At 41.5% G+C, this 103,450-nt stretch overlaps 1 protein-coding gene across 4 annotated transcripts; it reads left to right on the top strand.

The window, feature by feature from the left end:
* The first annotated feature begins 17,023 nt into the window (after window positions 1–17,023).
* On the top strand, window positions 17,024–93,166 carry Musk (muscle associated receptor tyrosine kinase). 4 transcript variants are annotated; one of them, XM_075967141.1, is made up of 16 exons: window positions 17,025–17,414; window positions 24,992–25,118; window positions 26,198–26,349; window positions 27,519–27,646; window positions 29,543–29,684; window positions 49,092–49,121; window positions 55,805–55,929; window positions 62,428–62,587; window positions 67,037–67,043; window positions 73,372–73,635; window positions 75,066–75,241; window positions 75,905–75,928; window positions 83,793–83,991; window positions 84,416–84,607; window positions 85,039–85,187; window positions 88,487–93,166. In XM_075967141.1, exons 1-16 carry the CDS (start codon window positions 17,336–17,338, stop codon window positions 89,167–89,169), a joined length of 2,637 nt encoding a protein of 878 aa, XP_075823256.1. In that variant the 5' UTR covers window positions 17,025–17,335; the 3' UTR covers window positions 89,170–93,166. The 4 variants fall into 4 exon arrangements, with proteins under 4 accessions (XP_075823257.1, XP_075823259.1, XP_075823256.1 ...); XM_075967142.1 differs by lacking the exon at window positions 75,905–75,928 and having other exon boundaries at window positions 17,024–17,414; XM_075967143.1 differs by lacking the exon at window positions 49,092–49,121 and having other exon boundaries at window positions 17,026–17,414.
* Window positions 93,167–103,450: the final 10,284 nt, after the last annotated feature.

Genomic DNA, 103,450 nt, shown 5'->3' with positions numbered 1-103,450 from the left:
CCTATCTACCTAGTTAATGTCTGCTCAGCTCAAATGCCATCCTCTCTGAGCATCCTCTCAGATTGTTCCCATGTTGCCTGGCTCCCGTGTGTTCTCAACACACCTTTCTAACACTTAGTGTCCTCTCTCCCTTCTTCCTTCCTTTCCACCCCCACTCCAACTGCCTCTCTGGATAGGGTCTCATGTATCCCAGGATGGCCCAAACTTATATAGTTAAGGATGACTTTGACGTTCTGATCTTTCTGTCTCCACTTCTTCTTGCTAGGATTACACATGTATATGTAGACCTGAAGACAGAATGCAGACCTTTATGTATTTTAGACAAGCACTCTGTCAATTGAGCTGTGGCCCCAGCTCACCAAAGTCCTGGGTAATTTCTAGTGCTGTGGGTAGAACTCAGAATCTTGTTCTCGCCAGACAAGCACTCACTCAACCACTGAGCTAAATCCCCGTGCTCATTCCTAATAGTGAATGTCATTACGTATCTCCTGGCCAAGTTCCTTGTTAGGAGACTTACCCATCCCTGTAACCCAGACCAAGCTCAGTTACTTGAGTAAATGCTCCTGTTTGGAAAAGAGGTAGGGAAGACCAGGGATAGATTTTTCTTACACCCTCTACATTTTTTCCAATGTGAGACATTTCTGTCTTGCTTTGTTCCTCCAATTTGGAGAACAAAAATAATAAAGAACTAAATTCAACGGAGCCACTGATGATTTTTATCTGTTATATTAAAAGTTAACCAGCTGCTTGGAAAGAATTAATAATAGAAAACAGCGATATAAATGTATCTTTTCATGAGAGTTTCTAGATAATAGCCACTTGTTAATAATGTGGTATTCTGTACTGGCAGAAAAATGAATTGTTGACTGTGAAAATACTACTCAGTCATATCCCTGTCCCTAAACAATATACAATCTCATCTTTCATGGCTCGCAGCTGTGCACTGGAAGGCACTTTAGACACGAGCCAATGTTCTACATATAGCAAATGTTCAGTAAAGGCACATCGAACTCCAGTTGGATGGAGCTTACCCCTTCTGCAAAGGGCACATAAATGAATAAATACAAGGAAATCCCCTCCCATGGCACACACACACAGAGGCACGCACACATCCCTCAGAGCAGCTGGGTCGTATTATAAGTCGGAGGACTTTTGTTAGTTCAAATGTTTCAGGTCTGCTAAGGCACTCTGAAGAAGAAGTAAATATTATGAGTAAGTCTCATTTCCATGCTGGCCGTGGGGAAACACCAGCAAAGTTTACTACAGTTTTCTAATAAAACAGTCTCATGAAAGAATACCAGCGTTAGTCACCCAGCACGTGACGGTGAAGGCAAGATGGTCTTTGTTGTCTTCCCTCAGTATCCCAAACATGATTTCATTCTGACTGGCTTCCAGATGGACTCTCTTTTCAGTAAACACCATCAAAATAATCATGGAGTGTGTGCTCACTGAATCCATTATTAGAAAAAAAACACCATTCTTTTAAATTAAGTATGACGTATTTATAGAACCTCACGAGGAAGAGTGAGGGCGGTCAAGATAGAAGTGTTTGAACTATGGAAGGGAAGGCGGGTTGGAGCTGGGCAGGAACAATACAGAATCCAGACCAATGCACTTGACAAACCTGATAATTGCAAGACAGTGTGCTCAAGATTGGTAAAACATGAATTTATTAATTTTCAAGGAGAAAGGATTCTCATGACAAACAAAAACACCAAAGGTTTGTTCAATAAGCACATTTTCCTTTATTGCCAAATTGTGCGGGAAGCCAGTTAGTATCTAAAACCAGATATGGTACCAGATATGGTACATATAAGTCAGACACAGAGAAAGTGATTTTTAGGGGCCCAGGACTAAGGTGGATGTATCCCCCTGTCTCTCTGAGAGCTTGTCAAGGGATTAGAAAACCTTCCGCCATGCTCTTCCCAAAGCCTGGTGCATTCTTTCCTAGTTCTTCACCAACTTTTACTAATCTGCCTAATCCTACCTTAATTATCATTTCAACAGAGAGACATTTGCTGGCTGTCTTATCTCAGGAAGGGCCCCTCAGAGCACCCCACAGCACCCTGTAATTTCTCTTTATAGCAATTACCTCAACTTTTGCCTCTGTATTTATTCCTTGCTCTTCCTACCGAACCCAAGGGAGCAGGTGGTGTTTGTTCCGGGCCCCACTGGTCTTTCAGCACCTAGCACCTAGAACCTAGTACCTAGCACAGTGCGCAGCACCTTTGCCAACACCCAGCAGATACCTGTGGAATGGATGAGCGGATGCATGGGGAATGGCCAGACACAAGTGCGGGGTTCAGGATGTCTTGACTGCAACAAAATCAACCTCTTCATTGGTGAAATGAGGATACAATCGTACCCGTCTTGCAACATTCTCTTGAAGATGAAATGCACACACAACACACACACACACACACACACACACACACACACACACACACACACACACAAACGTAATAAAAATGTAGAAAGGGAAAACAATTAGTATACCTATCTCCTTAACAATAACAATATAGGTGATAATCATGACGATTGTCTCACAAATTTTAGTGACAAAGACTGTGTCAAAACACTTGAACTTTATGTTGTAAGGGAGATTTTGCATGGTTGTTAAGAGACATTGTCTTCCACAGCCAAACATCAAGTGGAGCTCGGGAAATCCTGCAGAAGAGGGGGAGAAAGGACTGTAGGAGCCAGAGGGATCAAGGATACCACAAGGAAACTACAGCATCAACTAACCTGGGCACAAAGGAGCTCACAAAGACTGAACTGACAACCAGGGATCCTGCATGGGACTGACCTAGGCATTCTATATAGATGCGACGGTTGTATAGCATGGTCTTCTTGTGGGACTCTTAACAGCAGAAGAGGCCATTTTTCACTGGCTTTTGGGAACTTACTCCTTATATTGGGTTGCCTTGCCCAGATTCAAAACTGGGGAGATGCTTAGCTTTACTGCAATTTGATATGCTGTGTTTTATTAACATTTTCCAGAGATCTGCCCTTTCCTAAAGAGAAACAGAGCAAAAGTGGATGGAGGGGCAGTGGGATGGAGAGGAGGGAGGATGGGAAGGGCTGGGAGGAGAGGAAACTGCAGCTGGAATGTATTTGTCTTAGTTAGGGTTTCAATTGCGTGAAGAGCCACCATGACCATGGCAACTCTTATAAAGGAAAACATTTAATTGGGGTAGCTTACAGTTCAAAGGTTCAGTTCATTATTGTCAGGGTAGCATGCAGGGAGACATGATGTTAGAGAAGGAGCTGAGAGTCTTACATCTTGCAGGCAACAGGAAATGATCTGTCTCACTGGGTAATAGATTGAGCATATATGAGACCTCAGAGCCCTTCTCCACAGTGACACATTTCCATTTCCTTCAACAAGACCACACCTGCTCCAACAAATCCACACCTCCTAATAGTGCCACTGTCTTTGGGTACCCTTTTCCTTCAAACCACCATGGTCTTAGTCTCTGGCTCATTCATTTAGCACCAGGCATCAAGAATATGTCACAAAAGGTTAAGTTTTATATTAAGAACATATTAGCACAGGCTGTTTTTTTTTTACCAGTTAATTTATTATCAATAAAGTCACCAATGATAGTGTGATAGAATACATGTGGATAGAATACTTATGATAGAATACCGGTGAAAATACTCGAAAGGAAATTTGGTAACGTGGGCACAGGGTCTCATAAATACAGACTTTGACTAAGTAATTCAAATTCTGTGTTTGCCAGCAGACTTCAAGATGACTTAAAAAATAATAAAGGGTTATGGAGAGTTTATTTCCCACAGTTAAATTGCAAGTCGAAATGAATGAGTACAGAGATGTCGTCATATCTGTTTATTAAAATAAAAATAGCATCATCAGTGAGAGCAGAAACGTACATGAGACCATATTTAAGGTACTCTGATATTATTGGACATATTTTTTTATGTATCCGAGGAAAGAGAATAATGTACATATATGGTAATAATATTGTTTCCTAGATATAGCCCCACTGTTAAAAGATGGTTGCTAAAACAAATCACTGTTTTCTTCTTATAAATTCTAAATCTAAAAAATATTTTTCAAAAGAAAAATATGAGAGAATAAAAATTGACTAAAAGTCTCATTAGCTTACTGCAGTCTCCAAGTATTTCTTAATCCACAGAGACCCAGCCAATCATGATTTCACCTGGCCGATGCCAGAAACAGTTACCTCACTCATAAACAGAGAAATCCACGGAAATCATCTTTCTGAGTGTGCTGTATAATTATACACAGAGGGCCACAGATCACTCAAAATTTCCATGGCTTTCTCTGGTCATCAGTTCAATCTGGCCCTTGCCCTGGGCTAACCCAACACAATCTCCAGCCTGGCCCGCAGGGCCACACACTCAGGCTTTGAACAAAGGCCAGGAGCGCTTTTGGCTTGCCGACCCTAGTCAGACTGATTACCAGGCCATTACAAAAGTAAGTCTTATCTGTGGTTTTATATTTTAATTAAACTGAATCTCCAGAGCGTGTCAGAGTGATGCGTAGAATGCATTTATTTATCTCTGCATCAGCTCGAAGGGATTGTTGCAAAAAATAGACTATGAATAATTTGACCATGACATGTTGATTGGCTCGTGTGGTACAGTTGTTCTAGAACTGCTTTGTGCTGTGACTTGTGAAGAGGCTAAAGCAAAGGTTGCTCTTTCCCTGAAATGGTCTACTTCCCTAGACTAGAAAAGACCTTTCCAGGTACTCTGGATGCTGATGTTGTAAAATTCTGAGCCATCTTGACTCAGCACGTTGCCAGTGTGTTGCACAATGTTAATAGATGATGCTAGAAGGTGTGGATGATGCTAGAAGGTGTGGATGATGCTAGAAGGTGTGGTAATAGACACAGACAGAGTGTTTTTGATGGTTTGTGTACACAAATGGAAATTGTTGGGCAAGGAAGGCAAGATGGTGTATTTGTCTTTTGATCTTTCAATCAGCTGGCAATGAAAGGGCTGGTACTTTGGGAAGATAATCTCTATAGTTCTAATGTTCTATGCTCCCCTCCCTTCCTGCAAAATGAAGGCTCCACTGTTCAAATGAAATCAAACTGAATATGACAGATTCGGGGCTCTCTGAAGTGCTTGTGGGGAATGTTTCTAAGCTGTGCTTTGATTTCAGGGTAACTCTCAGATCTGCGGTATGAACTAGCCTGTTAAGCTTATTAGCTTTGTAGATCAATTACCACTTCTGGTTCCTTAGCCATCATCATCAACAGCAGTGTTTGACCAAGCTGGCCTCTTCTTCCCTCTTCAGAGACTTTTTCTACTTCTGCCCACAAGAACGAGAGTACCTGGGCTTTCTTCAACTTCCCTGGCTGTTATAACTCACTCTTTGCTGTCTTTGAGTGCACACATGTGTGCGCGCACACACATACACATATGTGTTCCTGTGGATACATGTATGTGCATGCGTATATGGAGGCCTGAGGTCAACTTCTGGTATCATTCGCCAGTAGCCAGGCACCTTGGGTGTTTTGAGACATGACCTCTCTTTGGCCTGGCACTCACTGATTAGGCAAGGCTGTTGGTCAGTGAGCCCCAGGGATGAGCCTGTCTGTTCCCTAGATAGATGACAAGCAGGTGCCGCCATGCCTACCTTCTTTTTTTTGGGATCAAACACAGTACCTCATGTTTGCAAGCAAGCACACCTCCCATCGAACGATCTCCAGCCCTCTTTTGCTTTCTCAACTTGAGCTTTCTTCTCACAATCTCTGAATGCAGGCCTGGCTAAGGGCCACACCGCACTTTTGCTCTGACATGCGACCTCTGCTGCTTGATGGTAAAACCTCAACTTACTGACAATCCCAAATTTCACTCTGCAGCCCAGATTTTTCTGTGTATTCAAGGGTGAACTTGACCTGGCATTTCAACCTCTACCTCCCAGGTGCTAAGATTATGGGCCTGCACCACCAAGCTTGACTTTATGGGTGGTGGTGGTGATTGCACTCAGCGGACACTAGGCAAGCAATCTACCAATTTAGACCGACCTTGTCCCGAGAACATTTCAATTTTTAGATGTTTCCTCTTATCCAGTCCTCTGCCTCTTAGTGACGCCACCATATCCATCCAATAACCAATCCAATCATCCACCACTCTTGTCATGGTAACACCTACATGGAAGCAGCAATTTTTTTTTATAAATTAATCTCAGAAACGACATGCCAGGAATGTCTCTGGCATTCTGATTATGAGAAGAGAGTCATTGTGTCCAGCTTCCACTCAAGAAGAGGGGGTTACATCGGGGTCACTGTAAGGGTTACTGATCACATTCTATTACTTTGAGGGCAGGAGTGCCGGGGAGTATTCTCATCCTTCATTGTTCTCTGCCTTGCCAAGAACATCTCACACAAGGCCACACAGCCTGATGGATGCAGTTGTTCATGTTGCTTTTGGATTGCACTACTGGCTGAGGGCCTAGCTGTGATTTGCTGTACTGAGTTGAATTGCACAGCTGTAAGCCACAGTCAGAACATGTAAACAGTGCTGACGGCTGGGAGTAAATTGAGAAAGAAAAAAAGAAAGAAAGGAGAAATCAAACTCGTGGTTGGGGTGTTCCTTTCGAGGACGATGTAGCTCAGGCTTTTATCGTTGCTTTCCTCAAGGATTTCCAGTTATAGCTGTTTTTGTTTGGAGATGGGGTCGCACCATAGAGCCCACACTGATCTTGAACTCATAAACAAAAGAGATCCTGCTGCTTCATCTTCTGGATACCCAGGATTACAATCACTTCTCTCCTGCCTGATGCCTGATCACTTAAGGAATGTGTTATCTTTAATGTGGAGCACCCCAGCTAAGGAGAAGCAGGAGGAGGGCAGTGGGAAGGGATGGGGGGAGCTTTGATGCTCTGGTAGGGCAGTTTCCAGATCCCCTTCTCGGTTTGTCCATTAACATCTGAGGAATTTCTAGTTAAGATCTAGAATTCACAGAGGCAAAAAGAAATGAGGATGCAGAACGGATGCTTATCGGATACTCAGGGACTAGACAGCAGCTGGGTTATAAAAGGAACTAGGCAACATAATTGCTTAGCACTGCCCTTCTGACTCCAAATGACAAAGGTTGGGGAAAGTCCAAATCATTCTTTTCCTATATAAGGGATATGCCCAGAATTCCAGCCTGGTATTTTTTTCCCCCCGAGAAGCTAGATAAGTAACAATTTCCGTTGACTGCTACCAAAAGTACAGATTTTAAGCGTTCACCACCAACTTCCTGGTCTTCCTTTCTCTCCCATCAAGAGAATCTCCAACACTCACGCACCCAACCTGTAAGACACACTTTTGGATGTTTCATGTAGCAGCACTCCCTAAATAAACCTTTGGGGAAAAATTCGTGTTCAAACCACAACACTTGTATGGAGACATACTGAGAGGGAGACCCCTAGGTTGATGCTATGGTGAACAGACAACCAGTTCATGAGGCCTTAAACCCAGGCAGCAGGCGGTGAGGAAGACATGAATTCAGCCTTCCGCGTGTAAAGCAACAGGATTTAGACTGAAAACAGAGCACAGACATCGGCACCGGGCACCAGGCTCAGCATAAAGACTTTGGAAGCTGAGGAGAAAATAATGACACACATTAAAGTCAGAGATTAAGCAATTTCCAGGGTTTGGGGAGTATAATGAATTTGTTACTGGACATGCTGATATTCCTGGGACCTAGGGCCAAATCCTCCTGTTCCATTAAGTGTCTTCAATATTGGGTTAATTAAATTAATAGATATTCTTTGTATTGTAGAAATCTAGACTTAGGTCTGAGAAACCACTTTCCCAGACTATCCATACTAGCTTCCCACTTTCTTTAATAATTTATTTATTTTTATTGTATTTGCCTCAGTGTTTTGCCTGCATGTATCTCTCTGTAAGGGTGTCATATCTTGGAGTTACAGAAAATTTTTAGCTGCCATGTAGGTGCTGGGAATTGAACCTGGGCCCTCTGGAAGAAGTGCTCTTAACCACTGAGCCATCTCCCCAGCCCCACCACTTTTATATAGGAATTGGGGCAAAAGGGAAATAAACATTGACATGATCTTGCTTAGGGATCCAGAGAGTTGTGTGAGAGCTGTCTAATAGTCTCCTGAGGAGTATTCTAACATTGGGAAAAATGTTTTGGAGACCAGCTTAAGCCGTATCAACTTGAACATTCATGTTTATTTCTATTTTTGCGTATGCACGCACATGTGTATTCATGTTTATGGGGTGCATAAATTGTGCACATGTGTACAATTGCATTTGGAAACCAGGGGACAACTTGAGGGGTCACCCCCCAAAACACCATCTTCCTCCTCTGAGACAGGTCTCTTATTGGGCTAGAACTCATCACTTAGGCTAGGCTGTCTAGATAGCTGTCTTCGTGACTGTCGTGTTGCTGTGAAGAGAGACCATGACCAAGGCAACTCATAGAAAAAAGCATTTAATAGAAAAACGCATTGCTAATGGTTTCACAGGGTTAATTCATGATCACCATGGTGGGGAGAGCAGTGACTAGCAGGCAGGCATGATCCTGTTCCGCAGCTGGAAGGTAGGGGGGAGGGAAAGAGACAGAGACATAGAGAGACAGAGAAGGAGGAAGAAGGGAGGGAAGGGAGAAGGAAGAGAGGGAAGGAGAAAGAACCTGCAAGCCTACAAAGCTCACCCTGAGTGACACACTGCCAACAAGGCCACCATGCTGCAGGAGCACACTTTGCTCCTTCAGCCAATAGCCTTTAAGATTCCAGCTCACTGGGGCGTGGTCTCTTATACTTTAAAAAGCAGCAGAACCTTGCATGAGCGCTCTCTCTCTCTTGCTTCTGGCCCTCATTCGGGTTTGTAGACTCTCTGCTTCTGTTTGCGACAAGAGGACTGTTGTTTGGGACGGTGATCTGTAAGTTTTCCCCCTCAAATCAATAACCTTTTTTATTATCCATAATTCTTAACTGGTGTGGGATTGTTCTGCGGCTTCAGCACACCTCCTAAACCTTTCTAATCCCTTAATCCAAGCATTCTCATAAATCAGTCTATGGGGGCCAACCTCATTCAGTTCACACATCTACCTGGCTCCCCCTTGCCAGTGTTAGATCACAGACTTATGGAACCACGCATATGTTTCTCTATGGGGTTAAGAGATGAAATTTAGGTTCTCATGCCTTCCAGGCAAGCGCTTTACTAACTGAGCTATGACCTCACACACCTCAACTTGAAAACTTCTGAATTCACCAGCAACTTGCATGTGTTAAGCACACAATCATGAAACATGTTCTTGACTAGTATACAGTATGTGCTGTCATTGACCTCCCCAAGAGCAGGAGGCACAGGGTCCCAGCTCTTCTCCTACAGTTAAGTGAATGGGATCTTGGAACTAGGTCCGGCATCAAGTCATGTTAGTCTCAGAAGGATTTTAGTGCAATGATTTGAGTTGAAAGCTGAGCAGAGACCGGACCTATAAATGGCATTCTGTTTTAATGAGTCGGGAGAGAAGTGAAAAATTGTTTCTGGTCCCCACTGATCTCACTGCTAATTTAGTTTAAAGTCTTACAAAGATTAATTTAAGATTGCAAATCAACAGCTGGTTTTCACTGGCCTGCAGCCGGCCAGATGTGCAACGCCTTTAAGGACAGATTTGGAGGCACGGGTGTAGGGGTGGTGCAGCTATAGATGCTGTCTACTGCCAAAATGGTTAGAAAACAAAACACAATTTTTGAGTGTGTCTCAAGTGGTAAATAGCAATGCCAAGGACTTACCACTGGGGAAAACCAAGAACTAGATTCTGTGTGGGGGAAGCTTTAGGAAGAGAACAAAGCCAACAATGAGAGCATCAAGAAAAGCAGGAAGGCACCGGCTCAAAGAAGCTGGTTAGAAAGAGCCTCAAGCAATAGCAACAGAGACAGCTGGTACTGCTACACACCGAGGGAACTCGGGCAATGTACACACCGAGTATTTGTTAGCGGGTTATCTCATTTCTATTTGACTTTTGGCAAACACATTTTGCTAGACATGATACTAAAATTTGACCTAGGAGTTGGGGGATGTGGTAGGTTGCTTGCCTAGCATGCACAAAGCCCTGGGTTCAATCCCCATCACCACATAAACCGGGTGGCACGTGCCTGGGATCTCAGCATTCAGGAGGGAGATTCATTAGGGCTAGCTCTTTAAGGCCATCTTTCATTGCATAGTGAGTTTACAGGCAGCCTGGAATATAGGAGACCCTGCCTTAAACAAACAAAACTTTGCATTATCAAATGTATTCATTCTTATGTAATTTTTAAATTTTGTTTCATATTTAAGACTTACCCAATAAGATCGCATTTTCGCTTTTGTGCCCCTGTGATGATTTGAAAGAAAATGGCCCCCAAGGGAGTGGCACTATTAGGAGGTGTGGTATTGTCGAAGCAAATATGGCTTCCTTAGAGGAAGTGTGTCACTGCGGAGGTGGACATTGAGGTCCCTTTTGCTCAAGCTTCCCTCAGTGTGACACTCACTTCACTTCTTGTTTGCTGCGAGATGTACAACTCCTAGCTACCTCCCCAGCCCCATGTCTGCCTGCATGCTGTCCCATTCCTAGCCACCATGGGCTCCTCAATGATGATAATGGACCGAACCTTTGAAACTGTAAGGTCGCCACTCCAATTAAATGTTCATTTATAGAAGTTTCTGTGGTCCTGGCATCTCTTCAGAGAAACAGAAACCTTAACTAAGACCTCCCCTCCCCCCCACAAGTCTCTTCTAGTATTTCTGGTCTGGAATTTCACTTTGGTGGGATTAATAAGTTTCAGATGCATTATTTCAGGATGGTTAGTCACTTCAACTAATAACCTAGGGTTTCCCACTAACTCCAAATTCATCTTCTGATTTATTCAGTCATCTTGTGCTCTTTACTGATAGTTGGGTGCACTTGGCAGAGAAAACCTGCCATGTAGGGCTCTGCTTTCTCAAACATGTAAGATTGGTCTCTCTGTTACGACTTATTCAGTTTGCTTGTTCAGTTTTCGATTGACAACAAGCTTCTTTAGTTCAGAAACATAGTCCTGGAATTTGATGTGTTTACCCAGAGGATGAACTATACTGACTCTGGAATGGGAGTTCTGACACAGCCACCAACAGCCACTCTTCTTCACGAGCTATACTGAGAAGTGGCCGAGGCACTGAAGTACAAAGTAAATCCAACTTCAGGTGACATTCGGAGTGTCTAGACCTCCAGCTCTGAGAAAAATCGTAAGAACTAAGTCTACAAATAATAGGTTAGGATAAAACTGAGCTCTGAGGCAAAGGGAAATTTATTCCTCTTTTTGTGAAAAAGGCAAACAAACTTTAAAAGTTGTCCATAGCTTGCATACTTGCCCAACATTTTAGGCTCTAATAGACAAAGATAACTGGATCCTTTGAAATGTCGCAATCTAATGGTCATCTCTAAAAACAAATACATATGAGTACACTAAATAAACTCAACAGGGTATGTGTGTGTGTGTGTGTGTGTGAGAGAGAGAGAGAGAGAGAGAGAGAGAGAGAGAGAGAGAGAGAGAGAGAGAAACAGAGAGAAAAACAATAATAATTAAAGAAGAAGAGGTCCTGAATTTGAGAGGGAATGAGAAGGGCAGTGGATGAACTGGAGTGGGCTAAGTGTGGGGGTGGAAGTGATCCTGATATATGAAATTCTCTAACAACAACAACAACAATAATTATAATAAAGTATTAAAATCTTAAAAGGTTCTGTTTGTGGTGGCACACTCCAGCACTTGAGAGGCAGAGGCAGGAAGTTTTCTGTGAGTTCTAAGCCTGGTCTACAAAGCGAGTTCCAGAATAGCCACAGCTACATAGTGAGACCATATTTCACAAAACAAAAAACAACTGGGTGATGGTGGTGCATAAGTTTAATCCCAGCACTCTGGAGGCAGAGGCAGGTGGATCTCTGTGAGTTCAAGGCCAGCCTGGTCTGCAAGAGATAATTCTAGACCTACAGAGAAACCCTGCCTCGAAAAACCAAAGCAAGCAAGCAATCAAACAAACAAACAAACAAAAAAACCCAAACCAAAGCAAACAAATAAACAAACAAAAACAAAAAAATAAAAGTCCAATCAAACAAAATTTTAAAAACATACACTATAGTTATATTTTAGTTAAGTTACATAGTTAAATAATATATTCATAAATTAAGATATTTAAGTACCTGTATTATATATAATGTCATATTAGAAGAAAAATATTTTTTTCAAAAGGAGCTGAGAACTGCTTATGATTTATTAAGAGGTCCATATGGAATGATAATGACTTTTGAAATATATTACTTCATATCATGTGTAAGCATTTTGAGAGTTCTTGAATTAGTGTTCTAAGTGCTATTAATTCTGGTATTTGTACTCTTAATTGCCTATTGCAGTTTTTTCTTATTTTCTTATTTTTATTAAGAATTGTTTAATACACTCTTTTCTCGTTTTACATAGCTATCCCCATTTCCACTCTGTCCCCTCTTCTGATTCCACACTTCCTTCCACCCCACCACCTCATTCACTCCCCTGGAAGGGTAAGGCTTCCCCAAAGAGAGTCAACAAAGCTTGAAACTTCACTTTGAGGCAAGACCAAGGCCCTCCTCTCCTATATCTAAGCTGAGCAAGGTATCTCTCCAAAAATAATGTGCTCCTAGATACCACTTCAAACACTAGGGATAAATCCTGGTCCCACTGCTAGTGGCCCCACAGACTGCCCAAGCCTCACAACTGTCCACCACAGTCAGTGAACTTAGTTAGGTCCTATGCAGGTTCTCCTGCTGTCAGTCCGGAGTCAGTGAACTCTCACTAGCTCAGGTCAGCTGTTTCTGTGGGTATCCCCATCATGGTCTTGATTCCTTTGCTCATATTATACATCCTCCCTCTCTTGGACTGGTCTCCTTTAGCTTGGCCCAGTGCTTCACTGTAGACCTCTGTATCTGCTTTCATCAGTTGTTGGTTGAAGGTTCTATGATGTCAATTAAGGTAGTCATCAATTTGATTACAGGGAAAGGTCAATTTAGGTGTCCTCTCCACCATTGCTTAGAATATTAACTGGGGCCACCCTTGTGGGTTCTTGGGAATTTCCCTTTTGAAACAAAGAAGTTTCTGTAAGGCAAAGGACACAGTCACTAAGACAAAATGGCAGCCTACTGAATGGGAAAAGATCTTCAATAACCTCACATCAGAAAGAGGTCTGATCTCCAAAATATATAAAGAACTCAAGAAACTAGACATCAAATTACCAAATAATCCAACCAAAAAAATGGGGGTACAAATAGATCTAAACAGAATTCTCAACAGGAAAATTTAAAATGGCCAAAAGACACTTATGTAATTGCTCAACATCCTTAGCCATCAGGAAAGTGAAAGCTAAATGACTCTGAGATATCATCTTACACCGGTCAGAATGGATAAGATCAAAACCAGCAAGGACAGTTTATGCTGGAGAGGATGTGGAGTCAGGGGAGCACTTCTCCATTGCTGGTGAGAATGCAAAGTTGCAGCCACTTTGGAAATCAGTATGGCAAATTCTCCGAAAATTGCAAATCAGTCTTCCTCGGGACATAGCAATACCACTCTTGGGCATACAACCAAAGGCTGCATAGTCACATCACAAGGACATGTGCTCAACTATGTTCACAGCAGCATTATTTGTCATAGCCAGAACCTGGAAACAACCTAAACTCCCCTCAACTGAAGAATGGATAAAGAAAATGTGGTGCATTTGCAGAATGGAGTTGCTCCCAGTTTTTAAAGTATGAATTCTGTGCTTTGTAGAAGACAATGGAGCGTTCCTGCAAATTTTCAGTTACTGGAAAGGTTCATGGAGAATGGAATATAGCTAAGGTCTTTAAGCATGGAAAAACCCACAATCAGCACTGAAGGCAGCAGGCTGAACAGGTTAAAATCAGCCATATAATCTTCCTCTCACTACTCTGTGGGTGTTGAAATCAATGGGCCAACATGATGAACAGATTCATGAGCTAAAGACTCCTGTTCCGGGATTCACAGATACAGAGTCTGCCATCTCAAGCTCTTGCAGGAAATCATGATTATTTATCTCCATTGATAACTAGAATGACCTTGAGGAAGGTAATTTTGAAGGCATTGGGTTCTGAGGCTTTTCCATTCACTGGACACTTGGAAGCAGAAGGAAGAATTTGCTTAGATAAACACCCTGTGGGAAGTGCCTTATCCTGTGACATTCAGGAGCTAAACTCTATCTACTGAGGAAGCTACCACATTAGATTCTAGAAGGAGGTCACTAGGACCAGGAGCCTGATGGACCTCACCATGAGCCCTGTGCACACAAAGCAGGACCATCTACATCTGACTAGAGGTTGCCAAGTTGTTTATGTCATTTTGTAGAGAGATCTGTAAGTCAGCCACAGATGGCAAGCCTCGTCCAGGATGACCTCTGGATAACACTTTCTAGTTCGAGTCTCCTTTCAGCATCACAGGGTAGCCATATCCAACATTTCTGAGATAGTAACAGTACATGATAGTAACTGAGTACAACTGAATGTGTTAAAGAAGGTAAAGTTACCTTTGATCAGTGTAGGATCTAGACCGACTAAGCTAGCCAATGCCAATTAAAACATGAGGTCTGTGTGTGCGCTACAGATGGAGTGAAAAGCTAATCCTCAAAAGTCAAATCTACATTGGAGGTTGACCTCTAATAGGGAGAATCGGTTTGTTCCAGGGACAAAGCCCTGACAGGTTGTCCAATCCCAATTCCAAGTGACCAGCCCTAAACACATGTACATACAAGCAACACTAAAAGAACTCAGTAGGATATATGTTATATATTAATATATTGTAATACTATATTAAATATAGATTATCAATAATATACTGATTATAATAATTATACATAAAATAGTATATAATGTGTGTGTAACTAATAACTAAAGAAGAGGTCATGAATTTGAGAGGGAGTGGAGGAGATGTGGGAGGAGTTTGGAGGTAGGGGGAGGAAGGGATAGAAATGCTATAAAAATACACTATTGATGTATGAAATTCTCAAACATTTAAATTAAAAATAAATTTACCTGTATTATTTAGTAATTATAAGAATCTTGGCACAGTTCATAATCTTTAAAGCCTTAATTTTTATAAATGCAAAATAGATATTGTTGCATATGTTGTTACATGCATTGTTGCAACGGATAGAGAGTAACTTTGATTAATTTAGGAAAAAATAATTTATTGAAAGGCTATTGGCTAGCTTATGGAATGCTAAGAAACCCAAGAAAGCTACCCAGGAATGAAGGTCAGCTGGTGTCTAGCACAATGGCCAAGGTCTCCTAAGAGGGATAGCTGACTCAGGGTGACACAGCTCGGTTCCTGAGCACAGGACACAGACTCTGTCATCCCTGGACACTGGATACTGTAGAAGGTGCTGCCAAGACTGTGTTCTGCTTATCACTGCCTCTGGAATGAATCCCCACTTCCCTTCTTTCATGATCCAGATTCCAAGTCCCTGAAAGGTAGCTGACCGTCTGAGCTCGGGTAACTTATCTGTACCCAACCATCGTGAGTGAGAGGAGCCGGGATTTGCTTTTCTTGGCACCTGTGGAGAGCAGATAGCAGACTTCTACTAGAACACATGTAAATATAAACAGAGATTCAAGTACAGGATTTCAGAAAGAGTTCACTGTCAAAGACAATGACATCCGTGCACTGATTTGTTTCCCCCATGATCACTACCTGGTCATACAATGGCATTCTATTCCTGTTATATTTTCCAGTGTTGCTCTTATTTAGATTCCTACCAACAACGAGTGAGGGCTCTCTTTTTTCTCCATATTCTTGACAACACTTGTTATAAGTACTTGCTATCATTTGGGACAGAGTGAACAGGGAAAGTGTGAAGTTAAGCTTTCACTATGCGCCTGCCTGTATAATATCATTTACTGTTTTTCTTTATGTAGGATGTGGACACACTATATTTTAGATTGTTTCACAAAGGGAAAGTTGGGATGGGAGCTTTGCCTTTGTTGCTATGGTTTTGCAGATGTAACGGTTAATTTTCATTCTCATCTTGACCCGACTTGTAGTCACCTAGGAGACACACCTCTGTAAATGTCTGCAAAGGTGTGCCCAGAAAGGGCAAGCAAGAAGGGAAGAGCCACCCTGAATGTGGGTGATATCATCTCATGGGCTGCAGCCCTGGACTAAATTCAGAGGGAGAAAGAAGAAAGCAAGCCACATGCATCCTTCGGCGTCCCTGCTTCCTGAGGATGGATGCAATGGGACTAGGTGCCTCAAGTGTGGGTGGGGTCTATTAGAGTTTTTCCCCTTGCAGAAAAGTGGGACTTCCCCACTATGATGGGTTACACCTTAAACTCGAAACTGGAGCAAGCCTTTTCTCCTTTAGGTTTTTGTTGTTGCTGTCGTCAGCTATTTATTTGGTCACAGCAATGAGAAAAGTCATGAAGGCAGCTCCTGAACGTTACTTCAGTCCCTTCTTAAGATTGGGTCTACTGGAAGAGCTGGCACAGCCTGCTTTCACACTTTTGGTAGGTGTGTTTTCATGCCCTCTCCCATGGGTTTCAGAAGAGGTCTGCCTTCTCATCAGTTAGGGCTACTTGGGAACAGGGCAATGTTAGCAGGTCTTCAAATGATATAAAACAATAAGAAGCATGGACCATAACAGATGAGGCTAGAGAGACAACCAGATACCAGCAAGTCCCCCTTCATCACAGCAGGCAGGCTTGCATGCAAGAAGTCTCTGCAGGCTTTGGGCTTAGGAGGGAATAGCTCATAATAAGATACCCAAGGGACTATAAGGACTGTAAGAAACAGGTTAGGGTCACATCGTATTACTACAAGGGGCACAGGGGAAGAATTCAAGGGGTGTGGAGTGGGTGAAATCAGGAGCAGCTGGGCTGGGTTGGCTGGGAGATGGGGGGGTGTCGGGCGAGAGATGGAGAGGAGTCAAAATTAGTTTGATCCGGATTCCTCGTTTGAGTGCAGGAGAGGTGGTGAACCGAAGTCACATTAGGAACCCCGTAGCTCAGGGAGAACTGTCGTGGCTGCAGATGGCATCTGGTATTGTCCTTCTGCCACCGTCTTAAAAGGGATTCTGCAGGGATTTTCTTTCCCTTGTTCCTCCAGCCCTCCACTTGCGTTGCTGGCCTAAGTGGATCCGCCCCAGCTGGTCATGTCCATCACCACAGTCAGGTCTGAAGATTCCTGATATGCTGAGAGCCTGTGGCACTGCAGACACAAACGGTCGTTAGTGGACGGCCCTATTGTAACAAACCACGCGTTAAGATGTAAACCCCGGAGAACTGGCCTCAGTCGTCCAGAAGCAACCTTTGCTCTGAGCCTGGATTAGCCATGAGAGAGCTCGTCAACATTCCACTGTTACAGATTCTCTCCCTGGTCGCCTTCAGCGGGACCGAGAAACTTCCAAAAGGTTGGTCTGCATAATCTAGCCCTAAAGGGCGTGTGAGCTTCGTGGTGACTGATTCACGCTGTGGTGTGTTTGGGTGATGGAGGGCTGGAATGTGTGGAGAAAGAGAAGAGCGTGGTTGGTTCTTCTTCGATGCTGGCTGTCTTCTAAGCTCTGCGATTACAAACAGCTTCATGTGTCCAGAGCCCTCCTTTCTAGGGAGAGGTTGCCAGGTAGACTGTGAATTATGGCGGTCTGTTCTGTTTCTGTGTATGTCAAATGGTGGGGTGGTCTACTCGGGTGATGAAAACCATTCCCTGCTGGGCTTGCCAAGGCTATAATCCACCCCACTTCCAGATACCCAGAATGTTTTGCTCCTAAGCAAAAGCCATTTCTATTTTCGGTTTTAGCTTTTATCAAACTCTTAATGTGCATTTTAGCAGCTAGAAATCAGACCCAGGGAAAGACACACAAGGTACCTGTGGAATAAAAGCCTGGAAACATCTGATTCTCCGTGCTTTTGCTACTGCTGTTGTGATTTGGGCTTGACGAGAGATTGCACTAGCTTTTTTTTTTTTTCAGGGCTTTGGAATGCACCGGAAATAACACCACCTAAGGGGGAAAGCAACTTAAGAAAGTGACAAACACCTGTTGTAGCTCAGGCTGTCCATGGCACTATGGTTTCTGGCCAGAGTATTGTGAAAGTTAGAGTCAGGAAGAGTGGAAAATACCTGATTTGCAAAGCCGCTGGGTCTGCACTGAAATCTTTTCAAAGAGAGGCACGAAGAAGCAGACTCAGTGTCTTTAGATAGGGCTGTGTTAAGAGTCTCACCGCAGAGTTATGAAGAGTGCTGGGTTGTCGTCAGGAGAATAATTTCCCATTTCAACCGGGTTGCCTAAACACTGAAAAAGTTTATCTTGAATAATTAGTGAAGGTGATGTTTGTATGTACATGGGAAACACATCCTCAGGTTTGTAGTTCATCTACATTTCAGGAGGCAACAGATCAAGGATCTCTTATAAGTAACAGACAACATTTGTTCCAAACAATCTGATTACATGGATTTATTTTCTTGTTTATTTACTTGTTTCTCTTTCTCCATTTTACTCAGGCGAAGTGGTTGATATCTTCTACCAAATTGTTTATATCACGATGGCACTTTTAGGCACTTTTAGATAAAAAAGAATCCAGACCTTTTAAAATAGCTAATAATAGCCAGAAGGACTTAACACATTGGCTTCGGGTCATCCTAATACTTCCTGATCAGATCACGGATGTCCGGTAGAACAGCACCTAACTGTTCGGACCTATGGCTCCTAATAGATCTTATTCGTTTTAATCTATACCAAGTAGTTACCCATAAGCGAGGAGGATGCAGTTAAACCCTAGCTTGTAAAGAGGGCAGCTGCTTTGAAGTTCTAAATGAAACCTGGGTGCCCAAAACAATAACAACGACACCCCACAAACACCTCTGTATTTTTATATGAACTTAGATTCTGGAGAAAAATGCCTTTATTTTTAGGCACCAGTCATCCTAAACCTTCATTCAAACACATATGATCATCTCTGTTATGCAAACTTCAGAATCATGGCACAGGGTAGCAATACCAAGTATTATAGCCTTGAAAGAAAACCGTCAGAACATCCATCCGATGTTTTTTTTTTCAGTGTATTTGTTGAAATTTTTAAAGTTTAAACAATAGTTTTCTTCACCTACTTTGTTTATTAGGAAAAATAGAAACTAGCACTGGGTTCACGTTGGGTGGTTCACACCACCCCTAACTGATTAGACATCGTTCGATGTACCAGATTATTTCTGAAAGCCAATAACGTCACACGACATGAAAGCTTTAGGATTTTATTGTTAAAATATGTGGTGTAGTTTGATAGAGAAGAGTCATTTAAATGAAGTGTTCTCTTATTTACCAGTGAAAAATGGTGAAGCTGTCCTGGCTAAACTTGCTCACGGCACTTCCGGCAGAAGAGAGTAGGGAACAGTCTGTTAGAGGGTTTGCTTGTCCAGACTGAAATCAAGGGACCTCCACAGTGAGGTATCACAAAAGAAACAGTTCTGTTCAGTGTAGTGGACAGGTTTAGAGCGAACGGATTTAAAACAGGCTGTTCAAGGCGTGAATAGTCAGAGGAATCATGAGTTCCTCCGCACCCTGTTTTCTTCATAAGATTATTTGGCTTTGTAGATTTATAGTTTATTATTTTAGCTTTAAATTAACTGAAATACCTAACATTCTGATGCCAAAAGGAAGTCATGATTTTCTAGGTCATTTCAACTAGTGACTTTTTTAAAAAATGAGTTTCATTTCCTCACCTCAAGTAGGAAACTTCTAGAAATCATCATCTATGAAAGCGGCCAAAGTTTAGCTGCATTTGCTCAGCCATCGGTTCTAAGAGCACTCTCTGATTCCTCAGGGTGTATTAATCATAAGGTGGGGCATTATAAAAATTCCACAAGAGCACAAGATTCACGTTGGTAGAATTGGAATAATTAAACATTTGCAAGGATTTCCTCACAAAACCCCCCTTCTAAATGACCCATTTACAACCAAACCTACAGGGTTGAATGTCTAAGTAGTTTCTCTTTAGGTAAAGCGGAGAAGCCCTGTCTTTTAAATCACGTGTGTTCGGGGACAGGGTTCGCAGATTGCACTTATGAGTCAGTCAGAGCTGATGCAGCTGTCATGCACTCCTTCCAGGACAGCAAGTCCTGGGTGAGTGTTTCATACTGACACTCATTGTCACTTACTCATCCTATGTGTGGGAAAAACACTTGCTTTACATCATGGCTCTTATGGGGGGGGGAGAAGAGAGGAAATTTCATAATATCTCTAAAGGTGAAGTAGGACTTGAGGCCACGGAGGAGGGGTGACGTGGCCATCCCTGGACTTGTCCATTCGGGAAGATGACTGAAGAACACAGGCCCAGCAGAGCAGGCAGACAGACTGGTAAGGCTGCAGACAGCAGTTTAAGAGTGATTCTGACCTGGACAATTGTCTCCCTGTGTCTGCAAATGCTGTATGAACATAGGAGTAATAGGGCAGGTGCTCATAATAACTTAGGATCAGCGCTTTTCAGGGGCTGTGCAGCTGAAGATCTGGAGGGTGCAGAACCTGGGGTTATGTGGAAAATACCAGCTGCTAGAGGTCAGAAAACAAAGGATGTGAAGCAAGGATACTGAAGGACAGGTGTCACAATTAATTCCCCCTTTCCTGTCCCCAGCATCTTGCTGCAAATCTCTAAAGAAAGCACGTAGTCTCTGACTTGGTTTTCTTGCGGACATCCTGGACTGGTCCATCGTCCAGGGTCACACTAAGGATTACTCATGGTGGCTGTGAGGGCAATATGCAGCATGCTTTACTTGGGTCCTTGCAGGAGGCAGCTTAACCCAACGGAACACCTCCAAGGGATGCAAATTCAGACATTCTGGAAGTCTACACAGAACTCCTATGAAAGTCCATCCCAGATGGGTAGAGTCGAGAATGCATTCAGTCTCGAGGAATTAATGACATAGCCTTCAAAATGGCTCAGAGTCGTTCTAGGCTAATTTTACATGTTACAAAAACTTCATGACAAAAATATGCTTTTCACTGCAATTAAAAATTTCACAGCTATTAGGATATGTCACATAACCATCAATACCTGTTATTCTCTTTGGAGAATCTGAAAAGTTCCCAAAACCAAAGTGTTTCCTTAAACTGAAAGAAAGAATTAATGCTGTATTGATAATAATTAGAAAAACATGATTTTAAGGTCTCAGCACCAATCTTCTTCTTTCTTTCTTTCTTTCTTTCTTTCTTTCTTTCTTTCTTTCCTTCTTCTTCTTCTTCTTCTTCTTCTTCTTCTTCTTCTTCTTCTTCTTCTTCTTCTTCTTCTTCTTCTTCTTCTTCTTCTTCTTCCTCTTCTTCTTCCTCTTCCTCTTCCTCTTCCTCTTCCTCTTCCTCTTCCTCTTCCTCTTCCTCTTCTTCTTCTTCTTCTTCTTCTTCTTCTTCTTCTTCTTCTTCTTCTTCTTCTTCTTCTTCTTCTTCTTCGTCTCCTCCTCCTTCTTCTCCTCTTCTCCTCCTTCTTCTTCTTCCTCCTCCTCCTCTTCTTCCTCTTCCTCTGCTTCTTTCTCCTCTCCTCCTCCTTCTGTTTGTTTTTTTTTGAGACAGGACTCTGTGTAGTCCTGGCTGTTTCTAGAACTCACTTTGTAGACCATACTGGCCTTGAATTTAGAGATCTGCTTGCCTCTACCTTCCTTTTGTGCTGGGATTAAAGGCCTGACCTCCCAGTTGCCAATTTTCTTTTTGAAAAAAAAAATGCACCTGGCTTCTTTTGCATTTGGGTATGTTCGTTAATAACGGTTCAGCCAGAGGTTAGTGTGTCAGCGCCATCTTCCAAAGCCCCTAAAAGACAGAGGAGGGTGGTATCAGCCCCCCTCATCAACGCTAGAGTTCACTCAAGTCAGGTTTACTGTGGATCCGAAAAGCGCTGCGTTCATCCTCATGTGTTTGCTGTCCGTGTGGTTCTTGGATCGTGAGAAAAGACAGAGGTTCCGTTTACACAGGCTCCGGCTGGGATGAAAGGTGGGTGAGGAGGAGAGCAAACAGGAAGCGGCCCGCTGAGTCAACCATGCCCTTTGGTACAGCTATGTGATGGTGTCAGTGAACACTTCAAAGGGAATTTGGATAGCTTTGGAAGGTGTGCAAAATAGATCTGAAAAAATTCACTCTGCTCATAGAGATTAATATTGATGTAAAGTTCCCATTTTCTGTGCCTATAAGACACAGTTCACCCTAGAGTTCAGAGATAGGCGCTCTCTCTCTCTCCCTGTGTATTTGTGTGTGTAGTGTGTGTGTGCCTTCATGTGTCAGTGCAGGTATGCACAAGCCAAGGCATGTATGTGGAGATTTCTCACTTGCCACTCTATAAGGCAGGTTAGCTGGCCTGCCGACTTCCAGAGATCCCTGTCTCCACCTCCCATCCTCTCAAAAGAGCACTGGGATTGCAGACACGCCTGGTCCAGTGCTCAACTGTGTGTGTGCTCTGAAGATCGGAACTCAAGTTCTCATGATTCCACACCAGGGACTTTACCCACCGAGCCATTTCTCCAGTCCCAAGACACGAGGCCTCTAAGCCAACCTTGACCCTGAAGCTCATCTCTATCACTTCTTTTTGGGGGATGGTTACAAAAATGATGTAACTATCCTTAGTCCTTGTCTAGTTTGCAAATACTTAATTGCATTTAACTCATTTTTTTTGATAAAATAATAAAGATGAAGTCTGAGATGGAGCACGTAGAACAATCTTAGGTACTGATATTACTAAAAGCAGACTCAGACCGTGACCCAAGACTGTCCGATCACTGAACACTATGGGAAGATGCTAACACTATTCTGCTCTGAGTGACACTTTGTGCATTTCTCTGTGTCTCAGAGTTTCTGGATTTTGCTGGTTGTATCTCACTTCTTTGATCTCAACTGGCCTCAGCTGAGTGTGAATCACTGTCACCTCCGCATTTCTGTGTTTGTGTGGCGTGAAAGAAACTGACAGATAAAGTTTATTTTTAAAATAAAAAATAACACACGATCATTAAGATTTACTTTGAAAAGACAAAGTGGACAAGCAAGTCAGAAAAGGCTACATCTGCTTCCAAGACTGTTGACGCCACGTGTTTTCTTCCGTGTTGTTCAGCTGCCTGACCTGTTTCCCTCTCATGAAACCCTGAGCACCTTTGATTAGAGCTGCCTTTCAAGGCGCCAGTTTGCAATAATCTCGTCCTGTCTGTTTATTAATCAGTATTCTGAAACATATTTAGCATCCAGTTTTCTGAGAACAAAATAAAACAAAACAAAACGACTCCACTGATTTGTCCTGCTTCTGCAGTGAAAAGATCCTAAACCACATCCAGTTTCAAACAACCAACAAATCCTGGAGGCAGTCAAGAATCTGCATGCATAGTACCATTGTAGGCCATTTTCACCCTCAAAGTAACCCCAGAACATAGATATAGTGTAGCTAAAAAGCAATGGATGGATTTCGAGCTGTATCTTTCTCAGCTTCTTTTCACCTTATTTTTTGAGATGTGCTAAATTTTCAGCTCACTGATTAGCTAGACCAGCTCTCCAATAGGCCTCAGGGACCCTTGTCCCTGCCTCCCTAAGGCTGGGATCACAGGCTTGTCCTCCTGTATCCAGCTGTTTCAAATAGGTCCTAGGGGACTAAACTCAAGCCTTCTCTGCAGCCTAGAAGTGATTGATTTTAAGCATTAAGTATTACTAGAACTTAACCATAAATTTATGCAATTTAGTGGATCAATAATGGCTACTTAGCAACTATTAGCAATATTCCTGGTAAAATAAAGAAAAACAATTCATTTCTGCCAGGGCAAAGCAGCTCCAGGAGACCACAGCAAGAAGGCAAAACCGCCTGTGCCCTCACCTCGCTTTATTCCATTTGTTTAGCTAAGCGCAATTCATCTGTTTCATGACCCGAGTCATCTAACTTTCTGCGTATGATCGCTCATTTGCGATAGATTCTAGAGTGTCAATAATGACTTATTTTTTTTGTGGGGCTGGAGAGATGGCTTAGCAGTTAAAGAGCACTTGCTGCTCTTCTAGAGCACCTGAGCTCTGTCTCCAGGACCATGTTGGGAGGCTCAGCATCACCCGTAATCCAGCTCCATAGGACACCACACCTTCCTTCCCACCCACTCCCATTTTTACTCTGTAGGTTTGTGAATTGCACATGCTTTAGGAATAGGATCTTATACCATAATCCTCTGTGACTATTTTCATATGCTTTGATTTTTTGTTTCCGTGTTTCTCCATGTCATAGAACATAACACTTCCCTTATTTCCATGGCCAAATAATATTCTGTTGTATATTTATGTTAATTTTGTTTAACCATCCGTTGGTGGGCACTTAGGCTTCTTCCATCTTTTGCTGTTATGAGTTAGTGCTGCTATCAACAGAGATGTGGAAATACTTGAGTATCTGAGTCTTCACTTTCTGTTCTCTTGACTGTGTCCCTGGAAGTGGCATTGTTGATCATGACTCTCCTTTGATTTCTTTCTGTGGAACCTCTGTATTCTTTTCCCCAGTGACAATCATTTTAATTACTACCCACAATGCATAGGGTTCTAATCCATCATCATCCCCTCTAACATTTGCTGTTTTTCTTTATCTTTATAGTCCCCCAACGAGTAGAGTTTTAATTTACATTTTCATTTCTTTTTAAAATGTTTGCTTGTATATTTGTGTGTGACTTGGTGGATGCTTTCACATCTGCACAGAGATGTGTGTGGAGGTCAGAGGCTGACATGAGGGCCCCCCTTGGTTGTTCTCTGAGTGTTTTCTGACATGAGGGGTCCCCCTTGGTTGTTCTCTGAGTGTTTTCTGACAGCAGGATCTCTTGGTGGCTCAGCTAGTCTACCAGCCAAGAATCTCCTGTCTTCTCTGGTGCTTTGACTTCACAGACATGTTACCCCATGTCTAGTGGGCGTTTGAACAGTAATGTTCATTCAGGTATGCCATGGCTTCTGGTTGCTAAAGGACAAAGTAAGAAGTAACATTCTAGAAAGTTCTCCCTTGTTTCTGCCCTGTGTAGCTCCTGTCATCACCACGCCTCTTGAAACCGTGGATGCCTTAGTTGAAGAAGTAGCGACTTTCATGTGTGCTGTGGAATCCTACCCTCAGCCCGAGATTTCTTGGACCAGAAATAAAATCCTCATTAAGTAAGTACTCTGTCCCATCCTGCTAAGGATGCCAGCTCTACCTTAGAGTTCCTCACCCATGGAAATACACCCATATTGTTGGTGACACTAAAGGTCACCTTCTAGAATATACAAAGTGAAAATATTTGTAATTGGAAGATCTGAGGTTCAGGGCAGGGCACTGATTAATCTCACATGGGGAGTGCCAGGTGAGAATCCTGAAGTTTAGCAGGAACTAGGCAGCACCGCGGTATTCTAAGTCTGCGGGCATGTGTCCCAGGATACACAGAGGAGCTGAGAGGCCAGCCTGTCACCCCCTCTGTGTCCCCAAACTATGATGTCTGTTTTCTAAGAGTCTGACTTCTGTGTCACTATCATCTTTTTCTTTCAAAATGAGACAGATTCTCAAACAGTCAGCAGTCCCATTTGGCAGATAAAGGGTCTGCTTTGTCCCTCAGCACATTGGCTCTCTGACCAAAACTCCTCTACAATAATCCAGAACAAAGTGTGCTGGAGAGTGCTCTAACAGGCAGCGTTGAAGCCGAATGTTCTTAGTCCATATGAGCTACTGTGATTGAATTGTTAAGTCTTGTAGCTTATAACCAAGAGAAAATTATTTCTCACAGCCTTGGGGGCTGAGGAGTTCCAAGTTCAAGGAGCCACCTGATTCAGCATATGGTCAGGGAATGAGGATTTTACTTTATTCACAGATGGCCATTCATTTGATCCATTAATCAAAGACAAGTGTGTGTGTATGTGTGTGTAGTAATTGGAGCGGCGGGGCTTCATCGCGTGTGTCTGCCCAGGAGTGGGGCATGGCGTCTCTCTCTGAGGCGTCTTACCTCACTTCCTCTTCCTCCCAGCATTCTGTTCTGTTTACTCCACCCACCTATGTTCTAAGCTATGAGCCCAAGCAGTTTATTACTTAACCAATGAAATCAACAGATTGATATATGACACTCCCACATCATGTGTGTGTGCACGTGCACATGTGTGTGTGTGCATGTGTGTGTGTGTGTGTGTGTGTAAAATCACACGTGGCTCACTGATCCTCCTCTTTGCCCCATGACCGATCCTCCTCTTTGCCCCATGACCGGCAGACTGTTTGACACCCGCTACAGCATCCGGGAGAACGGTCAGCTTCTCACCATCCTGAGTGTGGAAGACAGTGATGACGGCATCTATTGCTGCAGCGCCAACAATGGAGTGGGAGGAGCCGTGGAGAGCTGTGGCGCCCTGCAAGTGAAGATGAGTGAGTACGGAAAGGCGTCATCTAGGACCCGAAAGTTGTCTCCGCACAGTTCGTAGCAGTCATCAAACAGAGCCCTCTGCGTGCTGAAGTTCAGCCACAGCACAAGCTCAAGTACACATATAGGTTCCGGGGCCAACCCTTATTCCTGCCACAACCACCACCTTCAAACAATCCTTTAGTTCGCTCTCCTCTCCCGCCTTGGTTTTGGCATTCACACTGCTCCTGATTATTTTTGGGAACTTCCTTTTGAAATCATTATGCATTTTTTAAAAATTCACACACACACACACACACACACACACACACACACACACACACACATCAGAAATCTGTCCCACAGAGGCATTCCTCCACTCTGTATCTACAGTATCAGATCAGTAGGGACACGAGGTAGAGTAACCGCTTTATGAGTGCTCTGAGGCATTTGAATGCCTCCATGCTACACGTTAGAGGTAATGACTTCTTCTCAAAGCTTCACAGAAGAGACTAAGATGAACCAATATCACCCATTTCTTCAGAAAAGTTGCCCCAAGTGCTGGCTGAAGAGACAACTTCTCTTTGTAGAATCTTGATTCTCCAAACTGTGTCAGAGTCAAAGGTGGGAACTAGACCTAGAAGCAAATGTAGACTCATATCTTGGGAGGCAGAAGTCTCAAATTTGAGGCCAGCCTCTTCGATATAGTGAGTTCTAGGTCATCCCGAGCTACGTAATGAGACCTTAACTTAGAAAAGAATAATAATAAAAAGATGGAAACTAAACAGAAAGGAGTTCATAATTCAAAACGATATGATTATAAAGTGTTTGACATCTAATGGCATAAATTGCTTAATGTTGAATCATTATGGGGACAGTTTGTGTTGGTAGACATTCTATTAAGTGTCATTTAAAATAAAGAGTACTAAGAAATTTCAGATCTCTAGTATGCTTCATAAAAATGAGTTTTGAAAAAAAAGGGAATAGAGGTTTTAACAAAGCAGATCTAACCATTCTTTAAGATGGATTTCCATTTGATGTCTACTAATGACCTGTCTCAGCCTTTGTCAAACTTTGTAATTTAAGTTCCCTTAGATGATCCTTGAAATGAACGCCGATAATGAACTAGAAAGCTAAAACCCCAGTTCAATTCAGATACATTGTCTTTTTCTGTTTGACTTTCATTTCCCCACAGAACCTAAGATAACTCGCCCTCCCATTAACGTCAAAATAATCGAGGGGTTGAAAGCAGTTTTACCATGTACGACAATGGGCAACCCTAAGCCATCTGTCTCCTGGATCAAGGGGGACAGCGCTCTCAGGGTAAGTGATTATTATACTAAGGCTCCCTTTGAAAAGATTTATATTTAACTTTTATTCTTGTGTGTCTGTGTGTGTGTGTATGTACATGGATATGGGCATCCATGGAGGCCAGAAGAAAGTATCACATTCTTTTGAACTGGAATTGCAGATGGCACAAGCCACCCAATATGGTGGCTCCAGTCCTCTGCAAGAGCAGCATGCACTCTTCATGGCTGGGCTCTCTTTCTAGCCAGTGGAAGTCATGTTTTCAGCATAATTATCTGGGAGCATCTCATCTACACATGTTAACAAGCTTCTGGTATATGTTTTTCTCTATCTGCATCACCCAAACTTCCATTCTTGTCTTCCTAATTGCACACGCTCACTTCAGGACATTCCAGCAGGGACTGTCTTGGAGACAGAGAGATAGAAATCAGCAATATTGGAGAGGAAAAGGGGGCAGGACCCAAGCAAGGCAAGGCTTCTTGTTCTTGCATGACTGAATCTTTATTATTATTATTTAACATTGAATGTTTGAGACTTTCGGAATAACAAAGCTGAACTAACACCCAAGTTTTAAAATTGACAGTTTCGGGGATGAGAGAGATGGGGACTGGAAGGAAGAAAATGAGAAAACAAGGGTGAGAAATTAGAGCCAGTAGACTCAGAATGATAAACAGAAGCAAACATGTCTCAGTAACAAAGAGGGATTAGATTAAAGCTACATCATCTGGGTTGGAGAGATGGTATCATGGGTCAGAACCTGACCTCATATGTATGAGAACCTGAGCTCATATGCAGCCACATAAAGGTGTGCCTGTAAGCCTAGCACTTTGGGAGGAGGAGACAGGAAGGTTGTGGGGCTTGCTGGCTGCCAGTCTAATTCCAAGCTCAGTGAAGATCTTGGCTCAAAGGAGCAAAGTAGAGAGCAGTAAATCAGGACATCCAAAGTCCACTTCCTGACACATACATTCACATGGACACACACATTTGTTCAGGCATGTAGATATACCATATTCATATACACTCACACACATGTGTGCATGTGCACACACACACACGTATGAAAGATGCACTGTTAATTGGCTTAGCTTGTCTATTGTACCCATTCTTACTAATAAATTGTTATCCTGTACCACGATCACCTCCACGGCTTTGCCTCACCTGGAAATGAGGTTACAAACTCTGTTCCCATGTTACCAGGCCCTACACGCTTCGTGGGAAATAATCCATAGCTGCCAGAATATGTCAAATAACTGAAACAAATTGTAAATCTGATGAGCTTTGCCAACTTTAATGGCAGTATTTACATGCCTGGTTTGCCTGTTGTTTTAAGTCCCGATGCATTTTCTCAAGAAAAAGCAAAGCTGTCTGACTCTGTGAGCCTTACTCAAGTTACAGTGAACACAAAAAGAGAAGATAATTGTCAATCCAAACTCCAAAGAGTAATTCTGAAATTCTTAAAGGCTATGCATTCTCCCAAGGCTACCCTAAGGGTATATGGTGAAGTACGGTAACTGAAAACAATATATTAAATTCTTGCCTGGCTTTGTGTTTTATTCTGGGGGTGATCTCAGGACTGTGTGTATGCTAAGCACACTTTCTACCACTAAGCTACACCTCTAGCCCCAAAGAACAATGCTTTCAATTAAACAGACACAGCATGACTTATGTAAGTCACGATCAGTGTTGTGTTTTAATGAGATGAGGGTAAGAGAAAAAAAATGGATGCAATCTCATGAGATCACTGAAGTGGTTAGTTTAGATGGTCTCGCATGGTCTCAGTAGTGCGTTAATATGCATACATAGGGTAGAGGCTGATATTTTGGGTGTTAAGGACAGTGATAAACCAACGAAATAAGGCAAACGTGTCTTTGACTAAAGCTGTTTTCAAACTCATGTCCCTGTCTTTGGCAGGAAAATTCCCGCATTGCAGTTCTTGAATCGGGGAGTTTAAGGATCCATAATGTGCAAAAGGAAGATGCAGGACAGTACCGATGTGTGGCAAAAAACAGCCTGGGCACAGCTTACTCCAAACTGGTGAAGCTAGAAGTTGAGGGTAAGAGGCAGCATTCCTCCATCACGGGCAGCTGGGGAGGCCGTGCTTTAGGCTGAGAAAGCTGGGATGTAGGAAGCTGTGGTTCCTAACTCTGAGGGCAAGGCTATGAAAACAGGGAAGTCAGAAGATAAATCCCTACATAAAAGATTAGATTCTATCCATTGCCACCACTGCTGATGAGTTTGACCATTGCAGCCAACAGAATTCATAATACTGATAAAACAATATGGCACCATCTTAGTGTGTCTTTTTGGCTTGGGCAAACCTCTTATTTATAAATTTTGAGACAGTAATTTTATGTTTTAATGCACTTGGATTGATTTCTAGAGAATAGGAAGATGGAAAAAGTATTTTTCAAATAATTGCTTTACCAAAAAACGAGGAAAATAAGAGAATGAATCAAACACATAAAACATGATCCTAATTCTGTGAATCATGTAGCGATTAGTGCTTTGAACATAGTAATTGTTTGTGAATGTGTTTCTTTTCACTAGTCAATTCAACAAATTGTTGGAAAAAAATCTTTACTGAGAAATCAGAATCCAAACAGATTTTAGTAATCTATTCCCTATTCATCTGGCTCTTTACCTAAAATTTTATCACATTTGGTTTAAAAATAGGAACTAGGATCCAGATGGGAGGGGAGGTGGGGAGAAACTGTAATCAAGAAGTATTATATGAGGAAAAAAAAAACCTATCTCAACAAATGGGGCAGGGAGGGGAGCTTCAGCAGGCTTGGACTATGTGAGCGCCTCAGGGGTGGAGTCCTTTCTAACGCTTCCTGTTCTGAGCCACGGAGTCAAGAGCTCTGACTTCTTTCCTCTGTAAAATCAGGTTTAAGGAACTAATAAGCAACTGATTATATCCAGCAGTCTGGCCTTGAATGTGCTTCACAGACGATGGCTATAGATTTCTCTGCTTTTATTTTCCTTCTCTGACTGATGAAATGTGGAACTAGACACACAAGCAGAAACAATGATTAAATCAACAAAGACTTTTATGGATCCCAGATTTTTGAGCCACCTCATTCTGCTTCGGTCAAAATCTATCTTTTCCCGCAATTTCCTTTCTGACTCCGGTTTTTATTGGAGTTATTTTTATTTCCTGAGTTGCCCCATGTCCTCTCTCTCACAGCTTTAATGACCTCCTTTTCCATATCTGTCTCCAGCTGAGGCAGCATTTTTATGGTGTCATTACACCAACTGCTCATAAAATTTCCATTAGGAAATGGCAACTTATATATATATATATGCATATATAATGTATAATATATCTTAGGTAGGAGGATGTTTTACATATATATATATCTTAGCATAGTTCTCAATATAGTTAGCATAAATAAATTCCTTCTAAATTATTCAATTCTATTTAAAGATTAGAGAACAATTGATATTTTCCAGTAAAACCTAATTAACATACAACTGTGTTCAGAAGCCTACTCAGACACACCGAATTCCTGCCTAGACCCACGGTTGCTCTGAACGCTCTCTAGAATGGTGTAGCATGAACACTGTCCACAGCAATAGTCCCCTGTCAACCTATCAAACTCGAGCTTCCCATCTTCCCAGCTGCGGAAACAGTTGCTTCAAATTGGCTCAGAGGAAGTTATTATCAATATTGATTCACTGGAGCTGCGTTACACAGCTCTTTCCTGGCTCTTAGTTGTGAGTCAGTGGGATGGGATGCCACTTCCATCTTCCTAACGCTGGGAAGATCATGCTTGTTTGTCTTGATTCTTAACATACGCTTGAGGTTTCATAAAGATTCGTCATGGCTGAGAGCTCATGCTAACACTTGAAGCTTCTCTAATAGTTGGTAAGAAAATCATTTCAGCTCCTATGTCTGATTGGCTTCCTCTCCTTCTGACAAACATACCCCCAAAATGTGGCCTGCTTTTCCTATCACATAATAAGCCCAGCATAAATGATATCTCTCATATTTTTGTTGCCATTAAGACACAAAAAGCACAGCAAATATGTTTTGGCTTGGGAAGATCCTAAAAGTTGAAGTTGATTTCCTTTCGCACAAAGAGCTGGGCATGCGCATAAGTTACAGTTCAGACAGAACCTGCTCAAGGAAGAGTCAGTTCAACCTGCAACTCACAATGCATGGAAAAGTGATAGCACAATGAAGGCGTAAGTCACAAACAATGCCACACCAATTTGGGATTATGATTAATAGGGTGATATTTATTTAAAGGGGAAAAACTTACAGATCACTGTCCCAGGCAACAGCCCTCTATGCGACCAGGAGTCTAGTCGCCGGCGGAGCAGGAAGTGAAGAGAGAGAGGAGAGGGAAGTGGCCGCTTTTTTAAAGGGAGAGAGACCACGCCCCAAGGGGCTGGTATCTCAGCGGTGATAGGCTGGAGGAGTGGGAGCACCTCCCGCAACAGCACAATGATTGGGAGATGCCTCAAAATACCTGCAAATGCTTGCTGGTCCTGAAGAGGTGAGGGCCAAAGGCAAGGCTGGGCCATGTTTGGTTGGAGCTAAAAAATGTATGTTTCCACCACTTAGTAACTTCATATTAGTTATGGGATTGCTCTTTTGAAGCAGAACGCCATACTGCTATTTGAGGCTGTTTTATGTTAACTATGGATGGACATATAACTAGTAGCCTCTAGCAAGAAAAACTACGCCAGGCATGTCACCACACTGGGTTCAGTGCACTGAGTACATCTTAGCTGCCATCGAAAATATGAGAGAAATACCCTTTCTAGTGGGATGTAAAACTCTTTTTCTAAATTGCCATCTTTGGGCTTCCGGGTCTAAAGTGACAGAACAAAGAGAGTCTACTTCTATTAGTTACCCTACCGATGCTAGGACGAAACACCATGACCAAAGCAGTTCATAAAAGAAAGCATTTAATTTGGCTACAGTTTGAGCAGGTTCGAGTCCATGATGGTGAAGCAGAGGCATGACAGCAGGAAGAGCAGAGAGTTCCCATGTGATTCACAAGCAGAAGGTAGAGGAGGCACACTGGGAACAAAATCTCAAAACCTAACCCTCGGTGACACGTCTCCTCCAACAAGGCCGTTCCTCTGAATTCTTCTCAAACAGTTCTAATGGCTAGGGACCACACATCCAAATGACAGTCTCACTGAAGCCACCATATTGACCTTCTGTCAAAAGATACCACATGTGACATGTAGAATTCCTGATGAAACTCAAGCTGGTCCAGGATATATGTCTTTCAAAAGGGCTAGGATGGCTAGAATGTTAAAATGTACTATTGCTCTCAATGTTTCTCATGGGGGTCCTCGTGTGCCTGTCACTCAGAGCACTTGTCAAAACAGGATGGTCCTATACTGTGCCGTTCTAGGATCTCAAGGAACAGTGAGGGTGGCTAGTTTACAGCAGATGGCAGGATCTAAGAAACTGAGGCACACCGAATGCTGTCTCCTCTATTAAGAGACAAGACGGTTCTCTATGATATTGTCTAGAGCAGCATCAGGGTGGAAGTGAAAGAAGAATCTAGAATCCTGTAAATGCAGAAAGAGAAAAAAATGGAGAGGGGGCACAAGCTTTTTAATGAGCCTGGCATAAGGAGGTGAGGAGTCAAAACAGGGAGCAGTGAGAAAGAGTGACCGTGTTAAAATAGAATAAGAAGGGAAACTTGACCACACAGAGGAGGGGACACTGTCAAAGGAACGTGGTACTGTGGCACACACAGGGACTGCATCCAGGGTGCAGGTGGAACTACAAACTTTATACGACCACATGTCCTGTTTCTCCCGGGACAGCTCTGGGTCACACCTGTTGTTCTGGAATAATTATTAATAGAATCCCGCTTTTCCTTTCTGAAGTGTCTGAGCTTCCATGATATTTTATACAGCTGCTCTCCTTGGGAAAGAACATTTTCTTCCTTGGAGGAAGAAGGGAAATGGGGTCATTTTCCCACATGAATCTGTTAATAAGCCAGGCATATTGAATTTAAGAAGGCTGTTCTCCTGGTCTCCATTTCCTTTAGGGAGTAGGTTGTAGGTTACCCTCCGTAAGGCAGGCATGGGGTGGGGGCAGGGGCAAGGAGAGTGGAAAGATTTTTAAAATAGCTGCGGGATGGGAATGATGACTCAGAAGGAAACAGGGGGTTGTGGAGCGACTTTAAGGTTTTAGCCGAGGACAGGATCATGAACACGGAAGGAGGGGCGTCTTCTGCGTGGCCGAATCAAGCCTCACCCCAATGACGTGAAGTTTGATCTACTCCACAGATACACATTCAGGAAAAGTATGTTTACATTATGTTTGAAGGCAAGGCATGAGTATTGGAATCTTGGCGGAAAGGAGAATAGGGCAAAATAAAATATTCCCTGAGAGAGTGAAATCCTGAGTCCCAGAATCTTTATGCATGAAATTCATGTAGCTTAATATCCAAACACCGAAACGATGAGGGTTGAAACCCTGGCTTAAGTTTTATAGCTCCAGATATGATAACATGGAAGTCTTCCTACTACAAAGGTTAGACATTCAGGATTTGCTACACACTCACAAGGATAAAATGTAAATATCCAGACACAATAAATTATTAGAAATCGAGCAACTTGGTGTGTAAGCTCCAGAGCAGCTTCCCCATTGTTCTGAAGCAATGGGTGAGGTACCCATCTCCATCTCCCAGCCTTAAGATCCACTGAAATGAGGAGACCAGGTTTCAGGTCCCGTGAAAAGTAGAAGCAAACACTAAGACCCTTGCTTAAGACTGAGAAGCATAGTGATGCTAAGAGGGGCCAGGAAAATTCATGGGTGTGCACAAGCACACAAATTTGCATGTCTTTATCTGAATTATAACTATAAGGGAGTAAAAAAAAGTCTTCTTAGAAACAAATATTAAACACTCAGAATACAGAGGTATGATATTAAATTGTTACAGCAATGCAGTCTGGGGATCTCTGGAGAAAGAAATTAACATAAAGAGTAAGTGTGAAAAGTTTAACAAGAAAAATATGGAAAAATGGAAATATTGAAAATAGAAATATTGAAAATGAAAGTGCCTTACTCCGGGGACCCAATATTTTGATGGATGAAAACACAGTAATGGTGCATTCACAGCATGAATTGTAACTGTGTAAGAAGAGACTCACCTGAGTGCGAGTCGGCACAATAAAAAGAGAATCAGTCAGCAAAACAACAGTAAGGGACATAAATAAATATGCTCAAAGCAGTCAAAGACACAAAAGGAGGAATAGAAAAAAAATGTATGTTTCCAAAATTCCAACCTGAGAGGACTTCTGACTCCTCATTCCCGCAGAGAAGCTGTAGACAGTCAAACTTCATGGCTGTTGGAGACAGGGAGACAACTTTCTTTTGGAGAGTGATCATCCTCCATGGGTGACCCCACACTCATGCAAATAAGGGCATCAGTGACTGGACCCCTGGTTAAATAAGAGCATAAGTTAGTAAGAAGAGGATGTGAAGTTAGGAGTGGTGATGGATATGAGCAGGTTGTGTTCTATGCATGTCTGAAACTTTCAAAGGATAAATTAAACATTATTTTAGGAAGATGAAAGGCAATTTTGAGTAGGGCAGTGGTGGCATACGCCTTTAATCCTAGCACTCCGGGAGACAGAGGCAGGTGGTTCTCTGAGTTTGAGGCCAGCCTGGTCTACGGGGTGAGTTCCAGGACAGCCAGAGCTACACAGGGAAACCCTGTCTTGAAAAACCAAAAAGGGGGGGGAGAAGAAGAAAGAAAGAAAAAAGGGAATTTTGAGAAAATGATTTTAATAAATGAGAAACTATAATGGATGAGATCGAAATCCGATGGAAGAGTAATGACAGTAGACACAAAGAGGTCAGTTACTCATTTAAGAGACCACTTAGAATTTAGACGCCAGTGCAACTAGATTTAAAAAAGATGGAAAAGATGAAATGGGTTTAGAGATAATGAAAACTATGATAGTAGAAAAATTTTTAAAAAGCACTCTTCAAGAACATGATTGAGAATGTATCAGAAGTAACAGAAGACTTAAACCCTGAATTAGGCCATAAACATTAAGTCCTTATCAGTCAGCAGGGTTAGCTTTATCTAGAAATATCATAAAAAAACAACAAAGACTAGTTGTTGCCCACATGTTGACGAAAAGACAGTTTGAGTGTAAAGAATAACACACTGAGCAATCACTTTCAATTTAGCTGATAATTTGGGATAGCTGTGTGGTGGGGAAAAAAATCAACTGTTAAGATGTATACAGATTTGTCTTCCTAATTTAAATTCGGACAACTTATCTAAATAAAAGTTTATAAAAGTATGAGATGCTGCAAAGCTGCATATAATTAAAAATAATTATAATACATATCAATAAAAAGGACACTATAATAAAATTCTATCCAGCCATTTAAAAAGACTGAATAAATTTTGTTGTTGTTGTTGGAGACAGAGTTTCTCTGTGTACCTTTGGAGCCTGCCCTGAAACTTGCTCTATAGTCCAGGCTGGCCTTGAACTCAGGGAGATCTGCCTGTCTCTGCCTCCTGATGATGCTGGGATTAAAGGTGTGCACCACCACCGACCAGTGTGAAATAGGCTTTTATGTCTAAGAATATCTGTCATATATATTCTGAGTTTCATTTTCCCCATCTCTAAAATATAGATAAAACTATCACTGACATCTTAAATTGTCATGAGCAATGGTTGATACAGGTTAATACATAGTGAACAACACACAATTATTTGCAGGCTATGTTATTTTTCTTCTTTAATAAGTACTTGCCCTGGAATTACCATATTCTTGAAAATATCAATTAATTACATATATAAGCCAAACATCATACATCTCATGTTACAAGATACACGCTAGAGTAAAAGTGTATTAGAGCTAACAGCCTGTGTGTCCCTGTATAGAACTATGTGAGAAGCTACTTGGATTAATCAATTCATATAGCTCTATGCTATTTGAACCTTTGTAAAGAGATTTTAATATGCATGTTCATGCTTTGAAGAAAGAGTATATTCCAGATATTGTGCTACTCTGCTAAGATAACATGAACCTTTCCATTCATAGATGTGATGTGTTGTTTTTGCAGACGTGTTCCATGCTTTTCTAGAACAAGCTCAAGGATGGGGAAAGTTTAGTCAAAAGCCGTCCTAGCCTAGAGGCTGACTAGGGATTCATAGCACTTGCTTTCTGTGGAAGAATATTAAGGGTGAGAACCTGGGGGAGCAGAATAAGAAGCATGCCTGGGGAAGGAAATCAATCCATGAAGACATTTGTATGACATCTACAGAGGGAGTGAGCAGAACTTTCTAGATAGAGTAGCTCTAGGGGTCATAGAACAGGTACCTGCCTGGATTCTCTGTGCATTGGCTCCTTTTCTTAGCGACAGGCAGAACCCTGAAAATTTTGTTAGTATTCTCCAGTGGTCTAGAGGCTCCAGCGTGAGCACTCGGTTTGGGCTCTGATCCTTAGGAGAGCTTTCCAGCTCCATTTGCTACTAACTTATGGCAAGAAGGAAAATACCAAACAAATGTAAGTTCCCATAAAAAAAAAAGTGCAGGGCTCTTCTAGGTGAGACCTAAGGAGGCACAGTGGTTAGATCTTGTCAGGGAGTTTCTGTTGTTTTCCGAATTCCTTGGCCATCTAAACTTGAGAAAAAGGATGTTAGTCTCATGACTGTGGCCATCCTCCTATGGAAAATTGACTGTTGTTTCTGGGGCCTCTGGGACAATGGATTTAGTTATTATTTTTTTTTTTTTTTTGGTTTTTCGAGACAGGGTTTCTCTGTGGTTTTGGAGCCTGTCCTGGAACTAGCTCTTGTAGACCAGGCTGGTCTCGAACTCACAGAGATCCGCCTGCCTCTGCCTCCCGAGTGCTGGGATTAAAGGCGTGTGCCACCATCGCCCGGCTGGACAATGGATTTAGGAAGGCAGGATAAAACCAGGAAAATCTACTTGACCTAGTCCATCAACCCCAAGATGCTCATTTTTATTTGACCGTCTCTTGGTCACATTGTAGAATCATTGGTTTCTTACAATCAGGGATGGTTGTTTTTATTCCTTTGCTATTGGAATTGATCCTACAGATGCTAAAGGAAAACATACCTGGACTGTGGTTTTCGGCCTTTAGCTACGGTCATTCCTTAACTATCTTTAAATATGTGAACTAATATGCAGCTATCAGACAGAGATAAGCTAAACATCCTAGCTTATAAAGCTGTCTTCTTTCAGACTAAAATTATCCTTCTCCTTGTCAACACTTATTTTAACTAATAAATACGGGTGCTTCCCGTAGAAGCAAGAATCCCGCTTCCCCCAGTAGAATGATGCCATATATAAAGTTCTACTCCTCAAAAAACTGTTACCCATACATTGTTTTTCTTAGTTTGAAATCAGAGATAATGACTTTCCAGTGCTGTAGAGTAGGAACATTTTTCTCAAGGGCAAGTCTTGCCCATCTAATAGGCTCTTCATTTTACTTAGATATGATTCACACCCTAAGAGTGAGCTAAAGTGTTTCCTTGTATACCTGAAAGTTTCCCCCGAGCACCTCTACAGCCAGGGGTAGGGGACAGATACTTGGTGGCCCAGAAAGATGACAGGGGGAAGTACTGATGTGAATGGCAGGGCTGGCTTTCAAAACCATATGGTCACTGGGGAAAACTCGCGGTGCAAGACTGAATTTCTTCTCCCATTCTTTTCTTTTTTTTTTTAAAGATACCTTTTTTTAAAATGAGAGAGAGAGAGAGAGACAGAGAGAGAGAGAGAGTGTGTACATGTGCCTATGTATATGTGTATACACCCCAGGCTTGCAGGTAACAATAGAGTTGAGAAGAGGGTGTCAGATCCCCTAGAGTTGGAGTTACAATCAATTGAGAGCTACTTGTCCTGGGTGCTAGGAACTGAACGCTGGTCCTCTGCAAGAGTAGCAAGTACTCTTCACCCCTGAGTCATCTCTTCTGCCCCTTTGCCCCTGTTCTTAACCAGTGACACAAACCTCTTTAAAAATAAATTTAATCAATAGTAATTAATCCTACAGAACTGAACCATTTTTAGTATGATGATGGATTTTTTTGTCTTGTTTTTTATGTTCATATGGGTCTTTGCTATAAGCCTTTTCATAATTGGGAACAAATACTACAATGCAAGTTTTTTTATTTTATTTTTCTTGTTTTGTTTTTGTTTTCCTTTCCTTGTGCTCTTGACCTAACCATGAATTGCAGGATTTACTTATCTGGCACTGAGTATAGATCTTATTACATCATGTAGATATCACATCCATATGAGTCCTGTTTAATGAAGAAATACTAAATGAGTGGCGAGGTCTCAAGACCCAAATTAAAATAGATGGATGCTGTAATGTACCAGGATCCCTGGTGACTGCGTTATCAGTTACGACTTGGCTCGCTTCTGGCATTTTAAGCCATGGAGAAATAAAGATTGGACTGAAAGGAAGCTGGGGCTGCCTGAGAACTCCTGGAGATCTCGTGGTGTGAAATGACTGGATAGTTATACAAAAGAGGCAAATGAAAGCCAGAAGGGGGCTGGAAGTGGGCAAGAATGTGTACTGAATCCTTCTGTGTAGAGGGCTGCTGTATGCTTTTCTAATGTTTAGCATCTCCTGTTTCCATGAGGCTTTGAAAAGCAGCATCTTATCTCAACATGAATAGGAATGTTGGCAGCAGGGAGGGAAAGCGAGCAGTGTGGAAATTTTAAGTGGCTCCAGGACATGAGTGTCTGTTGCTAGTCTAGACACCCAAGGGCCATCAACAGTTTTCTTGCAGTCTGGAAGGCTTTGCTTGCAGCTGGCTGAGTCTATTTAGAAACTTGCCTTCTCGAGAGTTCTTGCAAACAATAAAGTAGATCCTCCTAAACTAAATAAAAAAAGATGTCTGCTTGTCTGTCTACCTACCTACCTACCTACCTACCTACCTACCTACCTACCTACCTATCATCCACCCACCCACCCATCCATTTACCATCCATCCATCCATCCATCCACCCACCCATCCACCCACCCATCCACCCATCCACCCATCATCTATCTATGTCATCAATCTACTTATCTACCAACACTACAATCATTTGACCACCTATCATGTTTCTGAAGTTGATTTTAATAAATAAATAAAATAATAAATAAATAAGTATAATAGCACTGTTTTCACAGTCTTAGACTTCAACCCGCCTCCTCTGTTGGAGATCAGATTATATTGTTGCATCTACGAGAGTGGAAGCGATTGTGTAATGTTTATACCACATTTGACCTGCTTTTTCCTTTGTTTATGCTACAGCTCTTAATATGACAAATGCCACAGAGAGAGGTATTTAACCCCATGTGTGCTGTGTCTCAGTGGTTGCAGTTTTAATAGATGTGCAGTGGTCCTGTTCCCGACATCAGCTCTTCTTGCTTGGTGCCACTAACAGGCTTGCTTTTGCTTTCACGAGTATATTCTGCATTTTAAAATCAAACAAAAGAAAAAGCGATCAGCCTATGATATGCCTAGCGGTATCTTTGGCCAAACTAAATCTGCATGATTTGATAGGTGCATGCTTCAAGAAGAGTCTGCCCTTCTGATCTGGACATATGTGTGGCGTCCTAGAGTTCTGTAAGACTTTAGGTGAAGAATGCTATAATTGTCCTGTAGATGTGTCACTAAAGACTCCAAGAAATAGAAGGCACATTAATAATTATGATACTGAAAAAATAACCATGTAAGTCAGAGGGATGGTTAGACCCTTTGAATCTAATCTGAAGAAAATAGGCTTGAAAACAAGCAAATGGTTTGTGCAATGCTTTTTATTTATTAATTATTTACAATGAAAATTAATTTTAAACAGAAATTAATGGTCTTTCTTTGGAGGAAGTTTTATTGAGAGCTGTCATTTTGATACACAGGACGTGAAAATTCCTAGGCTGTGTATGTGTATTTCTGTGTATTAAAATGATAGCCCTTTATTTTATGTACCAACTTCCTCTCTGAGGCAGAAACAGTGCAATCCATCAGTGGTGACAGAGATTTTTATCTAAAATGGAGACCATCTTTATTAAGTTTGAATCTGTTAAAATTGTAATCTTTACAACTGGAATGGCAGCCTTACAAAATAAGTTCAAATAAATAAGTTAATTTGTAGAGAGTGAAACTTGGCCCCAAGGTTTGCAATAGAATAAGGAGGTCCTGTTTTTCTAGAACATCTCCCACTACCCATTTGTGACTCCTTCTTCTTGTATATAGAAGAAGTGTAGATTAGTCCTCTGGTGGGATCACATACTAATTGGTTGGACCTGGGTGTTAATCCTGGTTCTACTTATTAGTTACAAAAGTTTGAATGACTTATCTGGCCTTTGAAAGTCTATTTCTTCGTGTGTAGAAAAGGGAGGGAGATCCCGAGAGCAGAGTTCTTCAGAGGAACAGAGCACAGAGCGCTGCAGCTTCTTCATAAATTCTAGTGGTGCTCAGAATTTTTGTCTGCTGTGAGCATTGTTATAAGACTGGATGACTTCTATCCAGAGAAAGCTTCTGGCTCCGTTTCTCATGTTTCATAAACAGAATGTCAACACTCCTGACTGCTCATCTGGGCTCCAAAGGACATAAATCCATCCTCAATCAGCATTGCACCTGCATGCCTGCTGCCTGTTATTATAGCCTTGCTTTGGCTCCACTCTGACGAGTGGTGTTGGAAAGCTCATTGAAGGAGGTGTCTGAAATAGGAATGGGTCTTTAATAGCACAGCAGAAAGGAGCTATGTGGGGACAACCTTTTTGGAAAAAGAAATATATATAAAATACCAATTCAGAAACAATTTGTGTTTCCCAAACTTGTATCATTTTTCGTTCCCTATAAAAACAGATATTTGTCCCCAAAGTCTTGGTGGGAATATTGATTTTTTTTTATCACTTACTTGTATCAACAGCTTACCCACAAGTAGTAATACATAAATGTCATAATTTTAAATAATTATATTTGTTTAGTGCTTACTATGTTTGATGTAATGAGATAGCTTAGAAATATATTTAAAAAAAAAGATGTGTATCAGTCAGTTTTTGTTGTTGTGACAAAATGCTCAAGGTGACCAGCTTAAAAGGAGAGGCTTGTTTTGACTAGGAGTTTCAGAGGATTTTTGTCAATGGTCTCTTAGCCTTGTGCCTTGAGTCTAGGGCAGCACAACACATCATGTAGGGAGTGTGTAATAGGGGCCTGAAAGCCAAGACTGGGCGCCACATCTTTTTCAAGGGTGTGTCCCAGTGATCTATTCTTTCTGTCAACTTCCGCCTCCTGAAAGTTTCATCACTTCCTAATGGCATCACAGACTGATGGACTTCCTAGCACAGAGGTCATAAGCAAGCTCTAACCTGTACCACATGGCTTCCTGTCTGGAATCTTTCCAAAGGGAGTGATAGTCATGGGAACTTAAGAGATTCAGAAAGGTGGGACCCGGTGGATCTTTGACTGATGAAGGGCCATTTGTTGTGTGGCTCACACCTCAATGAGAGAGGAAAAGAAGATGGACGGGGTAGGGAATGTAGATCTATCATGCACACAGGGAGCCTGACTCTGAACCATACTCAGAGAGTAGTAAGAAGGGAGAGATTGGAGCAGCATCTATTAGTGGTACCACAGGAGACACTATACCCTGTGACTCGAATCAGGCTCTCACTGAGATTCTTTTTGATTCCATTCCGCATCAAACATATTTTCTAAATGATGACGTGAGTGTGGTAATTTACAGTTTGGAGGCAGGCGGCCCTACTGGACACTCGGAATCCCACCTAAAAAGTCACAGATATTACCAGTCCAATCCCTTTAGTAAGCCAGAGCACTATGGTGGTATTTCAGACCAAGGAAGTTAAGACTGCCAGGCTCCTATTTCTTTTTCTAGCTAAAAGTTCTGGTTAAAAAATAAAGTAATTGATTTTCTGAACAAGAAAACTTGATGGTTGACCTAAACTTTTGTTTATGCCCGCCACAGCTGTACAAGGTTAGGAAAAGTTGGGTGAATGACACATGGAATTGCCTATGTATGCAAAGCTTTTGTAAATAGAAAATTATTTAAGTTGCAGAAGTTTTAGAATGGCAGCCTGTGAAGGATTTCCTGTAATTGGCCAGTTCAGCATCTCTTCTCACCAAAGCTGAGGGTGATTTTTCTTTTAAAAAGTATATTGCAGCTGAAACCCAAGTCTTTATTAGCCAATGGTTAAAGTGAGATATTTTCAGGACCACCTTGTTGAAAGGAAAATCCTTTTCATCAATGTACTATCTACAGATAAACCTGAGCAAAAAACAAGTGAACTTCATTAGGCTCTGCTGGACTCAACTGGGCAAATATCTCTTTTTCATGCTTATTCATCACCAATCCTTACTTATGAGCTAGGAAAATGTTATTATCATAAGGGCCACAGAAATGTCTTCGATGTCAGCTACAACAGAGTTGTTCTCATGAAGTGGGTAGCTCTTCCTCTGGGGACTCGGTGTAGAGAGTCATAGTGAGGTCGGTGCTTTGGTTCCACTTTCTCCAGGGATGGAGTCACAGTGGGGACGGCCTTATGCATGCTCCTGCCCTGCTTCAAAATAGACAGAAAGTAATACCAGGTTTTTCTTTCTTTTCTTTACTCCCAAGAGTCAAAAAGAGAATACAGTTTTTTTTTAAGATTTGCTTTCTTTCCAGATTTTTTTTAATAATTGAAAAACAAGAGCAGAATCTGTTGAGAAACAGAGTTCAACCCCCTTTTGTTCAATTAACGAAAAATAAATAAAAAGCTAGTAAGAAGATCCCTTGGGCTGTTGACAGCATTTGTCTACCAAGAGACATCTCCGTTTCAATGCTTCTTAGAAAGCACAATTCTAGAAGAGATTCAAACACCCTATGGAGATTAACATTCATGGTTCAGCATCAATGTCTATAGAATAAATTTGTCTTTCCACAGAGTAGTTCCTCTCTTAGATAGCTTAGTTTAGAAATGAAGTTGGGACAGAACAGCTTTCATGTGTCAGAACAGTAGATAGATAGATAGATAGATAGATAGATAGATAGATAGATAGATAGATAGATGATAGATAGATAGATGATTGATGATAGACAGGCAGATAGTTAATAATAAATAGATGATAGATATAAATAGATGACAATAGATAAATGAGCAAATAGAAGATAGAAAGACAGATAGATAGATGATAGGTAAATAAGATAGATGGTAGATAGATATAAATTTTGCTTCAAACTTTGCCTCCCATACTTTGTAGCTGTATCTTCCATCAGTGCTTTATTATTATTTATTATTCTTATTGAATTATTATTATTAAAATTTCTGTGAAATTTTTATATTTTTTTTTCGTTTTGTTATTTTTCAAGACAGGGTTTCTCTGTAGCTTTGGAGCCTTTCCTGGAACTAGCTCTTGTAGACCAGGCTGGCCTTGAACTCACACTCACAGAGATCTGCCTGCCTCTGCCTCCTGAGTGCTGGGATTAAAGGCATGCACCACCACCACCTGACAGAAATTTTAATCTTTAAAATTCAATATTTTATTAATTCATTCTTTTACAAATTTGTCATGTTATACTCTATTTTGGTCACCTCACTCATTCCAGCACTCTCTTTCATCCCTCTCCGACCTCCACACACTCCCCCTTCCTCCCATTGAGTTCCGATCCCTATTTTATATCTTTAAGAATAGTTTTGGAAAATTTGCACATGTGTTCAATGTTTCTTGGTCATACATATCCCCACTCCCTCCCTCAAGCTTCCTCATCAGCCCACAAGTATTGCCCATCTTTTCATGACTCTTTTAATTTTCACAATTCTGAGTTGAGAGTCAGTTACTCCATTTTCTTATTCTGGATGAAAAAAAAAAACAACCCTGAAATTTGTAAAGTCTAGCAAGAACCAGATCAAAGAAACTAGCGAGCGGTAAAATTAAGATTAAAATTCAGATCCACCACTGGGGTGGTTCCCAGGGTATCATATATAAATGCAAGAAGACTATTTTAGTGAGGAGTGTGGTTTCCCGGTTTCTGAGTTTGTCCTTAGCAAAGTCTCCGGAGTTGGGTGGAGCTGTGGTACCAGAGTCAGGATTCTTTCCCTAAGGCACTAACTGAAGAGCAACCTACAAACATGTAAGAAGCAGCACCGAAAAGACAATCTTCAAAGGAGAGGATATTTTTAAAAGGCAGATAAAATCCCAGTGTTTTACATGAGTGGGATAATTTTTATTTCTCCTAGATAAGTACTTTAGAAGTTTTCTTTGATCTTCATCTTCAATACAATGACCACGTGAAGCCTCACCATGTAACAGAATGGCCCAAAGCTCTGTTTGGAAGGTGCATAGAGACAAGGGGAACTTGGCTTTGCAATCTGCTATTTTGAGAAGCTGCTTTGTAGCATTTATAATCTTTCTATTTTAGTTTTATGGTCCATAAATTTATACTTTGGCAGAAAAGTAAATTGCACTTGGACAAGAGTAGAAGACACAGGTTTCTTTTCTCCTTCATTCACATTTTTTTTAAAAAATTGTGACTTTCCCTTTTAAAGACTGACCTTGCCATCTAAGATAGGTCCTTTAGCCCTTGGAGGGCTAACTCTTAACAGACTTCCGTTAGCATCATTTGATAGTGGTCTCTCCTAACTCCACCAGTTTGAGCTTTACATGTTTTGAAATTATTATTTTATTGAGTAGATGTACCATTATTCTTCTAAATACCCTTTATAAGCTGTGTTTTCAACCTTTGGGCAATGTTGCTCTTTCTCCCTATGATTATTTGTTATATTTATATCTAATATTAATTTGGTTGACACATTTTGATTTGAGATTTTCCCATTGCTTTGTAGTTTTTGGTTGCTTCGTTTCTAATCTTCCTGTTATGAAGTAAGCAGAAGATAGCTTGGTTTGTGAAAATAATTCAGTCCAAGAGAATTGGTTGTTTTCAGTAGAGAAGTTTAGTCACTTATACTTTATTTGAAAAGCTTATTTCTAATATTTGTTATATCTAGTTAATTAACCAATTAATTAATTTCGAGGCCTTTTTTAGATAGCTCAGCCTGACATTAAATTTGTAATCCTTTTGCCTCACCCTCAGGATTCTATTTATCTTTACCGTGTGTTATATTAATTTTGCCATTTCTTTTGTCTGCCTCCTTTTTATCTCAACCCTTTCTTCTGCTGAACTTATTTCCCCCTTTTCTCATGATAATGCCTTTACAGAAACAGAAGATGTCAGTGCCATCAAATTAGGAAAAGAGAATGTATGTCTTCAACTCTCTAAGACCCCAACTTCATTGGTTGAATTCTTTTTATTTTCTTCTCTCTTCTGCCTCTCATGGCCAGAAGACTTCAGGCCGTCCACATTCTTCTGCTTCTTCATTCACCCTACAGGGGCTACACGACCTTGTGTGATTTTTACTAAACTCACCCCTTTTATCTTCTCAGAGGATCTTCACTTTCCTTCTTCCTGCATAACTTTAGATAGTCATCTCAATTATCTCCTCATCCGATGACAAGGTGAATAATCTCACAAGTGATGAAATTGTGGAGAGAGACTTTAATAAGAAAAAAATAAAATTGAGTGGTAGATATTTGATATTTTCAGTGGAAAGAGTTGGCTGACTATATCATATGGCTACAAACGAACACATGCAGATTTATATGCATGGAAATAAAGCATGCAGAATGCTTCTTTTCTTCAGAGTTATTAGACTCATCATAGTTGTTAGTGTATTCCAAGGAGCTAAAGATAATAAGAGCTAAGGAAGTTAAAAGAAATTAGCAGTCAGATTGAGAAAGTGTGACTGTTTCATCTGGAAACATGAAAACATTCATTGGAATCTTTTTCAGTTCTCACCCAGTGAGTGGACATGGGAAACAGGTCTTATGGGTAGGAAATATAAAGAGACTGGTTTAGAGTCTATTTCTTTCCTCTTTTCTTTTAAAAGAGTTGGTCAAAATAGCTTGCTAAAATGATCCTGAGTTCCCTAAAAATGAACATATTGAGGAAAGCAGTTGACTGATGGTGAACTTGGTTGTTGAAGCAAAGTGAGTAGGACATTCAGTCAAGACAGGGTCTGCTTGTCCATCCTAACTGCCCTCCTATGGTCTAAGAAAGCAGAAGGCAATGTATCCCTTACAGAAATGATGAAGAACTTTTTAAATTTTTATTTAATTTAAACAGTTCTGTACTTCAAAGAAGAAAAAATAGCAACAGAAGTTTGTTGCTGACCATCGTTCTAACATTATACCTTCCCCAGACTAAAAATCTATTTGGAAGACAAGACGGAGCATATCATGTAAAGCAATTAGATGGACATTTAACAATTAAATTGCAAAGAAGATCATGACATGGGATCTTCAAACTTGGCAGAAAACAAGTTCAGAAGTCACAAGGAATTATAATAGACATTTGGGTCACATGGAGAATTAAGGACTTCAATTTGATCTTGTAATGGCCAGTAAGCTGACCCACCAAATATGTACAAATTTCAAAAGGTTCTCATAGATTAGCCCTTCATACTTTTCTCTAACCTCATTTGTGTATGCATGTATTTATATATGTATGATTTAATGCCAAAGCACATAGGACATTTGTGGATATTTGCATCTATGCATAGAAAGGAGTTTTCATAGGCTAAGTAGGACAGTGAAACTCCCAGGCCAACCTTTAGGATTGCTCTTTGGAAAACAGCAAGTCTCAGAAACTGCTGCATCTCTTTGGCTGGTTCTTTTTAGCTGCAGTGTGTGCTGGTGGGGACATTCTTTCACAATTTGTCCGACTTAATGTGACCCAAAGATGGACCTCTGCTTAGCTTTTCTGGTAATGTCTGTGATATAATCAGGGACCCTTCCTAGCCATGGTGAAACACAGCTAAGGTCCCAGCCCTCAGGAAGGGTAGACAGGGACTTCAAGCATAGGCTAGGACACACAGTGAGACCTTGTCCCCAAACCAAACAATAAAAACGTAACAAAAGCAAAACAGAGACTCTAGTTTCCAAGCGTCCGGTACAAAAGAAACGAATACTTATTCTGTGCTCTACCTGGTGCTTTTTAGAATGCCCTAAAAACCCAATCTCTTCATCCAGATTCAAGGTTCATTTGACAGACCACTTCTAAAAGTTCTTTAATGTAATTGGCATCCATTTATAAAAATTGTAAGTGGCCTCTAGCCTGGACTCTTAAAGTCAGAAAATAAAATGAAATGCCACTGACTTCCTTGGTGAAGGCAGGGGAGTTCAGACAGAGTCAAATCGAATAGGTCTTACACTCATTTCCCTTTAAGGGAACTGGGTGTGAAGTGTGGAATGGAGATGCCATGATGACACCAGGCTAGAGAGGACCGGCTCCATGTCCGAACCTGCATACGGATGTTAAATTTCTGGTACTGCCGTGCCAGTAGATCCCTGAGTCTTAGGGTTTTTTTCATATGTAAAATATCCCCAGTCACATCAGTAATGTTCAATCGCAGAGATGTGGGCAGGAGCTCAGTGAGCGTGTCTGCCGTGTGTGGGAATATCTACCACCTATGAAGGATAATACAGGGCTATTCTCGTCAGAAGCAGTGCTCACCAACTGTTTTGTCCATATACACGCACACGGCAACTGGCTTATCTTTAGTTAATTCCAAAAAGGTCTAAATAGATTTAAACAAGTAAGTCTTTGGGAAAGGAAATTACGGTTCTGTGTGGATGTTTGCCTGTGATATGGTCATAGTAAACAGTTTAGAGCAATTAATTTGTTTTTTTATTTTCCCTTGGCTACAGTTTCTAAAAGTATACAAAAATCTCAATTCCTATCCAATTTAGAGGAGTTTTTTGGTTGTTTTTGTTTTATTTTGTTTTGTTTTGATTTTTTTTTTTTTTTGCATTTTCTCCCAGAGCAACCTTGGCTGCTCTGTTCCCAGAATGCTTTGTTCTGCTCTACTCCCTGAGCTGCCTCTGGGGGTTAAATGAGCTGCAGCTCTTTGCTGGTGGTAGGCTTTGGTTCTGCAGAAACCCCCTAATCCCCTGTTTACCACAACACGAGTCTATTGCCATAGAAATGATAGCTGAGATCCCACAGTCCACACCACTGACTTCACAGCAGGGCCTGGTAAGACGAGATGCCAAGCCAACAGAGGAGCTGAATTCACTAGAATAGAAGGGACTCTGTTGCCTTGAAAGAAAGGGGGGATTGTCCTGGTCTACATTCAAACAAAAATGCATGAGTGAGCTACGTCTTTGGGTATGCTGTAGTTTAGTTTCTGTATAATGCTGCCTGACTACCAGTAGTAATTTGGAATCTTATGCCATGGGATAGCTTGCTTGCAAAAAAAGAAAAGGTCAGCACTTCCCCTACGTTCCCTTCATGGCATTTGCTTCTTATTGAAATAAGAAACAAGTAGATGCTAATGAACCGTGCACAGCTGATGCACTGCCATCTAAGAGCTCCCTTCTCATGATGCATTGTTCTGTTTGTGTTTGTTGTGTGTGTGTCTGTTTTGTCCTCTTCCTGTTAACAGAAGACAGTGAGCCCGAGCAGGACGCTAAAGGTATTTCCTCCTTCCTTCTGCCTTGCTGCTTCTTTTTACATGAGCAATATATTCAGTTGCTTGTTTTCCTGACCTTAAGTGCTATTGTTCTGTCGAGAAATAACAGCTGACCTGTGGGAATAAAGCCATAGCCTTAAAGAGGCACCTGCAGGGCTTCTTCCCTCTAGACTTGGGTTATTGACCAATCGCGTTTCTTAGGAGAACATTGAATCCAGAGATGTGTTGGAATGGTGAATTCCACATTCTAAAATTACAACACGAAGTTAAATGAAAATAACAGACAAGAGAATTAACCCACACAGGCCAGATCAGAAATTTCTTTGGGGGGGGGGGCATGTGTTAAAATTTTGGAAAACTGTTAAAACTTCAAGATGGAGACATAAGTGTTTGGTTATCAACATTTCAATTTGATGAGGAGTTTAATGCATTTTACCTAGGTAAATAAAAACAGTTTCATTTTAGTTATGTGGAAATGTATATTTCATTAAATATATTCAGGGAGAAAAAGCAGCTAGAAATGAAATTTGTCTTGGAAAACCCTCAAGTACAGCAAGTCTCCCATCATGAAAAATACTCTGTCTCCCCAAACTTGGATAATCTGAGGATAAAAACCCCAAGTCCCAGGTCACATAGCTTGCTTCTAGGACTCTATCTTAAACTGCTATTATTTGAAATGATGTGCCTTCATTTTATAGACACAACTATAACAGATTAGGGGCCCTTTGCCTCAGGTTCTTGGGGTCAAAAGTGTTTCAGGTTTCAGAGTTTTTCAGATTCTGGAATGTTAGCTCAGCCTAGGGCAGCGAGGCATCCTGAATATGGAGGTCTGAAGTTGAACTAGCGTGCTTTCAAAATGGAAACTCGTTGAGAGTCCTGCTGGCCCTCCAAAAGTTTTGGATTTTAGAATTTCAGATTAGGGACACTGTATTAGTTACTGGTCTCATTGCCACAACAAGAAGTAGCCATCAGAAGGACAGGTTTCGTTTGTTTTGAGATCCAGAGGATGCAAATCTTGGCAGGAAAGGCATCGCGGTTGCTGCACTCCGTCTGTAGCCGCGGGAGTGTGAGAGATGACAGCCTCTGGCATCACAGCGGATCAGAAAGCAGAGAGCTTGGACCAGTACCACAAAATGCATACAGTCTTCAAGGTCTGCCCCCCAGTGACCCATTTGTGCTACATGTCCTAAAGAATCCAGACCCTGGGACAGAGAGATGGCCCAGTGGTTACGAGCGTGTACTGCGTTTACAGAGGACCCAAGTTTCATTCCTATTGTGAGGCTCACAGCTACCTCTAGCTCCAGCTCCAGGGTCCCGACATCCTTTTCTGGACTCCTCAGTCACCTGCACTCATAGGTGCACATACTATACACATGCCTACGTGTGCATGCATAATTAAAATAAAACGATACATCTTCAAAATAGAAGAATCCCAAACCTCCCAAAGCAGCATTAGCAGTCGCAGACAAAGTGTTCAATCACGTTTTTTAGATTGAAACTGTAAGAGATGCCCAATCCGTATTTGGAATGTTTTCCTCTTTCTAGATACTAGGTTGTTTGCAACACAAATCAAGTAAAAGCGTTCCAAAATGGTGCAATGGCCAGTTTTCAGTCTCTCTGTTCCCTTTACTCCCGCCAGCCATGGGTTATTTGAAACCTTAAGACAAAACAAGCAAGCAAACAAACAAACAAAGCCCTCTTCAAGGAAGGGTAGGAAATAATACAGGAGGGAAAGAGGAGGTGAAATTACGAGCTCTCATTGTATCCTTTGAAATAACACTGAGAAACAGCCCAAACTTGGGACAAGCTCTTGATCTGCCCTCTCCCCAAGGAGGGGGCTACACTCTAACCACGAGAGCAGCTGTCGTTTCTTGACTTGGTCTCCTGGTCCCTGAATTTTTCATGGCATTACAAGAATAAGTTCAAACTGTATGATCGTCTGACCCCTTGACGACATACCACCCTTTAAAATGATAACCACAGAGCTGATTATGAATCTGGAAGGAATTTGAAAAATGGTGGTGGCAGGTGCTCTGGGTGCGGACGGAGGACTATAGCTGTGCTCGCCATAAACAATTTGACATTGCTGGCGCCTTAAGCACAATTTTTGATGTCAGATTTTCAGCCTTCAGAGAGGTCCCCAAATCTGCCCAAGAAATATAAAGGCCAAAATGTGTGAAAAGATTTCATAAGAGAAAACCCTGGGGTTAAACGCTGCCTCTGTCTGGTTTTCATGCCTGGTGAATAAGACCATCCTTGTCCCTGGGAACATGAGTGTGAAAAAGAGAAGAGTGAGTCAGACAGTGATAATTAAGATTGTCAATAACAAGAGACGTGGTATCATATCAGAATAGTTACAAAGTTTCCCCAAATTATTAAATAATTTCAACTTCTATTCATCAGTTTACTTGCTCATATTTTCCGACATGAAAATAAATTACAAAATAAAGACATTTGATGTGCATTTCATTGGCTAAGAAACACATCTCATTGTGCTTTGGAATGATGGCCTAGAATGCGTTTCAGTTTGTGGCTACTCACTAATGCAATGGGATTTGCTATCAGACTATATCCAAGTTCATTACTGCAGGGGATGAAGCTCGTCTGACATTGACTGTTGATTGCAGCTGCTAGGATTGTTGTCAATGGTTGTTAAATGGTTGGAATTTCTCAGTCCCCCTTCACCTTTCACACAGGAAACAAATACAGATGGTTGGAAACACATGCGCATCATTGCTGATAGAGCTGGGTTAGTCTCCAATAAGAAGACTGACATAACTTCTGTGTTTCATTCTCATCTTCCCAGCCTTTCACAAGTCACATCTTAAGGTTTGGGTAGAGAAGTCCTGACCTGTTAAACTTTCAACCACATAGCAAGTTCTTCCCCTTCCTTTAGGTAGGACAGCCAAGACAATGGTAGTCCAGCAGGGTTGAGACACACATACTGTAGATAACTTCATTTGCCTGATGTCACCAGAAAAGTCACTCCCTCGCTCACTCCTTCACTCCCTCCCTCCCTCGCTCACTCCTTCATTTACTCGCTCTCTCATTGGATCATTTAATAAATATTGATGTCTTACCCTGTTCCGGGGCACATCTGGAGATAGATATAGAGCAACATATACGTAAGTCAGCCTGCAGTAATGAACAAAGCAAAGTCAGACCTTGCTATCTTTCCATCTCAGGAGGAGGGACCATCAGAATACAGATAAGTAAAGGGACCCACAGGTGTCAAGGGGTGCTAAGTATTGTGATGAAACACAAACAAAGTGAGGGAGAATTAAGGACAGTATAATAACAAGACGTCTCAATTCAAACCAAAAGACATGAACGATGTTTAGAACATCCTTTGGGAGTAAAGGAAAAGTCAAAGGAAGGGTTGAATATGTCTGTCAATATTGCAAAGGGAGGCTGAGTCTGGCTTCTTGGAGAGAACCCAAGAGTGTGGGAGGGACCAGCTTCACTGTAATCTCCAGCCATCTTCTCTGAACACACTGCACTTAATGATGAAGCCCTTTTGGAAAGAACAACTATTTATTAGCAGTTTTATATTCATGGAGCTACCTGTGTGGCCAATAGTACCCAGCATGTGTGCCCAGACAAAGCCCCTAGAAGGTTCGACATGAGGCAATAGAAGGGAATCAATTAAGTGCAACATCACAATAAACTGCGCAAGAACAGCTGACTGATTCGTTCACTTTCTCGCTTTCTGCCTAGCTGTGTTGTGCAATATAGATCATCAAGGGTTTTGCGATGAGCCTAAATGACAAGCCACGGGATGCAATAGCAGCTCAAGGAAAAACAAAAGCTGTGAATCAGAACACAACAAACTCACCCTGGCTAGTCAATTTCTAAGAAGAATTCAAAGTTCCCAAATTAAAACATACGCTTCTATAAATCAAAGCAGGAGAAAGAATCTAGATTTCCTATTTCTCCATTTTGTTTTATTGTTCTCCTCTCCGTCCAAATCCAAGGGCACGGTCAATCATTAGGACACTTTTCTAATTGAATGATATCGTGGATCCAGCTCCAAGGCTCTTGAGCATGTTACTGTTTCCAAGGGTCAGAGGCGGGGCCCCATGTGGTACTGATTACAGTGACTCAACTCAAAGATTGTAGTGTCAGCCCTGTGTGCACTGTCTCAGTCACGTGTCACACATGGGCTGAGATGTGTGGCATGGCCTCGGTCTCATCACCATCACCAGAAAACAATAAGAGTGTGTGGAAGACCCCTGCGAGGATGCCTCTCAGCCTGGGTTTGGCTGTCAAAAGCACACAGCCTGTGAACTCGGATTAAGTTGGGAGAACAAGAATTGGAAAAGAGCTCTTGGATGACATGGTCCTTAAACCTCCTTTAGCCTGTAACAGATTGCTTCTCTCCTGTTACGTATTGGTTGAGGCAATTAAATGATTTGCCATTTTTAAGTTTCCTGCATTCTGGGTTTTACAGACATGGTCTACAGGGTGTTGTTTACTGTGTTCCTGAACTGATTTTTGATACGTGCTTAATTATATCCCAGGACATTCTAAAGCCAGGATATTATTGTTATTATTATTTGCTTTTTAAAAATTTAACTTTATTTTATTTACACTCCTTTTTATTGATTTTGATGAGTTGTGCATTTTTCTCTACTCCCCTTCCTGTTTCTTCCCTCCCCTTCAACCCTCTCCCATGGTCCCCATGCTCCCAATTTACTCAGGAGATCTTGTCTTTTTCTACTTCCCATGTAGATTAGATCCATGTATCTCTCTCTTAGGGTTCTTATTGTTGTCTAGGTTTTCTGGGATTGTGATTCATAGGCTGGTTTCCTTTGCTTTATGTTTAAAAACCACTTATGAGTGAGTACATGTGATAATTGTCTCTCTGAGACTGGGTTATCTCACTCAATATTATGTTTTCTAGCTCCATCCATTTGCCTGTAAATTTCAAGATGTCATTATTTTTCTCTGCTGTGTAGTACTCCATTGTGTTTTTAAAAACATCTTCTCATGTAGTCCAAGATGGCCTTGAACTCCCATGTAACTGAGGATGACTTTGGACTCTAAATCCTCCTGCCTCCTCTACCTCCCCAATGCTGGGATTACAGGCATGGGCTACTACAGCATCTGGTTTCTATTGTTCCTGGGGATTGAATCCATGGCTTTGTACAGCCTAGGCAATCACAATACCAACTGAACTTCACCTCTGTCTCTCAATTTTGGTTTTAGAGGCAGGTTAAACTCCATATTAAACATTCAAAACATTTTTAAACATTTTTATATTTTAGCTACTGTCATCTTTGAAGGTGACACTTTTACTACTTTTCTGTTCTCCTGGCTTTGGGGTACAACATTTATATATTTAAAATGGATCATCACAGATTTTGCAATTACCCCAAACAAGGTTGTAAACAATGCATGTCTTAGAGTCCACAATAGTAAAATATAGGAAGTCAAGTTAATAAAAGTTTGCATTGAAGACCCAGTTGTCAAGAAAGATTATATTTTTATACCCTTGAATTATGTAACCTCATGAAGAGTTTATCAAAAACATAAATAATCCTGACAAGTTCTACATTTGCTATGACTGCTCTGTATATTTCTTGCCTTGCACACACAAACTCTGTGGATTTTGGTGAACTAAAAGAACCAAGTTTCAAAGTGCTAATTGGAGTTTAGAATTCCCTGTCATTGCTCTGGGCTTATGCCCTAGGAAACAGCAGAAGAGAGCATAAAATATGTTGACAATATAATAGGAAAACAAAAAGATTTCATAATAGTTTAAAAGAACATCGGATTTGACATCAGAAAACCTGAGACCAAGCTTATTACTATCACTATGATACTCTGAGAAATAAATAAAGCTAATGGGGATTTGGTTTATACAGAAGAGCAGGACTCTAGTTGATATTGTAAATGGTGCTCTCCAGCTCATTCTGAGTTTCTACCTCTATCTTTAATTCAAGGTAAAACTGCATAGTCTGGAGAACTATTTTTTTAATTAGTGAAGACTTGTAAGCTTAAGGAATGCAAATGACTCATTCTCCTCCTCATATTAACCTAAAATATCCCTTTCCTTTCCCCCAGTAAATCATCTCATTCTCTGAAATGCACGATATATTTGAATTTGCTCTCCCTACTACGATAGATTTGAGGGTATAAAACATTAATCATATTTTTTAAATTCACTAAAATGGTGTCCTGCGTTCATTCTGATCACGAATGCTTCTGGGCACTTCATCCAGCAATATACAAAATAGGCTAAGACAATCTAATGGGGGAGCTGAAGAATAGATAGATAGGAACTGACTAAAAGAAGAGAGCGCAGGTGCGTAAAGATCATAAAACAGAATGACAAAGTTGGGTGGGAGTTGCACTATGTGTTGGATGATCATGGTCTAAGGAAATGTACTTTAAAATGAGACCTGAGTTGTATACATAAGGAACCCATTACACAAAGACATAAGCACGAATGTTCTAGATTGAGAAACAACAAAGACAAACTTATGTGTTGGAATTAAGCTCAGCGTGGCCTTGGATAGTGAGAAATGCAAAATCGTAGACGAAAGAGCATGGAGGCCAAACATAGCAACACTGAAGGGTTGATCGCACTCAGGGGCACATTGTGTAACTGCAGCTTTTAAAGCCTTATCTTGCTTAGCCATTTCATAAAGAGTCATCACCTGTGTCCTTTGTCTTCCTAACAGTTTTTGCAAGAATCCTGCGTGCTCCTGAGTCCCACAATGTCACCTTTGGTTCCTTTGTAACCCTACGCTGCACAGCAATAGGCATCCCCGTCCCCACCATCAGCTGGATTGAAAACGGAAATGCCGTGAGTGCCTCATGTTTAGGATTATTTGGGATTATACCCACTGCTGCTGATGTACCTGTAGTGTGGTGTGATTTAAATAAGAACAGTTCCCATAGCCACATATGTTTGAGTATAAGATTTCTACTTGGTGGAAGTGTTTGAGAAACATTAGGAGGTATGACTTTTTGAGGAAGTGTGTCGCTGCGGTTGGACTTTGAGGTTTCAAAGGGTTGTTCTCTCCGCCACTCTCTTTGTCTCTGTCTTGTTGTTCAAGATACAAGTTCTCAGCTATTCCAGCCAACATGCCTTTGCTCCATCATCAAGGACTCTATCCCTCTGAAATTATAAGCCCCAAGTTAAATGTTATCTTTTGTAGATTGCCTTTGTCACGGTATTTTTTATCACAATGATAGAAAAGTAACTACAACATAATGTTACCAGTTCTATCTATATCACTGCTACTACGTGTATCAGGATATGATGCCATCTTTGGTCTCAGAAATCACTGACATTGAACCCTGGGAGTTTGCATCTTTCCCTACATCCTGGAAAAAGTAGAATACTTCCTTTGATTTTTCTGTGTAAAAGAGAAATGTTTGTAAGTCCTTCCCACAACTGCAATAATTTTCATAAGATATACCAGTTCACTGGGGGAAATTACTTTAATGGAAAAATAATCCAGAATTTTAATCCATCTATACCAGTTCAATATGCCTTTCTGCATCTTAATAATGATAGTAATAACTAGTGTGGTCACATGATTATCTTGACCCAGGCCCTCTTCTAAGCACTTTACATACAAACATCCACTCAGTCTTTTTTCAAGCACATGTTGAGCATCTGGGTATCAAGTTCTATTCTAGGCCCTGGGGAAACAAGGGCAAACAGAATGGAAAACCTTTGCTGGTGCCAAACGGCTTCCATTCTGGTGGAAAAGAACAGAGAATAAAATTAGAGAAAGAGAGTGTACATTTTGTGTGGATTGTGTCAATTAGGACAAAAAATAACAAGCATGAAGCTGGAAATGAGACAGAAAGTTGGGCCTTAGGAGAAAGATCCCGGTTTCAGTAGAGTGGTTGAGTCTAACTGAGACAGAGCCAACTGGGAAGAGGTTTAGATATAATGACAGGGGAGGCTATGTGGACAGCTGCTGGAAGGTTACTAGACAAAGTCTCTGAGATGAGTGTGTAGACATGCCTGTTGGAGAAGAATCAAAGAGGTTAGTGTGGTTATAGATGAATGAATGTATATATGAGGGATGAAGCGGCCACTGTGTGTCAGAAAGGCCTGTAGAGGTCCCTGAAGCAACTTCTATTTTCCCTTGTCTGGCAAGGGACTTAATTGCAAGTCTATTTCTATTGAAGGTTTATCTATAACAGCTAGTTTGTTGATATCTAGAAAGGGAAATTAATCACAACTATTACTGCCATATTTTTTAAACATTGCCTGTTGTCTATTTGTGTTTGGTGTGAATATAATTTTTACTTTATCTTAGTCTGCTTTCTGTTGCTGTGATAAAAAAAAAACCAACAACCAAAAAGCAACTTGAGGTTTTATTTAAGCCGACAGTTTATAGTCTAACATGAAAGGCAAGGCAGGTTTTCCATATCCGGCTGGTCCTCAGTTTGTATTTTCCTTGCCTTCATTTCAGTTTTCAATTCTTGAACTCACGAACAATCGCAGTGGGTTTTTGATCCTACTGCACGTACTGGCTTTGGGGGAGCCTAGGCAGTTTGGATGCTCACCTTAGGAGACCTGGATAGAGGTGGGCAGTCCTTGGGCTTCCCACAGGTCAGGGAACCCGGATTGCTCTTCGAGCAGATGAGGGAGGGTGACTTGATCGGGGGAGGGGGAGGGAAATGTGAGGCGGTTGCGGGGAGGAGGCAGAAATCCTTAATAAATAAATAAATTTAAAAAAATAAAAAAAAAGAAAGGCAAGGCAGGAACCGAAGCAGAGACCCTGCGGGAAAGCTGCTTATGACTTACTCTCCATGGCTTGCTCAGTCTGCTTTCTTATACATCCCTGGACCACCTGTGTAGGGATGGTAACACCCACAGTAGCCTAAACCCTCCCAAATTAACTATTAATCAACAAAATACCCCACAGACATGCCTATAGACCAATAAGATAGAGGCAATTCTTCAACTGAAGTTTGCTCTTCCCAGATGATTTTAACTTGTGTCCATTTGGCAAAACAAAAGACAAACCTCTAACTAGTACAGGTTTAAGGTTGTGTTTATGAGATGAAGAAACATATTTTTATTATTTTCATACAGATGCAATTTAAATTAATATACTCCCCCTTCATCATTTGTATTGATTATTGGAGAGCACGGCATGCTCATGAGTGGCGGCTTCCCTTGTGTTGCTCCATCCCTTCACCCCATGTAGCCCCACATTTTCGTCTTGCTCTGTTTTCAGTTCTGGATTATTGTATCTGTTTTCTAAACTGGGAGCAGCCTGTTCGTCCAGCAAGCTATCAAGATCATGTTCCAAGGTCAATGTTAGGCCAGCCTTATGGAATTGCCTGGCAAGCCTGCATTTTTTCTTTGGTGCAGAGCCTGAAGTGAAGAGGGTCCAAGGCAAACCTCTAAAACTCTGAGGCACTTTCCGCTGCTATACCTTTGAGGATAGCTTCTCTTTCCTCTACATCCTCTCTAGTCAGATTCCCAGTCAACAGATGCCTCTCTGAAGTCAACTTGACTAGATTTAGAATCACCCAGGAGAGTAAGGAAGCATCAGAATATTGATTAAGGATGCTACACAAAAAATGTTCAAATGATACACAATGGCTAGTCACTTTAACCTTCCAACGTGGTAATAAGCCTATAATACCACAAAAGATGAGACTGTTCCCCATCTCCCATACCAACTAAAACACTGGGTAGCCAGAGATGAAGAGTAGAAGAAAGTCAAGCAATGCTCCCTCACTTAAGACATATCTCCTTTCTTCCAATGGAAATGTTATTTCCCCCCCATGGAAATTTGTAGTCAGATAAACTTGGGAATGACAGGTATCATTTATTTATTTTTTTAACACAATAGTGGATATAGAAAAGAGTATATCTTTTAAGACAGCATTTCTCTATGTAGCCACGGCTGTCCTGGAACTCATTAGTAGACCAGGCTTTTCCTGGAACTCAAAGAGATCTGCCTGCCTCTGCTGCCCAAGTGCAAGGGTTAAAGGCATGCGCTTCTGTGCCTGGGAGCTTACTATTTTTAAGAAGAAAGTCTTTCCATGTTCTAGAACCATATTTATTGAAAGCTATTCTAACAATAACTATTATATAGACATTTAGCTAAAGTTTAGAAAACTGTCTAAACACAATACACAGTATTCCTAAAAAATTATAAAAGTTGAGATAGTTTTGTTAAAATAGTTTTATAAAAGAAAGAGGCAGTGCATATATTTTGAAGATAGTGTTGTTTAATAGTCTTATAAATAACCATATTTCACCCAGATTTTTAAAAGGTCATTGTTGTAGAATATTATTTTAACTAGGGAAAGATGTGTCACATTTGTTCATATTGCATTTGTTGAATTATGGAAAGAAGTGTTGTATTTGTTTCACTTTGTGTAAGGCACCTGTTTGATCTAATAAAGAGTGGAATAGCCAATAGCTAGGCAGAGAAAGGATAGGTGGGGCTGGTGGACAGAGAGAATAAATCAGAGGAGAAATCTAGGCTCAGAAAAAGGAGGAAAGAAGAAGAGAAGGAGGAGAGAATAAGGGACAAGCCGGGAGCAAGAAACCAGGCAGATGCCAGTCAGTCAGATGTAGAGAAGCAGAGAAAGTAAGGTAAAACAGAAGTCAGAGAGGTAATTAGCCCAGAGGCAAAAGATAGGGAGAGAGAAACAGGTTAAGTTAATATAGCTAGCCAGAAATGCACCTTAGCTAGGCCGAGCATCCAAAACTACTCTGTCTCTGTATCATGGTTTGGGAGCCAGTTGGTGCCCCCCCCCAAAAAAAAACCTGGTACAAGACATGATTTTGGCTTCAAGCATGTGAACTTTGGAGTCATTTTATATTATTAACTTGTAAAACAAACTAATTACATATCTCGTGAGACCTGTGCGGAGTTACCAGTAGCCAGCTTGAAAGAGAACAATATTTGTGGCTAAGGTAATAAATAAAAATCAACACAGAAACGCCGCTCATGTCAGCACCTGTTTTTCTATGATGCAGAGACAAACAGTATTTATTATAACAATGCCAGGAGCATGGACCTTACTGGGACATACACCGACTGTTTTATGATGTTTCCCCAGCTAGCTGAAATTATTGATAATGTAGTGCCGTTGGAGCCAGAATACCTTTCTAGGCATTTCTGTGTTCGGATGAAGTTATGATATACCAGACTGTCTATGGCTGTTATTAGATTATCCCAAGATGGCCTCATTAGTGGATTCGCGATGCGCACAAACGTTATACAGGCATACATTAGCTCAGATATTGTTATGTCTGATAGAACTTTCTATTTTACTGCCTCTTTTAAAAGTATTTCTTTTTTAAAAGCTTTACTGTAGTTTTAATTATGTGTGCACTTGTGTGTATGATTGTGAGATTGTGTGTGGGTGAGAGCATGTGCCTGTGGAGTTCAGAAAAGGGCGTCAGACTCCCTGGAGCTGGGTTATAGACAGCTGTATTCTGCCCATTGTGATGTGGGTGCTGGGATCCGAACTTGGGTCCTCTGCAAGAGCAGTACATGCTCTTAGCCGCCAAGCCACCTCTGTAGTCCCCAAGTTTTCTTTATTATATTTTTCCTATAATATATTTAAGACAGAGACTATGTTTTGTTTGTAATGTACTCGGTGAAATAATCCCTGCAGCCAAGCAAGTTAAGAGATTCATCTACATCCTTACAGAAGTCATCACTATCAGAAAGACAGAATGTTCTAGCCAGAGAAGAGAATTTATTCTGGCTTCTTTAGTTTAGTCAATCTGAGAGACTTGGCAAAAACATCCTCACTGCAAATGCCAGATATATGCACCTGAGTTAAGTCCAGTTGGCTCTTGGTTATCTTGGGATATTGGTGCTAGGACCCTCCATGGATAACCAAAAGTTTGGATGCTCAGCCTCTTATGTCCAATGGTGTAGTATTTACACATACTCTTCTTTGTACTTTAAATAATCTCTTGGTACAAATGCTATGTAAATAACTGTTACACTATTTTATTTAGGGAATAATGACAGGTTCAAAAAACAATATACTTTAAAAAAATATTTTCAGTACAAAGTTAGTCAAATCCATACAGGCCACAGATAAGCTTGCAGGGCCACTGTTCCGTTAGTCTTTAGGCATACCTTGGTAAAAGGTCACAACAATAATCTGAACTCATCCCTTTGATCTTTTAAAAACCCAGCAAAGGGCCAAAATGATCCAAATAGAGGGCAGAGGGTTGCTTTTATTTTTAGATCATCAAAAATACTAAAGTGTTAGTCAGGGTGAGCTGTGAAGAAAGAAAAACAAATTCAAACTATGACTAACAAGGCCTGCTGTGCATGAGTCACTGAGGGAGCAAGGTGAGGCCCCTGGACGCAGGAAGGAAAGCGCTGAGAAGCCACACCAGCCCTGAGGAAGGAGCTGGTCTCTCAGCCTGAACATTCAGCACTTGGATGGAGGCCCCTGGAGAGGTCAGGCAGCTTGAAGAGCTCTTCTTTCAATGAGACGTGTTTTCAGTGACCTCATGATCTCTGGAGGTGCTGAGGAATGGCGTGCTTAGGTGTGAACAGGAATGGTGGGCAGTCTCGGCAGCCCTGAGGGTCACCTGTTTCCAAGTGGCTGCACAACAATGCTGGGTTTCTTCTCAAAGGAGGGAGCCAAGGTCCTCCCCCCTCCATCCAGGTCCAGGAAGGTGCGCATCTAAACAGACTAGGCTCCCTCAAAGCCAATACATGCAGTAGGATCAAAACCCAGTGCCTGAAGAGCAGTCAGGGTTCCCTGCCCTGTGGGAAGTCCAAGGTCCTTCCCCCTCCATCTAAGTCTAGGAAGGTGAGCATCCAAACAGGCTAGGCTCCCACAAAGCCAATACATGCAGTAGGATCAAAACCCAGTGACACTGAGGAGTGGGGGGAGGGGGAGATGAGTGGGGGAAGGAGGAGAGGAGTGGGGGAAGGGGGAAAGAAATGGGAGGCGCAGAGGAGGTTTCTATTGCTGTGAAGAGACACCATGACTACAATGATTCATATAAAGGAAAACGATTAATTAATTGGGGCTTGCTTATTGGTTCAGAGGCTTAATCCATTATCATCATGGTGGGAAGCATGGTGGAATGCAGGTAGACGTGGTGCTGGAGGAGGAGCCAAGACAGCAGGAAGAGAAAGAGACACTGGGTTTGGCTTGAGCATCTGACACCTCAAAAGGCTCATGGATGGGGAACCTGTGTCTGTGTTTGCAGGTCTTTCTCATGCCTGTTGATCGTAACTGAAATGCTTTGTCCTTTTATACCAGACTGTCAATGTGGTATATTAGGAAAAGGTAATCTCGTTCTATCTTTTATTGTTCCCATACCCATCAGGTTTCCTCAGGGTCCATTCAAGAGAGTGTGAAAGACCGGGTGATTGACTCAAGACTCCAGCTCTTTATCACCAAGCCAGGACTCTACACATGTATAGCTACCAACAAGCACGGAGAGAAGTTCAGTACGGCAAAGGCTGCGGCCACAGTCAGTATAGTAGGTAGGTGCTGCATGTTTGCGCTGCTCCAGAGAAGGCACAGAAGGCACGCCACAAAATCTGGGTGGATGCTGGGGATGCAAACTCAGGTCCTCGGGTTTGCATAGCAACCACTTTTACTCCTGGAGTCACTTTCCTATCGCCAGTAAACACTCGCTTAATATCCACACACAGAAATGTTCGCAGACTCAACCGATTGATAAGTAAGACGGGTTTACTCACAGTGGGATTGGGATTGGTGGAAGAGGAGTTCAGAAAGAAACACGATTCTTAGCATATGACAGCCTCTTTTACCTCCCCAGTCTCCTCAAGGCTAATTCCTTGTTCGTTTTGACACTCTTGAATGATGGAGACATAGACATTGACTTGGTTGTATTAAAAATTAAATCTCAACATTCTTGCTCAGATAGCAGATACCAATTTGTAGGACTTTATTTTTCTCTTTCTTTCCTTTCTTTTTTCACTCTTTTTTCCTTCCCTCTCCTTGCCTCCTCCCTGTCCCTTTCCACAAGTCGTCCCTCCCTCCCTCCTTTCTATCTCCCTCCTTTCCTCTCCTTCCCCTCCCTTCCTTGTCCCCATCTCCCTTTCTGAGTTCCTTCCTTCCGTCCTTCCTTCTTTTCCTCCCTCCTCCTTCTCCTGCACCTCCCATCTGGATTAAGCAAACTTCCCAAGGCTCTCAGAAACGTGGGGGATATTTAACATGGCTGGGTCAATTTCCGTATGGCTGTTTCTTGAAGGCATTTTTTTACTCTGTGTGTGTGTGTGTGTGTGTGTGTGTGTGTGTGTGTGTGTTTGTGTGTTCACTTTCCTGTGTTATCTAAGTGACAGTAAGACTTGCAGGTATTTTTACGGGAAACAGCTGACACATGGGTTTCTAGGTTAGCTACATTGTGTTATGAAGGGTTATTTTTCAAAGTTAAATATCCAAAAGACTTCTAGGCACATTTGTGGAATTCCTAGAGGTGGAAATAATCCTTGTATCAGGAAATGCCAGGCATGTCAGCCTCATAGCAGGCCTACTGTTCAAGGACTAGTCAAAAGGTACTTGGCCTGACATGTAAGGCCAGCGCTGGAGGACTCAGGGCCAGCTCCTGGGGCCTGCTGTTTCTTATTACAGCCTATTCCTTTGATCTCCCCTGATGGAGAACTTTCCAACAGTGCCTATGATTTTGAATCTGAAATGAATAAAGGCCAAAGAGTATAAGTAGCAGTAGACAAGGCTGGACCTTGGGGACATGCCCACAAAGGCAAGAAATAGGCTCCCCCTACCATCTTTTCGGAGGATTTGTCTGTCTATAGGGCCTTAGGTCACTGCATCAGTTAAACAATATCATCTAGGCAATGACAAGACGCAAATTCAGTTCAATATGCTAAAGAGAACAATAAAATGATCGCCGCTTACACTGCACTTTGCAGTTTATAACGGGCTTTATATGCCTTTATTAAATATGATGAGTGTGGCCCACTCTGTGGGGCAGAATAAAACAAATACCGATTAACAATGGATCTTGCTTTCCAAGGATGGCCATGGAGAAAGGAAGTTTTCCAGCCATGGGCATGCTGGCACAGAGCCTGTTCTGTCCCACAAATACTGACTGCACAACAGGAGGGCAGGAGAGGTTGAAGGGACAGAGGCCATTTGGGTGGACATGGCTATGAGATGGATAGGTTGGAGTGTGTCCTAAAGCCAGTTAACCTCTGCGCTGGAGAACAGAAGGAGGTAGCTAGGAACGAGACAAATTTGAAATGTGAAGTGTAGCCAGCTTCTGAAGAGCCCGGATTGGGTCAGCCCATCCTCCATAAACGAGAAGTCATTTCTTCATTGTAGAGGAAGAAGCAGGTGCTATGGCCAGATACACCCTTCAGCAAATCAACATGTAGGAAGTGACGGGAGGTTGGCGGGCATGCCCCGCTGGAGACTCCTCAGTGAGCCTAGAAAAGACATGCTATCTAGAATACAGTGGCAATGGCAGGTAACTGAGAAAGGAGGAGGGGATACCAGAATAAAATTGAGGCTTTCAAGTGCTCAAACGTGGCACTAAAGTCGGAGAATTAGTTAATATACGCTTGAGATTTCAATATATTCTGTTGAAAGGATGAGCACATTTACATAGGGATATTTCCGGCACATATATGATTTAGCTTAGCTTTTTCCTACACTTGACAGAAGATAAATATTATTGTTGCCAGTCTACAGAGGGTGCCAGTTATGCAAATTCTTGGTGCTTTAGTGATAATCCCTTGCTCGAGTTCCCCCGTCTTCCTTCTTCCATCCCTGCCCTATATGGCAAGGAAGAAAGGGGCTTGCACTTCAGTGGTGCTCTCCGATCCTTTGAATCTAGAATCTGAAGCTGGAAAACTTGTGATTTCATCTCTTAGCTGGGCTAGAACCCAAAAGGCTTCCCTGGATGACTTACTGCCTGTGGGAACTTTCTAGAGAGTTACAGCTCTTGGCAGCTCAGCCAAATCCATCATCAAATGCCTACACAGAGTCTGCTCTGTAGCCTTCACTGTGAGGTCACCCTGTCTACCTCCTCTGAGACCTGAAGGCAAGCCTCAGAGGCCTGTGTCCTCCGTGGGCCTGAAACCACCTCTGCCTCTCTTGTAAGGTGTGCACAATCAAAGCGTGATTTAAATTTCCTCACTCGGTCTGTTGTCCGCGTATTCACATCACACTGATCTGCTGACTCTGGTGCTGTCTTCCCACCTCAGGGCAGGAGACCCTTCTGCTGTGCTTTGTTTTTAGAATTCCAAATGAGAAGTCGCAAGCAAAGCCCATTGTTTGGCGTTTATCTTACTAGCTGTTTGGTATACAGAAATTAGGCTCCACAATCTACAAAATTGCGTATTCAAATTCTGCACCTCTTTACCTTCCTCTTGTCTACCGCAGACCAGCTGGGAGGATCCATACCCCTAGCGTGGTAATCTTTAATCTTTAGAGCCTGTTCATACAGATACCAAGATGATTGCGGAGACAGTGCTGTGAGCAATAATAAAAGAAGCTACGAAACAGTTGTTTCTACCCATTCATCCCACAGCCTGATCTTGCAGAAACAACCAACGCCCCTGAGCACAACTGGCTTATGTCTTATAGAATAGCAGCATCTCTCCATCCCTGTCCTAACCAGCAAGAACTAGATCCAATTCTACTAACAATGAAATATACCAACGGAGAGATGCATAGTCCTAACATGTAATGGAATCTTCTTTTAAAAATTAAACAATTATAATTATTTGTGTGGTGTGTGTGTGTGTGTGTGTGTGTGTGTGTGTGTGTGTGTGTATGGGGATGTGGGGTGCTCATGCCCTGGCATGTGTAAAGGTCACAGCACAACTCTGTGAACTCAGTTCTATATTTCTACCTTCATGTACATTCTGGAGCTTGAACTCAGGTCTCCAGCGCAGGATGCGCTTCTACCTACTGAACCACCTAGCCCTCCCAGTGGACTTGTCTTGTGTCACAGCACTCCATAAGTTATGAGAGAGCCAACATGGAGGCAGTGTCCAGGGGTAAAGGATAAGGATGAGCAGCGATGAAAGACCAGAGGAAACCACAGTGGGACAGGGAACGGAATACGGGAAGGATGCCTAGCTAGGCAGGCAGCAGCAGAGAAAGAAGGGTTTTCCCACTGCTGTCGCAGCAGAGCTGAATGCAGCGGAACATCAGTCACTTCCGTAGGGTCAATGGCCATCAAGACTGGTGATATCAAGGTTGACTTAACTAGTCAATGGGTCTGACAGTAAGGTTGTGGAAGTCACTTTAGAGTTGGGAAGAACTGGGTCCCTAGGAGTAAGACTTGAAACTATCCTGGAAAGCGTGGTCCATTGAACTGGAAAAGGACCATCGAGGTGGAGCACACAGCATCTGGAAGAACTTCCTCTATAACCCAGCAAGCTTGAATGGCTCATAAATTCAAGAGGACACAGCGAGGTGACAAAGTCCCAAGATGACAATGTTCAATCAGCGTGCTGAAATGTGCAGTCAGTGTATTGAAATCTAGACTTGATATGCACACAGAGAAAACTCTGTTACTTTTCTCCAGTCTCTATCTATCTATCTATCTATCTATCTATCTATCTATCTATCTATCTATCTATCTATCTATCTATCTATCTATCATCTATCTATCTCTTCTATTTTCCTATCTGCCTGTCTACCTTATCTATTAACTTAATCACAAAATTTGATGAAATGGGTATTTTCTTTCATGTGTGACTGGTGGTACCCTTGGCAGCCACTATCTGAAATGATTCCAGCTCCCGGGGACAGTACTGTCCTAATCTCCCCCGATTCCACCTGTTAATGTAGCCTCTAGCTTCCCAGTAGAAGCAGAGAAGTTCCCAGAACCTTTGGTTTTAGTGGTTAAACTGTAAGTTGAGCATGTACTGACTTTCCTCTGTTCTTTTTCTTTGTCTGTGGTTTCCTACGGACACTTCCTTTCCTGTTACCAGAGTGGAGGTAAGAATTCTTTATTATTCCAAAGTTTCATGTCACTTGCGGTTTTGATTTACCATAACAAGGATTTGTCTACTGAGAACTATAAATTTTTGAGCATTTCTCGTGTCTAAAGCTGTTTCATATTTTTATAAAATGATAAAAAAGGAAAGGTCAACTGAATATTTATTATGCATCAGATGCTCTCCATAGGTTATTTGTATCCTCCAGATAGCCCCATCACATAGAGACCATGATTGCCTCTGTCTTCAGAAAAGAAACCGAGAAACTCTTTGCACTGAAAGCTCACTCAGGTAGAGATGAGGCAGTTTGAATGCAGCTCAAGACTAACTCCAAAAGTCTTCTTGTATTTTTCCAAGAGATAATAAATATCAACTTATAGAAGTTTTAACTATAGCGTTTTATATTAAATTGACTTTTATTAAAACTCTATATGGCAACTCAGCATAGTTCATGCATCTAATTCCAACCCTCCAAAAGGTGAGTCAGAAGGATCAGATGTTTAAGACCAGGCTGAACTGCATAGCGTGTTTAAGGCTAGCCAGGCTACATAGTGAATTTGAGGTTAATCTGTACTACATGATACTTTGTCTCAACAAGCAAATGAAAGAAAAAAAAAACAATCAAGCAATTTACCAGGTGTGGTGGTGTCTACTTGTCAGACACTGGAAGCTAAAACAGAAGTATCGGAGTTCAAAACCAGCCTTGGCTTAAGGAAACCCTGTCTTGGAAAACCCAAAACCAAACAGGTGAATAAACAAACCAAAACAGCTTTCAAAATGCCACGGTGTGAAATACGTACAAATGACTAATTTATAATAGCAATAATGACCACTGCAGTTAGTGTTAAGGTGCCCGTTCTCATTTTAACATTGCAGGGACTTTAGGGGGAGGTGTTTTTATTCATGCTTTTCCATACAGGGACCCAGAAGCAGCAAAGGTTGCTAGACTTCATGGGTCACAAAATGCTAGGCCTCCATCAACATTCAGGCAGACAGACTCCAGAACTCAGGCTCAAAACCACTGCACAGCAGTGTCCTAGCAAGGGGACCAGAAAGTGAGAAGAATGTAAAACTCTAGACACTAGCTTGAATTCCACAGCATATAATAACTCAACACACAATAAAATGTGGTTCCTTCTAAATCTCATCTCTGCATATAGAGCCTTAATGTTCTGCTGTGAGGTGAGTTGTTAGCTATTAAGTGCTTCTCTCAGTTCCTAGAGGTGGTATACTGCCTCGTAAGAGCTTGACAGTGAAGTCTAGGATATCTACCTATCTACTGAAGGAAGGGACGTATAAAGTAAGCACAATAGAAGTTGAAATACAAGCCATTTGACAATGAAGATACACGTGACACCTTTCGTTCCCATAACTGCCCTTCATGCCTTTTTAAAACCAAGTACTCTATTGTTGGAAATATTTTGGAAATGGACACACAAAACCAACTTTACTTTCCCATGTGCCTGGAGGTTTGTATTTTCCTGCATATAAAGATTAATTGTATGATAGCGTAATAGTGGAATCATAGATTTCAAGGGCTTAAAGAGTAGACATAGGTCATCTCCACAGAAGTGAACTCAAATGAAGACATTTAAGCATGTTAGTAGAGAAATAGACGCTAGACAAAGAACAATTTCCAGCTGGATGTGGAAATGGCGCAGGTCATCCCAAGCCTCAGAAGACAGGGACAGGAGATGGGGAAGTTTTGAGGCCAGCTTAGGCAAAGGGAGACCACGTTTCAAAAGTAAAAGGAACCACCCCATCCATTTTTCTCTTGTGATAATGTAAATACTCTCCGACTCCGCTGATAGTGAGATATTTATTGCTGGTTTTATGAATTCCAACTTAGAAATTTTTATTAGTCTTAAGTTAGTCATATCTATAGACAAAAATCCACTTTTAGAAATCTATTCTAAGGAAATTATAAGACTTATGAACACTAGGCACACTGCTAGCTCTCGTGGATATAACATATAAACATTATATGTATCTACTGATAAAGGAAATTGATTAGAAGCTCTGTTTTTTTTAAGGCACAGACAAGGTTTTTAGTATGTTATGGGGCAAAAATGCAGGATGCAAAAATGTATTTACAGCTTAATTCTGATATTTCTGTATATAAAAAATATATAACTTATTATACACAAATATGTAATATAGGAAATATCTATGGTATTAATATATGTTAGGTTTATAAATATATTTATGTCTATTTTATTTGCTTTTTTTAGAATTTCATATGGTTTATATTTCTTAATCATATTCTATCCCTGTTTGTTTCCCAACCCCTCTTAAATCTGGCCCCTCCTTACCCACCCAACCTCATGTTCTTTCTCTCTTTTAACTTCTGGAAAAGACAAAATCAATTTTCCCCATTTTTCTGTTTTTTTTTTTTAATAAAAAGAGCTTCTTCTTTATACTCTAGTACATTTTGTGTAGAAAAAGTTCTCAGCTTTTGCTCACAGGAAGCACGAGAGGTCATGTCCTCCTCACCGAGAACATCGCGCTTGGCAGTTCAGCCAAGTGACATTTGATCGCTATGCTACAGCGGAGGTTGGCTAACATCTTCTATAAAGGGTCAGATATTAATATATTCCTCAGTGAGCCATAAAGACATCATTAAAACTGCTCGGCATGGTGGTTTAGCCCAAAGCACCCATGGGAAGTGGGTAAGCAGGTACAACTGCCTTTTTAAAAAAAAAAGAAATAAATAAAACTTCATTTGTGGACATATATTTGATGCGCATGTAGTTTTCACATGTCATCAAATATTCTTTTTAGTTTTTCACAGCCACTTAAATATAGATACCATTCATAGCTCTCCAGAAAAAATAAAGTCTTTAAAGCAAAAGCATAAACTTTAAAATAAGAAGGCTATGACCTCAGCCACATAGAGGAACAAGTTGAAGAGACCTTTCATAGGACATGGTGACCAGAGTTAATAATAATGTAGAGAATTCTTTTAAAAAGATCTCTAAACAGACTTGAATTGTTCTCACCACAAATGGTAATATGCATCTGAGATAATGCGTGTGTTAACAAATCCAACTTAGCCATTCTGTGATATATGTAAATGTCTAAGTATCATACACAACTTCTGTCAATTGATTAGTTAAAAAGAAAATTTTTCTTAGACCAAAGACTGAAAAAAATGCCACTTATATGCTACTTTGAAAAAAGAGTGTCCCTCATGGTGTGTACGTGTGAACATTTAAATTGGTTTTAAGTACATGTAATCATGAGTAGTCATAACTGATCTCATTCCCAGGTTTTAAAATATTATCAAAAATCATGAGGTCCTTTTTTGAATCTGGGTATTTCTTTAAGAGTGGAGTCTGACAGGTCTTGAGTTATACGTGCTGGCCTCAGCCTTAGCAAAGGAATGAATCACTGACAGACAACAGGCAGCGCTTTGAAGACAGGGAATGGCTGGGAACCTCCTTCCGCATCACCTTTGTAGGGAAATGTGGCAGTTGCTATGTAAGGGGAGATCCGAGGAGAGGGACAGCTATCGAGTTTACCTCCACAGGAGCGGGTGTCATAAACCAAACAGGACATAGCTGGCCCTCTGCATATGCCCTTGGACAAAGTTCAAAGGAAAGAGATGCTCCCTCCTTCACAGAAACAGGAAGGTATTCCTTCGGGATGTGATTCAGACTTGTTTTAGAAGAGAGGAAAGGGGGGAAGAATCGCATGAATGTTCCGTTTGACTTCAGGGCGGTCCTTCATAAGAGACGGCGAGGGAGGAATCTAGGACCAAATACCCCTTCTTGCCCCTGCGGAAGGTGTGCAGCCAGGTCTGCAGTAAGGAGGTAATACAGGAATGGGTATCATGTGCAAGACTAACTCCTGGATTGAAGAGCTGGTTTACCGGAACAGTCCAGAATAGTCGGCCTTCTGTAAAGGGAGCTCTGTGACCTCTGCCCCACTGTTCAAAGGAGTCACAGAACCAGCTGCCCGCAAGACAGGAACTATGTGTCAAGAACTATGATAGAGACACAATCTCAGGTGGGCAGTGGGAACGCCCACAGAAAACACAGGGGTAGAGGGCTTCTATTCACCTCAACTCCCAGTTCTTGCTGGGAGCCCCATTCAGGGTTTTTATTAGTATTACTTCATGATAAATTTAGAAAGTCTGTGGACTAAATAATTCAATTTGCATCCATTTCTGGTATCTAAAATTAGAAGCTGAAAATTTGAGTTTTATAAACATCTTCAAAAAGGGGGAGGGGGTAAAATGGTAAAATACCCAAACTGTGAGTAGGCAGTTCATTGTTTGTTGTTGTTGTTGTTGTTGTTGTTGTTGTTGTTTTTTGATTTTCGAGACAGGGTTTCTCATAGCTTTTTGGTTCCTGTCCTGGAACTAGCTCTTCTAGACCACGCTGGCCTTGAACTCACATAGATCCGCCTGCCTCTGCCTCCCAAGTGCTGGGATTAAAGGCGTGCGCCACCACCACCCTGCTCAGTTCATTGGTTTTTAAGAGGCGATCTCTAGATATATAAGATATATATTTCTATACATTAATATGTATATATATATACATAGTGAATATTTGTATGCTTGGGTTGTGAAGGTAATCAAGCACATGTACGCTAGCAAAAGTCTTCAAAACCTGTTCAACTCTTTTCTTCTGTTCTTTTATTCTTTGATTACCAATTTCTTATTTCTGAGACCATTTTTACTAGTTTTCTATAGGGTCTCTTTCTTTTTCCAAAAAGACGTGTTTTGTTTGTGCAATTAAAGGGAAATCACCAATGTGTATTATATTTTGATGTTCATGTAAAAACAATAGCTCCATTCAGTAGTTAGCACTCGACATTAGGACCTGGATGAGTAGCCCACGTTGTGGGACACATTCAACTTTTACAGGATACAAGGTTTGTTTGTTTTTTCCTGCTCTTATTCACTCCCTCATTTTTACCAAAAAGAAAATCTATGTAGTACTGTCTCACTTGTATTTTAATAAATAAAACTTGCCTGGGGTTAGAAAAGCAAAACAGCCAGTCACTGGTTCTTACCTCCACCTCAGTCCGAAATGACAGTCCTGCCTCCAGGAATCTCAGAATGAGACTGTGTCTGAGAGCTGTCCCCTCCTGTCCTATAATCCACTCTAGGGCTGGGATTAAAGGTGTGCACCGCTACCGCCTGCCTGTCTATAAGGCTGGCCAGTGTGACTGTTTTACTTTTCTGATCCCCAGGCAAGTTATATTTCTTAAAACACAAGTGAAATGCCACTAGAAATACGCGAGACTGCCGGCAAACCAGAATGTGCTCCTTCTGGTTGTTGGTTGTTAGTCTGTTTTGCTGAGCTACTGTAACCATGACTCTTTTTTTTAAATGCCACCACAAATTGGCTTGCCTAAGTGGGTTATTTTCTGATTCAAGGCTTTTTATTTTAAATATCCCCTATGAACTCATTGGCATAATAATGGTTTTGCTGGCCAATTATTAAGTGACCAATCCAAACTGAAACTATCTTATGAAACATGGTTTTATTTGGATGCATGGTGTCTTGTTCTAATGGGTTTGTTTCAAAGACCTGACAGTGTTAATTTATACAGTATGGACTTTTTAAAGTTCAAATAGTGTTCCCTAAGCATTTAGAAGTTCACAAAATTCAGTCTGCTGAATTTCTTTACTCTAAATCTTTTATAGACTGGTAATGAAAAGTTAAGTCTTAATAGTAAATATCTACAATTAATAGCATGCATTTAATGAGAGGTATGATTGAAGTTTTCCATTCTGTCAGTGACTGAGATCTCATGGAAACCATAAGAATACAGAAGCCCATGATAGTGCCTACACATGATAAATATTGAATAATTGCCAAGGAGTCTATGAGCTATTATTGTCCCAGTAAAGAAGTGACATAGCCAAGATGGGAATGTACTAAACATTTTGGGTACTTAGCTATGGTAACATAGATTGTTCTCAAAACTGCTGATACTTTTTCCACGGGAACAATAAATATGTTCTCTCATCTGTTATCCACCACAAAGGATATTTTTTCTTGGATTTTATCAATTTGTGTGCAAATCAGGATGTGAGCTGACTGGAGCAAGAACAATCATTCTGTGTATAACGTAAACAACAAAAATGCCCAAATTCATTCAGTTCTCCATCGTTACCAAAGCTTTCCACAGCTTGCGGTATCTAGAGGTGACACTGTTGCTCCTGGGAATGGGGAGATTTTCAGATGAAACATTTCACCACATTTGCCAGGACAGTTTCTCCCTATTTCTGTGATGTAGATGTGAGGGGTGGCGGAGGCAAAACGGATGCCAAGAAATTGCATCTGACGGGTTACGCTGCTCATCACTTCTTTCAGTAAATCACAGAAAGACAGCAAAGGCTACTGCGCCCAGTACAGAGGGGAGGTGTGTGACGCAGTCCTGGCCAAGGATGCCCTGGTCTTTTTCAATACCTCCTACTCGGACCCTGAGGAGACCCAAGAGCTGCTGATCCACACTGCGTGGAATGAGCTGAAGACTGTGAGCCCACTCTGCCGGCCGGCTGCCGAGGCTCTGCTGTGTAACCATCTCTTCCAAGAGTGCAACCCAGGAATGGTACCTACTCCCATGCCCATTTGCAGGTAAAACTTTGAAAATGCATAAAATATTTCATTCTTTGTATGCCAACCGTTTGCAAAAGAAGACATTGTCATGAGCAGTAGGCACTTACATGGTGCACATACTTGGAAAAACATTCACACACATAAAATTAATGATTGGCAAAATTCCCACTCATTCAAAGAAAGTAATTAAAAAAACAAAATTTCTCCCATTTACAGCATTGATGCCAATCTATGATGCACAACTCTGAATTTGCAGAAAATATTAATCTCAATCAAAAAGTGGCTTGCACACCACAAAAAGATCCCTGTGATATATATGTGCATAAGCACACACACAAAATTTTCTTTCTCCTTGATAGGGATGTAGGACGCGTGTTACAGTGTGTGTGTGTGTGTGTGTGTGTGTGTGTATGCGCTCGCACGTGCATGTTCATGCTACACAAGCTTGGGCTGCACCCAAGCCCTTACGTATTTTCATTATTTTCCCTCTTAAATTATTTTCTCCTCTTATTATCAGCCCTAACAACCTTAATTTGGAATTACCCAGGGTTGTCTTGACACAATTTGTCCTAGGAAGTCCAAAAAAATATGTTATCTTCCAATCCCAATTAATACAACTAGCTTTTCTTCAGCTCTTCTACACACTCCACAGCTTCCCCGGGCTGAACAGCCTCACACTGTCTCTAATTGGGCATCTCAGGTGGAAGCCCTTAGACCCTCAGGGCAGAACTCCGCTCTCCAGGGAAGGGCTGGCCTAGGAACCCAGGGTGCTCCTGTAAACCGTGGCTGGTGCCGCTGTTCTCTTCCAGGGAGCAGAGCAAGCAGGTTCAGGGGTGTCCTTTCTCAAGGCTGGCCCATCAGGCCTGGGGTGATGCCATATCCCTTAGTTCATATGCTCTTTAAACTATCAACCTTGTTTCTGTATCTTTGTTTTTTTCAAAGGTTACTGATTTAATTTTATGTGTATGAATGTTTGTCCTTAACACATGTATGTGCACATGTAAGTGCCTATTGGATCCCTCGGATCTACAGTTACAGATGACTATGAGCTAACATATGGCTGCTGGGAATTGAACCTGGGTCTTCTGCAATGGCAGCAAGTGCTCTCGACCTCTGAACTATCTCTCCAGCCTCTGTACCTTTATTGTTAATATGAACTTCAAGTGATAATATATCAGGGACTCTTATCCTACTCATTCTAAATTTAAGGGGAAAAAACTAAATAAGATAGTATTCGTCTCACAGCACAGTCTACTAAATTTTTAATGCCTATATTTCATAATGCCTTGCATTGGTTAAGTCCACAAAGAGTCATTTAAAAATGCTTTTGTAAGCAAAGACACCGTGATGTGACAATGTTTCAAAAAATACAAAATTTAAGCCTCACTGCAAATTTGCCTTTAACCCGCTGTGGTTCATCAGGTCTTGCTCGCCCTTCCACATTTTAGAGAGTACTGCTTGGCCGTGAAGGAGCTGTTCTGTGCAAAGGAATGGCTGGCAATGGAAGGAACGACCCACAGAGGAGTCTACCGCTCCGGGATGCATCTCCTCCCGGTGCCAGACTGCAGCAGGCTTCCCAGCATGCACCGGGATCCCATGGCCTGCACAAGACTGCCCTATTTAGGTAACATGGAATTCCCTCCAGACTTAGGAAGTTAAGGCAAATTTACTGTTTAGAGTCAAGTAAGGTGTGTCCTTAAAGCGCCTAACATTTTCAGGCTTTCTAGGCTGTTCTAATGTTTTTTTGCTTTGCCCTCTCCACACACGTTAACAGCAGAATCCTAATACTACCCTAATCACTTAGGTTAGCAAAAAGATTAATTTGATTTGTTTTCAAATAAACCGAAGGGCACTTTTAACTGCTGCTTGGATCTTGCTTTATTTCACAGGGGATCCCGAGTGTAGCATTTTCTGGGATGTATGGGAAAACGGCTAAGAAATATCTCATAGTTTGTCAGAGGAATGGCGTAAAGGAACAAATAATCCTCTTTCTTAGCCAACGATGCAGATTTTTTTAAAGCATGCAGAAAACGAGCCACATGTTTGGAAACGCTGACCTCACAAAACCACACCGAGCGACTGCATGGTGTTTTATGAGTTTCGTTTGTAAGGACGATGCTACCCTAATGGCTGGTTTCGTTTCAAAGATGCGCTCTTCACGTTTGAATGCTTTTCTGTCACTCATTTAAACGCTGGCAGGGAAAGTCGCATTTCTTAGCGGTAGCTCAAGGATCGAGGAGATACCTCAATGCTTACTTAAAACCAATTTTTATCCTTTCCCCCTCAGATTATAAAAAAGAAAACATAACAAGTAAGTAATTCCGTTTGTGCCTCTGAAATCTTCTGTGTTTGTAAGTGGATTCATGCATGTATTATTTACATTACACTCCCCGATCTCCAGAACAGAATGTTCTGAGCGTCATCAGCCACCCCCCACACACACAGTGGCGGGGCTCATCCCCTGCCTCAGCTAGAACATGATACTTAGAGAAAGGACCAAATATTATCTCCTTCCTCAAGATGGTTGGCCTTTTTTATACCTCAGATGTTTGAAAAATCGGTTACCAAAGACTTTGGATTCTGCAGCAACAATTTCATATAATGTAATTATTTTTCGATAGAAACAAATACCATTTTTTCTCTACTGAGCTGTTTTGTGACCTTCATTTGTAACAAGTCTTTCTTTTTTGGGGGGGAATAGGTATACTTTTTAAAAATTTTTTCTTAGTCTTCTTTTAGTCCTTAAATTTTTATACACAAATTCTATATTAATTACAGAACATTTTGTCATTTGAACCAAGGGGGGAAATGAAAAGGCAATAAATCATCTATAATCCTACTTTTCATAATATTTTGTTTTAATTCTAAATTAACCACTCTACTAGTAACAAAGAGGAAGCTCTTAGGATGTCACTGGAATCTCCTTTTTCTTGCTGTGTTTACTTATTAGTAGTTCTTTGGGACTTTCGTGCGACACATTTTGATTGTGTTCATTCATTTAACCCACTCTTCTACTCAACTCTTCCCTGCCCTCCCGAAATCAAACCTTCAAAACCAATGTGGGCCATTGTTTCTATCTGAAGACTCAGAAAAATTCAATCCTTCTTAAAAGGTGCTCAAATATAGTGGGGTTTTTAGTGGTGATGGGGAACAAACCCATGACCAACTCGATGTCAGACAAGCCTTCTACATCTGAGATGCATCCTGAATACTGGATTGTCTTAGACGTGATCTCTTTCAGTAGCTCACGCTGGCCTCCAGCTTTCTGGCTTTGATTCTTCCCCAGCTGCAAATGTTGCCACCATGCACTGGCTCAGAGTGACTCCTCATCTGCCCTACACCCTGGCTTCAGTGGGAAAACTTTAAGAAGTGTAGCTGCCTGGGTTCCCCACATACACATTCTGGAGCATTTGGTGTGGAGTGCAATCTAGGATTTGAGCTTCCTTTTACATTTCATAAATTGATACATAAAATTGGACATATATGAAGAGTATTTTGTGATGGTTTGATTTTCTGTATTAGCATCAAGCCAGATAATTCTGTCTCCTCATCTACCTATCTATCATTTTTTTGAGGTAAAAAGCCTCAAAAACCCTTTCTTAACTTCTCTGTAATATAGAATGCTATCTTCTGACTGTGGAATTAGTTTTTGTTTGATCGTTTGGTTTTTATGATTGTTGTTGCTTTAGGATAGCCACCTTTTAGTATAGTGTTGGCAAAACTAAGCAAAATAACTTTGAAAGGGTCATCAGGAAGGCCAGGAAGAGAGCTCAAAGGGTAAAGGCACTTGTTGCCAACCCTGATGGATCAGTCCCTGGGACCCACATGCAGGAGAGAAAGAACTGCTACAAGTTGAGATACTCAGCAGCACAAACTAGCTACAGATGTTAATTTCTTGACTTTAGAAAACAATCATATGAGATTTTTTTTATACATTTGAGAAAATCAGCTCCAGCTCTTCTAAAAAGATAATTTTCTCTGGACATGGGTGGGGAATGTCTGTGCTCTCTGAGTTAAAAGCAGCTCATCTTCTCTGCTAACTTATAGTGGGTTAATTCTAGCAAGGAAAGTGTTCTGAATACACACACCAAGTCGCATTCAATGGGAATGTTTTAAATCTTCAAATATTCCTCTTTTCATGATTTATTTTTTAAAAAGATCTTATTACATTTATTTACTTAGCACGCGCGTGCATGCGTGTGCATATACTCACAGGCCAGAGGACAACTTGTGAGAATCAGTTCTACCATATGGGTCCTGGGGATCAAACTCAGTTCATCTGGCTCGATGGTAAGTGCCTTTCCACACTGAGCCATCTTGTAGGCCCTGCTTTATGGCTTCTCAGAAAATCCCAAACATCATTACTAGCTCACTTTGAGGCACAATTGAAAAACTTTTAAAGTCCTTCTTTCTCTTTGCTTTAGTTTTTTCTTGCTCAACACGGGAGCTAGTGTTTCAGCAGTCTCTGGGGTTGTTTTACGTTAACATCATCTTTTGCTGAAGTGAAATATCTCCCTGAATATGCCATGACTTCGCCATATTTACATCACTCTGAGCTAAACAGACTGTTTGTCTCTTCTGTGGGATTCCACATGCCTTCTAGGCACGCTCAGCAGTGCGCCTGCCTTCTATTTCAAAGCCTCTGTAGAAACTAAATGCAATCTGGCTTACTCTGGTAACGGAGAGCTACATCCCTCCCATCCCCTTGTCCCTTCCAACTCTGCTCTCACCATTTCTGCACCCAGAGAATCTACGTAACCCAATTCTGACAAACCGATTAGTGTGGTTGTACACAGTCTCTTGTGAGTCCCCCAACAACCCTATTGAAGTAGGTACCACGAACACACTCCGTTCTACATACTAGTCAGTGTGAGAAACAGATCAACTGACTCCCCTCACCCTCCACCCTCCCTGGGTCCTACGTAGCATTGGGGTTAAGTCAGTATTCAGGCCCATTCTGTCTGATGCTGGTTCCATCATCAGACTCCTCCCCATCTTTCACCTATGTAGTATAGGGATTAAGCCAGTATTCAAGCCCTAATCTGCCTGGTTCTGGCTCCATTATCAGACTCTGATTTTTCAATTGTTACAACTGATGGTTTTCTATTACGCCCCCCCCCCTTTTTAATTTCCAAGACCTGACATGAAAAGTTTGCCTGGCTGTTCTGATAGATTTGCTCTACAGGAGATGCTGTTCTGGAGAAGCTCCTACCATTGGCCAAAACGTTTCTGATTCTAAACAATCCAGACAACTTGACAATCCTCTTAGCAGCATTTCAATAAACGCATGCATTGTTTCTAAAATTCAGTTTCCATCATGGTCAGAGACTACTTTGGCCACAGATGAAGTGAGAGAGCGAGGAAAGGAGAGAGAGAGAGAGAGAGAGAGAGAGAGAGAGAGAGAGAGAGAGAGAGAGTTATGTAATGAACTAATATTTTAATCAATCATTTAAAATGCTGGTTGGGCCCATCTTGTGGGGACGGGAAAGCTAGGAATTCACAGAATAAGAGTTGGAAGTGATGTTAAGAGTTCTCTCACGTGATTCCTCTCCCGGGGGAGAACATCCTCTGCATTGTCTCTGCAGACATCCCTCTCCCAACTCAAACTCACCCCTTTAATTATGAGCACATTTCGGCCATGTCAAACTAAACTTGGTCCTCTATAGCTTCTAATAGCTGGTGGTTTTTCCATTCCTTTGGCTCACCCTTTGTAGCATGGACTTCAAAAATACTTGGAGACATGTGCCCTGCCTCCTTGTTGTTTCTTCCTCTTTCCACTAAACATTCCCATCTCCAACTTTTTCTTCTGTGAGTTGAGCTCCAAAGTCTGTACCTTCGTGTCTGCCCTACACTTACAGTAGGAAGATGGAGGGATGTTCAGGACTGGATGTAACAGACAGAACAGCCCACACCTTCATGTCTGCCCTGTACTGGCAGTAGGAAGATGAAGGGATGTTCAGGACTGAATGCAGTAGACAGAACAGGGTCCGGTGAAAATTAGAATGCAGTAATTGTCTGTGATTAAGGCTTGTTCTTTCATTAGTGTTGAGTAAATTTTACGCTAATTGCCTAATCATCTCTCCCAATGATGTACGTTCAACCCTAGCACCACGTGAAAGAGAACCGGGATGGCATACACTCAATGCCACTGCCGGAGAGGTAGAAGCAGAACAGTTCCTACGAGTCATTTTTTAAACTAATTTTTGGCAAGTTATTTTCCCACTTTCCTATGAAAGTCAGGTCCTAGCTTTTCTTTCACGTTCCTCATTCTGCCCACTTTTCAAACCTTTAGAATCTCTAGAGAGAGCCTCAGAATACTTTTCCCTTGCTGTTTATTTCCCTGGCATCAGGTTTTCCCTTGCAGAGTGACTGTCTCTAGACTTTTATTTAGAGAATTAGATGAAGCTCCCAGTCATGCCATCATTATCTTCTTAGGCTAAAATCAAATATCTTGTATTATTGCTTTTTATTCTTCTCTGACCACAGTAACTGGGGTGAAATAGCAGGACAGGAAGATCTTAAGGGACATCATATTTCTCTGTCCAGCCTGTAGATGTTATTGCAGCTTTTCTAGCTTCTAGTTTGGAAAGCAAGTATTTTAATGTTTCTGGCTATTTTTTTTTTTGTATTTTTTTCTCTGTCTGGGCAGAAGCTTTTAGGTTTTCTCTTTATTGGTGGTGTGTGTGTGGTAGAAATCCTGCCCAACGGTGTGTATCACACATCTCTTTCTGATTCTTTCCTTAGGAGGTCCTGTTAGGAGCTAGAGATCAGCCACAGTGGGGATGATGCCATAGACGTCAGGGAGACATCTTTCTAATGCACCAAACTGACCAGATGCTGCACTGCTTGAAGCCTCCTGTGATTTTCCCCTCTTGCTGCAAGGCAAAGGCCAACCAACTCCCCTTGGCATATGAGGCCTTCTTATGACCTAAAGATGATATCTGCATTAACTATAAAAATTCCCACCCGCAGCAATGCAACTGTCAGGCACGCTTTGGGAGAAGTCCAACAGCTTGGTCCCAACCCAGTAGATGCAGTTCTTCCTTGGAAAACCGTATCTCCCCACCCTCATTCCACTCAACTGTCGTGATGCCCCCTGTGCAGCCACCTACAGTAGCCGTGCTGGCTTTGGCCTATTAGCATACGGTAACAAATACAAAGCACAATAGAAGGAGAAGCCTGTAAGCCACAGGAATCTGTTTCTTGGAGTTCTGGAAGTTGGCTATCCAGGATTAAGGCATAGACATATTTAGTGTCAGGTGATGATACATATTACTGCCTTACACATAGCTTCGGATGTCACTGTCTTCCCACAGGGGAAAGATAAAGACGCAAAATTTGTTAACCAAAAATTAAGGATAAAGAGGAAATATAATGGAAATATGACTTGATCATTTGGTCCAAAGAGGTAGCTGACAGAGCTCTGGAGAAAACCTGAGCAGCTTGTTCTGCTGAGCAGCAATCAAAGAATCATAGTAGAACTATCCAGAAAGGAAGGGATGTTTGAAACCATACAGAACTACTGGTGAAACTATGCCAGTTCTCGTGCTTTCAAAATAAATCTTTCAGAGTGATCATTAAAATCTACTTTCTAACAATTTAGTGTGTGTTTGCGTGTGTGGGGGTTGGTGCGTGAGTGGATGGTATGTGTGCGTCTGTGTGCACATGTGAATGTGGGCAGACGCACCCGTGTGAACATATGTGGAGATTAGACATTGATGTCTTCATCACCATCCATCTTACTTTTTGAGACAAGGACTCTCACGGAACCGGGTGCTCACTTAATGGCTAGATGGGCAAACCAGCAAACTCTGGGACCCAGATGTTTGTGCCCCCTCCCAAGTCCTGGGGTTACAAGTTCATGTCACCACACTCAGCTTTTCACTGGGTTCTGGTGATTCAAACACTCATCCTCATTCTTGTGTAGCAAAGGTTTTATCTATCCTTTAGTAATGGCTCCTTACTGTATTTAGAATGAGGAGTTTGCTGACTTTTGTAAGGTTTCCTTTGGATGGAGAAAGCTGGTGGTGACTGTGGACCAGTGTTAGACCCCCAAGCCCACGCGGCTGTGTCTTGATAAGTCAAGCTGTCATTAGTCCTGTGCAGATGTCTATTGCTGTACTGAGTGTTTTCCTGCACCATGTGCCTTCCTAAAGTCACAGCAGTGACCAAGCTTGACCTCTACAATTCAAAGCCACTCGCTTAGCCATCAGTGGGCAGCGGTTTTCACTATGTTCACTCCTCGACAAGAAGTCATACATAAACATCCCTTTTAGCCTACACTTTCACAAACGCTGTGTTTCAGATGGCCCTGGGCACTCTTGTACTAAAGGTTTTCTTTTGTTCAGCCAGCAGTGGTGAGCTGCCCCCACTCCAAACTAAGTAGGCAGATGGAGGCACGTCTTACAGCCATCGCTTTAAGAATGCCCTTTTCTAAATGTCTTTGGCTCCTGTTGAAATATGGTTTTCTTTGGTGTTTTTGATTTTTTATATTACTATCTTCTTGCTTGTGAAAACTGTATTCTCTTACTGTACTGGGATCAGTCAGCAACTGCTCACTTAGACACTTCTGAAGCTCTGTCATAGTCGGCGTGTGCTCTTTGCCTTCATACAAATGTTTCTGGGTTACATACTAGCACTGGAACTTCTGTAATGGGTTAAACGTGTGTTCTCTAGATGGGACGTATTGCGATAACTGGGATTTTAACTCTCTCGTCTCTCAAGCGTGTTTGTTATTATACAATGGTATTTAAAATAATTTCTTGCTTATGGTTCTACTCCTCAGGCATATTTTTATTCGTATTTGGTAACTGCTGTATTCCTATCATTTTCTCTAAGATTTTGAAATGTGATTGCATAATTACATACTGTTTTGTTTTTATTGATCTTTGAGTCTGTCGAGACAACCCTTCTTAATTGCTACCTTTGTGGCTTTCTTGTCTTTTTCCAATTAAAATTCCACTCATCCAACCATGTTCTAAATATTTAAAAGACTTGAACTTGACTCATCTCTGTCATTTGGCGTGTGTGTAGTCTCACTTTGTAACTTCTGCTTGCACATGGGTATTGTTATGTCCCCTATTTTCCTTTTGTTCTCAAGAGTTCCTGTTGCTTGTCTAAGGTCTCACATTCCGTTCATTCTCTTCCTCATGTGTAACAGAAGCCAAGAAAACCATGAGTTCATCAGTGACTGCAGTTTTAGGCTAATTTCATACATGCCATTAAGACTTTTTTCGGACCTCTAGCTATGGCTACTTTTACTTCTAAAAGAGAAAAGCAACACATTTCTCTTTTTCTTCATCATCCTATTGGGTTCTATTTAATCTCTCACTATATGCATTTTGGGCGAGAGAACAGAGCTGTGCATTTATGCTTTTGAAATTTATTGAGGTTTGTCTTTGTGGCCTAATGGCAGCCATATCGGTCAGTCTTCCCCAGATGTTTGAGGAAAAGATCTTCTCCTTTTAGGCCACAAAGCTGATTCTTAGCTGTCAGGACTGGTTTGGGTTATGTATAAAATATTCTGTTTCCATGATTTTTGTCTTCATTCACTCTGCAATGAAGATTTCAAGGTATTCATAATAAGGCTTTTTAACTACATCCACAATGACCTTATACGCAGGGCAACGTAAGGGTAGCATCTGTCTATTCTAGCACAAATGCAGATTTTACTTGTTTTCTTAATCTTATTGGCCTTTCCACATGGGAGTTTGACTAGAGTTCAAGCTTTAGATGAATTGACTTCTGCTCCTTTTTATCCCAATGGTTTCATTGCCCATCTTCTTTCATTATTTTTATTAGTTGTAAACCCACTACACACATGTTCAAACACACACACACACACACACACACACACACACGCAGAAGTTCAGCTCAGATGTTCTCACCTTCAGTCTCTTTATGTGAAAATATTTTTAGTGCATACTTTGAGTCAGGCATAAGGAGCCTAAGCCTGGGATTTATATTTCTTTCAGAAAATCATATTTCTCATCTGAGTCTCCTCTTCTTTGCAAATGAACCTTATTGGATTCTTAATCCCGGACTTTACAGATAGCTCACCAAGGAGCTCCTGATACCCTAGCGTATCTTTCAGGCTGTGGCAGTGAGTGCTGCAGTTCAAACACTGATTCTGGAAGTTTCCAAAATAAGCAAGAAGCACTATTGTTTCCCTGCAGCATTCCCGCCAATAACGTCCTCCAAGCCGAGTGTGGACATTCCAAATCTGCCTTCCTCCACCTCTTCCTTCACTGTCTCTCCTGCGTACTCCATGACGGTCATCATCTCCATCATGTCCAGCTTCGCCCTGTTTGCCCTCCTTACCATCGCCACCCTTTACTGCTGCCGAAGAAGGAAAGAGTGGAAAAACAAGAAAAGGTGAGGTTCGAGTCCAAGCCCACCACATACAGCCATGCCTTTTAGCCCACATGCTTGGTTCTGGAACTGGGGATTAGAAGGGGAGCATCTGTCAAACCACCGTCACCTTACTAACGCCCATGCCCTGGCTGTAAAATTAGACACCTAACTTGAACTTTAAAAATGTCACAAGTACCAAAGTCAGTTTTTACAACAGAGAGAACTTAATCATTTGGTGAAAATGGCTACTCCTGCATCCCGTCTTCTCCCACCGCTGCCGCTGATACAGATAGTGATAAAATATGCCTCCCGGCTAGAGACCAAGTGCCACACTTCATTGCTCTCAAGCCCCAGAGCCCTCAGCAAACTTAGTACTATATACTCTAGGCATTTCTTAAGGATCAAGATCAAAGGCCGTTGTTGGTCTTGCCTCTCTCACCTGCAGGGAGTCAGCGGCCGTGACCCTCACCACACTGCCTTCCGAGCTTCTGCTGGACAGACTCCATCCCAACCCCATGTACCAGAGGATGCCACTCCTTCTCAATCCCAAGTTGCTCAGCCTGGAGTATCCCAGAAATAACATTGAGTACGTCAGAGACATCGGAGAGGGAGCGTTTGGAAGGGTCTTTCAAGCAAGGTAAAGTTAACCATGGTGTGGGGCGGGGTGAAAGGGCAGGGAGGAATCTCTGTTGGAATTCACTATGCTTGAATAAAACCACTGGATTGTTAGACTGATCTACTGTATACAATAGGGGATTACAATGGACATGTTATGTCTCTCTCTCTCTCTCTCTCTCTCTCTCTCTCTCTCTCTCTCTCTCTCTCTGTGTGTGTGTGTGTGTGTGTGTGTTTCTTCTAGTTGGTAAGTAACACATTGTTAAAAATAATCTATGTTGAAAATAACTAGTGAATTTCCTATTGACATAAAGAACTTTAAGTTGACGACTGTCGTCATCTTCCTTTGGTTTGTGGCTCAGGAAAGGCTGCATAAGCATGGTGGAGGCTCTATAAATGTGAATAAATATAATCCCGGGGTATAAACATCCCCATCTGTGGTTTATCTCTTAGGGCTCCAGGCCTACTTCCTTATGAACCTTTTACTATGGTGGCTGTGAAGATGCTGAAGGAGGAGGCCTCTGCAGACATGCAAGCAGACTTTCAGAGGGAGGCGGCCCTCATGGCAGAGTTTGACAACCCAAACATCGTGAAGCTCTTAGGTATGAGAATATCACTGAAGGAAAAGGGTTCCTCGGCGAAGACCTTTTCTAACCTTTTCTTCCTTTGTCTTTCTTGATCATCAATGGGATGTGTCTCTTTCCTCCTTTCCTAGTTTAAAATATTCACCCACTTTCTGACATACAGTTCACCTCAGCTTTCAGGACACTCGGTGCCTCACAGATATCCCTTTAATTCCATCGCTTCCAACAGTCTCAGTCACTACTGTCTCTGTTCTGACTAGAAACTGTTTCAAGAGTCTCCGCACGAAGAAAATTCCCTTGATACTAATTCACCATCACAGAATTTAGTTAAGTTTAGAAGTATGTATATCATATGTCCACTTTATTTTTCCTTAAACTAGACCATCATTATTCAATCATATTTTTGTTCATTGTTGTGTCCCCATTTCATCACAGATTCATAAATTTAATAAGTATTTCCTGAACAGTTTATAGAATTACATAGAAATAGCTAAACCTTTTAACATTATCAGCTTTGTGGAGCTTACATACTTTTGGGGAAATAGCAGAGGTAAACATACATGAATGTGGCTTATATGCCTCTGATTTGTTTTAAAACTCAAAGTAAAGGAAGACTTTTTGGAATGTGAGATACTATCTTTGAAGACTTCAATGGACATGTGACATTTGTGTAAAGGCCTGGCTAAGGTAAGAGGACACTGTGGATAGATGGGAAAAGGCACAGGCCCCACGGCAAGCTTATCTAGTGCTGAAAGCACAGCAGACATGGCTGGGAAGAGGGTTCTCTGTGAATAGAGTCCACTGCACCAACATGAGCGCCTGCATTTGTATCCCCTGCACCCACGTAAAGGCTGGGTATGGTGACACATGCCTGTAAATCCCAACACTGGGAGAGCAGAGACAAGAGGATCCCTGGGACCTGAAGTCAACGCTCCTAGTGGGACTGATGAGCTCCAGAATCAGTGAGAGAGAAAGGTGGGGAGCAACTAAGAAAAACCCTGACATTGGTGTCTATACCCCATACATGGGCATATACATATGCACACATATCTACATACACATATACCCTTATACACAAACATAAACACGTGTACACATGAGAAAGAGAGAGAGAGAGAGAGAGAGAGAGAGAGAATAAAAAAGTGATAGAGATGGTTTAAGAGAGTGATGTAAGACTGGATTCAACAGTAAATGCGGTGGGGGTTGTAGGAAGAGCCCGCAAGGCCTTCACATAAAGAACGAAAGAATACTGAGAGGGGGAGAATAGTCTTCCTCAGGGAAGAGCTCACAACTCTTATCCAATGCCAAATGGTTAGCCCTGACAATATACAGACAAGTAACATTAAATAGGCTGACCAGGTTGTATTTAGAATATGTCTGTTATACACACACACACACACACACACACACACACACACACACACACACACGCATGCATGTAATAACAATTAATAAAAAAAGGCTATGAATTTGAAATGAATAAATTTGAAAACAAGGAGGAGGAAATGATGTAATTACAGTATAATCTCAAAAATAAAAGGCAAAAATCCCTAGCTTTTGAAATGTAAGTAAAATGGGAATCAAACAGAAAGTCCAGCCAAGAAGTGCCAGGCCATGGCATGACGTGATTCACACTCCCCCCCCCCCCCCCCGAAGGTCTGTGTCTGGTTTGCTGAGCAGGGTTGAAAGGAAGGCACTGAAAACAAGGGCACAGTGAATGGCGTCTTTCAGTAGGCAGGAAAAGATGCTGGCACAGGCCAGGGAGTTAGTGGTGAGATAATAAGAAGGGATGGGTCTGTGTGCAACTTGAAGGTGGAGTCAAAGAATCCCTCGATAGAGCAAATGTGATTTTTGCAGCAAAGAAGGGAGACAAGGAAAAGACCACACATTTTGTTTAGGTTTTGCTAAAACCCAACAAGAACTAAAATTCATAATACCTATAATAATTGGAGGTTGAAGAAGGATCAAGAGCTCGAAGTCACAGTTGGCTAAGAATGAACACACACACACACACTTTTTCTTGAGAGGAACATGTTGTCTAAATCTTCCTAATATAAGAATTCTTTCCAAACCAATTTAACTATTGTAACAAGAGCAGAGTCACTTGATGATACAGGTAAATAGTTATTGACAAAAAAACAAAAGAAGATTGTGTAGGAGGGACAGCAAAATGTGACCGACCTTTGATTTCCTATTTAATGTACACATTGTCAGCTAAAATCCTTTAAATTTCAGAACTAACTAGAAACTTTTTCTTACTTCTCTTCTTTTTTTCAAACTGAAACTTCTAATTTTGCTCTGAAAAACATAATAAAGCTGACAATCTTTCTGTATTATAATATGAAATATACCCATCACACATAATGGTATAAGCTTATACAATTATTTCTCACATATAGTAAGATGCTAAGGTTTTTCAAATGTCTTCCTTACACTGTGTAAAACTCTGTGTGTATGAACATTACTTTATTTAAAGAATGGACATCAAAGATAAAAATCTAAATTTCAAACTATTTTACTACAACCACCTAAGAAGTTCCTCTAAGAATCTTGGGTTCTTTGTATTGTTCTTCCTAATTATGGTAGCTATTTCTATACATAGACGTTTCTGTCCTGCCTGGTTCCACAGCCATTCAGTTTCAAAGAAACACAGAGAGGCCGATGTTAATTATAATTAATGTTTGGCCTATTAGCTCAGGCTTATTATTAACAAGCTCTTACAAGTTTAATTAACCCATAATTTTTGTCTATGTTTAGCCACATGACTTGGTATCTTTTATCAGTAAGGCATTTTCATCTTGCTTCCTCTGCATCTGGGTAGTGACTATATCCCTTCCGTTTCTCTTCCCAGAATTCTCTTAGTCTGGTTGCCCTGTCTATACTTCCTGCTTGGCTACTAACCAATCAGCATTTTATTAAACCAATACAAGTGACACATCTTTACAGTGTACAAAAGCATCATCCCACAGCATATTTCTTGTTCTCATTCTTCAGAGAACTAAACAGAATGATTATATCACACATTCCCGGCAAACCCCTGCTCCTGAATCCAGTTACCATATGCTGCTTTGCACTTGCTCTCCAGATACCTGGTTAGTTGGAGGGATTTAAAGAAACAGGGAATAATCTCTCTATTCCAAGAGATAAAATGTTCTAGAACCATCTCTAATAAAATGGATGTATAGGAAGTAAGGCGGTAGGTACTATGTGGAGAGATAACAGAGGGGAAAACATCTTTTCTGGCTTGGTCCTTTAATTTTGGCATGCCCTTTACTGTGGAAAGACTCAGCCTAGCCAAGATATTATTTTGATTGCAGGCGTGTGTGCAGTAGGAAAGCCTATGTGTCTGCTCTTTGAATACATGGCCTATGGGGACCTCAATGAGTTCCTCCGAAGCATGGCCCCTCACACCGTGTGCAGCCTCAGTCACAGTGACCTGTCCACAAAGGCTCGGATGTCCAGCCCTGGTCCTCCACCCTTGTCCTGTGCAGAACAGCTCTGTATTGCCAGGCAAGTGGCAGCCGGCATGGCCTACCTGTCAGAGCGCAAGTTTGTCCACCGGGACTTAGCCACCAGGAACTGCCTGGTGGGGGAGAACATGGTAGTGAAAATTGCAGACTTTGGCCTCTCCAGGAACATCTACTCTGCAGACTACTACAAAGCTAATGAAAACGACGCCATCCCTATCCGTTGGATGCCACCCGAGTCCATCTTCTACAACCGTTACACCACAGAGTCGGATGTGTGGGCTTATGGTGTGGTCCTCTGGGAGATCTTCTCCTATGGCCTGCAGCCATACTATGGCATGGCCCACGAGGAGGTCATTTACTATGTGAGAGATGGCAACATCCTCTCCTGCCCCGAGAACTGCCCCTTGGAACTGTACAACCTCATGCGCCTATGTTGGAGTAAGCTGCCCGCAGACAGACCCAGCTTCTGCAGCATCCACCGGATCCTGCAGCGCATGTGTGAGAGAGTAGAGGGAACGGTGGGTGTCTAGGGTTGACTGTGCTCAAACAACCCCAACAGGCTGTTTTTAGATGATGGGCTGGAGGAATCCTATAGCAGAGGCTGGATAGGACCAGAGAGGAAAGGGTTTAACGTAGATATCACAAGCCAGTAGCTTGCTTGCCGCAAGAAACAGATCGTGAAAAACCCGCAGGTTAGGAGGGTCCCATTGAAATAGGAGGTTGGAGAACCAAGCTAGGAAAATTAAGAGGACCGTAGGTGGCGCTTCACCCTCAAAGGGACAGTTCTGAAAACATACTGTATAATGAGAGTAGCCAGGGTTCCGTTCTTGCATCACCCCTCAGACGGAGTCTGCCGTGCTCAGTTGAACCCAAAGCCGTAAGTGCAGCTTCATTTTTTTTTTTATTTTTCAGTTTTATTTTTGAAAGAAGACACCCTGTCCATTGTAAAAACAGTGTGTCTCTGTGTATTTTGATGAGGACAGGAAACTAAAGACAGGAAGCCGTTCTTGCGTCACTCAAGACACATGACCGGTCCTTTGTGTTGCTTCTCGCGTTGAATGTGCAACCACATATTCGCATGCTAGAGCTGTGCGTCTATTTTACTGATGGGGTTTTAAGGGATAAGAAGTGGAAAACCTGCAAGCTCTGCGCTGACCACACCTCCTGGCTTCTTTCCTCTGCCTACTCTCCACCAGAAGCCGTTCCTGTGTGCCCTCAGCTTTGAGGTGATTCGTTTGCCTCACTCCTGTTTTTCTGCAAAAAAATATTTCGTAACTTACCAATCTACCTTGCTTTATGAGAACTATATTGACACAGTTTTTTCCTTAAAATATCATAGGTGACAGATACATTTTATTTTTATCTCTGTCAAGTGTGATATTTTTCTTTTCTATGTGCTCTTGAGTTTGCCATAGAGTAATTATGTTGCCACAGGCCACTTAATATTGTAAAACATGAGGTATAATATCAGTTATTGCAGGATGCTTTGTGGTTCCAAGTTATTTTACAAGGAATGTTTTTGTGCATTCTGACCGGTCTTTTTAGAAGTTATTTTGATTGATGGGTCCTATGATTAGCAGAGCACTGTGCAGAAGTTCTGCACAGTGGATCAAACCACCTTGTTACTTAATATGACTTTTTTTTAACTTCCTGGATTCAGGTCCCCCAATGCCTAAGTTTTTCAGTGGAAACCTACACACATACATAAGGACATGTGAAGGTGACTGGTCATCTGGGTGTGGTTTCAAAGCCTACACCATATACCTTGTTACTGTTTTTCTAAGGTTTTCAATGACTATTTAGTATTATCAGTTTAAACCTCTCTAAACATCCAATGGATGGCATGTTTGTCTCAGCATGAGTTTCACTTGCACTTTTGGATTATAACCACTAAGTTATTTCCTTGGTAGCCGGCTAGAGTGTGGCGCAGTGTAGGAACATGGGTCCAGTACAGCATTTTTTTTTTTTTGCAGTACAGCAATTTGAAAAGCGAGGGATATGTTACCAAGTGCAGGATGATATCAATAAGTCACCAGCAAGTCTGTGAAAGTGTCCGGATACGCAACACAGCCAAGCACCAGGTTATTTCGCACATGACGTCAAAATACATCCTCTTGAATTGGGATAGAATAGAAAAGGAAAACTTCCCATCACTTCACAGTTTATTATGAATTTGTTACATGACATTATTATTCTAAGAACTAATGTAATGTCTGATACTATCTATAGGTATTCCATAATGTAATCAATCTTAGATTTCTGAACATGTAGGGTTCTCCTAGTTTCATCATCATAAACAGTATTATGATCACCTGCATTTGGACACAGCCCTAAATACCTCTTTATGGGCAGTCTAAGGAAAGAAATGTGTGGATCCCATGGCGTGCACAGTATTACAACTTTTGCTGTGGAGCCTGGAGAAATGGCTCAGCAGAGAGCACATACTGCTCTTGCAAGAACTGGAGTTCATTTCTCAGCACCCACCTTGCAACCACCTGTAATTCCAGGTCCCAGGGGGTTCTGAGGGCCCCTGCACTCATGGGCACATACCCACAATATACATAATTAAAATAATAATAAAATTAAACTTTCATTGTGTATTGTCACAGTCTCTAGAAATGTTATCATAGCTGCATTATACAAGATGACTCATAACACTAAGCTTTTTCTTTAATAAAATAATTAATAGCCTTTTATTAACTTTTCTGTGTGGGTACACAAGCATATGCGCACGTATGTGGGGGTGTTGCCCAGTGTCTTGGTGCACATGGGGAGGACAGAAGACAACCTCTAGTGTTGGTTCTCATCTTCTTGTTTGAGACAAGATGTCTTTTTGTTTGGCACTGACCTGAAAGCTCCTTAGGCTTCTCCTATCTATATCTCCATCTTGCTGTAGAAGTATAGACGTTACAGCAGGGGTTACTGCATATGGGTTGATGTGGGTTCTAGAGACCTGAACTCAGGTCCATCCCTGTGAGACAAGGAGTTTACCCACCCAACACTCTCTTTTTTAAGTAAAGAAGAGAATGTCATTTTCATTCCAAACTCTGGTGAAATTGAACTAGGCACAGCAGCACAAGCCTTCAACCCTAGCACTTGGGAGTCTGAGCCATAAAGGTCAAAACTTCCAGCCCAGTTTTGATTACACAATAACAAAATTCAGTCTCAAAAAGCAAAAGTAGAATTGAAATTTTCTTTTCCTACATCATTCATTTATAGTTTTGTTTTAGTAATTGCCTGCAGTCTAATGTTTTACTTTGTTCATTTTAAAATTGAAATGTAAGATTTATTTTTAAAAAGCAAATTATGCTTCTGCAATACTTCATAAGGTATATTTTAGCTTAAAATAAATAATTGCTTTCTTCCTTGTAAAATAGTTCATTTCTTATGAAAAGGAAAAAAATAACAATCAACATACATTAATAACATATACTTCACAATAATAATAAGTCATTGTAAGAATGAAGAAACACCAGCTGTTGCTAATTAATTTTAATATCACAAAAATATTCTACCACCATTTATCAATAAGTAGATAGGGAAGTAGATGGCAGATAGAAGATAGATAGACAGACAGATAGATAGATCAATCGATCATATATAGTTAGGTAAATAAATGATAGAGAGATGATAGTTATATAAACAGATCAATAGATGATTGATAGATAAGAGATAATTTAAAGCAAAACAGACAGAATGATACTGTTATACAGATTTGAGCTGTGTTCTTATAATCTAATGTATGATAATATATTCTGTATCAAAAAATTCATGTACAACATCACTTGTAATTATTTGATATATGAATTTATCATAGTTTTTATAATGTAATAGTTCATTGTTGGAATTATGCTTATATCTATTTTTCATAATAAAATATAATCTTTCAGAATCTTTGTTGATGGACATTGTGAACATTTTTCTTAAGTAATTTCTTTAGATATCACTTCCAGAAGTGGAATTTATAGATTAAAGGGCACTTGTACTTTTAATGATTTTGAATATACTGAAAATTCCATATCTTGATTAATTTGTCAATACATATATCTTCCAGACAAATGACAGAACACATTTCTGCATTTCTCCTAGTCTCACCAATTCTAAGTACATAAGCATTGTGATTATTGCCAATACAGTAACTCAGAATTTTTCATTTTGCAGCTTGCACTTACAGTTATTTAAATATTGTTTATTTTAAATATTTCTAAATGTTTTGAGCACAGTTGACTTAGGATTTGTGTGACACTAATATTTTTCTGTTGAGTGTACCTCTTTCTCATTGCTTTATAAAAGCACTTTATATATTAAAGCATTAAATTTTGTCATACACATTTGAACCACTGCTATTGTGTTGAAATATAGATTTTCTTGTGTCTTTGTTATAAGTTTTTATTCACTGAAAACTGATGCTGAATTTCAACATATTCAAATGACTATTTTTCCCTAGTTGATATGTTAATAATGTAAATTGACTTCTTAATATTAAAACCACCTTGTATTCTGAAAATAAATTCTTTTTGGATGTCAAGCTTATATTTAACTTCTGATCTGTTAAGATTTTGCACCAATATTTCTAAGTTGAAAATTTGACATTTCCTTCTCTGATACAGTTTTATTTGCAAAGTGATGGTTTCATAAATTTAAGAGATTTTTTTTCTGTATGATATTGGCTAATGCTATGGTTTGGCTGTGTCCCAAATGATTATTTTATGGAAGCTTGGTCGGTCCCTGGGTGACATTACTGAGGAGCACTGAAACTGTTATATGACCAGGGGCAGGGTGGTTTGACTGTATGCACCAAAGGCATTGCAGGCATCACCCTCAGAAAAGATTAGTTCTGGTGTCTTAGAGTAAAGAAGTCTTCATAATAGTGGGTTTTCATGAAGTGAGGTCAGTTCTTTATGTGTTGTAGCTTCCTCTGTACTTCCTGGACATGTTGTCATAGTCAGCAACCTAGTACCTTACTGTTTGGACCCTCCATCCAACAGAATCATAAGCCAAATAAGGGTTTGGTTTCAGGCACTTGGTTATAGCAAAAGGAAATAGAGTAATATATAAGTGTAAAAGGCCCCCAGACCTTAGCACAACTGATGCCATGAGTTGTACAACCATCAGGCTGTATAACTCGGCACATAGAAAGCACCACCTGCCAAAACTAAAACAAAGACCTAATCCTGATATGGGATGTCCTTCTGTATATGTGTTGCATTTATTAGCTGATGAATAAAACTGATTTGGTCAATGGCTTAGCAGCGCAAAGTCAGGTGGGAAATATGAACAGAGATATAGAGAGAGTAGGCAGAGCCAAAGAGATGCCATGTAGCTGCCAAAGGAGAAAGCCACCAAAACAGAAACTTACCCAGTAAGCCACAGCCTCATGGTGACATACAGATTAATAGAAATGGGTTAATTTAAGATGTAAGAGTTAATTAATAAAAATAAAAAAATTGAGCTAATAGGACAAACAATGTAATTAATATAGTTTCGGTGTAATTATTTGGGTCTGGGCAGCTGGGAAATGAACAAGCAGTCTCCTATTACAAAATGGCGTCCAACATGGGACAACTGCATCCACATAAAAAGAGAGAGAGAACTTGGGATGGAATTCTAGATACAAAAGAACAAAGTTAAGCACAGCTTCTTAGTAGCTGCATTTTTTTCAAATAGGCTCTGTTTGCTGGCAGTAAGCAGAGTCTTGGCTACTTTAAGAGAAGGCTTCCTGACTCAGCATAAACAGCAAAAACTGCGTGGCTTCTTTAAGAGATGGCTTCCTGATTCGTGCTGGCAGAATGAACTTTGACTCTTTCAGGATGCCCTGCACTTAAATGGGGTCTGTGAGCACTCTGTTACAAATTGCTTAATGACAACATAGACCTGCTGTGTTCCTGGAACTGTGGTGGTGTGCATAGCACATAGAGGTGGTGAACATACCTCTTCCATGTTTGACTGGGTGAAGCACACAGGCAGGGCCCTGGAGTTGGTCCTAGCCATACCTGTTTAGCATTTAAAAAAAGGGGGCTCCTGGTCAGAAAATGATTACAGATATGCAATAAAGAGAGATTCAGATGAAAAAGAACTCTAAAAATAGGTCAATGTTTAAAAATGTACATAGGCTTGGGAGAGAGAGAGGAAAAAGAGTATAGACTGTTATAAAAAGAAGTAAAGTCTTTAAAGAGATAGTAAGAACAATATGTGAGTACAGTCAGATTAGATTAAAGGACTAAATATATATAGTTATATATTATTATATAATATAAATATATATAATTATATAATATATATAATTTTGTTTTCTTTGATTTTTTGACTACAAAGAGATATTTGATTCTGGGGGCTACTAAGTTAAACCAACATAAAGGTTTCTTGACTTCAAAATTTGGGTCTAAGGATATGCTACTTGGCTGAAATCACCATCTTGGTTTCAAACTCTTGAGCTTCTTGACTTCCAAACTTTTGATTCATCAAGATTTCCTTCTGTCTGTCTTATCTAGATAGACAAAGTCATCTTATTAAAGGATAGTGGCCCGATGTGGTGACACATGCCTATCATCCTGACATTTGAGTGGCTGAGGAAAGAGTAATAAGAGTTTGAGACCAGCCTGGAGAATGAGGGGGTGGGGATCTCTCTTAGCATAACACATTTGCAAGAGTAATAAATTTGAGTCTTTTGGGGTGCTTCAGGACCCCACCTTCCTTTCTTATTAAAGAAGCAACTGAACTTCAAAAGAAATGTGGTTGGAATGGGAAATGTCTCCCTAGAGGCTCCTGTGTTTGAACACTTGGTCCCCGGCTGGTGGCACTACTTAGTAGTGAAGCCTGCTGGCCTTCTAGGAAGTTGCTAGGAAAGCCTTGAGATTTTATGACCTGGCTCTGTTTGCCACCTGTCTCTGCTTTCTGACTACTGACCCAATGTGATTAGGCACCTCAGACTCTGGCCACCATGCCTTTCCCACCAGGATGGATTTTTATCTATTTCAACTGTACACCAAGACAAGCTCCTGCTCCCTGAAGTTGCTTCTTGTCAGATAATTGTTCACAGTTACTAATCAGAAAGAAGCATAATTTGTAAGTTTTGGCTACAAAATGAATGTGAAAGCAATTTTCACATTTGATTTTTTTTTCTCCACAATAGTAATGCTACACAGTGAGCCCCATAAGTCATTACAACGAGAAATCTACTGCTGGTCACTAGGGGTGGGATGGGATGTGCGCAAGTCTCTTTGGAGCTCTGAAAATGTTACAAATGCTCAGAGCAGACAAAGAAAGTTAGTGGAGGAGGGGGAAGAGGATGAGGGGGAGTGATGGGTCCAACAATCCATCCCCTTCCATATTTATATAACATAGGCCAGCCCCAAGTTCTCTTGATTGCGCAGTCTGGGTTCTCAGAATTGAAGAATGAAGAACATTCCTGGAGGGTTATGTCTCTGCGTACTGGACGTAACAGTGGGGAGTATCCCAGCTCCAGCTTGGTGAACCATAATTCTTTCTGCTGTCAAGCACAGGCCATGTTCACTCACACTTGAGAAAGTTCTCCAAGCAAATGTGACAATACTTCACAAAGACCACAAAAGGAATTGTTCAGCAAAGAAAATGCCAGACTTGGCACTAACAATGCAATCTAGCAACTGCTACCAGTGAGTCTCAGCTGGCATAAAGAATCTACAGCAGAGACCAGATCCGAGTTCAGAGCCTGAGCAAGGGAGGCCCTAACATGGGCCCTGAGATAAAGCAAACTTTATCAGGTTCTTCTCTAGCCTGGATTGTCCTCAGGAAGTGAGAGGCCCAAGGAGAAAAGAAGGCATGCATACTTGGAGTCTGTCTCCTTCCTTATGAACCACAGCACAGTTATCAGGAATCCCAGAACCTCAGCTCCAGCAAATGCCTTTCTTACCGCTCTGGGTAACCTGGAGTAGACTATGCCCTGATGTGCATGCACAGGCCAGGACTTGGCTAAAAGGCGACTGTAATGAAAAGAAGATAAAAATCTGTGTCCTTCATGAGTTAGGTACCCATAAGTATGGAAAAAGGAAGGAGAAGGCCAGAGTCCACAGCTCAGCTCTTCCACATCATGTTCCAGCAAAGCACACTAAAGACTGCAGATCCTTAAAAGTCCATGTCTGTCACTCTCCTCACTAAGACCAAACAGCTGACAAAACGGAACTTAAATGAAGAAAAATTTATCTTAAACAAGAGTTTCACAGGGGTGGGGGCCCTAGAAAGGGTGGGGACTGGTGGATGAGGCTTCACCCGTGGTAGCAGGAGCTGGCTGTATAGTTTGTTATAGTTCTATAGATCAGGAAGCAAAGGGGACAGCAAGCAGATCCAGCCTTGAGGCCCTTCTCTAGGAACCCGCTTTCTCCAGCTGTGTGTCACCCCTTCAACTTTCCACAGTCTTCCACACAGTACCACCAGTTGGGGACCAAGTGTTTAGGCATATGAGCCTGTGGGCAGCATTGTATATCAGGTTCTCTCAAATGCACAAATGTGTGCTCTCTTACTCTCACATACACATATGTACATATACATACATATGTATACACACACACACACACACACACATATTGTTAGTTTTACCACAACCTTCTAGGAAATATACTTCTAGGGTGTTAGATAGCCCACATCAGGCCATACAGTAAGTATTGGGTCTATGATGCTATGCAATAAGGTTTCAAAGCCCGCACCATTTTATCATCCAAATATGATTTTACATCTTTGGAGAAATCTGAAATGCATCTGAATCTTCTGTGGAACCAGTATTTTAAAAATCAATATTTGACTGGAGAAAAATAACAATAAACTTGCTTAATTATAGCAAGAGAATGGACGAGGTGCAAGAGAACAGTTCTCCTGCTGCAAGAGCATGTAGTAAAGGGAATTCAACTCTAAGCCACGGAGTTGAGGAATCTTCCTGAGGCAGACAAGGCTTCAATTAAGTATTGAGGGGTAGACCCTTGATAGACCACTGAGAGGAGAAGGACATCTATCCCATCTCCCCACAGAGGAACAAAGAAAACCAGATCAAGGCAGGGCCCTCACCTATGTGCACCCCTCTATCCACACAGGGAACACTCAGAGTTGAAGGGCCTATCATGTCTCTAAGAATGTGGAGTTCATTCTTAAAAAAAATAAAAACTCCCCTAACAATGTGTTCAAAGGTAAAGGGGACCTATACCAGTCCTCTGCAGAATTAGGTATTTTCAAATATTCAAAGACAGGCTTGTAGGACTGCATAGCCTTACTTTATGAGCAAAAAAACCGACTGTGAAAGTGACAGGATCGTGATCTCTTGAATCAAAGCAGAAATACATTTTTGTTCTTGGTTATTTTTTTGGGCCTTTAGGGAAAAACCCCAAGCGCTTATTCAGGACACAGTGTTTGGGAAGAATGGCCTAGGATTTAACTTGCCGTATTCACCGCTGACATACCCATTACTCTATTTCATGGAATCACTTAAATCTGACAGCTCAGCCACTTTCCCATGACACACATGAGCTTTTAAATTATTATAAACCTAGTCTGGAAATCTAGTCGGATATCTAAAGTCCTGTCACTTTAAGTGCTTTGAGCACCCAGTGTCTCCAGGAGTCTCTCCACATTAATAGGGTATCTAGAGAGGAAATGCCTCTTACCACTCGACCCCTAAGATCTCTGTTCTCCTGTCACCCAGAAGAATGTTCTCCAAACCATGCTTTATCAACACACAGCTCCACGGGAGGTACACATCTTGCTCTTCTCTCTGCTGGGAGTGGCCAGTGAAATCTCTGCAATTGGTTTTCTAGATTTTTCCATGTGGATCCATGAATCCATCCTCTGTTCTTCAGAATGGGACCTAAACAAGTGGCAAAGGGATCTTGTGACCTTGCGACAGTGGGGAAATGGCATCTGGGCATCTACGATGGTAGGCAATACCTCTGGATCTCGAAGATTATCTGTGTCTGTCCCGGATTGTGACCACCGAGGCGGAAATGCTCTTATCATAGGTTATTCAGCTTTAGACCACAAAGTTTCTACATCTTTTATAGTCAGATAATGAGATAATTCAATCGAGATGAAGGAGCTTAGCTGCAAATAACCCAATGTTGAGAAATACATAGGACACTAGAGCAGCCAGTGCAGGATTTCTCTCAAAGTGTGAGTGGAAACACCTAATAGATTTGACACATGCTCTTTTCATTTAAAAGGTACTGGTTAACTGAAGTTGATATATTCCAAAATAATGCCAAGTGTTTTTTAAGTGCTAGGAATTATATACTCTTCATAATTCAATGATCAAATGAAATTCCAGCCGGCGATAAGTTTTCCGTTACCCTGAATATGCCGAGAGCCAACGATGACATGGTGGCAGGGTTCAGAATTCCTTTCCAAAGCTCCAAGCTGGGACAGAGGGAGGAACCTCCCACCAAACCTTGAAGACAGGGATAAAGCAGTCATTCACCTACCCGAAATCTTAAGCTCAGAGGTGGAGACAGCTAAAGAAGAGCTTAGAGCTTTAGGCTATGGCTAATCAGTGGCTGTGGATCCGTCATGCAGGAGGTATTTGCCTGAAACAGTTGTGAGATCTTTAAGGTTGGACCATCCCTTTGGAAGTTTATCTCCAGGTCATTTCTTCTAGGGGAAGAGGGGGTTGGGAGGCTTAGCATGAGGACTGGCTACGGTCTGGAGATGATTTAAATTGAGAACTCTCAGAAGGACCTCCCCTCATATCTAAATACATCTTTCCCAAAGTGATCGTGGAAACACTGAGAGGACTAGAGCAGGCTGAAGGACAAGAGGATTCATTTAATGGTAAGTCTGTCGATGCTATGAGCAATTTGCTTCTAGACTTGGTAACAGCAACAGTTGACCCCTAATGGATTTGATGCGTGTGTACCTTTTGAAGGGAGATGTTTTAAATGAACACTCTTTTTTGTTATCGTTTTGCTACAAAGGAAAAAATGAATAAGAGGCCATAAGTGCCGTGGGATTGACAGTCTTAGATATCAGTGAAGTTGTTTCTATTCCTGAACCTGAGGATTTCATGTTTGGTAGTCTTCTTTGCTGGTGGGGGCGGGGAGGCAGTAAGTGTGGGGTTTCCAGTCTCAGGCTTTAAATCACTTCCAGTTTAAGACAGAAGAGGAAGAAATATGCGTCTTTATCTCCTCATGGAAGCTCCAGTTGGCCATCAATTTAGAAGATGGCGAGTGGGAGAGGTTTTGTTGGTAGATAAATGATGACCGTCAAACAAGGAAGGACCATAATGTAAGTGGGAGCTGTCTTTCCTGGCTGAACCTGGCTAGGGCTCCACCCAGATAGAAGCAGATGAAGAGCGGAAGACAAAGGTGAACCGGGGAGCTCCTGCACAGTTTGTTTCTTCTAACCATGCCCCGGGCCTGGCCTGATGACAGGCTCCCACTTAACTTCAAAGCAAATGTAGTGTCTGTTGTCTGAAATATCACATGATTTATCAGGATTGCGCTACTGCGTACTGGTACCTACAGGTGAAGCCATCCTTGTTTTGCTAATCGTCTATGTGGTCATTGCTTTTACTTTCTGACGTAACCCCTGCCGAGCAGGGCAAGGCTGCGGTCATTAGTGTTGCCCGTTTAAGTGAGGCCCATCAGAGGCCAAAGCTCACAGCTGCATTTGATATTGGCCAGCCCAGACCTTCACAAATGGAAGAGACCTCAACACAGAAGGTACCTGAAATGAGCCACAGAACCAAGAGGGCCCCCAGATGAACAGACAGTAGCAGCAGCAATAGGAATGTACACGGGGAAAAAAAGCACTTCCTGCAGATGTGAGGTCTCCAAGGCTCTAATCCTTATTCTAGAGAACCTCGAGAAGACGCTAAGATATTGTATCCAGAAACCAAGAACAGCTTACTGTAGAAAAGGTAGGAAAAATGAGCCTTAAAACACTTTTATTATTTTAGTAAAAGGCAAAAAACTAAGTCAGTTGAAGTATATGGGTGGCTGACTGCACAGATGGTATTCCTGCATCCCTCACTTCCTTTAGCCCTTCCATCTCACTTTGTGGTACTTCTTTTCTCTGCCCCAGGTCTGTCTGCGTGATTTGCCTTGGTCAATGATGCTAGCGACATCACAGCAGAACCTGGGAAGGTGTGTTCCTTCTTCTTTCCTTTGGCAGTCACCACAGAGAGCTCCTAATTGAGGCTTCTAGACAGTGGTGGGATGTAGAGAGCCAGGGCAGCCTAAGGACCTGTGGATACATTATCAGACCTAACGAACACGAGATTACCATTCAAGTCTCTGAGAAATGTTCTTCCTTTGGGAAACCTCCTTTTACAATGGCCTTATTACCTTTATACTACCTCCACAGCATCTCTCTCTCTCTCTCTCTCTTCTCTCTCTCTCTCTCTCTCTCTCTCTCCATAGCACCCCCTCTCTTTTATCTATCATCTATCTGTCTATCTATCTATCTATCTATCTGTCTGTCTGTCTGTCTGTCTAATTACCTTGTATATTGGCAGAGTCTTGCTATATGTTCACTTTAAACTGGTGATCCACCCGCCTCAGTTTCCTGAGCACTAGCATTACAGGCATGTTCCATCATGCCTAACTCACAGCAACCCATAACCAAAAAGTCATCTTGTCTCTATTTGTCCATGAACACTTTTCGTTCTCTCTATTAGAAGGAAATGGTCCTTGACTGTCTTATTATCAAGTGTGCTTCTGGCATCTGCAACAAGGCCTTTCATTAGGCAGCTGAGCAGTATTTGCTGAATAAATAAATTTAAAAAGAGTGGATGTTTTACTTTGGGGAAAAATTGTAAACAAGCTTGGTAGTAGGATTGATGACCAAAATATGTGCTAAATCATTAACAATTATAAAATATTAATAAACTCTGAAAAATGTTTAGATGCTCCACATCCTGCAGTAGCAGATGTTTGGGCCTCATTTAACCCACTTACTAAAAAAATAAACTAGCCTATTAAACTCATTAGTATGAAAATTCCTTTCATATTGAATAAATGGTAAAAATCAGATGTATACCAAAGAATTGCTTTAAAGTAAATGTATCAGGATATGTTTCGTGTATATACCTATTTTATATACCAACACACCAAAGTTGCATAGAATTCTTCTGGCTGGACTGGCAAGATGGCTCAGAAGTAAAGGTGCTTGCCACAGAGCCTGGTGAGCTGAGTTTGATTCCTGGAATAAACAAGGTGGAAGGAGACAGCTCCTGAAGATTTTCATCTTACCTCTCCATGTGTGCCATGGTACACACACACACACACACACACACACACACACACACACACACACACACGTAAATACATGTTAAAGAAAGGAGGTCTGCTCTATACCACCTGCTAATGTTCCCAGTGCCATGCATTGCTATTTTTGGATCTCAGTGCATTCTCAAGGCTATGTTAGAAGAGGATTGATCGGCTCTCAGACATCATTCTTTGCCTTATGGGGCTGAAGTCATCCAAGGGAAGAAGTGAGATCACTTCTATGGCTCAAAGACAGAGGCTCTCCAAGCTCCCCCTGCTCCCACCCACATCTCTCTGAAGCCAGCTAGGCACCACTTGCCTGGCAATGAGAAGCTGCCTCTCTGATTTCCCAATGTCCCCCCTTCTTTGCCAAGATAATCTTTCCCAGGCAGGGATATTCAGGAGGAACAGAAGTCTCCAGAAATGAGGAGGTGTGTGTGTGGGGTGTGTGTGTAGGGGATCACACAGAAAAGGCCCTGGCAGCAGCACTTAGTTGGATGATTCAGTGCTTGGCTGGAGACCAGCAGCTGCAAAGCCTGTGCGAGGATCAGCGGCTTGTGAGTTGAGTAGTGGCCCACAACAAAACAAAGGTGGACATTTCCAGGCGTATGGGGAAGAATGCCCCTTGAAAGAATAAAGCGATTAATCTTCCATACAAGTATCTGTTAACCACAGTCGGCAAGTTCTCTCTCCAAAGTTACCAGTGCTGCAAAAACCTCCCTCACTTGGGGATAGACTACAAGTCAGAACTTGGAGGTTTGTTCCTCTAAAGGCTATGTAAGTGAAAAAACTCTATTAACTGTTAATAGTCTCTGGAAAACTTCAAAATGAGTGAGAATCTCTCTCTCTCAATCTCTCTCTCTCTCTCTCTCTCTCTCTCTCTCTCTCTCTGTGTGTGTGTATGTGTGTGTGTGTGCGTGTGTCTGTGTGTGTGTGTCTGTGTGTAGTACATTTGAATGAGTTTGCAGGTGGAAGCCAGACACAGACTCAAGTCTTGTTCCTCAGCCACCGTCCATCTTTTCTTCTTGAATGCTCACACTGGCCTGAACTCTCTGGCCCTACGCTGGTTGGCTGGTAAGCTTCAGGGATCCACCTGTCTTCGCTTGCCAAGACTAGGATTAAAACATGTGCAAGCACACCCCGCTTGTTAAACATAGGTTCTGAGTATCGAACCCCTATCTTTATATTTGTAAGGCCACCACTAAGCCGGCTAAGCCATCTCCTAAGCCTAGAGACATTTTCTGAATGATGTCAGACCGCGACTTCTGGCGACTTCCAGCGTGCAGAGGAGTGGGTGGCCATCCCTGTATTACCTTTAAATGGGAATGGAGCATTGGAAAGGGCATTTTCTGAGCAAGGCCGGAAGATCTTTCAGGAAACATTCACCTGATCAAAGACCCTTTTCCCTGCCTGAAGCCCAAGAAGTGTCTCCACTCTGCTCTGGCACAGCCACCGTAGCATTTTATATAACTTCCCTCAAATCTCCTCCCCTAACCATTAAAACGCCACAAGGGACCAAAAAAACAGCCTTTCTATGTTTCAAAGAAAGCAAGAATACATCCCTAAAACTCAGAAAGATAAACATGCTGAT

Source organism: Microtus pennsylvanicus, chromosome 3 (genome assembly GCF_037038515.1).
Source record: "Microtus pennsylvanicus isolate mMicPen1 chromosome 3, mMicPen1.hap1, whole genome shotgun sequence".
In the NCBI taxonomy this organism is placed as follows: Eukaryota; Metazoa; Chordata; class Mammalia; order Rodentia; family Cricetidae; genus Microtus; species Microtus pennsylvanicus.
Note: the sequence above shows the minus strand (reverse complement) of the source record. Positions and strands in the feature narration are given on the sequence as shown.

Bases quoted from the DNA above. Each gene is read 5' to 3' on its own strand.
- Musk (XM_075967141.1), top strand. From the start codon at position 17,336: ATGAGAGAGCTCGTCAACATTCCACTGTTACAGATTCTCTCCCTGGTC. The intron at 55,930-62,427 runs GTGAGTGCCTCA...CATACCCATCAG, and splicing joins GGATTGAAAACGGAAATGCC to GTTTCCTCAGGGTCCATTCA. The intron at 84,608-85,038 runs GTAAAGTTAACC...TTTATCTCTTAG, and splicing joins GGAAGGGTCTTTCAAGCAAG to GGCTCCAGGCCTACTTCCTT.